Below are 144179 nucleotides of genomic sequence, written 5' to 3' on the forward strand. Positions count from 1 at the left end.
TTTCCTAGGATTTAACCTTCAAATGAAAAGTGTAAATATTTTAAGAAAATGTACAAATGTTAAAAAATATTCCTGTTGTCTCTGTTTTTTCTAGAATTTGTACTTTCAAATCAGAAACGGATTTGCTTAAAACAAAGCAAACATCCTCAAAAATGTACCCAGCCGAAATAACCAATGTATAAATACCTAGGATTAACAAAAAATGAATATTCTTCAGTAAAGAAACAAGAACTGAAAATTTGGGGGAAATGATGGGAAAGAATGTCTTAAACCTAAAATTTTAACCCATTGTGTTGGAGATCTAATCAACATTTTTAAAGCAATCAATGTGTGTGTTTCTTCTGGGGCTTCATGAAGTTAATGCTACATAAAATCTTTCGGACTATATATAGCTGATAAAAACCAATGTAAAAAGTGACTTTCCATGAGTAATTCACATAACAATTTTCTTAAAACTTAATAATTGGTTTGTAGCACAGGATATATTTTTGTCTCATTTTTATGAGGTCAAAACACATAAGTAATTAAAGTTTACATTTGTACTGGTTCAGAGAGATTTCCCTGCAAAGTTGGCCTCTCCCAAGATGACCTTTGGAGGGAAAGGCTCACTTAGTTTTTTTCTAATTTTCTAAAATAATTTGATAGTATTTAATGGTTGTTTCAATGGACTCACTTGCTCAACATGGGCCAGCCAAGGCCTTTGCAGGGACTCAGTCCCGCCATTCCTGATTGACCAGCAGGTGTCACTGTGGGTTTGGGTGGTAACCCAATTGACCATAGAAAAGAATGACTAACTGGGGGGAATAATAAGAGAAGAAAAAGAGAAATGTAAAAGCAGCTTCCTAGAGGAATAAAAAATTAATTAAAAATACCAGTGTTTACATAGACTTTCACTTTAGGAGCTCAGAGTTCTTTGTACCATTTTCCCATCTCCTACAGACCCAGATTTGATGAGGCTGAGTCACCGAAGGTAACTTCCCTGGACAAAACAGCCATAAAGTTGAGTCAAGTTGAGAAGTGGATTCTTCTTCTCCTACTTTCTCAGGCCTTAGCTTTGTGCCTCATGGACATACTTCTTTTTGACTCATAGACGCTTTTGCTTAATCTCAGAAATGTGCAGAGTCTTTGAGCTCTATGGTAGGTCATAGATTTGTGCTCCGTAACAAGATTTTGGCTTCACTAACCTCAGTGGTAAAATAAATTCTGCTGTTTCATTAGTTGAAGGGGCACTTTGGTCTGAAAAGTTGGTTCTTCTCTCTCTCCTAAATCTGGATTGCTCATTTTCAGCAAAGAGCCTATTCAAGCCATGTATCTTCCTGAATATTTGAAATTTCTTAATAAATAAATTTTCAATTGGTAAAATTAATACATATTTTTTGAAACCACTGTCAGCTTTAAGAATGGATGGCCATAAAACCTCCTGGCACAGAGAGGAATTCACAGCTGGCCTAATTTGAATAACAGGCTGTAAACTGTTTTCCGTTTTGGTCTGATACGTGAAAATAACATCTATGTTGCTGGTGCACAGAGAAGTCAGTTTTTTTAAGAAAAGATACATGCTTGACTTCTCCAAATAAGGCTTAACACAAGTGTGAAACATTCTAATTTAGTCAAGTTCTGAATGAAACAAAGCAGAAAAGGCTTTTGAGGGAAAATAGAAATCTTCCTACATTCTGGAGAGCTCCTCTGGCCCTGTGCCTCTGGCATCTTCTCTGTACAACCCATTTCAGATCATGGACCATCATCTCATGATGAAGATGTTGTACCTTATTGTTGAAGGTACTACAACCCAGGAGGGTTGAAAACAAAAACAATTCAGCTTTATTATGAACCTCCTGCAGTTTCTACCTGGTTTTCATTCCCTCATCCTTATGTATTTATAGGGCTTTCCTAGTGGCTCAGATTCGGAGAAGGCGAAGACACCCCACTCCAGTACTCTTGCCTGGAAAATCCCATGGATGGAGGAGGAGCCTGGAAGGCTGCAGTCCATGGGGTCGCGAAGAGTAGGAGACAACTGAGTGACCTCACTTTGACTTTTCACTTTCATGCATTGGAGAAGGAAATGGCAACCCACTCCAGTGTTCTTGCCTGGAGAATCCCAGGGACAGGGGAGCCTGATGGGCTGCAGTCTATGGGGTCGCACAGAGTTGGACACGACTGAAGCAACTTAGCAGCAGCAGCAGCAGTGGCTCAGATGGTAAAGAATCTGCCTGCAATGCAGGAGACCCTGGTTTGATTCCTGGGTCAGAAAGATCCCCTGGAGGAGGGCATGACAATCCACTCCAGTATTCTTGCCTGGAGAATTCCATGAACCAAGAAGAACCTGGTGGGCTATTGTCCATGGGATCTCAAAGAGTTGGACATGACTGAGTGACTAACACTATGTATCTATAAGATTCCTAATTATATAATACATTCTAGTGCTGTTTCTAATGAATTATTAGAGTAATAAAGTTAAAAAAGAAATAGATTAAATGTGCAGATTCAGAAATATTGAGAAAACTTAACTATTTGTTTCTAGCTACCTTAATTATCTATTCAAGTGAGCTGGTTTGGTTCCATGTAAAATAGTACAAAGGATAGTTTATAACACTAAGTAAAAGTTCTTTAGAAAATCCATGTGTTTACGTATATGCCCCTTTCCCAACTCTGACAAGGCCATTTTATTTGTACATAAGACTATGTTATTAACGTAACATCATTTTCTCTGGTGCTCAGAGATTAAGACACTTGCTTAGGCTTTCTGGCAGAATATGTAGGAATCATAGCAACAGGCGCTATAAGCACAAGCAGCTGATGGGTGTGGGGTGAGGAGAAGAGAAACAAGAAAGAAGGATGTTAAGGTATAAAAATATTTATCCAGGGTAACAGAGTATCAACAGGATTTTCTTTTCAATTAGTTGTATACATCTGTGAAGAATGGAATCCTTGGCCATGGGTTTACCCTTTGGAAAATTGCCCACTATTTCCATGACAACTCCTTAGACTGTGGCTCAGAGGAAATGGTGATCACTATTATTTCCGACAGTCTATAATCAGATAAAACTGGGTATTTTGTGTGTGTGTAAGCATGTGTGCTCACATACATGTGTGGTTTTTCAACTGGCGTCTACCTTCACTAAGATAGGAGTTGCATGTTATAAATATCTCATATCCCTCTATACAAACCATTAGGCAAGACTTCAATGTATTTTTGTTGAATGATTGAAAATTATAAAAGCTACTTTTGTTTGGCAAGCATGGGTATCGCTAGATTAGTTTTATGTAGTCCATATAAATAATTCACTTCTTGTGGTTCCATATCCTGATGTGAAAATTATGCATTTACTGTGTTTTCATAGATATTAATGGGAGCTATTAAAAACTAGAAATTGCTTCTAGGTTGGTGGTCTCAGGCCTCTTACTGAATGAAAGAGAGATGAGGTAAATTTTAATTGTGAAAGGAATAAAACTCTACACATTGCTTTGTTAAAGTTTAGCACTTTGTGTGCATTATTTTTCTATTTATTTCATAAAGAACAACAATAAGACATAAAATTTCTTTAATTTCAGTATTTCACACAAAAAAAGCAAGAGAAATGGCATTGGAATATTTCCCTTTCTTTACATCAAATGTTTGTTTAAAAAGTGTAGCTTAAAAATGAAACTATGAATATGATGACCCAATTAAAAAATTAAAAAGAAAGTGTTATATTTATGTTTTGGCCCATTGGCGTAGTTATTATGTAGTAGATGATATTATGATACCTTTTTGATATCACATTTCTGTTGGGAAAATATTTTTAGAAGTTATTTAAAGAATTATAGAATGAAGCAAATCAAATCATTACTTATACCTTTGGGGGAGGGGAACACCGTGAAAAAAACGTGCAGAAAAGACTAATGTTTATGTGCCATGATTTCATTAACATATTTCTACTTTCTTTGTCATCCAGGGTAAACTCTAAGGATATGTCATGAATTCCTAAGCCACAATAAATCTGTGAACGTCAGACGCTGTGTGTGGGTAAAATGGATAATTTTCTGACCTTTAGTAAGCTTTCACTAGAGCAAAGGAAGTCCCTCCACATAATGTTTCCCTACTACAAAATACTGGCAGGAAGCCAAAGTATGCCCTTTGGCAAACTTCCAGTCTGGATGGCTTTCCTGGAGCTAGAAGACATTCATGAATCTGCCCAGCCCTGTGATTTTTTTTTTTTCTCTTTTCAGAAAGCCTCTGGAAAGACCTTTCCAACCTGTAACCTGCTGAGGAAGATGTGAGAACACATTAATCATGGATTTCTTCAAAAGGAACTTGGGGCTATCCTGCTTGAACTCAAAAGGTCCACCCTCCTGCTCAGCAGGAACCACAAGACAATCAGAGAAATGCTGGCAGGTAACCTAGACATGGATCCAGCTGAAAATTAAGCTTATGATAAAAATAAACTAGAATTTTCTGACTCTTGGAGATGAGGTGCAGCCATGGCTGGCTTTCCTTTTGAAGGAGAAAACTGATAGTAATGAAAATCTGTTAGTAAATATATTGTTTATTCTTGTTTCCCAAAATGTTATTCCCAAATCTCAGTTTTCCCCATTGCAGCTTAAAATTAAATCCATTTTCATTTTCAGTCATTGCAAGAGAGTTAACTTACAGAAGTACTACAAGGTTCACCTAGTACTTATCAGCCTTAGAAGTTAAACACATTTCTCTTTTGCTTTTATTTCATCACTTCTTACACTGTCAGTGGGTTCGACATCATTGGAGAATAGTTGAAAGTTAGTCATGAGCTGCCTGACCAACTTCACTGAAAGTTTTCTCTTTCTCAGATGGATTTTCAGACCATGACCCCTCCCCCTGCAACACCAAAAGGAAAGAAAAAATAAGAACCTCTCAGAAATGTGTAGGTCATATTTAAGCTTTTTGGTGGATTTATTTTCACATATGCTTATGAATAATCCCCTCTCTTTTGAAAATGAAAGAGCCAAACAAAAAAACAAGCAGCCCTATAAATGAATTATTGGCCTACAATAGTCCTACTTCTGGAGAAAATAAAATAAAATTAAGAATTACAGTAAAGAATACTAGTGTGCCTCTTAATACTTAGCTGTCTAGGTAGCAAAGACTCACTCAGACATTTCCAGAAGCTGACTACAGACCAATAATATCCTGGTGTTATCTCTTGGCAGTCTACAAATTCACTCCATCATCCATCTAACTCACGTGACTTTCTATTCCTCTGTCCATGATATTCCCCTAGCCCTGAACATCTCACTAACTTGATCCAAACTCAATTCATCCTTCAGAGCCCAGAGAAAGCCTTCTACTCCATTCCTGACCCAATGGAAGCTCAAGCTTCCCAACTCTTGGGACACCTTGGGTGATTCCACTGGTAGTAACACATCCTGATTCGCATCAAATCATGCAGCTTACAACTGGCAGGCAAGTTTCTTGATGCTAAAGATCATTTCTCATTTGTGTTTGTATCCCTACATTATTTAGTATAAATTGCTTACCAACATTTATTGAGAGATTAAAATGTGAAATTATCTGAAATATGGGCAATGAGAGGATCAGATTCCTTCTTAAAACATAAACAGTCCTGTAGAGAATATAAATTATAGTGTTGTTTCATTCCCTTTAATCACTGACTATTCATTTGTTTATCCATGCTTTCAATAAGCATTTCATTGACTTTTAAGGACAGCACTTAGTGGGGGTCAAAAGGGCTTGACAATAAGTGGGAAAAGGCTGTAATTAAAATTAAGATGATAAAACAAATGTTAAACAGTATGAATATTGCTGACAACACATTAGCAAAGGGATGAAGCAGGTGTCCTGGGTACCATGCTCTGATATTATTAGAAAGGTCTTACTCTTTCAGTCCAATTCAGAACATGTCTTAAGGGCTACCCTATCTTCAGACCTCCCTGCTGGTTTCTAAGTCCTCCATGAGGACTGCTTTGCAGCTCAGCTTCTACCCAGTGCCACTCTCTTTCCTTCTAGCCCCTTCTCTTCTTCAGGTGTTGCCCTCGGAAGCAATTCTTAATAACTTGTGTGTCTATTTCTGTCTCAAAGCACACTTTCTGAGGCCACCCACCTTGCCTTCTGGTTCCATTCCATATTTGCCCCTCTGATTTTACTGTCGCTTCTAATATCAATGGTCCTTCTATCAGATCTAACTCTGTTGAACTTCCACCAGCCAGGCAAGATGTAATTTTCCCTGAACTGCAAATGGTGAGGGCTGGTCAGTTGTCCTACGTCAGGAAGGCAAGGAATAAGCAACTGAACAGGAATCAGGGATTCAGTTTGAGAGCAGGTAGAGATACAGAGAACAAGCAAAGTACCAAGTGATAGCAATTGTAAAAGCGCATTGTTGGGATCAAGTAGGTCAATAGGTTAGAAGAAGTAAGCAGTGAGCCAGGCTGTTGCTGACATACAGTGCAGGAAAGGATGGCCTCAGGGTTGGTAAGCAATGTGATTTGATAGTTGTGAGGGACCTAAGGGATAGGAGAATGATTTCTACTATGACTGAGATTGCATCTGTTTGGCACCAAATTTGTGATATTACTCAGAGTTAATTTGTGATAGAAGAAATGATAGGAAGGAGGGATGAAGATCTAGAAGCCAGAAATGTGGTTTCATCTTTAAAGCATATAATCTCTTTAAATACACAGTACCTATACTATGACCTTTAGATATTAGGCTGAATCACTTGAAAATGACAATATTTGACAACATTTGACTTTCAAAAGTTACAATAGTTCAACCAATTAATTTGTTGACTGTTTCTCCCAACTGGAATGATATTATTTTCCTCAATACTGTATCATAATACCCAGGATAGTATCTCGCACAGAGCAGGTTCTCAGTATCATTTTTGAGTGAATTAATTAAGAAGCGAAGAATTACTTAAGTCTAAGATATTTTTTGGCTATAATTTACTATATTCCTTAGGACTCCTTCAATTATAAATACCAGATTTCCAATTTATATTATTGCAGCAAAGAAGGGAATTTATTGGTTCATACAACTGGAAATTTGAAGGATATCAGGAGCTAGTTTTAGGAACACTTGGACCCAGGGGCTTGAATAATGTTATAAAGATTTGGTCCCTTGTCCTTTTCAACTCTGACTTTTCTCTGCATTTGGCTTTATCATCAGGCAGGATCCCTCAATTTGGTGATTCCTGATGGCTCTGGGCTTATAGTTATAGCTTAGCAAACTCCAGTGAAAAGAAAAATGCCTTTCCCAATTGAACAAATCAAAACTCCTAATCTTGAATTTCACAGAGTCTACTTAGGCAATATCTGAGGAGCTAAGGAGAGGGGGTCAGGTCTACCTTGGTCATATGGACTGAGAATTGGAGAGATGGTGGTTCCCTGAAGAAAAGTCATGGTGCTGTTACCAAAATAATAATTATAATAAGGTTGTGGTCATGTCCAACTCTTTTGCAACCTCATGGACTATACAGCACACCAGGCTCCTCTGTCCATGGGATTTCCCAGGCAAGAATACTGGAGTGGGTTGCCATTTCCATCTCCAGGGGATCTTCCCAACCCAAGGATAGAACTTGCATCTCTGGCATTGCAAGTCGATTCTTTACCAGCTGAGCCACTGGGGAAGCCCCAACTGTAATATTAGGTGACACTTATTGAGCATTTATCTCCCTTCTACAGCCCTCTGGGAGAAGCACTATTGTTATCTCTACTTCATACATGAGTCAGTTGACATATAGAGAGGTTAAGTTACTTGCTCAAAATCATGTAGCTAGGAAGATGGAGCCAGGATTGAACACAAATGGTTCAGTTTATAGCCCATTCCACTAACCACTATACTTTGTTACCTGAAAAGGCATTTAGGGATAAGGGAAAACATGGGTGTCTTCTCTACTTCACTTATTAAGTTCCAGAGCCAGTGGTTTGGCAGCATCTAATTCTCAGTGGCAGATGGAGCATTGCTGGTTCACTTCGCAGAACATTGCCACAGTGGTAGTTTTCTCTAAGGTGAAAGTAGTTTTAACAAGGTCCCAGAGCTTGTCCTCTGGCTGCTGAGAAAGTGATTTCTGGCAACCACAGAGCTCTCTTTTGCCTCCCATATCCTTTCAAAAGCTTGATGACTTCCACCATGTCAGTTTGATTCTTTTCAAAAATGATATTGAGTGTCTTCAATGTACCTAAACAAGAATGCTCTGTGGTTGTTTAAAAATATTATTAAGTATCTGAGTTACATTATGTTTAGACTTTTCAGGCTTTGTCATTCCAGTAGCTTCAAGATATTAGTCATCCCCATTCTAGTTGACATTTGGGGTCCTGAAATTGACTCCATAGTTCCCTCTGTCCCTCCATTCCCTACCTACCTCCTTGAGAGTAATTATCAAAGCTTATTTCTAACAGGTAAAAGAAGTGGAGGCTTGGATGTTCTATTTTCCCTTAAAAATGGTTCATGGTGCTTGGTTGAAAGGAGCTCTGGAGAACTGGAGAAAATAGAGGCCTGAAAGTATGTCTTCTTGAGGAAGAATGTCTAATCAGCTTTATTTCCTGTACAGTGGGAGTGGGGTCAGGTGAAGGATTTAGGTCATAAGTTTTCGGCTTGGCTGGTTCATACAATCAGAGCTGCTGGATGGGTGGTTGTACTCTCCCTTCCTCTTTGCAGAGCAGGATCCTCTGCAGCTTCTTAGTTTCTGCTTTCTCATGACATGAGCTCCACTAATGCAGATGGCTGCCTCTGGCACTCACTATGTTTAAGTGATTTCATATCTCAGCTAGTTCAAAGTTGTAGGATTCTTATTGATTCCTCCAAATTGATCTATGAGTTCAATGTTAGATCAATGAATTTTCCTTTTCCGATAAACTGTGGCCAGAGGGCCCTAGATCATGGACCTAGGACCAATCCTTCCTCAGAAATCACGGTCCAGAGCAGTTTCAAGGAAAAGTATATACGTACAGGAGTAGGGGTGGGATAACGGAACATGGGAATTATTAGTATGTCTTCTACATTATCTGAAATTGGTCTTCACTATAGAACAAAGTGATTTCCGAACTGATACATTCATAGAGTAAATACAAGAAATAGTTTCATGATAAAGATCTATGATGGTGGTTGAGTTGCTAAGTTGTGTTGGAGTCTTGTGACTCCATAGATTGTAGCCTACTGGGTTCCTCTGTCCATGGAATTCTCCAGGCAAGAATACTGGAGTGGGTGGCCATTTCCTTCTCTGGGGGATCTTCCTGACCTAGGAATTGAACCCGGGTCTCCTACATTGTAGGCAGATTCTTTAGGGTAAATACAAGAAATAGTTTTCATGATAATGATCTATAGATCACACTTAATTCTGAGGTAATTTCTGAATTCTCATAGACAACTATGGTCATGGAAGGGTTACAGGTGGTTTATTTCCTGCTGCTTTGAAAATGGTCACCTGGCTATGCCATACGTATCACTCTCCACTAAGCAGGACATTGAACATTCAATACCAACTCAAACTGCACAAGAGATTTTCCTCCATTTGATCAACTATAATTTCATGAAATGGAAAAATATAACACAAAAATAATGCTCTAAGTTACCAAGTCAAAAGTCCTGCTATTAATAAGTAGGGAACTCTGATTGACAACAACTAAAAAATCCTATAAAACCAAGTGCTAATGAGCATGTGAAAATTCTCCTGTATTGCAGATGGGCATATGGGTCAGTACAGACATTCTGGAGGGCAAGCAATATGTGAATATGTGGTGAAAATAAGTACGCCTCTTCCCCATGGCTCAGTTGTCTAACTCAGATATATTCCCCAAGAGAAATTCTCCCATTGTCTAAGAAAGATACATCTGAGAATGTTCAATGCAACATGACTTATGGTAACCAGGACTGGTAGCAACCTAGATGTCCATCACTGGAAAAAATTGATAAGTAAAATGTTATGATGCACCCGACATAATATGCAGCATTTTGAAGTAATACACTAGATTTGTATCCAGAAGTGTTGATAGATCTTAATAAGAAAGCATAAAGTGAAGGGAAAAAAAAAGGAGAACTTCGTGCGATACTACATAAATTAAAAACAGGTACTGCACAAAGCAATGCTAAATTCTTCAAGGACACATGGATATCCAAGGACAGATGGTAAATACATTAGTAGGATTGCCTATGGAAGGGAGAACCGTGAGAGTGGGAATGAAGTATGAAGGGGGAAAATAATCAAATTTTTTTAAAAAGAGAAAGAGACAGTTGGCATGTCCAGGTGCTGATAGTGAGCCACAGTACTAGTATAGTAGTAGTGTTAGTCGCTCAGCCGTGTCCAACTCTTTGCAACCCCATGGACTGTAGCCCATCAGGCTCCTCTGTCCATGGGATTCTCCAGGCAAGAATACTGGAGTGGGTTGCCATGCCTTCCTCCAGGGGATCTTCCCAACCCAGGGATTGAACCCGGGTCTCCGGCACTGCAGGCAGTTTCTTTACTGTCTGAGCTACAAGAAAGTCAGATTCTTTACCATCTGAGCTACAGCAATATGATAGTTCTCAGTATTGTCCAGCAGAGGTCCAAGAAGAGAATGAGAAAAGTGACAGGGGGAAACACTAGGTTAGTAAGGAAACCCACTTATAAATGAGGGGGAAAGCTAGACTCAAGTGCCCTCTGGCTCAAAGTTTCCTCTTTCTCTGCCATCATCACTAACTCTGGGGCAGAAGTTATCTGGTTCTCATTGCCACACCTTCCACCTGTCTGACACAGAGCAGAAGAGAACAGGAGACCACCAGTGAGGATGAGTGACACCTGACACACGGACAATGAGACCTGGGAGAAATGCAAGCAAGTTCTGAGCTGCAACCAGAGCTGAAGATGAAAACCAGCAGGAAATGGCTCTGATTTTGCCCCTTTTGTGACACTTCTGAACTTTGGTTTGCTCACTGGAAAAGTGAAATGATTTCATCTCAGCTCTGTGTCCCAGCCCTGGTGGTCCATGATTCTCCTTCTCACAAGCTTATCACTGATGAGAATGTCATGTGGAGAGGTGGTGCCCCAAAAGTTTGTGCCTTCTTTTCACTGGTAGCCTGAGGAAACAGCCCACTGCCCTCCATGACCCCTTGGCCAAGTACACACAGTGTCTCGTCCCAGCCGCCTTCCTGTTAGATAGAGGAGAGTCAGGCAAACACGTTTACTCTGATCCTTTAAAAATTTTTTCCTTGGAATTCTTTTAAGGAAATGTGATATGCCGAGATAACAGATAAAATTGGCACATTTCAAGATGCCATTTTGAGAGCTGTTTTGTCATTCCTTTGGGTGATTAATTGTACAGGCCCTTCTGAAGAATAAGAAATAAGGTAGAATTACATTTTGTATAGAAACCATGTAAAAGTAAGTTTCTCTGCAAAAAGCAGGAACATTCTAAAATAAAGCGCTCTTTTCATCAAAGACTTCTTTATGAACTTCCCCTCTCCTTTATTTCTTCTGAATATTTCCAGTTTCTCCCCAGGACTTTAACATCTCTCGACTAAACAGACATGGGTATTTATAAGCTTGCAGGCTAATTAAAATCATGCATCACCTTCTTTTCTGATGGCCTCGTTCGAAGCTGCTCCACCAAAAGTCAGTGTCCACCTGCGTGATTCACAGTGATGGGTTTCATGAGAGGAAGTCTGTGGAGGGGGTTATTCTCAATCTGCAGCATGGCTAAGTTGCCCCAACAGGGGGAAAAAATGTGTTTCAGACCCCAATGCTGAATGGTACATTTGCATTCTGCCTCATGAAGAAGGACCCGCATTAATTTTTCTGAAGCTTTGAGCGCATTTCCTGCAGAATGACAGAGGCAGCCTCCCCTGTGGAGCAAGTGTTCTATGGCATGTGGTAGGGTCGGTGGTCAGATGGGCCGCTCCTCCCCCAAGGAAGATCCACCTCTCTATTGGTGATTACGGCGAAGGACCAGATGTTTTCCTTTAACCTCCTATTGGTTCTAATCTCCCTCAATCTTTGATCCCAGCCCCACTTGAAAGTAACCCCTCATTTAGCTCCTCTTGGGTGGTCCTCAGTGGAGATTTAGTTAATTCTAACTTCTTGTACAGTCTTCCCCCATGTGCTTCCATGGTAAAATTCTACCTTTCTAATTGCTAAGAGGGAAATTGTTAATCCTTTTGATTCAGGGAGCAGTGTAATAGCCTTAAAATGGGCAACTTAATTGAAAAAACTCAGAAATTGCTGACTCCTTATGGTCGTTCTTTAATAGCATTTCCTTTCTCAGTCTTCATTTTTTTTTCAAAATAAAATAAAATAAAATTTGTTATGTAAAACATGCTTACAAAAGACTGTCTTCTTGTTATCTCTCTGCTCCAAGGTCCTGGTTGGATTTCATGCGTGGTATCAGGTATTTTATTGGTGGTTACAGATCAGCTTAATGGGTTATTATAGAAAATGCTCAGCAGAACACAGGAGGGACATGTGACACTGACTAATAGGAAGTAGAAATGCTTCTCCTCCTTTCCCATTATGTAAGAAAAAACAACTTAAATTGCTACTCTTAGATTCCAAGGATTGTCTAGGGTATGTCAAATACGAGTGTGAATTTTGGAGATTAGGTTATTCTGCATTGAGACTGGCATATATTATTAGTATTTTCCTGACTTCGTTATCAAAAGCTAACCAAGCAAGCTAGTTTTTTGAAAGAAATTTCCAATTTTGCTTTGGGTATATAAAAACAAATTCCTCTAAAAAAAATTCTGGGAATAGAAAGGTTTCTGAGTTCTTAGAGTATTCCATTGATCTTACTTATGAATAGCAAAAAGGTCAAGGATTTTGCTTATTTGTTTTCCATAGGCACTCTAAATTTTAAAAGATTTGGAGACTTTTAAGGGACTTTTAAGAGACACTTAATTTGTTACAGATGCATTAACATATTGAATTTATGTGAAAGAGTGAAGGCCAGGCAAAGGATATTGGGTTCATTATTTATTAGTGGAGCTAGTCAAAACTTTCCTGTTTTAACCAAGTAGTGGTTTGGCTTCTGTTCAAGAAGCCATCACTTAATATTGCTGTCCCCAGCAATTAATGTACCCTGGGAGGGTGGGTGTGCCTTTACTATATTCAACTAGATGGGACTCTAGACCTTGCAGGTCTGTCTTGCCTCTGTCTGGACTGGACATGATGCTTCTGCGTAATTAGCTCAAAGTACATGCTACCCTTCCTTTCTACTCAAAATGAAACTCATCAGCAAGCCTACAAATTATGTGGGGTCTGAGCCTCTCTCCTCATCATATTTCAATTTCCATCACATCCCCATGCTTTCTCTATTCCTGGCATACTGACCTTTTCTCAGTGCCTCTCAACATGTTCCTTCATCCAGCATGGAAAACTATTTCCTCATGGTCACATGGCTTACTCCTGTCCTGCTCAGTCTCTGTCTTTCTCATGAAAAACTTCCTTTCCTGACTGTGCCATATGCAGTTGTAATAAGCTCTCATATTACCATGTTCTTCACATCATAGCGTCAATTTTATATTATGTCTTATTTGATTGTCTCTCTTTACCACTATTTTGAGAGCTTCATGAGAGCAGAGATGGGGTTGAGTCTTGTTGACTTTAATTTCTCTAATGCTTAGGAACTTGCCTGGTAATTAGTATTCAATCAATATCTGTAGAATGAATGAATGAATAACATTAAGTTTCTCTTGACTTGCACCTGATGAGTTCATGTAGGAGGTCAATATTTTTATTCTGAAGCTCATACCTTTGGGCATATCTGCATTTCCTCTTTTGTATTATTAAAATTCAGAGAGTGGAAACTGGCTCTCAGTCTTCTGAGATAAATTTCTCTTGTCTAGTGCTCAGTTCAGTCTCAGACAGTGGTAGGGGCCAGAACCACCCCTACTGGGTTGTAGAACAGAGAACCCAGTAACACACACCCCTCTTCTTCCTATACAGAGTTGTTGTTCAGTCACTAAGTCATGTCTAACTCTTTGTAACCCCATGGACTATAGCACCCCAGGCTTCATCTCTTGGAGTTTGCTCAAACTCATGTCCATTGAGTCGTTGATAACATCCAATCATCTCATCCTCTGTAATCCCCTTATCCTTCTGCCTTAAATCTTTCCCTGCATCTGGGTCTTTTTCAGTGAATCAGCTCTTTGCATCAGGTGGCCAAAGTATTGGAGCTTCAGCATCAGTCCTTCCAATAAATATTCAGGATTGATTTTCTTTAGGATTGTCTGGTGTTCTCCTTGTAGTCCAAGGGACTCTCAAGAGTCTCCAGCGCCACAGTTTGAAAGCATCAATTCTTCAGCACTCAGCCTTCTTTATGGTCCAATTCTCACATCCATACATCACTACTGGAAAAACCATAGCTTTGACAAGAAATGTCTTTAATCGAAAAAGTGGGAAAAAATCAAAGACAGAACAAAAAGGCAGACAGTCTGAGAGGTATGTGGGTATGTATATGCTAGTTATTGACTTACTGGAATCTGAAGGCTGAGTTAGGGCAGAAAAAGTCTTGGCTTTTTCTGAGCACCAGTCTGCAGTGGACATCTTCTTGCCTTATCCTCATAGGAAAGAGCATATTCCCTACCTCCACTGAAATCCTAACATAATTGTCAAAGTCACGTGGCATTAGCCCTGCAAACTGCTAACCATAATAGTTTGTTCTGCAAAGAAAGAACTAAAGACAGAAAATTAAAATTGACCATTCCCTCTTTCCCTAAATGTAGTCTCGCGGAGCCTCTGCCCTTTTATGGCTTTCGACCACACTGGCTGGGCCTAAAGTTGAGGTGTTGAGAAGTGACTTGCATTTAAACACTTACCCACTCACTGGTCATAGCAAACACACACCCTCTTCTAGCAACACAAGAGAAGACTCTACACATGGACATCACCAAATGGTCAATATCAAAATCAGGTTGATTATGTTCTTTGCAGCCAAAGATGGAGAAACTCTATACAGTCAGCAACAACAAGACTGGGAGCTGACTATGGCTCAGATCATGAACTCCTTATTGCCAAATTCAGACTTTAATTGAAGAAAGTAGGGAAAACCACTAGACCTTTGAGGTATGATCTAAATAAAATCCCTTACAATTATACAGTGGAGTGACTAATATATTCAAGGAATTAGATCTGATAGAGTGTCTGAAGAACTATGTATGGAGTTTCATGACATCGTACAGGAGGAGGTAATCAAGACTATCCCCAAGAAAAAGAAATGCAAAACGGCAAAATGGATGTCTGAGGAGGCCTTACAAATAGCTGAGAAAAGAAGAGAAGCAAAAGGCAAAGGAGAAAAGGAAGGACATACCCATCTGAATGCAGAGTTCCAAAGAACAGCAAAGAGAGATAAGAAAGCCTTCCTCAGTTATCAGTCCAAAGAAATAGAGGAAAACAACAGAATGGGAAAGACTAGAGATCTCCTCAAGAAACTTAGAGATACCAAGGGAACGTTTCATGCCAAGATGTGCACAATAAAGGACATAAATAGTCTGGACCAAACAGAAGCAGAAGATATTAAGAAGAGGTGGCAAGAATACACAGAAGAACTACGCAAAAAAGATCTTCATGACCCAGATAACCATGATGGTGTGATCACTCACCTAGAGCCAGACATCATGGAGTCTGAAGTCAAGTGGGCCTTAGGAAGCATAACTACAAAGCTAGTGGAGGTGATGGAACAGCAGTTGAGCTATTTCAAATCCTGAAATTTGATGCTGTGAAAGTACTGCACTCAATCTGTCAGCAAATTTGGAGAATGCAACAGTGCCCACAGGACTGGAAAAGTCTGTTTCATTCCAATCCCAAAGAAAGGCAATGCCAGGAATGTTCAAACTACTGCACAATTGCACTCATCTCACATGCTAGCAAAGTAATGCTCAAAATCCTCCAAGCTAGGCTTTAACAGTATGTGAACCATGAACTTCTACATGTTCAAGCTGGATTTAGAAAAGGCAGGAGAACCAGAGATCAAATTGCCAACATATGGTGGAACATAGAAAAAGCAAAAGAGTTCCAGAAAAACATCTACTTGTGTTTCATTGACTATGCCAAAGCCTTTGACTGTATCACAACAAACTGCGGAAAATTCTTCAAGAGATGGGAATACCAGACAACCTGACCTACCTCCTGAAAAATCTGTATGCAGGTCAAGAAGCAACAGTTAGAACTGGACATGGAACAACAGACTGGTTGCAAATAGGAAAAGGAGTATGTCAAGGCTGTATATTGTCACCTTGCTTGTTTAACTTATATGCAGAGTACATCATGTGAAATGCTGGGCTGATGAAGCATGAACTGGAATCAAGATTGTTGGAAGAAATATTGATAACCTCAGATATGCAGATGACACCACTGTTATGGCAGAAAGTGAAGAGGAACTAAAGAGCGTTTTGATGAAAGTGAAAGAGGAGAGTGAAAAAGTTGGCTTAAAGCTCAACATTCAGAAAACTAAGATCATGGCATCTGGTCCCATCACTTCATGGCAAATAGATGGGGAAACAATGGAAACAGTGACAGATTTTATTTTGGGGGGCTCCAAAATCACTGTAGTTGGTGACTTCAGCAATGAAATTAAAAGACATTTGCTCCTTGGAAGAAAAACTATGACCAACCTAGATAACATATTAAAAAGCAGAGACATTACTTTTCCAACAAAGGTCCATCTAGTCCAAGCTATGGGTTTTCCAGTAGTCATGTATGGATGTGAGAGTTGAACTATACAGAAAGCTGAGGGCCAAAGAATTGATGCTTTTGAACTGTGGTGTTGGAGAAGACTCTTGAGAGTCCCTTGGACTGCAACAATATACAACCAGTCAGTCCTAAAGAAAATCAGTCCTGAATATTCATTGGAAGGACTGATGCTGGAGCTGAAGCTCCAATACTTTGGCCACTTGATGTGAAGAACTGACTCATTGGAAAAGACTCTAATGCTGGGAAAGATTGGAGGCAGGAGGAAAAGAGGAAGACAGAGGATGAGATGTTTGGATTGCATCACCAACTCGATGGACATGAGTTTGAGTAAGCTCCAGGAGTTGGTGATGATCAGCGAAGCCTGGGGTGCTGCAGTCCATGGGGTCACGAAGAGTTGGACACGACTGAGAGACTGAACTGACAGCACTGGAGTTTCCTACCTCATGATCTCTGGCAGAATCAAAGTTTCTCTTTCAAATTTGCCTTCCTTTAGGAATAGAAGCTAAAATCTAGAATTAAAATTATGTTTGTAAAGTTTTCCCACTTATTTTTGCTATTATTTTACATGTTTTAATATTTTTCTTTAAAACTATGTGCTTAGGAGATTTAAAGTATAGTTTTCTGTGTAGAGTTTATGCTGCTGCATTGAATAAGACAAAATTTATCCTTTTTAATAAGAAAATTTCATCTTTTTCCTGGTGATTATCAAGAGGAATATAATTTTATCAAGATATTTCTTCTCTACTCTGTCCATTGCTTGTCAAATTTAGAAACGAAAATTAGAAAATCTCTCACTTTTCAAATGAGTCCCTGTAGTAAACAAAACTTTAGCTCTATTTTACCAAACTACATAAGACAGCATTTTAGAAGCATTTAAAGATAGGTAATAATGTGTCTCGAAGACTGGAAATATTGATTTATAAAGTTAGGTGTGAATAAAATCTAAAGACAAATAGTATATCATTAAAAAGTGAAATAATATTATTTTGATTCATATTTGACAATTTTTGAAAGAATGTTAAGCTCTTAAATAAATATATGGCCTCCCCAGCTGTTCAAATAGCATGATTAATTAAATGGATTCTGTCTGAAAACCAACACTGGCTCTTGTTCTCAAGTTGCAAATGTCTAATGTAAAGGGAAATGGGAAAGTATTTCTTTGGTGTCTACTGCATTTGAGGCAAAGAATTAATACTGTTGAAATTCCGAGTTATTCCTTAGCATGTATGTATGTATGTGTTTGTGGTGTGAACATGTGGTTGTGTATCATATGTTTTTTTTTTTAATGGCAGGAAACTTCACTTACAAGGAACTCAGCTATTTGACAATCTCATCAATCCAGAGTAAAGCCAAGAATCTGTTAAAAGCTAAGGAAAGAGACTTATTAGAAGCCCAGACAGAGGTGATCAAAGCCCACTTGTTCCATCTTGTGGATTTAAACAGAGAAAAGGTCTTTTTAATTAGAATATTACCATGTTTTATTTTAGCAGACATTAAATAACTTGCCTGGAGGGTACAAAGCCTGAAGGGGCTGCTGAGGCAGACTGCAGTGGTTGATTGGGCCTGGAAAGTGTGTGTAGGTTAAGTTGCTCAGTCGTGTCCGGCTCCTTAAGACCTCATAGACTATATAGCCCACCAGGCTCCTCTGTCCATGGAATTTTTCAGGCAAAAATACTGGAGTGAGGTGCCATTTCCTCCTCCAGGGGATCTTCCTGACCCAGGGATCAAACCCATGTCTTTGGTATCTCCTGCCTTGGCAGGCAGATTCTTTACCACTGTGCCACCTGGGAATCCATTGATTCAGTATAATTGTTACTGAGTGAGAGAGAGACATTATCAGGTATCTTCTTTAGGGGGAATATTCTAAAGAAGTAGAATATATTTCAGAAGCTAGAAATAAAGGGAGTTATCATACTATTTCATTAGTCCAGAGACTATGGCATTAGCACAGATGAGCTAGGGTATAGAGAGGAAAATAAAGTCTTAAGAAATATTCCAAAATACAATAGAAAGAAATTGTTTTGGTTGAGGGAAAATTGAAAGGTGTCTTGAAAAATATAAGCCTGTGATAGTAAAATGGTACTACTGACAGAATTAAGGAACACAGAAGGAAGAACAAGATTTGGGTCGGGGTGAAGGAAGATGGTAAACTCAAGTCTGTAATTTGAGGTATAAGTAGAATATCCAGGAGAAGCTGTCAAATAGGAGCTGCAAATGCAGAGCTGGACTGTCTGTAGGATGAAGCAGAAAAGCAAAGCACAGTAGCTAATGTTTCCAGAGGATTTACTAGGCATAGGTACTGTCCTACATATTTCTTATACATTTGATATTCACAAATCTCTCAAGGTAAGTACTATTTCAAGCCATAGATAAGCATTAAAAGTCAAAAGAAAGAATAAAAGTTGATAATTAAAGTGAATAACAGGTTTTTTCCCTTCTAATGTTTATAGAAAATTGAAAGCAATTTTAGATACTTTAAGAGAAAATTAATTAATAAGGGCATTTTAACAGAAAATGAATTTCCTTTTCTGCATAGAAAAGGAAAAAACAACAAAACTACAAGGAGTAGGAAAAGAACAAAAAGAAACATGCCACCACCAACATTAAGCAACCTACAGAAAACCTATAGCAATTTGGGGTATTTCAGGAGAGAAATAGGCTTTCTCAATTTACTAAGCTCTGGGGTTCTAACCCTCTAATAGTCTACTAGATAATTAATTTTAAAATGATGTCAAGAAAAAAGTTAAATGATAGCTCATGTCATCTTTTAGAAAGGCAGAAAAATTTAGTTCCAACAGTGATTAAAATCAAAGACCTTTTCACAGTGGATTAAATTGTAATACAGTCAATAAAGTCAGCAAGACCATGTGAATTATTCCATAGTGAGTCCTTGCTATTGCCTCTCATATTATGTTTGTAACAAACTAGGTGGCAAATCTTCCTTCCCAGGCAAGCAGAGACTGTGCCAGGTTGAAACTCTACTAGCAGGGACTGGTATTGGAGTGGGTGTGGTTTCTCTGCACTTTGAGGGCTCTAATTAAAGGGGAATTAGAATCAAAGTTGAGGTAAGGGCTGGGGTGAGCCCAGGAAGTATGAGAAGTTCCGAAACATCTGGTCCAAGGGTAATGGATGAAAAAACAGAAACCAGATTTAAAGCAATGGATCACATTAGAGAGCTGTGGACAAGATGGAGTAATGAGGTTTGAGAGAGGGACCATAAAGATTCCCAGAAGCAATGGGATGTAGAAGGTACAAGATTTGTCTAGGGTAACTAGGGTCAAGCATAAAGGTAAGGAAGGAACAATGGGGGCCTAATTCTCTAAGCAAAGAAATTAAAATCTCATGAATACAAGAAAATATAAGAATCCATGGAGTTTACAAAGAATGTGGAAAAACATCTGGAAGGCAAGAAAAGCCAGATGATAAATATCTATCTATATATTTCACATATATATATCAAGTATAATGTATTACAAATACAAACATGTTATAAATGTGTACATATATATGTGCACATATGTATGTATATGTATATATACTACATAGAAGATGAAGGCTAGCCACTGTTTAGTGTTAACCTCTACCATCGATCAAATAGAAAGAAAAGGAAGCTTAGTTTTTAATGAGAGGAGTTTTATTAGCTTTTGAACTGCTTAACAGTATCTATTTTGCCTTTTGCATGTGAAGATACTTCTCCAGAATTATAAGCTGTAGTTTTGTACATTCATTTACTCATTGTTTTTAAGAAAATTAATTCCTCAATTCATTCAGCAATGTTTACTGAGTGCATACCATGTGCCAAGCACCATGCTAAATACTCACTTTACACTGGCTAATAATGCAAGGACATGAACGAATAAAATAATTATATATCGACAAAGTCTTATGAAGGAAAACAAGTGGGATAATAAGATTAATTGTTAAGATCTAGTTCAGATTCACAGAGAAGGCAATGGCAACCCACTCCAGTACTCTTGCCTGGAAAATTCCATGGACGAAGGAGCCTGGTAGGCTGCAGTCCATGGGGTCGTGAAGAGTTGGACACAACTGAGAGACTTCACTTTCACTTTTCACTTTCATGGAGAAGAAAATGGCAACCCACTCTAGTGTTCTTGCCTGGAAAATCCCAGGGATGGCAGAGCCTGGTAGGCTGCCGTCTCTGGGATCACATAGAGTCAGACACGACTGAAGCGACTTAGCAACAGCAGCAGCAGTTCGGATTCAACCATTAGATAAAGTTTCTCTGAGGAACTAACATTTAAGCTGGGTCCTGAAGGACAAATAGGATCAAGATAGTGAAGAATGAGAATTGTTATTTGTTATCTATCATTGCGTAACAGTCTAACTCCAAAATTTAGTGGCTTAAAACAGTAACTAGATTCCTGTGATGGTATCCCATACTGTACAACACACACTACTATATATAAAATATGTAATTAATAGGGACCTATCATGTAGCACAGGGAACTTTACTAAATATTCTGTAATGGAAAAAGAATCAAAATAGATTGGATATGTGTATACGTATAATAGATTCACTTTGCTGTACACCTGAAACCAGCACAACATTGTAAATCAACTGTACTCTAATAAAGATTTTTTTAAAATCATAGATAAAATATGTAAAATAATTATCAGGAGACTCTGAAAGATGTATAGAAGCAAGCAGGACTCAAGAAACAACCCAGCAATGACTTTCCCATTTTTTATTTTTGCTTTTCCTCATATATATATGTGTACATATATATATATATATGTATATATATGTATATATGCAGGTTGAATTGTAGCCCGAGGTAAAAATAGCTTCAAGAAAACAGAACAGGAAGGGGCTACTTCTCAACTCAGTTTATGAAGCCAATGCTACCTTGATATCAAATCTTGACAAAATTAGTATAAGGAAACGACAGACCAATATCTTTTATGAACGAAGATACAAAAGTTCTCAACAAAATATTAGCAAATTGAGTCCAGCAATATAAAAGAAGAATTAGTTATGTACCATTGCAAAAAGGGGTTTATCCCAGAAGTATTCAAAAATAAATTAGTGTAACTCACTAATGGGCTTAGCTTAGCTTAGCTAATTGGGTTTCCCATATGGCTCACCTGGTAAAGAATTTGCCTGTAATTCGGGAAACCTAGGTTCGATCCCCGGGTTGGGAAGATCCCCTGGAGGAGGGAAAGGCTACCACACCAGTATTCTGGCCTGGAGAATTCCATGGACTATATACAGTCACAATATGGGGTTGCAAAGAGTTGGACACGACTGAGCGACTTTCAATAGATTTATAGGAAAACAAGAGAAAACATAGTTTTTTAAGTAGATGAAGAAAAAGCATTGGACAAAATTCAGCAACCATTCATAATTTAAAACTCTCATCAAGCCAAATTAGAAAGGCATCAACAAGGCCCTATACTAATATAATACTTAGTGTGAGGAGATTGAAGGCTTTCTCCCTAAGAGCATGAATTAGGCAAGATGGATACTGTCACCACTCCTGTTCAATGTCATATTAGAACTTTTAGCAAATATAATAAGGCAAGAAAAATATATAAAAGATATTCAGATAAGAAAGGAAGAAGAAAACTGTGCAAATTCATGGATGGCTTTCTTGTACATAGAAAATCCTAAGGAATATACAAAAAAGCTCCTAGAACTAATAAGTGAGTTTAGCAAGGTCACAGTTTTTGGATGGTTGAAATCCAAAAATCAATTGCCTTTCTATATTTCAATATAGAACAGTTGGAAACAGAAAGCCTTTTAAAAAGTAACACAATAACTTAAAAGATTGAAACATTTAGGTATAAATCTAATAAAATATATTTAGGACCTCAATCCATACTTCACATGTTATACAAAAAAGATCTAAATGTACAATGTAGAACTCTAAACCTCTTGGAAAAAATTATAGGAGAAAAATCTCATTGACCTTGAGCAAGGCAAAGAATTCTTAGATATGAAAACAAAAGAACAATCTAAAAACAGAAAAAGTAAATTTTACTTCACCAAAATTTAAAATTTTGTTCTTCGGAGGGTGTCAATAAGAACATTAAAAGCAGCAGATTGGGAGAAAATGTTTGCAAATCACATATTTGGCAAAGGCTTTGTATCCAAAAAAATATAAAGAATTTATAAAACTTGACAATAAGAAAACAAAGAACTCAATAAAACATAGGCAAATGATTTGAGCTAACATTTTGCCAAAAAGAATATGCAAAGGGCAAATAAAAGTACATGAAAAGATATACAACATTAATAGTCATTTTCGTTGTTTAGTCACTCAGTCATGCCTGATTCTTTGTGACCCCATCAACTGTAGACTGCCAGACTCCTCTGTCCATGGGATTTCCCAAGCAAGAACACAGGAGTGGGTTGCCATTTCCTTCTCCAGGGATCCTCCTGACCCAGGGATCAAACCTATGTCTCCTGCATCGTCAGGCTGGTTCTGTAGTGCTGAGCCACCAGGGAAGAGAACTGCAAACTAAAACCACAATGAGTTACTATTAAATGCCTATTAGAATATCTAATATAAAAATCCTGAAAATAGCAAATGCTGACAACGATGTCAGAATACAACAAGAATTCTCATGCACTGCTGGTGGGAATGCAATGTGATAGAGCCACTTTGGTAGTTTCTTACAAGTTAAACATACATGTAGCACATGATCCAGAATCATACTTTATTTAGCCAAAGAAAGAAAAAGTTATTTTCAACCAGAAGCCTCCACAAATATGCTTAAAATAGCATTGTTAAAAATCACCAGAAACTGGAAATATTCACAAAAGACTTAAATGGATAGTAAATCCATACAGTAGAATACTACTCAGCAACAAAAAGTAACAAACTATTAGTGTAGACAACATGAATGGTTCTCAAATGTTTCATGCTACTTGAAAGAAATCAGCCTCATAATGTTGAATACTGTATGATTCCATTTATATGACCCTGACAAAAGCAAAACTATAGTTTCAGGGAAGAGAACAGAAATTTCTAGTACTGGATGGGAAAGGAGTTAGGACTACTGAGGAGTAGTACAAGAAAATGGTTTTGAATGTTAGACTTTTCTGAATTCATTTGTGTTGGTGGCTTCAAAAATCTTTGCATATGTTGAAACCCATAGAACTGTAAACTAAAAAAATGCTCGCTGTATTTTAAATTTAAAAATAAAGTAAACTTAAAATGGCCATAACCATGGCATTGTTTAAAATTTTGTGAGTCAGGAATTTGGCAGGGTCCAGCCAGGATGGCTCTTCTGCTCCATATTGTGCCAACTCAGGTGGAATTGGAAAACATAGGTGGCCTCATTTATGTATCTGGGTCTTGATGCTGACTATCAGCTAAAATACCTTGGTTCTTCTTCATGTGGCATCTTTTTAGGCCTCCATATCTGCACGTGCGCTCTCTCTTCAGCAGTATGGTAGCACAGTTTTACTTAGCAGTTGGGAACAAAAGTGGAAGATACAAGGACATTTAAGACCTGGTTCCAGAAGTTTCAGAATGTTACTTCTATTGCATTCTATTCCTCAGAAGTCTAGTCCAGATTAAGAGGAGGGAAAATGGCCTCTATTACTTGATGGGAGGAGCAGCAAAGTCTCATTGCAAAGGGGTGTGGATGCAAAGAGACATGATTCATTCTGTGTGAGAATGGAGTAAGGAGGGGCACAGTGACTATTCCATAGCATATGCAAAGGCTCTGAAAAAGCTGAAATAAGGGGAAATTAAAAGAAAGTCATTGTGGCTGATGATGAGGAAAGACGTTTCAAGAGGCAGGAAGGAGGAAAGGTAGGAAGAAAAAGTAGAACAAGATTGTGTAGGATCTGAAAGATACTGTTGTGAGTTTGATTTTATCCTAATTGCAGTAGGAAGCCATTGAAGGATTGGAAGCACAGAAGATCTGATATGGTCTTGCTCTGTAGACCTTGATTTTTTGCTAAAGGTGAATAAAATTCAATTAGAAGTTGAATGAAGAAGAAAATCAACATCTCTTCTTCCTTGCAACCATCATTAGCACCTTCAGGGTGAAAAATATAGAAATTTTCTTTTTTGTGTGTGCCTTTTGTCTCACATCACATTTCTTCAGGTTTCTCTTGTAACCACAACAGGATTTGCGGTAAAGTATGTTTCAAATAGACTTTGCATTTTTTTCAGTGACTTGGAGATTCTCTTGGCTATTCTATTGTTTATTCATACCTGCTTCTACTGCAGCTACTGTGGCCCTGGCGCTAGCTTTAAGTTTGCAAATTTCCTTTCCATACCTGTGAATAAAGTCATGGAGATGGAATTCACTCATCAAAAGTATTTAAGTGTATTAACTATGTTATTGAACCAGTCTAAGGCCAAGTATAGTGAATAAGACAGACATGATCCTTGCTGTTACAGATCTTACAGTCTAATGATGAAGACAAAGAACAAGTAATTACAAATATGATGGATATAACCAAAACGAAGTGCTGTGATGTGTGCAACACAAGAAGCTGACCTAGAACTGATCACTGAGCATACCAAGAAGACCAGTCATATTGGAGTAGAGGCCCACTGTATAATAAATAATTTGGCTACACTTTGGTCTCTAGGAGGTAAACTCCAAATTCTTGAGATTTCCTGAGTAATTAGTGTATTTGCTACTCCTGGTAGAACCCAGAAGTATGCCTGAGTTTATGTTCATGAGGGAACTCAGAATGGGGTTATCTACTCTGGAAGAACCAACCATGTGGTTAGAGCATTAGATCTGCAAGGAAGGGAAGGATGCTGGAGATTCAGTTCAAACTTGTGACTGAATCTTCAATCAATGATTCAATCAATTGTACCTATGCAATGCTGCTGCTGCTGCCGCTAAGTCGCTTCAGTCGTGTCCGACTCTGTGCGACCCCATAGACGGCAGCCCACTAGGTTCCCCCGTCCCTGGGGTTCTCCAGGCAAGAACACTGGAGTGGGTTGCCATTTCCTTCTCCACTGCATGAAAGTGAAAAGTCAAAGTGAAGTCGCTCAGTCGTGCCCAACTCTTAGCGACCCCATGGACTGCAGCCCACCAGGCTCCTCCATCCATGGGATTTTCCAGGCAAAAGTACTGGAGTGGGGTACCATTGCCTTCTCCGACCTATGCAATGAGACCCCAGTAAAAACTATGGAAATCTGCGATTCAGGTGAGTGATACATACTGGTATGCTGGGAGGCTGATGGGTCCTGAGGGGAACGGAAACTTCGCTTTGGGACCCACCCAGATCTGGCTCTATATCTCTCATCATTTGCCTGATCCTGATTTATATCTTCTACATATAACCACAACTATAAATACCGTTCTTTCGTGAGTTCTATGGGTCCTTCTTGAATTCTTAAACCTGAGGTTGTAGTGAAAACCCCTGAATATGTAGTCGGTTGGTCAGAAGTGCAAGTGGCCTGAGAACTTCAGAGCTTGTGGCTGGAGTCTGAAGTGAGAGGAGTCCTGTGGAGGACTGTGCTCTTGACAGTGAAATTTGACCTAAACTGGGATAGTTAGTGTCAGAATTGCATTGCAAGGTGAACAATGGGAAGTTCAGTTGCACTGACAAAATTGGGTCAGATTATGGATGATTTAGAAATCAGGCATCTGACTTGGAAAGGAAATGTTGTAAAACATAATATAATAAAATAATGAAAGCTTAAATTTAGTGTTTGCCACATGTCAGAGACACTTCTAGGTATTTTTTTAGGTATCTTTTCCTACCTATCTCCTCCTATCATATCATAGGAAGCGTTGGTAATTGTTTTTGAGATAAGTACTAACAAAATAGAACAAAACCATAAAAATAATAATAAGCATTGGATTTTTTACTAGTCTGAGATTTGCCATTCATGTGCTGATGATCTTGGAAAGACCGTAACTTTCATGACCTCATTAGCCCTTCTAGCCCTAAAATTTTATGATTCCATATGGTTAAAAGAAAGTGAAAGTGAAGTCGCTCAGTTGTGCCCAACTCTCTGAGACCCCATGGACTGTAGCCTACCAGGCTTCTCTGTCCATGGGATTTTCCAGGCAAGAGTACTGGAGTGGGTTGCCTTTTCCTTCTCCAGGGGATCTTCCCAACCCAGGGATCTAACCCAGGTCTCCCACACTGCAGGCAGATGCTTTACCTTCTGAGCCACCAGGGAAACCCTCCATACGGTTAAAGGGCATTCTAAAAAGTCATAGGTTATTAAAGTCATCTCTAAGAGCACATTGAACTTTAGCCATCCATTTGTTTCTATTCAAGAGATATTGACTGAACATATGCCATGTGGAGTACACTAGGCTCTGATTTGGAGATACAGGGATAAGTCAGTTGGTATGGTTCTTTTCCTTTCAGAGCTAACAGTCATTCCCTCAATACCCATACTCTTGGGTGAATTCCCTTTTTATTTCAAATGAGTTTCCATTTAAAGAGGCAACCCAAAAGAAAAAGGATAGATCACAAAAAAGGTAGCAGATTACATGGCAGTGGGGAAGACTGGGAATGTTTTGCCTCACTATTAGGAGAGTGGAAGATTGAATGGAGACGGAATGCTAAGGACAGACTGTGGGCATGTGAGAGCCACATCATCTTGAGGAGCAACCCCAACAGTAGTGTGGGATGGATTACCCCCTCCATATATTTACTCTCATCTGACTATATCAGGAGCACCACCCCATTTTCACAGCCTTGAAGAAGAAACTCTCAGATTTTCAGTAGAGAAGTCAACACCAGAGGAAGAAATGAGACTGGCTGGCTGGGTTGACATTAAACATGCATAAAGACTAGACCCATGTTTCAGAGCTTGGTACATATCCAGGACCATTTGGGAGTACTCTGTGAACATACAGATCAGAATTTAAATCAGAATTTCCACAAGGAGAGATTCAGAAATAGGCCTTCCAAAGTGATTCTGATGCTCTGCTGCATTTGAGAAGCACTGGTTTACCTGATTGGCAAACAAGGAGGTGCATAAAGATTCCAAGAGAGCTGTCAGCAACAATGATCACTTTACTTTGCCCTCAGAACATAATTCTTCACAAAGGGTCAGTTTAGTTTCTAAAGCAAAAGCTGTATGGACACTGCTTTTCCCTTCTTCCATCTGTGGATTCTCATTCTCAGTTTCTTTTGTTGGCATCTGAAATCTTGGGAGTTAAAGAGATGTACTTTGCATTTATTTGGGGCAGGAGGATCATTTCTGCCTCGTACAGTAGACATAGCTGGGGTACTTTTGGTGAAAATCTCAAGGATGGGGTGGAAAGTAGATTTTAACCATCAAAATCATTTGAACTAACCAAATCAACAATAAATCACAAACTCCAGATTTCTGTTTAAAGGGGAGGAGACCAAGGCACTGGATGTGCAAATTAGCCAGGCCATGACTTGCTGGCTCTGGTTCATTTTGTAAACAAAAGCAGGCCTGAATTCAATCAAACATTACTTGTTAAAGTAAACTAGCAAAAAGCTGGTGAAAATTAAAGTAGGAACAGAAGATGGTTTCAATAATTTAATTCTTCAGCTTTTAGCTTAAAAAAAAAAACAACCTACCCACCATTCCATTCTATGGGGCATGTCCTTCCTTTCAAGATACTTTTGTGAAAATTAAAGAGTGGTTTAGTCATGCACACATTGAAAAATGCTACCTGCAGTATTGGGTAAATTGCCATGAGAATAAAATTCTGAATACTATCACTTGTAGTTTTGACAAGACTTCTGTAGGCTTTTAGAGACTTTAAATGAGAGAAATAGGACCCAATAGGTTGGCTAGCTGAGAGACTAAATTGTTTGATAAATACCATGTGTCTGGTATGTTATACTTGTTTGAAGTGACACTGAGAGATTAGTTGTTTCTGGACATTTTTTTGGTTAGGTCTTTAATCTGTTCAGAGCTGTTGAGTTTCCCCTCAAAACTGAACAAAGCCTGAGGGGTTTCACTCTATGGAGCCGGAAACAAGCGGACCATTGCTTTTGCCTGAGGTGAAGCTTTCCTTGGAGGTGACAGGTCTGAACATTCTCAAAGAGGGACAGTGGGAATATCATCAGTAGTCCGAGATGAAGGGAAGTGCTAATTATTAAGCCTTAGCTTAAAAGTTTCTCAGTAGGAATTTTCTACTTAGCATGTAGAACTGTCATTTTGGGGGTTGTGCAGGGGCAGATATTCAGGTCATTTCTGAGAGTTTTGGGACTAGGTGTAGCTGCCCAGCTGTCCACCTAGGCCAAAAGCAATCCTGAGTCATTGCTTGAAATTGCCTCCACCTGTGAGTTTGGGTTATGTTCCAGCAACTGAAAGAGGTGTTGATTCATTTCAGGCCTAGTTTGTCTATGATGAAGTTCAACCCACCACAGAGGGACTCAGGGGAACTCCACTGTGGGCTCCAGGTCTGTGATTTATGTTTTGCCTGTGCTTTTCTCTGCACTGTTGAGAGGGAGGTAGACATCAGATGTATCTAGCTCGAAAGATAACGCACAGGACAGAACAGAGGTGGGCAAGAAGATCTTGTAGGTGCAAACCAAACGTTGATGATGAAACAACCAACAAAGTGAAGCAACTACAACAGCAACAGCAATCCTCTGGAATCAGGTCCAAGAGGCAGACCTTGGCAGTGGTATCCCTGAAGACCACACACCAGCATCTAACCCTGGTGTGGAAGAATATGGGCTTCTACCTACTCAGGTACATCAGCAGATTGTAGAAAGGTCAGCTTGGGGTGGATGTAGATAAGCACCCTCCCTGTTCTACCCACCAGAGCTCTTATAACTAGAAAATGATCGTTTAATACTTAATAATTACTTGAATACAAAGTAATAACCAATTAATCTTTACACACTTTTGTTGTGGGTCCTCTTAGAGACAGTACACAGGTTGAAATGACCTCTTGCAATTCCGTCTTATTCTATGGCCTCAGGATGATTGTGGCAATGACATCACAGGGTGGAAACCATTTTCTCCTGACACTTTAAATATCAGCTGTGGGAGGAGCTTTTTCTACTTCAGGGTTGTGGCTTTGCTCTGGGAGTTGATGGTTCTATTTTGAGAAATACTAAATTGTTGTCTTCCATCCTGGTACCCATCAATGGCAATGGCTCAGCAACCAGTTACAGAAGTACTTGGGCTTGCGAAAGGTCCTTGGGGGAAAATGTCCTGGCTCATATTTGAATAGACTGAGGACACAAGAACAGCTTCCTAGCACCCTGACCTTGATGCCTATCTTCCTGGGGTGATCGTGGATGATGTTTGTATTGTCTCATATCTCCGCTTTTACTCCTTTATATTTATTCCGTTGCCGAAAGACTCAGAACATCACTTTTTCTAGCACACATTGTTTGTCTGAAAATACACCTGGAGAGCTGCCCAATTTGGAAATGACTTAAATTACAAAAAAAGCACAGCTGTCTTTAACAGCTCTAGGAGTTCATGCAATGAGCCTACAATTTATTGAGTAGGATTAGATGCTTATTGCCTATGACACTTTAAATACCATTACATTGAAGTTTATACAAGAAAGTCCAAGTTTAAAACTGGAATCTTAGCAATAACAGCTGGGCCATTTGTTTATGTGATAGGCAGGAAAGAATGACTTCTGTAATCTTTGTATTTGGCTTCAAGATTCTGCTTAGAAAAAAAAGATGGGGAAGGGGGAGAAAGAAGCTAATTTCGGATTGTCAAGCTGAGCTGAACACTGCTAATTTGTCCCTCATGTTAAGACCTCTGCCAAGGTTCCTCTTGTATCCTCTGGTTCTCTCACACCTGACAAACCAATGCTGGAAATACTGTAGCCCACCTCTCTGACAGCAAGGGGTATGTCGCTAGCTAGCTTGCAGCTCTCTCCCCCAGGCGGCTCACATTCCGCATTTTGTTTCTAGCATGAAAGACTTTGTTTTAAATCATAATAGCAACCAGGCTGTAATCACATTAGAGCGCACATGGAGAACTTGCACAAAGTCATGTGTTTTGGATTTGACATTCTGATTTATGGTTGTGTGCTCCAGTTACACAGCTGCAATCTCATTTTCCGACAAAGATGTTTTCTATTTTTCTATTACTTTGCTTCACCCTGTCTTTATGTTGGGGAAAATGAAAGCCACCAGGTGAAGTCATAACATAAGTACAAATGTTTTCATGTTTGGGTTGGAGAGCGTAATAAATGGTGTATACCGGCATTTCAAACACAGCTTGTTATTTTTGAATAAAAGTGTAAAGGGAATTGCTTACTTAAGGTAATCACAAATTAAAGAGGTACATGGAAATTTGTTTGTAAAACCCAGAATTGTCCTACAAACTTTCTATCTCCATCATCTGATATCAATTTCCGAGGCGGGGAATGGATGGCAGTGTTCCATTTTAGATATTTAGGTAAATTGAGCCCGCTCTACTTAGGATGCTTATTTCACAAAATTCTAATAAGTTCGGGCTTGGGAACTCATAAAGATAATCCCTGCCAACCTGTACATTGTGCAAATAAGAAAAGTGAAACCCAGAAATGTGGTGACTTGTCCAAGGTCACACAGCTGCTTAGTGACAGAGTTTAGACTAGAACTCAAATTTCTTTCATGCCAGTCCAATGTGTATTCAACCACTCCATTTAAAAACAAGTTGAATAGCACTTTTATGGTAAACTAACCACCACCACTAATAATATTCCAAATAAGTCTTCTGTTAACACATGAAAAAGAAAATTCCTCTCTTTTGTTTTTTCCTTCAAGTTTAAACATGTTCTTGTTAAGTGTGGTAAAAATTCAGACTCATACCTGGTTCATCAATACACATGGTGCAGTATTCTATATTTTAGTCTCATATTTGGGGTACATTATGGTCAACAAATATAACTGTCTTGAACTCAAATGTGTTAAGAATTAACACATTTCAGTTATTCATATTTGAAGAATTTCAAATATAGTTATATTTTTGGCAATTCAACAAAGTCTTGATAAAAGGATGAAAAGCATTTGTATAAAACATTTTTAAATGCATAGTATGAAGGTACTGGGCTGCTGCTAAGTCGCTTCAGTCATGTCCGGCTCCGTGCGACCCCATAGACGGCAGCCCGCCAGGCTCCCCCGTCCCTGGGATTCTCCAGGCATGGGTACAAACGGTCTGACTGACATGGAAATCTCTGGAAAGAAGGGAAAGTACATTAGAGCTCTACTGTTTGGATCATCTTGGTGCCCATTTTCCTCTCACATAGATTTAGTCTTTGCTTTTTTGGAAGATTTTGGATTCTGGTCATCAGGTCACCATAGGTCTCCTATAGAGAAGAAAATCTATATACATAGTAATTAAATATGCTATTTCATACTAAGATTTTCTAAATTACAGATTAGGATTCATTTTTTCCCCCTATATTCAGGGAGTGGAGACAGAATGAGGGATCAGGTGTTTTATTTACTGTCTTTAGCTGAATGCACATGAGCAGGTTGCAATATCAGAGTTTTAGATTGTCTTACCTGTATGAGAGTAATACTTAGCAGGTGTAGTGGATATATTTTTGGTGTTGATACCTCCTTTTACCCAGCCTCTACTCTTCCCTCTTCCTGACAACGGCACCAAGATTTTCCTTTAGTGAAGTTACTCCCGCTTCAGTCTCATCCATGAGACACACATCATGTCATCTTACGTGGAGCTCAAATGGTAAACCGTTCCCTTAAGCCAGTTACCTTAGCTCACCTGCTCCTCTGTGACGGTGATGGCATATGAGTGGACACATGACAAGGTGGGCCAAAAAGACTGAATTGAATCCAAGGGCTCCTGAGGGCCTTGCCATTCAATGGGCTGTAGTGAGAATGCGAGGCCTGGAACTAAGCAGCTTTTTTTTTTTTTTTTTTTTTTTTTAGTCTCAAGGGAAGAACCTGGACCTTCTAGAGCAGCTAACATTGAGGAAAAGCAGGATGGGAGATAGAGAAAAACAAATTTCATGTTACATGGATTAAGCTGCCAGATCAAGTTTCTGCTGAAGGTAGCCATACCTGGATTTCTAGTTATATGGTTTTTTTTTTTTAATTTTTTAATCCTATTTTAAGGTTTTCTGGCACTTGTAAATGGAAGGCTCCCAAAGTCCTAAGTGATATACCAGGGAAGTAGGAAGAGTGAAGTTTCAATCTGAGCCTAGATATTAAGATGGTCTTTTAGGAAGATGTGACTTTGCAGAATTTCATCTATTTCATAGCAAGAATTGCACTTATCTACGCAGTCAGTACAGTGGCCAGAGTGGGTGCATATGTGAGTGAAAAGTTGCTTCAGTCGTGTCTGACTCTTTCTGATGCTATGGACCTTCCGGGCTCCTCTGTCCATAGCATTCTCCAGGCAGGAATACTAGAGTGGGTTTCCGTGCCCTCCTCCAGAGCGTCTTCCCAACTCAGGGATGGAAACTGCCTCTCAGTCTCCTGCATTGGCAGGCAGGTTTTTTTTTACCAGTAGTGCCACCTGGGAAGCCCCAAAGTGTATATAAACTTTATATATAGCCCCAAGAGCTATAAACTGTAGCTCTTGTGATGATGATGGTGGTGATGGTGATGATGATTAGGATTGCTAGAGTTCAGCTTAGAAAAATTATTTGGCAAATGCAGAGGGAAGATGCTGGGAAGTGTATCTTTGGCTGACATGATTAAAAAAAAAAACATGATCATTGTTACTTAAAAATTTTTACTTTACCACAGTGTGTAAAGACAGACTTTAAAATTTGCCTAAATTTCCCCATTTAGTATTAAAAAGAAGGTCTGCTATTAAATAATTCTCAACCTCTCACTGTTTCTTTCATTGGTCTTTAGTAAGTGGTGCCAACAAAGGTCCGTCTAGTCAAAGCTTTGGTTTTTCCAGTGGTCAGGTATGGAAGTGAGAGTTGAACAATAATGAAAGCTGAGCACTGAAGAATTGATGCTTTCGAATTGTGGTGTTGGAGAAGACCCTTGAGAGTCCCTTGGACTGCAAGAAGATCCAACCAGTCCATCCTAAAGGAAATCAGTCGTTAATATTCATTGGAAGGACTGATGCTAAAGCTGAAACTCCAATACTTTGGCCACTTGATACAAAGAACTGACTCATCTGAAAAGACCCTGATGCTGGGAAAGATTGAAGGCGGGAGGCAAAGGGGATGACAGAGGATGAGATGGTTGGATGGCATCACCAACTTAATGGACATGAGTTTGAGTAAGCTCCAGGAGTTGGTGATGGACAGGGAAGCCTGGCGTGCCGCAGTCCATGGGTTTGTAAAGTGTCGGACACAACCGAGCAACTGAACTGAACTGAACTGAAAGTAGTGAGTTCCCTTTCACTCCACCCTCCATAATTTTATGATAAACTTATGGGTGGCTCAAGATCCACATTGTTCCAAGATGACAATACCCTGGAATATAAGCAGCTTTCCTTACACCAAATTCAAAGTATTATTTCGATTCTCCATGAATTTTTCAGGGAGCACCAGTGTATGGTCACTGAAGGTAGGGCACTGGAAATGCTGCATTAATCACACTATTAGCACAGGAGAAACAATTTCCATATCCTACAGGTAATCTGCCAATTATAAAATTTGTCAACCAAAACATGTATAAAGTTTGTATTGACAAACTCTTATAAATACTAAAACTGCTTTTCAGAAAATTATAACTACCTATGACATAAAATTGTGGGTCCTTGAATGGCACTGAGTTTTTTTTTTTTTAACTTTTTTTTTTGAGTGTATTTTATCCATAACCTATAGGATAGCTAAAACAGGGTGTACATTTTTATGTTAGAGCTGAATGTATATTCATATATTCTGATTTATATCATTCTTACCACCATCATCAGAGGTAGCTTGTTGTTCAGTCACTCAGCTGTGTATGACTCTTTGCAACCCCGTGGACTGCAGCAAGCCAGGCTTCCCTGTCCTTCACTATCTCCTGGAGTTTGCTCAAACTCAAGTTCATTGAGTTGATGATGCCATCCAACCAGCTCATCCTCTGTTGTCCCCTTCTCCTACTGCCCTCAATCTTTCCTAGCATCAGGGTCTTTTCCAGTGAGTTGGCTCTTCATGTCAGGTGACCAAAGTATTGGAGCTTTAGCTTCAGTGTCAGTCTTTTCAGTGAATATTCAGGTTTGATTTCCTTTAGGATTGACTGGTTTAATCTCCTTGCAAGTATCCAAGGTACTCTCAAGAGTCTTCTCTAGCACCACAATTCAAAAGCATCAATTCTCAGACGTAGGTGTGCACGTGTGTGTGCTTAGTTGCTCGGTCTTGTCTGACTCTCTGCGACCCTATCAACTATAGCCTGCCAGACTCCTCTGTCCCTGGGATTCTCCAGGCAAGAATACTGGAGTGGGTTGCCATTTCCTTCTCCAGGGATCTTCCTAATCTAGGGATTGAACCCAGGTCTCCTGCATTGCAGGCAGATTCTTTACCATCTGAGCCACCAGGGAAGCCCCAGTGGCTGATGCAGATGTAGGTAATGTTTATTAAATGACCCAGAGTGTTACATAACTTAGCTGACAGTGGTGATGAGATGATGAAAGCACTTCAGGTGCACATTTACTGATATGACATGCTCAGCAGAGGGTTCTTATCAAGCAGATAATGAAGCTTAAGATTTAGGACCTTACACGTGCATATAAATATAAGAAACTGAGAAGGACCCTAGCAATTTTTACTTGTAATTTTTTATTTGCTTTTCCAAAGAGGCTTCCCTAGATTGTATAAGTAAGTTTGGGCCTCACGAAAAATAGGGAATATCTCAACTCCAAGTTTCTTTCCATAGATAGGAGGAAAGTGGGAGGGAAATTTATTTTAGCTTGAACCCCCCATCACAGTGACTTGCCAAGGAATAGGACATTTAAAATATTCCCTCTTCTGGGGTGCAGAGAACACAGCTTCAGAAGCAGCAGAAGCAGCAGTTTGTGTTAGCAAGAGAGCAAGTTGCAGGGTTGTGCATCCATTTTTGGCTAGTATGCAAAGCTATCGGCTAGGCAGGGTTGTGTGGTGAATCTTATGCCTCAGTTTGACTGGAGCATTGACTAGGGTTTGCACATAGCTGGGAAAGCATTATCTCTCCATGTGAGAAATGTGAGGGTGTTTCTGGTTGAGATTCACATTTGAATCTGCAGACTAGGTAAAGAAGAGTGCCCTCACCAGTGCTGGTGGCCATCATCCAATCCACCGAGGACCTGAATGGAACTAAAAGGTATCTGTTCAGTTTACTTCAGTCACTCAGTCGTGTCTGACTCTTTACGACCCCATGGACTGCAGCATGCTTCCCTGTCCATCACCAACTGCTGGAGCTTACTCAAATTCATGTTCATCAAGTTGGTTATGCCTTCCAACCATCTCATCCTCTGTCATCCCCTTTTCCTCCTGACTTCAATCTTTACCAGCATCAGGGTCTTCCCAGTGAGTCAGTTCATCACATCAGGTGGCCAAAGTATTGGAGCTTCAACTTCAGCATCAGTCTTTCCAATGAATATTCACAACCGATTTCCTTTAGCATTGACTGGTTTGATCTCCTTGCAGCCCAAGGAACTCTCAAGAGTCTTTTCCAACACCATAATTCAAAAACATTAATCCTTTGGCACTCAGCTTTCTTTGTAGTCCAACTCTCACATCCATACATGACTACCGGAAAAACCATAGCTTTGATTAGATGAACCTTGTTGGCAAAGTAATGTCTCTGCTTTTTAACATGCTGTCTAGGTTGGTGATAGCTTTTCTTCCAAGGAGCAAGTGGTATAGGATAAGAGAATTTTCTCTGCACTCGAGCTGGGAAATCTGTCTTCTCCTGCCCACAGAGATTGGTGCTCCTGGTTCCTGGGCCTTTATTGGCTCCTCTGGTTCCCAGGTCTTTGGGTTTGGACTTAATCTATACTCCCAGCCTTGCTGAAACTCCAACTTGCAGATAACAGGTCATGGGGCTTCTCAACATTCATAACAAAGTGAGCCAATTCCTCATAATAAATCTCTTTTTATATATCTATATCTAGGCCCTTTGTTTGTTTCTCTGGAGAACTCCAACTAATACATACAGAGCTGTAGAGAGTAAGGACTTCTGTGATTTGTCATCAGTCCTGGGATAGGAAAATGATAACACAGCGTGAGTATAAGCATGCAGGCGGGAGGGCATGGAGAGGAGGACCCATGGAAACAGGAAGAAAGTGAGTGTAACCAGACCAAACAGCTATCTCCGCTTTCAACAGGCTTCTTAAGTGTCTGTGTCAGGCTTTTGTTAAAGGAAATTGGCAATTAGTATTAGAATGTGCACATCCTTTGGAAACTGCAGTTTTAAGCTAATTACACGGTATCTGTATAGTAAGATAACCATAATACTGTTCTCTACTATACCAAGTATGTCGTACTACTACTAAGTAGCTTCAGTCGTGTCCGACTCTGTGTGACCCCGTAGACAGAAGCCTACCAGGCTCCCCCGTCCCTGGGATTCTCCAGGCAAGAACACTGGAGTGGGTTGCCATTTCCTTCTCCACTGCATGAAAGTGAAAAGTCAAAGTGAAGTTGCTCAGTCGTGTCCGACTCCTAGCGACCCCATGGACTGCAGCCCACCAGGCCCCTCTGTCCATGGGATTTTCCAGGCAAGAGTACTGGAGTGGGTTGCCATTGCCTATCATTTTACAGCCAAAGTCCTTTAGGTAAAACATTTCCATAATGGTATTCATATATGAATGCAAGTTCACTTAACATACACTCCGACAATACAAATAAAGGAAAAGTCCATTGTCTCCCTTCCCCCTACATCCACTGAGCTAATTTCATTCATATCCTTCAGTTCAGTTCAGTTCAGTTCAGTCGCTCAGTCATGTCTGACTCTTTGCGACCCCATGAATTGCAGCACGCCAGGCCTCCCTGTCCATCACCATCTCCCGGAGTTCACTCAGACTCACATCCATCGAGTCCGTGATGCCATCCAGCCATCTCATCCTCTGTCGTCCCCTTCTCCTCCTGCCCCCATCCCTCACAGCATCAGAGTCTTTTCCAATGAGTCAACTCGTCGCATGAGGTGGCCAAAGTACTGAAGCTTCAGCTTTAGCATCATTCCTTCCAAAGAAATCCCAGAGTTGATCTCCTTCAGAATGGACTGGTTGGATCTCCTTGCAGTCCAAGGGACTCTCAAGAGTCTTCTCCAACACCACAGTTCAAAAGCATCAATTCTTCGGTGCTCAGCCTTCTTCACAGTCCAACTCTCACATCCATACATGACCACAGGAAAAACCATAGCCTTGACTAGATGGACCTTAGTCGGCAAAATAATGTCTCTGCTTTTGAATATACTATCTAGGTTGGTCATAACTTTTCTTCCAAGGAGTAAGCGTCTTTTACTTTCATGGCTGCAGTCACCATCTGCAGTGATTTTGGAGCCCCCCAAAATAAAGTCTGACACTGTTTCTACTGTTTCCCCATTTATTTCCCATGAAGTGATGGGACCAGATGCCATGATTTTCGTTTTCTGAATGTTGAGCTTTAAGCCAACTTTTTCGCTCTCCTCTTTCAGTTTCATCAAGAGGCTTTTTAGCTCCTCTTCACTTTCTGCCATGAGAGTGGTGTCATCTGCATATCTGAGGTTATTGATATTTCTCCTGGCAATCTTGATTCCAGCTTGTGTTTCTTCCAGTCCAGCGTTTCTCATGATGTACTCTGCATAGAAGTTAAATAAGCAGGGTGACAATATACAGCCTTGACGTACTCCTTTTCCTATTTGGAACCAGTCTGTTGTTCCATGTCCAGTTCTAACTGTTGCTTCCTGATCTGCATACAGATTTCCAAGAGACAGGTTAGGTGGTCTGGTGTTCCCATCTCTTTCAGAATTTTCCACAGTTTATTGTGATTCATACAGTCAAAGGCTTTGGCATAGTCAATAAAGAAGAAATAGATGTTTTTCTGGAACTCTGTTCCTTTTTCCATGAATCAGCAGATGTTGGCCATTTGATCTCTAGTTCCTCTGCCTTTTCTAAAACCAGCTTGAACATCAGGGAGTTCATGGTTCACGTATTGCTGAAGCCTGGCTTGGAAATTTTGAGCATTACTTTACTAGCATGTGAGATGAGCGCAATTGTGCGGTAGTTTGAGCATTCTTCTGCATTGCCTTTCTTTGGAATTGGAATGAAAACTGACCTTTTCCAGTCCTGTGGCCACTACTGAGTTTTCCAAATTTGCTGGCATATTGAGTGCAGCACTTTCACAGCATCATCTTTCAGGATTTGAAACAGCTCTACTGGAATTCCCATCACCTCCACTAGCTTTGTTCGTAGTGATGCTTTCTAAGGCCCACTTGACTTCACATTTCAAGATGTCTGTCTCTAGATTAGTGATCACATCATCATGATTATCTGGGTCATGAAGATCTTTTTTGTACAGTTCTTCTGTGTATTCTTGCCACCTGTTCTTAATATCTTCTGCTTCTGTTAGGTCCATACCATTTCTGTCCTTTATCGAGCCCATCTTTGCATGAAATGTTCCCTTGGTATCTCTAATTTTCTTGAAGAGATCTCTAGTCTTTCCCATTCTGTTGTGTTCCTCTATTTCTTTGCACTGATCACTGAGGAAGGCTTTCTTATCTCTTCTTGCTATTCTTTGGAACTCTGCATTCAGATGCTTATATCTTTCCTTCTCTCCTTTGCTTTTCACTTCTTTTCTTTTCACAGCGATTTGTAAGGCCTCCCCAGACAGCCATTTTGCTTTTTTGCATTTCTTTTCCATGGGGATGGTCTTGATCCCTGTCTCCTGTACAATGTCACGAACCTCATTCCATAGTTCATCAGGCACTCTATCTATCAAATCTAGGCCCTTACATCTATTTCTCACTTCCACTGTATAATCATAAAGGAATTGATTTAGGTCATACCTGAATGGTCTAGCAGTTTTCCCTACTTTCTTCAATTTGAGTCTGAATTTGGTAATAAGGAGTTCATGATCTGAGCCACAGTCAGCTCCTGGTCTTGTTTTTGTTGACTGTATAGAGCTTCTCCATCTTTGGCTGCAAAGAATATAATCAGTCTGATTTTGGTGTTGACCACCTGGTGATGTCCATGTGTAGAGTCTCCTCTTGTGTTGTTGGAAGAGGGTGATTGCTATGACCAGTGCATTTTCTTGGCAAAACTCTATTAGTCTTTGCCCTGCTTCATTCCGCATTCTAAGGCCAAATTTGCCTGTTACTCCATATGTTTCTTGACTTCCTACTTTTGCATTCCAGGCCCCTATAATGAAAAGGACATCTTTTTTGGGTGTTAGTTCTAAAAGGTCTTGTAGGTCTTCATAAAACCGTTCAACTTCAGTTTCTTCAGCATTACTGGTTGGGGCATAGACTTGGATAACTGTGATATTGAATGGTTTGCCTTGGAGATCATTCTGTCGTTTTTGAGATTGCATCCAAGTACTGCATTTTGGACTCTTTTGTTGACCATGATGGCTACTCCATTTCTTCTGAGGGATTCCTGCCCGCAGTAGTAGATACAATGGTCATCTGAGTTCACTTCACCCATTCCACTCCATTTTAGTTTGCTGATTCCTAGAATGTCGACGTTCACTCTTGCCATCTCTTGTTTGACCACTTCCAATTTGCCTTGATTCAGGGACCTGACATTCCAGGTTCCTATGCAATATTGCTCTTTACAGCATCGGATCTTGCTTCTATCACCAGTCACATCCATAGCTGAGTATTGTTTTTGCTTTGGCTCCATCCCTTCATTCTTTCTGGAGTTATTTCTCCACTGATCTCCAGTAGCATATTGGGCACCTAATGACCTGGGGAGTTCCTCTTTTGGTATCCTATCATTTTGCTTTTTCATACTGTTCATGGGGTTCTCAAGGCAAGAGTACTGAAGTGGCTTGCCATTCCCCTCTCCTGTGGACCACATTCTGTCAGACCTCTCCACCATGACCCACCCGTCTTGGGTTGCCCCACAGGCATGGCCTGGTTTCATTGAGTTAGACAAGTCTGTGGTCCTAGTGTGATTAGATTGACTAGTTTTCTGTGAGTATGGTTTCAGTGTGTCTGCCCTCTGATGCCCTCTTGCAACACCTACCATCTTATTTGGGTTTCTCTTACCTTGGGTGTGGGGTATCTCTTCACAGCTGCTCCAGCAGGAGGGGTAACTCATGTCATCAGTTTGTGTAATGGTCTTCCACACCTTTTAATACATAGGTTTACATCTGAACTGCAGTTCAGTGTAGGTACTACTTTGTTAAATTTTTAGTATCAACTTCTATCCTACAATATAGGTGCTACAGCTTTCACTCTGAACTCAATAATGTATAGTAAAGATCTTTCTGTGTCAGTACATGTCTATATCCTTTATAATTAACTGCTGCATAATATCCTATAGTGTGACCATACCAACATTTATTTACATATCCCCTAAGAAAAAGATCTATAGCTATTACAGTCAAAGCTACAGTGAACATTGGTATGCATTTTTCTGTGCATTCCTGTGTGGATGTCTCTAGGGAAGATTACAAAACAGAAGAACTACTGGGTCAGTGAGACCTTATATCTTAACAGAAGCTATCAGTTTGTTCTCCAGAACTGCTGTGCTAATCTACATATCCACCACAGACGAGGGTGCTCAGTTCACTCATCTCCTTAATAATATATGATATTATCAATCCTTTTAATATTTTGCTAATTTGATGAGTATAAAAGGTTTTCTTATTATTGGATTATTTAATTTCCAAGTAAATATTTGGCCTCTTTTTAAGTTCTGCATTAAAGAACAATCCTAAGTTGTTTTTTTTTTGTATTTAGACACTTGTAGTTACAGCCTGTCTATTACGGGTGAAATTCTGGAGCCCACAGTTGCAAAAAGAAGGTAGGCAACCCTTTCAAATACAAACATAGTAATGTATAATTTTGCCTTGCTGGGCTGTGTATTATTACATGTACACAGAGATAGCTTCAGTATTGCAAGGGAAGATGGGAGAAATGCCTAATTAACTTTAAATACATCTAATAGACATAATTAAACTAAGTTTAATTTTACAAACATTTATTCAGCAATTATTAAGTTAACAGCCCTCTGCTAGGACTAAAAAGATAAAGAGGTATGATACTTGACTCCAAGCATTTTACAGTTTACTAATGAACACTGAAAGGCTGAAAAATCAATGTAATGTGAACAATATTTCAGTAAGGATCAGATGCCATATAAATTGGTTCTCCAGAAATTTCAAGGAAAGAATTCTAACTGGGATATCAAGGCAGGCTTTACAGTTTGTATCTGGGCAAGGCCTTGAAAACATACAGATTTCATGTGGCAAAGGGAAAGGAGGACAGTCAAGGCTGAGAGAATAGGGAAGAACTTACAAGTTGGACTATGCATTATCCTCTGTGGCCCAATGTGAGTGTGTGTGTGAATGTGTGTGTGTGTGTGTGTGTGTGTGTGTATGCACTCACATGCATATGAGGTGTACACAGTAAGAATGGAAGTTGGGAGTTAATATGGGAACTAATTCAGGAAGATCAGTTGGGCCTGGGATAGGTATTATTCTGAAGTACAGTGTTTCTCCGAAAAAGATTACCAACATCTGTGAACCAGTTAGCTTACTTATTTAAAATGCACATCCCTAGCCTCACCCAACTAGATTAAAGTATCTGAGATATGGGGCTAGGGATCTTAATTTTGAAAAATATCCCCCAAAGGTTTGAGCTTTTCACTTTTTTTTAATATGCATTAAATCTGAAAATCACTCAGACAAGGGTGATCCTTTGAACACTTTGATCTTCTTTTGGGAGCGGGGTCTAAGAAAATCATCAAGTAGGGAACATCCAACAGTTGGCTGAGAAAAAAGAAAGAGAAGTAACCCTGAAACAAACCCTACTGTCTGGGGGCTTGGGACATACTGTCTTTAGGATTGCTCTAATATCAGGATGCAAGATGGCCAGAGCAGCCCAGGTTAAAAGCAGAGATGCATTTAGGTCCATTTAAAACCAATATTAGCCTTAATATTCTTTGAAAAAGGCATAATTAGGGAGGTAAAAGTCAGATTACCTCTGATCAGTGAGGAACAGAGTGAAGGGAAAATCAATTAGAAGCTACTTGTAAGACATTCACACTTTTAAGAACATTGCTTTGATGACTTTGAAGGGGCTGGAATGAGGGAGAAAGGCAGTAGAACCAGTTCCTACTTCAAAGACCTATTATAGTGTTTACCTTTTCAGGGCAATACTCTTAAGTGTTTTGAAGAGTAAAAGCTCTTCTAATTTCAATATGACTTATTCGGCCATTTGCACGTAAATTTTGGCTGACCATACAAGTGACTCTTTACTCTGAGTTAACTAACATTTTTGAAATTGTTTGAATTTGCCTGCATTTTTATTTTATTTGCATAATTTCATAGGTTTTATGCATTTTCAAATATAATAAATATTCTAGTCCTTGTTCCCAAGAGATGTTTGGCAATGGGATCTTTATTCCCTGTTTGGAAATGAGCAAAAAGGTAAGCAGTTTCTATCATTCAATACTAGAAACCAGGTTTCACAATTCCAAGTGCAGGATTCTTCTCTCTAAATGCTTGAAGACAATTAAAATGTGATGGGGATGCACTGTGGCACTAAGGACATTATTCTCTGTTCCCTACAGATACAGGCAATTGAAGAAAAAACTGCGGTCTGAGAAATGAAGGAGAACCATGCACAGAGGATTTTGAGAGATGTGGCTATAAGGAGGTGGATAACAGGAAGAGGCGAACAACTGGACAACCTTAAGATTCTTCCTGCAGATAGATGTTAGAGTTGGAGTTTTGGCTGCTCAAACTGAAGCAGAAGATCCTCCACCAAAATATCCTTCAACAGGGGAATCATCTTGTGTAGAAGATATTAGAGTAATGATAGGAAGGAAGGACTGAATGAGAATGGGGAATGAGCTTGGGGAATTTTTAAGGGGAGAGGAGATTCTTACACTAGGCCACAGTGCAATAAAAAGAACCAAGAGTTTAACAACAGACATGGTGTACCTACCAAGTACTGGGCACAGTGTTATTTACATACTTGGGAACGAGAAGAACAGATAGGATCCTGTAGATGTAAACTTACAATAGTTGTCTCGTGAAGATGCTGCCAGAGTTTCCATTAGCAAGCAGCTTTAAACAGCTTTCTAAAATAAGAAAGGGATATGGGATGTAAGAAGCATGGTGACAGTCACTAGAAATGGCAAACATGGCTAGAGCAATATATGAGGTTCATGCTGGTGTCAATGTCAGCACTCAAGCCCTAGAAGCCTAGTATTATTTTTTTATTACCTTTAGCACCTTGATATTAAAAATATTCTTGACTCTTCCTTTAATCCTTTCTCTGAATATTCACATAGACATCACTTAGGGCTATGAGCTCATAAATGAAATAGGATCCATGCCTTGATGAAACTGCATGGGAGGTATCCAGGAAAAATCTGCTCTAGGAAATGATTTGGTAATTCAACATGCTGGAGCTCTTTCTTCTGAACCAGCTTGTGCCAGCTTTGGTGTCAGGGGCCACTGTGGAAAGGGCTGGCTTTCAGTTGAGTTACAACATGGAGTCATATTAATCTTCCCTGGTCATTAAAGGCCCAGCAGCCTTTTCTACCCATTTAGAGACCTTCATTTCAATCATTTGGCCAAAATCCAATTTGGGTGGTCCAACCCAGAATTCTCCAGTAATTTCACTTGGATAAGCCATTGCATTTTTTTCTTCTCTCTGCCCCCCAAAACTGGCATCATGTTATGTACTACTAAACATGTTTCACCACCAATCTGGCTGAGGCAGCAGGAAGCACAGTAACTGTGTTTTGCACTAATACCTTCTAGAAGCAAAGTTTATAAACCACTTGCCTATTTGACAAAAATGAAAAAGGAGGATCTTTCATTGCATCCTTCTTTTTAAATTTTTTTCTATTTTTTAATTTATCTGGCTGTACAGGGTCTTGGTTGCACCATGGGATCTCTTAATCACAGCTCACTGAATCTTCAATCTTTATTATGGCATGTGGAATCTTTAGTTGGACTCTAGAATCTAGCTACCTAGGAACTAGGGATTGAACCTGGGCGCCCTGCATTGGGAGCTTGGAGTCTTAGCCACTGGATCACCAGGGAAATCCCCATTCCACCCTTCTTTATTTCCATCTTTGAATTGTATTTGTCCTAAAGAATTCCACAGATAATGAGTGGGTTTATATTAAAGGCAGTTCATAACAACATCTTAATTTCTTTTAGTTAAAACTAATGTTTTAATATTTGGTCTTTCTGTTGCTGGATGAGGAAAATTAAGGCCAGAGCATATTTAGATCAGTTATTGTTTGCTTTTTAGAGATATCTGTCTTGAAAACAAGTCTTGAAAATTAATATTAATTTCAAAAGTACTCTTCCTGAAGTAAACACATTTGACTTGTTTTTTTTTTTTAATACAATTAAATCCATATTTATGATCAGTATCCTTAGTCCCTGGCACCATCCTGGGCCTTGTCAAGGACAGGCTGAAGAAGTTCAAGGTGCTATACTTGCCGCTAAAGGATCTACACTTTCACTGGGGAGGCTAAACACACATAAAATGGTGACACAGCAGACAGAATATGCTAAAACGCTGTGGGTAGATGTGGTGTAGAAGTCACACTGCCTGGATTTCAATCTCCATCTATGGCACTCCACTCCAGTACTCTTGCCTGGAAAATCCCATGGATGGAGGAGCCTGGTAGGCTGCGGTCCATGGGGTCACTAAGAGTCAGACACGACTGAGCGACTTCACTTTCACTTTTCACTTTCATGCATTGGAGAAGGAAACGGCAACCCACTCCAGTGTTCTTGCCTGGAGAATCCCAGTGATGGGGGAGCCTGGTGGGCTACTATCTCTGGGGTCACACAGAGTCGGACATGACTGAAGTGACTTAGCAGCAGCAGCACCACTTATTAGTTGTATGATTCTAGGCAAGTCATTTAACCTCTCCATGCCTCATTTTCCCATCTATAAAATGGGAATAATGATGGTTAATTGGGCTTCTCAGGTGGCACTAGTGGTAAAGAACCTACCCATCAATGCAGAAGTAAGACACACAAGTTTGATCCCTGGGTTAGGAAGATTCCTTGAAGGAGGGTATGACAACCCATTCCAGTATTCTTGCCTGGAGAATTCCATGATCAGAGGAGCCTGGCTGGCTATAGTCCATAGGGTCACAAAGAGTCAGATACCACTGAAGTGACTTAGCATGCAGCACGCATGATGGTCAATTAACATATCTAATGCGCAGAGCTGACTCATTTGAAAAGACCTTGACACTAGGAAAGACTGAGGGCAGGAGGAAAAGGGGATGACAGAGGATGAGATGGTTGGATGGCATCACTGACTCAATGGACATGAGTTTGAGTAAACTCCGGGAGTTGGTGATGGACAGGGAGGCCTGGCATGCAGTGGTTCATGGGGTTCCAGAGTTGGACGCGACTGAGCAACTGAACTGAACTGAACTGAATGCTCTTAGGATAGTAAGTCAATAATTGTTAGCTCTTAAATAAAAAGATGCATGTAAACAAAGTGTGAATTTTCGAAGGGAGGGATTTCTTTGAGTGAGAATGCTATGAATATTTCCATGGAAGCTTAATGGATGAGATTGATTTTGAGTTTTGAAGTGCAAAACAAGTTAGAAATATTATTGTTTTTGTACTCCTGTCTAAAACCAAGTTGATAAACCACTGACATATCTGACAAGAATGTAGTGGACCTTTTACTCCATAATCAGAACTTTTAAAAATTATAAGCTAATATGTTTATTGGGGCTTCCCAGGTGGCGCTAGTGGTAAAGAACCCACCTGCCAATGCAGGTAAATGTAAGAGATGTGGGTTTGATCCTTGGGATGGGAAGATCCCCTGGTGGAGGGCATGGCAACCCACTCCAGTGTTCTTGCCTGGACAATCCCATGGACAGAGGAGCCTGGTGGGCTGCAGTCCTTAGTGTCGTATGCAGAGCTGGACACGACTGAAGCGACTTAGCACTCATGCAATATGGTTATTATAAAACATTTAGAAAATATACAAGTACAAGGAAGAAAATATAGTTTTCTTTATCCCTTGTTGACATATTCTTATATTTCTTGTCTTTTTTCTCCTATGCCTATATTTTACCCAAAATATGGTGATGGTATATATGGTTTTGTGTTCTACTTTTTCACTTAATTTCAAATGATAGCATTTTCTACTGCCATCAGTCATTTTTTTAAAATGTTGCTTTTTATGTTGACATCATATTCCATCACGTGAAATGCCTTGGTCATTTATTGATGTAAGTGATTATTTACAATTTTCCTCTATTATATAAAAGTGATAATGAAGATTTTTCCACATAGGTCTTTGTGAGATTCTTTATTGTTTTCTCAGAATAATGAACCCTATAAATGAATGTATTGGATTAAAGAATAAGGGTGTCCTTAAAACTCAATGTTTATGGTTAAAATAGTTTCAGAAAACAAACTAAATTATACTCTTGCTAGCAACGTGTAAGAGTTTTATACATTTCACTTTATACTCACCAAAATTAGTATTATCATTTTTAATCTTTGTTTAATAGATGAAGCATAGCATTTTCCTTTAATTTATAATTATTTACTTACTAGTGAGGTTGGAGAAGGAAATGGCAACCCACACCAGTGTTCTTTCCTGGAGAATCCCAGGGACGGGGGAGCCTGGTGGGCTGCCGTCTATGGGGTCGCACAGAGTCGGACACGACTGAAGTGACAGCAGCAACAGCAGCAGTAACGTTGAGCTTTTTTCATATATTTCTTTTCTCCAATTTCTCCATTTGTGATAGTGCATACCCTTTGTTCAGTTTTTGGGGGTGTGTGCACTTGTTGTTTATATCTACTTGAATGAGCTTTTTACATCATAGTGATAGTAACTCTTGGTCTTATTTATGCCAAATGATTCTTATTTGGCTTGGATGCACATGAGTTTTCCATTCTTATAAAGTCAGCTTAAAATTTTTGCACTTGTAATTTCTTTCTTTGTTTTTCAATTTAGAAAGTCTGAAATTTTGTCTTAAGAACTCTGTGTAAGAAACTAAATTTTTACTAACGAGAGGTGGAAGAGATGCTTGATCATTATGATCTCTTTTCTCCTGTTCTTTCTCCTCCTACTTCAAAAGAATCTGTGTTGATTAAAGGCAATTCATGGTCAATTTTTTGAAAATATATTTTTGCCAATTCCAAAGTTTCTCCTCTTGGTTCACAACAGTTTCTTGTTGAGCCTGTTGTATATCCAGTAGCCAGGTTAGAGTATATTTTCCCATAAGCTAGTAAAAAAATTATAGGATGTTGCTCGACAAAGATTCAAATTTTGGAAAAGCAGTTAAAATTTTTTATTTTGTTTTTGACTCAGTTTGCCTATGGCTGGACAGAATCCAGTCCTATTGGATTTGCTCTTGTTGCTGTTGATTAAACCCGCTCTGCAAAGAAATTTAAAATGCACATGGTCTCATCATTTGTTTCCTGGGAGGACTGATTTCTACTCTCTATGTTGCTTTTCAGCAAGTCTGCCATAAGTGGCAGAGAATTGGGGGAAGCCTACACAATCATATCTCACAGGAAGTTTGATGTAAAAGAGATTAAATCTTAGCATTGTTCCCCAAATTATTTTAAATGTCAGCTCAAAAGGCTTTTAAGGTGTTTTTTGTTTTTTGGTGTTTTAATTTTGAACGGAAGTGTTAACTGGAACCACCGTGGGCAGTTAGTTTGAGAAAAGCAATACTGTGCATCTTAAATTGGGCAAAAATTTTTATGACTCAAATTCTTCATTTATTATACCCAGATGGTGAGAGCATGCTGCTGTCTCTGATGCCCTGGTGGAAACAAACCATCTCTTTCTATGATGAAAGCCGCACTAAGTTTAAACATGGTGCCAACATCGCTTTTTATTTAGCATCTTGCCTGGTGCTTTATAGTGGAGCATCTTTAACTTATATAAAATTCATTGAATTCCCTCCCTGAGGTTAAAGCTCTCCGTGAAAATTGTAGTTGCCTATATATGCATTGACTAAGAAGCTAACTAAAGGTTTTGCTTTATAAAACAACTACCTACCTGAAAAGATGAAGTAATCATTTGCTCGTTCAACAAACTATTTGTTCATTACCCATTAAGTACAAAGAGAAGGCAATGGCAACCCATTCCAGTTCTCTTGCCTGGAAAATCGCATGGACGGAAGAGCCTGGTAGGCTGCAGTCTATGACGTCACATAGAGCCGGACGCAACTGAGCTATTTCACTTTCACTTTTCACTTTCATGCAGTGGAGAAGGAAATGGCAACCCACTCCAGTGTTCTTGCCTGGAGAATCCCAGGGACGGTGGACCTGGTGGGCTGCAGTCTATGGGGTCACACAGAGTCGAACAGGACTGAGGTGACTTAGCAGCAGCAGCAGCAGCATTAAGTACAAGATAACATAATGGAGTTAGGAAAAGACGTTGCTGTAAAAAAGTTAAGTATGAAAACTGGAGAAAAAGTTTAAAAGTATTAGTCAAATCTTAATGGAAAATTCATTTTGAGAAAAATTTTAAAAATCAAATATACTTGTTTGACATAGCATCAATATTGGCTTCACCTGTGTAGTCCTTAATAATTAGAAAGTTGTGTTTACATATGATTTCTCATTTAATTTATACAACTTTGGGGGGATAGGTAGGAAAGAGGTTAATCAGCTTCATTTTTACAGGTTGATAAGTTGATAGCTAAAGTTACATGGTGGTGTCTCAGTGGTAAAGAATCCGCCTACAGTGCAGGAGATGTGGCAGGAGCCATGGGTTTGATCCCTGGGTCAGGAAGATCTCATGGAGAGGGAAATGGCAGGAGGATCTCATGGAGAGGGAAATGGCAACTCACTCCAGTATTTTTGCTTGGGAAATTCCATGAACAGAGGAGCCTGGTCCATGGGGCTGCACAAGAGTTAGACACAACTTATCAACTAAGCAAAACAACGAAAGTTACATGGCTAGAAAGAGATGGAGTCAAGAATCAAAAGTAGGTCTTTTGAGTCTTAGGCTGACTTCATTCCTTCTCTACTATAGTGCTGAAACAGGGGAAAATAGTAAATAACTGTATTTACATGTGTGATACTTTAAAGGTTAGGGTAATTGCTGTCATGGTTTTTCTTTTTACAAATTAAGGTATGGGACTTCCCTGGTGGTCCAGTGTACGTGGGTTTGATGCCTGGTCAGAAAACTAAGATTCTACAAGCCTTGGGACAAGTAAGCCTGGCACCGCAATGAAGACTTGATGCAACCAAATAATTTTTTTTTAATTAATGTAAATTAGAGAATTGCTAAGTTTTCATCTCTTAATAAAAATGAAAGAGTAGCTATGGTTTAAATATAGTTAGACTATAGAGAAATTTCATAATGTTTCAAATTTAACATGGAACACATATTATTACAATTTTATTTTTAAGGAGGGAGAAGCCCCAGGTTGTTTTATCTAAGAATTGCATCAGGATTTCCTTTTTTTTTTTTCTATTACATTTGATCATAAAGTTTATCAAGGGATGCAAAGCTGAACTGGAAAATAATTGTAGCCATGATCACCTTAGGGATTTCCTCTCTGAGGGTTATGTGGATTGTCAATGACAGGCTGGAGTTTATGCTGCTGAAACCACTGTAGTGTGTTGGAAGAATGAGCAACAGATCCAGCATTTTGGTTATTTGACTTAACATGGATTTTAGCTAAACCCAAATCTAAGGAAAAATTTTAGTCATGGTGCTCTTGTTCAGTCGAAAGCAAATGGGAAGAAGACTGTCATCATTTATACTTGGAATACAGTACAGACCTGGAAAATAATTGTTTAAAGGTCATAAAGCCAAGGAACTAGAATGTAATCAATTCATTTCAACAAACGTTTATTAAGTGCCTCCTCTGGGTTAGGCACTGTGCTGGTACCTAGGACAATAGTAGAAATGAAGTGGGAAAAACAGCCTCTGTGGCCATAGAGCTATAGACTAGGAGAGTTACTGATATTAAATATGTGATTAACTATAAGAATGATGTGTCATAAATAAGAAAGGACAGAGGAATGAAGACGAAGGGGATTTAATTTAATCTAAAATTTGAAGGAAGACTTTAATCTTTTAAAAATTCTTAAAGACAAAACCAGAAGGATTTAGGAAAACCAAGGTGTGATGGCTAATTTTTTGTGTCAATTTGACAGGGCCATAAGGTGCCTAGATATTTGGTCAAACATTATTATGGGTGTGTCTGTGAGGTGAAATTACATTCTGGATGAGATTAACAAGAGATTAAAGCAGATTGCCCTCCCTAATGTGGGTGGCCCTCATCCAACCAGTTAATGAATTTAAAGAATATGTTTTAAATGTTTTTGTATCCTAGAGCTATTTTTTTTCTCATGTAATTGGGTCATGCCTTAGAATTAATTTTTGTTGTTGTTGTTTAGTCCCTAAATTGTGTCTGACTCTTTGTGACCCCGTGCGCTGCAGCATGCCAGGCTTCCCTGTCTTCACCATCTCCTGGAGTTTGCTGAAATTCATGTCCATTGAGTCAGTGGTGCTATCTAACCATCTCATCATCTGCTACCCCCTTCTCCTTTTGCCTTCAATCTTTCCCAGCATCAGGGTCTTTCCCAGCATCAGGGTCTTTTCCACTCTTTGTATGAAGTGGCCAAAGTGTTGAAACTTCAGCTTCAGTAGCAGTCTTTTAAATGAATATTCAGAATTGATTTCCTTTAGGATCAACTGGCTAGATCTTGCAGTCCAATGGGCTTTCAAGAGTTTTCTCCAGCACTGCAATTCAAACGTATCAACTCTTCGGCACTCAGCCTTCTCTATGGTCCAACTTTCACATCTGTACATGATTACTGTAGCTCTGACTTTTGGACCTTTGTCAGCAGTGATGCCTCTGCTTTTTAATACTCTGTCTAGGTTTGTCATAGCTTTCCTTTCAGGGAGCAAGTGTCTTTTAATTTCATGGCTGAAGTCACTGTTACAGTGATCTGGGAGCCCAAGAAAAGAAAATCTGTCACTGCTTCCACTTTTACCCCTTCTATTTGCCATGAAGTTGATGCCATGATCTTCATTTTTTGAATGTTGAGTTGTAAGCCAGCTTTTTCACTCTTCTCTTTCACCCTCATCAAGAGGCTGTTTAGTTCCTCTTCACTTTCTGCCATTAAAGTGGTATCATCTGCACACCTGAAGTTGATCTTTCTCCTGGGAATCTTGATTCCAGCTTGTGCTTCATCCAGCCCAGTATTTAACATAATGTACTCTGTGTAGAAGTTAAATAAGCAAGGTGACAGTATACAGCCTTGTCATACTCCTTTCCCAAATTTGAACCAGTTTTTCCATGTCCAGTTCTCTTGCTTCTTGACCCTCATACAGGTTTCTCAAGAGACAGGTAAGGATATGGTATTTCCATCTCTTTAAGAATATTCCACAGTTTGTTGTGATCTATACTTTGATGCATTGGAGAAGGAAATGGCAGCCCACTCCAGTGTTCTTGCCTGGAGAATCCCAGGGACGGGGGAGCCTGGTGGGCTGCCGTCTCTGGGGTCGCACAGGGTCGGGCACGACTGCAGCGACTTAGCAGCAGTAGTAGAAGCATACAATCAAAGTCTTTAGCATAGTCAATGAAGCAGACTATTATTCTGGAATTTTCTTGCTTTCCCTATTATGATGTATCAAAGGTATGAAGTTACTAAATATTAACCTAATAATTGATTAAAAATTTAAAATAGTCACTGAAGTTTAAAAACATTGATTTCATATTGCCACTTGGTAGAAGAATCTATCTCTATATACACATCCATTTATAACTATATGTATATATGTAGAATATTTATCAACTATATACAACCACAGTTATATCAATAACTATATACTGTAGAAAGGATGAATCTTGCAGATAAGTAAACAGTTATCCAGAAAGAGTATGAGTTACCAGTCAGCCAGTAAACACTAGTAAATATGATGTCATAGTATTGGGAGTAATAAATGTATGGTAAAAACAGAAGAAATAGATAATGTGGCATTTTCCCACATAGAGCTTACAATCGAATCTTGAAGCAGATCAAGTACCTTGACTACAGCCACTAAAAGGACTTTGAGACTAGTACAAATTTTTTCAGTGGTGCAAACTGACGCTCACTTGGGAAGGGATGTGCAGGGCAAGAGAGAACAGAATTAGGTGGGGTTAATTCACTCAAGACATATTTCTTAACAATAAACCAAGTTAAGGTGTTCCTGCCATCCATGGGGATTCAGAAGTGAACAGGAGACATAGTACCTCCTGGGGTTTAGGCTTATAACACCATTCAGTTCAGTTTAGTCACTCGGTCCTGTCTGACTCTTTGCTACGCAATGAATCGCAGCACTCCAGGCCTCCCTGTCTATCACCAACACCCGGAGTTCACCCAAACTCATGTCCATCGAGTCGGTGATGACATCCAGCCATCTCATCCTCTGTTGTCCCCTTCTCCTCCAGACCCCAATCCCTCCCAGCATCAGAGTCTTTTTAATGAGTCAACTCTTTGCATGAGATGGCCAATGTATTGGAGTATCAGTCCTTCCAATGAAAACCCAGGAATGATCTCCTTGAGGATGGACTGGTTGGATCTCCTTGCAGTCCAAGGGATTCTCAAGAGTCTTCTCCAACACCACAGTTCAAAAGTATCAATTCTTCAGTGCTCAGCTTTCTTCACAACCCAACTCTCACATCCATACATGACTACTGGAAAAACCATAGCCTTGACTAGACAGATCTTTGTTGGCAAAGTAATGTCTCTGTTTTTTAATATGCTATCTAGGTTGGTCATAACTTTCCTTCCAAGGAGTAAGTGTCTTTTAATTTCATGGCTGCAATCACCATCTGCAGTGATTTTGCAGCCCCCCAAATAAAGTCAGCCACTGTTTCCACTGTTTCCCCATCTATTTCCCATGAAGTGATGGGACCAGATGCCATGATCTTCGTTTTCTGAATGTTGAGCTTTAAGCCAGCTTTTTCACTCTCCTCTTTCACCTTCATCAAGAGGCTTTTTAGTTCCTCTTTACTTTATGCCATAAGGGTGGTGTCATCTGCATATAACACCATTAGGACCTAGTAAACCAAAGTCACCCCCTAAACTATCCAGTGATACTTGTGATAAGTCTCAAAAAGAAGTCTGGATGCTGTGAGCAAGTATAAAGAAGGTTAGAAAAGACTTTTTAGAAGAAGTGATGTATCAGTTTTGACAGGAAGAAAGAATAGGAATTGACCTGAGGGAGAAATGGGAGAGGACTGTTACCCACAGAGGGAAGACCCCCATGTGGAAAGGAGAGCAACACTTTTGGAGAACTGAAAGGTTAGCATATGTGGGGTGCACGGTGAGCTAGAGGGAGAGCTAAAGAAGATGTGCTAGAAAATGTGGGCCTTGTAGGATCTAAAAATATGAGAAGGCCATGATAGGCTTCAAGCAAAAGAATGATGTGGACAGAAGTTCATAATTAAAAGATGGGTCTACCGTGTGGAGAATGGATTGTAGGAGAGGAAAAATAGAAACAAGATCAGCAGTTTGAACTGTTACAGTTCTGTAGGCATCAGGTAATAGTGGATTATCCTGGAGTCTGCTTTATTGACTATGCCAAAGCCTTTGACTGTGTGGATCACAATAAACTCTGGAAAATTCTGAAAGAGATGGGAATACCAGACCACCTGACCTGCCTCTTGAGAAATCTGTATGCAGATCAGGAAGCAACAGTTAGAACCGGACGTGGACAACAGACTGGCTCCAAATAGGAAAAGGAGTACATCAAGGCTGTATATTGTCACCCTGCTTATTTAACTTCTATGCAGAGTACATCATGAGAAATGCTGGGCTGGAGGAAGCACAAGCTGGAATCAAGATTGCCGGGAGAAATATCAATAACCTCAGATATGCAGATGGCACCACCTTTATGGCAGAAAGTGAAGAGGAACTAAAAAGCCTCTTTATGAAACTGAAAGAAGAGAGTGAAAAAGTTGGCTTAAAGCTCAACATTCAGAAAACGAAGATCATGGCATCTGGCCCATCACTTCATGGCAAATAGATGGGGAAACAGTGGAAACAGTGGCTGACTTAATTTTTCTGGGCTCCAAAATCACTGCAAATGGTGACTGCAGTCATGAAATTAAAAGATGCTTACTTCTGGAAGGAAAGTTATGACCAACCTAGACAGCATATTACAAAGTAGAGACATTACTTTGCCAACAAAGGTCCATCTAGTCAAGGCTATGGTTTTTTCTGTGGTCATGTATGGATGTGAAAGTTGGACTATAAAGAAAGCTGAGCGCTGAAGAATTGATTTTGAACTGTGGTGTTGGAGAAGACTCTTGAGAGTCCCTTGGACTGCAAGGAGATCCAACCAGTCCATCCTCAAGGAGATCAGTCCTGGTTGTTCATTGGAAGGACTGATGTTGAAGCTGAAACTCCAATACTTTGTCCACCTGATGCAAAGAGCTGACTCATTTGAAAAGACCCCGATGCTGTGAAGGACTGAGGGCAGGAGGAGAAGGGGACGACAGAGGATGAGATGGTTGGATGGCATCACTAACTCGATGGACATGAGTTTGGGTGAACTCTGGGAGTTGGTGATGGACAGGGAGGCCTGGCATGCTGCAGTTCATGGGGTTGCAATGAGTCGGACACGACTGGGCAACTGAACTGGACTGGACTGGACTGGAGCGTTAGTGGTGAACATGGAGTAAGGAGGACAGATAAATACATTTGCTGCCAAGGTGGAATCAATGGAGTGACTACATGCAGGAAAATATGGAAAGGGAGGAACCAAAGTGATGCCAGACTTTTGGTTTGAGTATCTGGGAAGGTGGTAGATTCATTTACTAATCTGTAGAAAAGGATAAAGGGGTTGATTTTGAGAACAAGGTTTGAGTTAAACAGAGGATATTCTTGAAGGAGCTGAGAAGTGAGAAAGCCCTCCATATATGATGGAAGGAAATGTTATTTAAGGACATGAAGGCATAAGGAAGACCATTAATAAATGTGGCTGCTTGTAGAGGAATGAAAACAGAGGAGAAATCAATTGAAATGGAGAAAAGTGGAGTCTTCCATCTCAAAAGAAAGGCAAACGTACTTGAACCCAACCTGTACCTAAGAAGAGCTGAAGTGGTACTGAAGGCCACTGCTTAAAGGTTAGCTAAAAATTGTCTAATGTCTATATGCTCAGGATAAATCCTGTGGGAAGCAGGAAGGAGGTACCCTTTCCTAACCTGACATCCTGAGGACACACAACAGTGACAAAAAATGAATAGAACAACATACCACTCTTGGATATTCAATCCTGTTCAAATATTTGAACAGGGAAAGAGATTGTAAATAGTGGGGAGAAGGACTCCAGATAGAAGAAATCCTCTAGGAGTTTGTCTAAAAACAAAAACAATAGCAACAGTAGTAGCAATGAATGGCACTACCATTCACTGTGCTTGTAAAATGTGCTCACTAAGCATTTACCATGTTCGATTTAATTTAATTTGCGCAACCACTTTGTGTTAAGCGTATTTTTAAATCTCCACTTTTAGTGAGAAAACAGAGCTCAGAGATATAGTTAACATCTCAAGCATCAAGCAATGACGAAGTGACAGAGACATGATATAGGTTTAGATTTGATAAACTCAAAAATCCTTGTGCTTTACCACTGATTGCTCCGAATCATTTCTGGCCTCTAGAAACATCAGGAGGTCCATGGTTTGTATCTGTTCCAGGAAGAATCTGGAGATGGCTCTGAGCCCACCATCTATACCAACCTTCCAGATCCCTCTGGGGTCCCACTGCAGTGGAAATAGCTATTTAGGGATAAAGGATACGTGAGAGGGCTGGACATAAAAATAGGGAAGGAATTGAAACCTCACCATTCCCCTCCTCTCCCCCAAGTACCCCCACAATATCTATATTAAAGTTTGATGCACTGATTACTGCCTTGGGTTTCATTCTCTGAACCTCTAGGGTAAGAGAGACTTTTGTTCAGATAGCCCTCCTCTACCATCCCATATGCCTTCCGAGAAGTGGTAGCACTGGTAGCATGCCAGTGCACATGGGCTTCCCCACACACTACCCAGCCCTTTGTGAGGCTAGAGGAGGTGGTTGAAGAGATAAGGATGAGGACTGCAGGGGGACCTTTTAGCTTTAAAGCCAGGAGAAAATGGCTTCTTCCATGGAAGGTTGTGACTAGATGCAAGAAAGTATAGAATTTAAACTATACTCCACTGGCCACAGGTAGTAAATGACCACTACTCCTTTCTCTTGTATGAAAATCCAGCTGATGGTATATATCACAGTAATAATAATGACTGTTTTGTGACCTTAGGAATTTCACTGTTAAAAGCCATGCACCAGAGTAGAGGATGGTAATTATGGGAGAGAAGATGGGTTTTACCAAGTATAACTCAATCTAACATTTTGTCCTAACAAATTTTGAGTTTCAAACCTATTCCACTTATTGGGAATTCAAGTTTTCATGTCTTTGGAACACTCAGCTTCCTGTCACTACCAAAAAAGGACTTTAGAAGACTTACAAGGCTTCATAGACTTCAAATAAGTCTTATGAAACAACATGTTCACGTGTTAAGTGTAAATGAGTCAGAAACATAAGGATTAAATTTCCCTTAAAATACACAGGGGTTTGAAAATGAAGGGAAAAATGCTGAGGGCAAAACGTGTTTTGGATTTTGGCAAACCCAAAACATTTGAAAAAAATTGGTTTGATGTTTGATGAACCCTAAATACAGCAGAGTTTGCTCATCTCTCATTGTAATGAAGACCAATAGACCATTTTTTCTGTGTGTGTGAAAACATAGAATCCCACTGGAGCTGCCTCTGAACCCCTCACTACTGTACGACTTGACTGATTTTCATTTCACTAATTCACAAACTTCCTTACTTAAATGATGGTTGGTGGTCTCCCTCACATGAGTTCTCAGCAAAGACATAATAAGAGAATACTGGAGAAGACGTCTGGGATTACTAAGACTTCATTAGTCTTATAAAATGCACTTCAGGGCATAACCATTGTACAATAAAACATTAGCATAAATCATTAAAATGGAACCATGCCTTGTCAAGATAAACAAGAGGAGTGTGTTTTATGTGGCATTCTCCTTTATTCCTTTAAATTGGTTCTTTCACTCGCTAATTTGCAAAACTGAACAATCAGACATTCTGTGGCATGAATTAAAGCAGTGGGATTACTCCATTCATAGATTTCCCATCAATATTCCCAATTTTCATCAAAGTTGCTAAAGTTGTAAAGCTGGGAATAGTCTGGTATATGCTTTAAGGGCTGTGACAGTAGCAGGAGTTGAAAAAAAAATGACAGTACTCTTTTTCCTCCTGAAGTGTTTGTGGGGGCCTATGAGAGATCAGAGTTGCCTTAGATCTCTGATGTGCAAACAGTGATTCTCCCATGAAAATGATTCTCTCTGTTGTCTATGTTGTCCTCTGATTTGAACTGAAATTATTTTATCCTTAGAGTGCCCTGCTGATCAGACTTGGGTGATTTTTAAAAGGCTCTTTTTTAACGTGTATCAGGAAATGTTTCAAACACAGCTTGCTATAAAAATAGCAGCAAGAGACACCATGGATTGAGTTAGTTCTGTGACAAGCTCACTGCATATGCTACACAGTAGAAAGTTCTATGACGGAAGTGCGATTATCTCCATTCTGCGGTGGAAGAAATAGAGGTTCAGTGAATTAAGTCATTGTGGTAGAGTTGATATTTTAACCATTTGTTTATATAATAAACACTTAGTAAACAATTGGTTGTGTCAGGCATTATTCTAGGTGTTGAGGATGTAATGATGAACAAGACATACCCCTTGCCCTTGCAGTTTATATCCCAGATGGAAGAAGACCTTTCTTTCCTGTGAGCCCGTTCTTGACTGCTGTACACATTCTAGATAGCTTTTAGGTATAGAGGAACAGGAATAAAGGCTTTATATTGATTTCTTTGGGATTTGGCTCATATAAGAATATTTAGTTATAGGAAAAAGGCTGTTGACGGGATATTCTTCTTCAGACAGAAAAATGTTGTTAAAGAAAAAAAAAAAAAAACCTCTTATGAAGCAGTTACCCATTCCATTCTGTAAATTAGATGACCCTCAATTTAAAACTGCTGCTAAATACACTGACATGGATCATGAGTTTTTAAGAATTGATTTTAAGAACTGTAGGTCTGGAGGATGTCCTCTCCTGCCTTACATGCCCAATTGAAAAAGAACTTTGCTTTATATCTGTTAGCAAGTACTTGTTGGCATCCTTATGACTTTCCTAAGTGACTGATTTGAAATGTTATTGATTTGAGGATAAATTGTCAGTGAAAAAACTTTTAACCCAGAAACCTTTGGACTGAATACCTCAGCTGCATTTTAAAAAATTTTCCAGGGTTTAAGAATTTGGGGATGGAAAAGAACCTACACTAGCCCTCTCACTTTATAGAACCTGGGAAACTGATCCTATAGGTCTGAGATACACACAGTCCTCCTGAGGGCAGGCCTGTTTTAAATCCCCTATGAAAGGAGCAACACTAATTTTTCTTAGACTAAATTTTACTGATTACATGTTCTCTGGAGTTATTCTTACCCTTAGGACTGAGATATTACATAGAAACTCCATTCCATGTTTGTGGGGGAGTAAAGCACTTTTTCTAAGCTTTCTGCAAATTTCCAAGTGCTTATATTCCCATGCCCACCTCTGGCCCCCGTTCCCATGTTAGTTCTGTTTGCGGATGGTCACATCATCCATCACATTATATTCCTGTACATTGTGTATTTGCTTACACTTGGAACTCTGAGCTTTTACTTACTTCTACCTCTTACACACAGAGGAAGACCCAAACAAACAAATCGGAAAACCATTTATATGAAGTCTCTATGTATTTATCAGACATCACTGAGGTTTTGATAAAATGTTAAGGACTGAGTACTGCAACATCTCAACACTGAATATTGGACATCCTTAATCTGCAAATTATCCTTGTCCCTTTCAACAAGTAAGGCTCAGTCTCCAGCCATGTCACCCCAAGAGCCCTTTCTTTCTCTTTCTGCTCCTACTTCCTTTTCTATCTCCTTCCTCTTGGAACAAAAGCCAAGTTCTATGTTCTCTATTAAATTTTAATTGAGATACAATTGACCATTTTAAAATACCATAAAATTCACCATTTTAAAGTGAAACATTTAATTTTAAAAATTATTACTTATTTATTTTGAGCTGTGCTGGGTCTTTGTTGCTATGCATGGGCTTTCTCTAGTTGTGGCGAGCGGGAGCTGCTCTTCATTGTGGTGCATGGGCTGCTCATTGCCGTGGCTCCTCCTGTTGTGGAGCATGCGCTCTAGGGCACAAGGGCTTCAGCAGCTGTGGTGCATGGGCTTAATTGCTCCACAGCATGTGGAATCCCCCCAGACCAAAGATCAAACCAATGTCCCCTGCATTGGCAGCTGGATTCTTATCCACTGTGCCATAAGAGAAGTACCATTTTTAAAAAATATATTCACAAAGTTGTACAACAACTGGGGCTTCCCAAGTGGCGCTAGTGGTAAAGAACCCGCCTGCCAACGCAGGAGACGTAAGAGACAGAGACCTGGCTTTGATCCCTGGGTCTGATCCCTGGGTCGGGAAGATCCCCTGGAGGAGGCATGGCAACCCACTCCAGTATTCTTGCCTGGAGAATCCCCATGGACAGGGGAGCGTGGTGGGCCACAGTCCTTAGGGTCGCAAAGAGTTGGACATGATGGAAGTGACTTAGCAGGCATGCACGTGCAACAATTAGCAATACCTAATTCCAGAATATGTTAATAACCTCAAAAGGAAACTCCATATCCATTAGCAATTCTCATTCCTCTAATACTGCAGCCCCTGGAAAATATGAATCTACCTTCTGTATTTATGGGTTATCTATTCTGGACATTTCTGGAATCATTGGGTCTGCTTTCGTTCACTTAGAATAAGTTTTTCAGGGTCATCCATGTTACGGTACATATCAGTACTTCTTTCCTTTTTGGGATTAGATAAAATGTCACTGTACAGCTATATCTCATTTGTTTGTTCATTCACCAGTGGCTAAATGGATATTTTTAATGTTATAGCATCCTAGTATATGTACAGTAATATTTCGTTGTGTTTTTGATTTCCATTTCCCTAGTGGCTAATGATATAGAATATCGTTTCTTGTGCTTATTGGTATCTGTATATCTTCTTTGAAAAAAATGTTTATTCAAATTTTTTCCACTTTAAAAACTGAGTTATTTGTCTTTCAAAAATTTTCAATTTTCATTTTAAAATGTTCTTATATATTCTGACTGTTAGGCCCTTATTAGAAATATGATTTGCAAACTTTTTTTTTCTATTTTATGGGTTGTCGTTTCACCTTTTAGATAGTGTCCTTTGAAACCCCCAAGTTTTTAATGTTGAAGCCAAATTTATCTATTTTCAATTTGGTTGCTTTGCTTTTGGTGTCATATCTAAGAAACTATTGCCTATTCCAAGTTTACAAAGATTTACACCTATGTTTTCTTCAAAGTATTTTATAGTTTAGCTCTTTTATTAAGTTTTCGGTCTATTTTGAGTTAACTTTTGTATACAGTGCAAAGTAGGGGTCTATGCTTACTCTCTTGCATGCAAATATTCAGTTGTCCCAGTACCATCTGTTGAAAAAAATGATCCTTTCCCCATTGAATTGTCTTGGCACCTTTGTTGAAAACACAACTGACTATTAAATGTATGGATTTACATTTATGTTCTTAAGCAGAGCAATTCTATTGGGTTTGCCAAGAAGTTAGCTCTATCGGTTTGGCCAAAATTTCATTCACTGGGAAAAACCCAAATGAACTTTTTGGCTAACCCAATACAATCTTCAGCCCTCAACTCTAAATTTAGCCCTGACTATTCCTTTACACATTCAAGGATTTAGCGGAAGTGTGAAAATATGTAGTTGAAGTGTGAAAATCAGCTAAGCCTTTCTTCCCATTGCAAGGACTGAATGAGCGAGAACATGAACTCTGGTCTCTAGTAAATAGGACTCACCAGCCCAAATCTGATCAAATCAACCCTTCTTTGGGGGAAGTGGTCCTGGGGGCATCAGACATGTTCTCTCCCCCCACAGTTCTCTGCTCTGCTCTCATAGCACTTCACTCATCTTTATCTCACTCTTTCCTGCCTCATCCAGGCCAGCATGTTCAAATCTTTAAAAACCTCTGATTAAGGTCTTAAATGAGAATTAACCCCCAAAAGAGTGAGAATGAGGAGTGAAGAGGAAGGATATCTTATCCTTCTGATTACACAAGAATTCACAATATTTTGTAGTATAAGAAGATGAGCAAACATCTGCACCAGTTGTGTGATTTCAGGCAATAACTTTGCTTCTTTGAGCCTTTACTTTCTGTAGTATACATCTCATAGCATTACCATGTGGGAATTCCTTCCCAGAATTTCTCAGGAAATGTATGTTTTCCTGAATCTTGTATTGTGAAAAATCAATTGAGGAATCAGGAAAATAGGACAAACTGTTATAGTTCTGCAAAAATGAAAGCTTAAACAAACAACAGAGAAATATTGTAAGATTTAAGTTAGTCCCTGATGTCACATTAAAGCAAGAGCAGGAAGAGCTGACACTCAGATTGAAGTGAAGGTAGACATTTCCAGATCAGGACCAGGACCGTGTCAGAGGAAAGCAGCCACAATCTAATCTTGCTCAGTCCAACACAGCATATATGGCTATGTGTGTATTGTGTGTTTAGTTGCTCAGTTGTGTCTGACTCTTTGTGATGCCATCGACTATAGCCCACCAGGCTTCTCTGTCCATGGAATTCTCCAGGCAAGAATATTGGAGTAGGTTGCCATTTCTTCCTCCAGGTGATCTTCCTGAACCAGGGATCTAGCCTATGTTTTCTGCATTGCAGGTGGATTCTTTACCTGCTGAGCCCTCAGAGAAGCCCAAGTATGGCTATGGAGAACTTGAAATGAGGCTACTATGAATTGAGGCTGCTGCTGCTGCTGCTGTTCAGTCACTTCAGTCGTGTCCGACTCTGTGCGACCCCAGAGACGGCAGTCCACCAGGCTCCCCCGTCCCTGGGATTCTCCAGGCGAGAACACTGGAGTGGGTTGCCATTTCCTTCTCCAATGCATGAAAGTGAAAAGTCAAAGTGAAGTCGCTCAGTCGTGTCTGACTCTTAGCGGCCCCATGGACTGCAGCCTACCAGGCTCCTCCATCCATGGGATTTTCCAGGCAAGAGTACTGGAGTGGGGTGCCATTGCCTTCTCCGTGAATTGAGGCTGCTACATCTCAATTCAACTGTAAAACACAGATTTCAAAGACTAAGTATGGCAAAGTGAAGGTGAAATATCTCATTGATATTTCTCACACTGATTGCTTATTGAAATGAAAATATATTGAATATATTGGTTTAAATAAAATTATTAAATTAAAATTATTACAATTACTACTTAAATTAATTTTACCTGGTTCCTTTTTCATTTTAATGTGCCTCCTAGAACATTTAATTATATAGGTGGCCACCACATATAGCTTGTGGCTATTGTCATGTATGGTAGGCAACTAACAGGACCCCTCAAAGGAGGTCTCTGGTATACACATACTTTTCCCCAGTTAGCCAATCAAACACTAATCTAGGTGCTGCTGTGAAGGAATTTGGGAGATGCAATTAAGGGCTCAAACATCTTAATTTAAAGATAGATTATCCAAGTGGGCCTCACCTCATCATATGAGTGCTTCAAAAGCAGAGTCTTTTCTCCACCGGTCACAGAAGGGACAGGCAGAGAGACACACTCCAGGTGGCCTGCAGGAAAGGAAAACATTCAGGTTGTGAACTGCCTGTGGGGGCCATGAGGCAAAGAACTGCCTATAGGACCTGAAAGTGAATGTGTTGTTCAGTCTTGTCCCATTCTTTGAGACCCCACGGACTGTAGCCCACCAGGCTCTTCTGTCCATAGGATTTTTCGGGCAAGAACACTGGAGTGGGTTGCCATTTCCTTCTCCAGGGGATCTTCCTGACCCAGGGATCGAACCAGTGTCTCCTGCATTGCAGGCAGATTCTTTACTGTCTGAGCTACCAGGGAAGCCCTGTGGGACCTGAAGGGAGTCCCCAACCAATCACTAGCAGAAAAATGGGGACTTCAGTCCTAAAACCAGAAGGAAATGAGTTTCTCCAGCAATCGGTTAGCTTGGAGATGATGTTGAACCAGCCCTGCCCACCCACTCTCTCCAAGAGAATGGAAGCTTTAGCTGAGAGTTTTTGACCCAGGGACCTGACCTAAAGGAAGATGAGATGATACATGTGAACTATTTAAAGCTGTTATGTTTGTGGTAATTTGTTATACAGCAATAGAAATCCAGTGAGCCATATTACAAGAGCTTATTTGTGGCCTTCTCTGTGACTCACGGTGAGCCATTCTTGTGAACAAAATAAATATCAACAACTCTGTATGCACAGTACACTTTATATGAATCCTATGAGTTGTATGTTAAGAAAAAACACATTTGGAAGAAAAATAAGTCCTTAAAATAGCAATTTTGACATATGGGTCTGTGTAGTGATGTCAATCTTGCTAGGATACCCAAATTTTAGGTTTTCCTAGCATTATCCAACAATTTTTTTCTGGTACATTTTGCAGTTTCAGTATGCAAAATGTCAGTATGATGCTGCTGCTGCTTCTAAGTCACTTCAGTCGTGTCCGACCCTGTGCGACCACATAGACAGCAGCCTACCAGGCTCCCCTGTCACTGGGATTCTCCAGACAAGAACACTGAGTGGGTTGCCATTTCCTTCTCCAATGCATGAAAGTGAAAAGTGAAAGTGAAGTCGCTCAGTCATGGCCAGCTCTTAGCGGCCCCATGGACTTCAGCCTACCAGGCTCCTCCGTCCATGGGAGTTTCCAGGCAAGAGTACTGGAGTGAGTTGCCATTGCCTTCTCCGAGTGTCAGTTTAGCATATAGTAAATATGTATTTGTATTTACATACAAATGAATACTGTACAAATACATACAAATAAATACAAATAAGTACGATAAATACTTTGTAAATACGTACTATTAAATACTGAAAACAAAACAATAGAAAGGAAAACCTACTACTAAAATATTTTTCCTTGGTAAAAACTACTAAAATAAAGAATAAGTTATGATTTCAGGAATTCACAAGGACTCTGGGGAATTCTGATTTCTTGTTTCCTAAAGCTTCATATATATGTGCTTCTGAGAGCAGTATGAATTTTTTTCCTTACTCAAACTAAATATTATAGGGTATTGAGGCACTATTGGATGGCTTGTATTTCTTAAGTCTAAAGGAACCATATTTCCTGAAATCCACAATTCTTTGAGCTAACGTTACTACTTATAAGATCACTGCATCCAAGGCAACCATATTGGTACAGAAACTCAGGTGGCTCAGTTGGTAAATAACCTGCCTGCCAATGCAGGAGATATAAGAGATGTGGGTTTGATCCCTGGATCTGGAAGATCCCCTGGAGTAGGAAATGGCAACCTGCTCCAGTATTCTTGCTTGGGAAATCCCATGGACAGAGGAGACTGTTGGGTTCCAGTCTATGGGGGGACTCAAAAAGTCAGACACAATTGAGCAAATGAGCACATGAAGTTTAATATGTGTCGGGAATTTTTAAACACTGTTTCATGTTGGTATAAGGATTAAATAAATTAATGAATGTGAAAGACAGGCGAGGGCCTGAGTGTGGAAAGTGAGGATACATGGTGCTCAAGTTCAGTCTCTGGTTCTAGACAAAAATAACAGGAACGCCAGATTAACTCTGTGGCATTTATGGATTTAACTGACTTCATTTTAATCTGAATTTACATACGACAGATGAGAGGAGAGTAAGAGACTTTAAAGCAGCTGGTTAAGAACAAATCCAAAAGGATTTGTTTTGAAAGTGGATTAGCAACCTGAAGATGTTTTGCCTTGTGGAGTACTGTGACGCATTAAAATTTGTATTGAAGAGAATCACCATAATGCACAGTAAAGACACTTGTTGGAGTTCAAAGAAAGATGAGACATTAAGAAAGCAAATGATAACCTTCTCCCCCAAAGTGAAAGTAAAAGTGTTAGTCATCAGTCACGTCCAACTCTTTGTGACCCCATGGACAGTAGCCCTCCAGGCTCCTCTGTCCATGGGATTCTCCAGGCAAGAATACTGGAGTGGATTGCCATGCTCTCCTCCAGGGGATCTTCCCCAGCCAGGGTTCGAACCCACATCTCTGATGTCTCATGTACTGACAGGCAGGTTCTTTACCACCTGGGAAGACTACGCCCCAACCCCTGCAAACCCATGTCCATCTTCTTATAAGAGAGTGAATTGAGCTTGAACTGTTCGATCTGATTTGGTTTGGTTGTCAGTAACAGAAAAATACTTTGCAGTACCTAGAAGCAATACACACTCTTCCTCTACTTGCCTGGAGGAGGGGATTCAGCTACAGTCCAGGTTGGGGGAATAGAACAAACAGATAAAATGGATCGTGCTTTAAAGCCTTAACTTATTTCAGTTCCACAGAATATCCTCTCTTCTATCCATCCAGCTGTGTTATCCATTTCAAATCTGCCTAAAAATTCAAGTTTCCCTGGAGAAATATCCACAACTGACCTCACTCATTCTTATCAATTTCCACTTAGCTTTCAAGAACTTTGTCTCTCATTTGTGTGTTTTCATCTTGGAGAACCTGTGCATTCTTTGCTCTGTGGGAGCTATTTCCCCCTCTCCCCTTTAAACTGTGGTGTCCTGTGACAAAACAAGCCTTTTGTGTGTTTGTTTTTAATTTTTACTGTATAGAGTCCAACACTTGTGTCATTTAATTGGAGGGCATCTATTAATTACAAATGTGTCCCAAATAAGGGTTAATGTTACATGTTATCAATAACTTAACAAGTAGGGAACTTTTTTCCAGTTGGGTCAAGATTCTCACTCAGTAGGAGGCTCCCACTTTTCTGTGCGATTTCAAGCAGGATATTTTCCCTCTGCAGTCATTAAATCTTTGCTGCTCTCAGACTCCCAGGCTCTCCCATCACCCATTATATTCCTAATACAAATGAGAGCTTGAAGAGAACATAAATTGATAGATTGGAGATATTTCAACACATTTCAACTCTTGTTTTTAGAAATAACATAGCTGTCATATTTCATTGAACAAGTGATGGGATTCAAGAATCCCTCCAAAGATCTCTTTTATTACCAAGTCTATTTTTGGAATTTGGGCATTTTCTAGTTCTTGTTGAAATGGAATGATTTTGATAGAGTTTCACCATCTTAGGAGTTTAGGGTTCTAAGAAGTTGATTATGCTGTCTTTGTGATTTTGGGTCCCAAGTGTGGGAAACAGGGTACATTTTAGCAGGTGTTGGCAAACTCCACACTTGTGGTTTCTTTCCTCTGCCATTTATACAAATAAAAAGTATCACCGTTCATATTAATTCAGTCTTGAACTTATTTTAGAAGCAGCTGGGAAAAGCCACATTTATCTTTGTCATTAAGCAACCGGCTGAAAATTAAGGAAATCATGTGGTTAGATGATTGCTGAAAAGACCCAGCTCATTAGAGATGGGCAAATCTTGAAAGGGTTGAGTGGGTTCTGAGAGGGCCCCTGAAGTTTGGCTACTTCTCTGAATGGTAATCAAATTAGTAACCGGTACATAGTGGAACAAGATCTCTTAGAAGGTTATTGCCCCATGAGGTTATCATCCTTTCCCATATAATTGTCTTTCCCAGTGAGGGTCCCGTCATGGGAGAGTTCAGACTAATAGCATTATGCTGTGACTTCTGGCAGTCTCCTTCCCCACCCCCACCTCGCTTCTCCTTTCTCAGAAATGGTTGGCCCATTGTCTGAGCAACAGGAGAAAATTCAGATCAACAAAAAGCCCACAGGGTCCAACTTTTATTGCCATTTTGTGCGGCTGGTGTAAGTAAAATATGATACTGATGCTGATGATGACTGCTAACTCTGGAGAAAACCTTCCAGGTGCCTTTGAGAACAAAGCATTAGACATGGTCCTCAATGAGCAGATTTCTAGGCTTGTGGCTGGTGATAACTTCAAAGTGAGGTCTGTGCACAGAGGGAGGCCTTGAGAACATTAGAGACCAAAGTGTTATATGACCTCAAATGTTTCTCTTGCTTACTTTCTCTCTTTCTTTTTCTTCTGAGCCTGACTAATAGCCTCTGGAAGGCTCATTCCATTAAGGAAGTTCAAGAACCAATGAATTTTCCTATTACTAAAACAGTATCTTTCAACATAATTTACAGCCATTTGTTTCAGTAAACTAAAATGAGTCCAGAGTGGGCAGTAGCCGGCATGTGACCAAGCCCACCAAGTAAGTGTGCTGGACTCACCCTTCATTGTCCAGAGCTCTCTGTGCTGTCATTGTCATATAAAACTGCCCAGACTTTCATAAATGCCAGCATCACAAGCAAGGAGACCTTCTTTTAGGTATCCTTGCCTTTCGGTTTGCTAGTAGGCATTATTTCTAATTTATTTGCTTGAATCTTCAGATGTATGCCACTGGGGCCGTGAAACTTCACATCTGATTACATTGAAATTTGGTATCCTTTCATACAAAGGAAACTCAAACAACAACAATGAAAACATTGTCCAATTCTATTCACAATGAAAATATCCCTCAGTAATTTGATTTGCAGGAAATGAAAAGTATTATCAACAGAATATGCTTTTCAAAAATTCATAATCCTTTAAACAGGCAAATCCTTTCTCCGGGATTAGTAGCATGGTTTGTGTCCTAGGAGCCAAATCCTATTCTCTGATTCAATCCTTAAATCCTTTCTAACAGTGCCTATATTGATTTCAGACCCAGTTTTGCTTAAGAATCCAAGGACAGAATTTGTTCCTGTGTTTAGAATTCCTTAATGAGGATTTCTTTAAAAACAAAGTTTATGTAAAATAGCCTCTAATTCTAAAAGATAAACTCTGATGTCTCAGTGAATATAATAGATATACTTAATTTCTAGATCATCCTTTGTTTTTTCCATGTCTAGTTGAACTTACACTTTTCTGATTTGGTGGAACAATCTAGAAGCTTGATGCTGATCTCCAAAAATTACTGGTGACTCTGTCCCCTTAATCCCCAATATTGGCCCTGAACATGTGTATAGTTGATCTCCCTATTTTAATTTTGGGGTTCTAGGGACTTGGCCTTTTTGAACATAATGTACATGTAAATGTATATTGTACATATTTATCTTCAGAGAGGTCAGATGCTCTCTGTAACAAGGAGTGCATTCTGCACCTCTAGGAAAGATGAAAATAAGTTCTGTTACTGATGATACAGAGATGTGAAGACAGGAAAAATCCTAAGTTGACTTTTTGAATCACTAAAGAGCATTTTCATTACAGGTAGCACAATTTTAGTAAATGTGTTCTATGTTAATTATTTGAAAAATGAGTATCTGTGTATGGCATAAAGCAGAAGATTTGCTTAATCAGGATACATCATTTCCTACCCAGAGGACCTAACAGAATTTGCTGTACCTGTCTCACAAATTTTTGTCTGAGAAAAAAAAGACACATATATACAAAAGTTCTCAGAAATGTAATATGGACTACATTAATTCAAGAAACAAGAGAGCAGCGAGGTAGTAAGAGAATCATCAAAACATGGATACCTAGGTATCCATGGTATATTGTGGATATCCTAGGTATATTGTGGATACCTAAGTAGAGAAGAATTTTTAAAGAAAATCAACAGATTATAATACAGTTACCCATACTGCATATGTCATATACCTAACACAAATTTTTTGAATGGGTATTGTGAGCCCAGAACAGCAAAAATACGTGTTGGAATTGTGTTGTTTTATCCTCAGAATTACCCTTTGAAGTATGATCATTTTATATCTGAAGAAAATGAAACTTAGATAGCATTGAAAAACTTGCCCACGACCACACAACTGAGTGACTCAGGCTGGATTCGAACTCATCTGTGTCAAACTCTGATCCTCCTAATCCTAACTGCTCTCTGCACCTCAGTCTGCACCTGTTCCCCACCTCTGTCTTTACTTCCTCATTCCCAGCCTGGGTTGACAGTGCAGATCCTTTCATGTGAAATTCTCTCCTCTACAGACTCGACTCTTCCAAGCCTGTGATCTCCGTATGCCTTATCTTTAACCATTTCAGAAGGTGGGTCATTACTGGAAGTTGTGCTTGGATTCATCACAAATCACTGCTATTGCATCTCTGTTGGGTATCTAGGCTTAATTGGATATCCTTTTATTTATGTCTAATTATTGCCACATCATATTCCCCATAGCAGCAGTTCTAACATTTTCCATTTTCCTGAAGTCTCCAAAGAGATTTCTATACTCTTTGTTGAAGTGGTTAAAAGTGTTAGTTGCTAAGTCATGTCTGACTCTTTGCAACCCCATGGATGGAAGCCCATCAGGCTCCTCTAATCGTGGAATTCTCTGGGCAAGAATACTGGAGTGGGTAGCCATTCCCTTCTCCAGGGGTCACCCAACCCAGGGATCAAACCCGGGTCTCCTGCATGGCAGGTGGATTCTTCACCATCTGAGCCATCAAAGAAGCCCATCTACCTACTTACTGGGAAAATCAAGAACATCTGACCTGAGGCCCCTCACATTCACTTTTTTCTCCCTCACAATTGCTCTGCTGCTGCTGCTGCTAAGTCACTTCAATCGTGTCCGACTCTGTGCGACCCCATGGACTGCAGCCTGCCAGGCTCCTCCACCCATGGGATTTTCCAGGCAAGAGTACTGAGTGGGGTGCCATCGCCTTCTCCGATTGCTCTGCTAGTGCTGTCCATCTCATCACCCTTTATCCTCCTCTAAATTCTCCTTTATCAGTTAGATGCTCTGCCTTTTATACATTTTCAATCTTGCCTTCTCTAGTACTTCCTTGTTATTACATGGGTTTCTCATATGGAAAAAACTTTTTTTTTTTAAACCTCCCTAACATCGCCAGGTATCACCCTCCATGTTTCCTTCCTTTTGCCTTTTTATTTTCCCAGAGAAATGTATTCTTCTTAACTTTCCTGAAGTACATAACCTTGTCATGTGCTGTAAGTATTTATTCAATAAGATTTACTGTGATGATCATTTCTTGAGATTTAGAAATCCTTCAGGAACCAAGTAAAGCAGAAACCTAGTTCAATGTTTCATTAATACTAAATGTTACCAACCTTAAATAAAGAAATTCTGGTAGTTTCTTCTCATCTAAATATTTGCTATATGAGATACAAAGGAAGAATACTTAAAAACATCACTAACTTTTTGTGATGAGCAGAATATAATTTAAGGAGAAGTATGTTCAGTATATAGTAACCAATTATATAAAGGTTCAGTTCAGTTCAGTTCAATCGCTCAGTTGTGTCCGACTCTTTGCGACCCCATGAATTGCAGCACGCCAGGCCTCCCTGTCCATCACCAACTCCCAGAGTTCACCCAAACTCAAGTCCATTGAGTTGGTGATGCCATCCAGTTATCTCCTCCTCTGTTGTCCCCTTCTCATCCTGCCCCCAACCCCTCCGAGCATCAGCATCTTTTCCAATGAGTTAACTCTTTGCATCAGGTCGCCAAAGTATTGGAGTCTCAGCTTCAACATCAGTCCTTCCAGTGAACACCCAGGACTGATCTCCTTGAGGATGGACTGGTTGGATCTCCTTGCAGTCCAAAGGACCCTCTAGAGTCTTCTCCAACACCACAGTTCAAAAGCCTCGATTCTTCAGCACTCAGCTTTCTTCACAGTCCAACTCTCACATCCATACATGACCACTGGAAAAACCATAGCCTTGAGTAGACGGACCTTTGTTGGCAAAGTGATGTCTCTGTTTTTTAACATGCTATCTAGGTTGGTCATACTTTCCTTCCAAGGAGTGAGCATCTTTTAATTTCATGGCTGCAGTCACCATCTGCAGTGATTAGAATTACAATAAACCTAATCACTATTATTCTGTCTTGTATTACTAAGTTTCTATAAACCTGTGTGCATTTGAAAAATAATTTAACATTCTTCCTAAGTTATCTAAGAAATTCACTTTCTCTTAACATCTGTGTTAGCTGTCAAACTCTGTCATAGTTACCTATTAGAAGGTCATTAATTTTTATACAAATTAGCAGCTATGATAACCTTGAATATTGGTAAGCTATTTTACTTTTACAATGATAAATGTACTTTGTTTTAATTGAGTGATATTATATTAGCAGATAAAGCAAATAAGGTAGTTTTTTACTCTAATGATATTTAGCATACTGACCCATACTTGAAAGTTAATAGATATTAAAGTCATCTGATTATGTCTAGTATGCTTTTGGTATCACAATGTGAGATGAAATTTAGTGGCGAGAGAGAAAACTAAGGGTGGATTTCATGGTTTTCAAGTATCATAAATAATATGGGTACTCATTTTACTTCTCCACAGTAGATCATAAAACAGAAATTGCAGCAAGAGATATGTTAGTAATGCTTAAGGAAGACCTTTTGGACCAAATACTGGGGCAAGGAAGTGCTGAAATGTCTGACTCTCTAATCTTTTTGTGATAGGACTGAAGATCATCAGTCCTGAGTTGTCATTATATGTGGTATCTGATGTATCTGATGATATGTGGTATCACCCTGAGGGGTGAGTGGAGGAATCTGAGAGAGTGTGAAATTGACTCTTGATAGATCTGGTTGGCGGAGAAGGCAATGGCACTCCACTCCAGTACTCTTGCCTGGAAAATCCATGGATGGAGGAGCCTGGTAGGCTGCAGTCCATAGGGTCGCTAAGAGTTGGTGATGCCATCCAGATTGAGCAACTTTACTTTCACTTTTCACTTTCATGCATTGGAGAAGGAAATGGCAACCCACTCCAGTGTTCTTGCCTGGAGAGTCCCAGGGACGGAGGAGCCTAGTGGGCTGCTGTTTATGGGGTTGCACAGAGTCGGACACGACTGAAACGACTTAGCAGCAGCAGCAGCAGATCTGGTTGGAGGGGAGAAAGAAAAGTCAGTTACCTATTAAAAACAATAATGAGATCTCTATCGCTAGGTCATGGAGGTGTTGCGATGATTCCTGACGTGGGGTAGGAGTGGGGACTCCACATCTATAATCCAGATGGGGACACTCTGTCATTGCCCTGTGACTTCACCAATTATTCCTCTTCATTCTATTCTAATCCCAGGTGATTAACCTGAGTGGAGGCCCTGCCTGCAGCTGTGAGTCGAGCATTACTTCTCCCTTTTGAGCTGGGAGGAGCAGCTTCTGTATCTGTCCTTCCCAGAAAAATCCACAAATCTTCCTTAAGCCCCAGAGGTTTTCTCTGTCTGGTCAGAGACCTGAGACAGATGATTACCGTGGTCTTGTTTGTTACTTTGTTTTTCCATTAGGAGAGAAAAAACACCCTTGCATCAGGGTGGCAGCTGGCACTGAACTAGCTTCCACTAACGTTCAGTTGATTGATGTAGCAGGATCCCTGAAACCTTTCTGGTCATCGTAGAACACCACGTGAAGTTCCACATGCAGACTCTAGGTCCTCTGACTGCTAGATGTCAACCTCACTCATTCAGATCCTGAAGCCCAGAATGTGCGGAACCGGAGCTACACAGCTGCCCACAGCAGCAAGATGCCGGCCTCCTAGGTGGATATGCTATTTTCTGCTTGTTAGGCAGTCAATATACATGAAGAAGATGTCACTGAAGATTCCGGATTTGTCACTGAGAGGTAGGTCAGCGGGAGAGAAAGGGTGTACAAACCTACTTCTTATGACGCGGGTCTGTACACAGTCATCCTGATGTGTACTCTGAAACTAAATTGAGTAAAAAGGGGGAAATGTAGCACTAAGTGAGCTCTTTTGCTCCACCATGTGAGTCCCAGAAAGGAATCCTTCTGCCTCTAGATCCTAGGAACCGCTTTTGCTTTTATCATCAACCCTAGATTTGCTGAGCTCAGTGGCAGCTATATACTCTTACATAGGCACTGGAGATAAGACAATAAGTCAGTTTCCCACTTTCATGGAATTTTATACCTAGTGAGGCAGACTATGAGCAAATAAGCAGATAAAATATCAGAAGGTGATAGGTGATAGAAAGTCAGAGTGATTGATGGAGAGCTACTACTGGGGTAAAGGAATTACTTAGCTTGAGATGATGGGGACAGACTCACAAGAAGAAGTGACCTGAGTGACAAAAAAGAGCCTACCAGATAGTGATGCAGGGAAAGGACTTCCCAGCAGAGAGAACTGCTGGTAGAAAGGCTATAAGCTGGAAAGGAGCTGAGTGTTTTGGAACAAACAGGAGAGAGATCCACTTGGCTAGAGCTGAGTGAGGTTGGGATACACGATGAGCTTGGAAAGGTTGTCAGGGGCCAGATCATGAGAGATCTTGTGGGCCAGGAGAAGAGTGAATCCAGAATGGTCCTAGAATTGGATTAGACCCTGGCATGCAACTAGTTTGCCCTTCTTACTTCAAAACTAAGGAAACAGAGCCCAGAAAAGTGAGATTTTGTCACCCTATCTCCACCAGCCAACCTTAGTTATGCTACAACTGGAAAGAAGATCTTCAACTCACAGTCTTTGTTACTTATCATTCATTAAACTCTTCCTGAATGCTAAAAAGGTGGGCCCGCTGAAAACTGTCGCACATTTAAACTCCTCATATTTAAAATATGCCACAGTTGTACTGTCTTCTTGACTCATATTCTATGACAATGAGAAAATCACAAAGGCAAAGTCAATATTACAGAGCAGATTTCTATTTTCCATAGAGAAGGACAGTTTGAATAGTTTTTTCTCATAGAAGAATGAAATTTCATAAGAAAAAATGATTTTTTTTTCACCAAGAGCCTATGTGTAGCTGCCATGCTCACCATGAAAGATTTTCATAGCCAGGATCAGATTTGGTAGGCTTGGATATGACCTGATGATATGGGGGAGGTCAGGGTGGTATGTAGGGGTATAAGGCAAACATGAACAAGGGTTGATCAATTGTTTTTTTAAAACAATTGGGCAGTATGGCATAGTTATTGAACATATAGACTGTGGCTCTAGACTAGAAGGATCAGAATTCCAGCTCTATCACTAACTGGCTGTGTGAATTTGGGTAAATAATCAAATCTCTGTTCCTCATTTTCTTATGTATAAAAAGGAGTGATAATCGCATCCTGCTCATAGGGAACTAAATTATTATCTGTAAAAAGATGTACAGCAATGTTTGTTGCATAATGCCTGTTATTTAAGAAACACTATATAAATGTTTCAAAGATTTTTTTTTAAGATATAAAATGTCTGGAATTATCCTTCATTCACCTTATTAAAATAGAGGGGAGGGTGGCTTATAAATATCTTTGTAGATCAGTTATACATTTCAATAGTAAGTTTGACTTTAGAGTCACAGACCAAATACAACCCCATCATTCCAGGATTGGGACACATTCCTACTACAGGGACATATGGTGCTACTTCTATGCCTAGGAGGAGTTAACATCCTACTGTACATACATTCAGGATCAGAATACTTTATTGTAAATTATCCACACACAGGACATACGTGTGTATATATGTTTGGTCTTTCAAATAGCAGTGACAGTGCCTTTAGGAGCAGTGGCTTTCACATCCTCCTCTGTGTTGAGAAGAAGACTTTACTGAAGAGGGAACAAAAATGGAGATTCACTTGGGACCAGCTGAGATCTTCAGTTCTAAAAGGATTTGAGGCAGGAATGATTTAAGCACAGACCCACAGCAAGAGATGTGCTCGTAGAGTAGAAGCTTGTTGTCACTGCTTTAGCCTCTATTCATTCAGGGTTTATAACCCCAAGATCTGCCACCAGCCAGGTGCAATGGCAAATGACACCCTCAGTCTCTGGCCTGGAGTCTCCCAGATTTTATGTTACTACTCCTGCTTCCTTTCCATGAACTAACTGGTAGGCTCTGACAGATGTTTTGTTTTCTCTCTCTTCTATTGTCTCCCCCATTTTCTCTAACCTTGAAGCAGAATGTAATGCAGAAGAGTCTCCTCCTTCCTCCAGGAGATCTTGAATGGACTGAAGAGTGTCCTCCCTGTCTTTGTCTAGGGATGAAAGCGTAAACAAAGGAATAACTTCAGATTCAAAATAACAGTGCCAGAAGGAACCACATAGTCCTTTGAAATGTGTCCTTACTTTGGGGGTTTTTAGGTACAGATAAGAGTTAATGTTTGCACAGTGAACCTAGCTAAATGGAGGAGATTGCTTATACCTAAGGTGCCAAGCTTGGCTTTCCAGCTACCTTGCTTGGCCATCCTGAATGCTGAGAGGATCTTCAAGAGATCTGTGATCTTCAATGCCAAACCTACATATCAGTAGCTGAAGGTGAGGGAAAAGAGAAGACAGAGGGTCATCAAGAAGGATTATGACCCAGGCCTGATTGCCAATTGCCTGACCTTGGTCCACATTCTATTGGCTGGAACTTGTCAGAAGGACTCACCTGACTGTAAGGAAGGCTGGGAACTGGGTTTGGCTGTTATCCATGAAGAAACGATACTGAGTTGGTGAATAGCCTGTCAGTCTCTACCGCAGAGACTACATAAGCAATGGTGCTCTAGAGATAGTGGCAGAGTTAAAACACATTTCTTAATCCAAACCTCAGGGCTCTCCTCACCAAACCACACTCTGCCATCTCTCTTATAGGTCCCCTACCTTAGGAAGAAAAAACCCACAGTTCACAAAAGTGGTGAAAGGAGAGCCAAGAAGAAAGTTGTTGATCCATTTTCTAAGGAAAATTGGTAAAAATGCTTTGTAACCAAACCAAGTTTGTTTTGCCTGACCATCAGGGAGCCAAAATGCTGAGACACCAAACCCTGCAGCAAAGAGAAGGCTTATTGACAAGGCAGACCAAAAGAGAAGAAACAACACTCAATTCTGCCTTCTGAAGTCAAGAATTTGGGGTCACTTATGGTATAACAAATATGGAAGCAAGGTGGTCTGAGGCATGGAGCACGTAGGAAGCACAGGGGTATGGGGAAACAAGATTGGAAAAAGTACACAAATCATAGTTCTGCACAGGTGTAACTGACTACAGGCCTCTGTACACTCGGACATGGAGGTGCTTAGCATGATCTGGGTTGTGGACTTTTCAGTCCTCTGACATCTAAAGGTCACCAGGTGAACACCTGCAGATGCCCAGTTGGAATGTCAGTGGTCCTATCCAGTCTTAATCAACTCACTTTCAACTAATCACAGGTGAGATACCAAGTTCCTGGAAAACAACTCCCTCAAACATTGTTTAGGCTATTTGCTGCTTGGAGGACATTTGCCTTAAAATAACTTTGATTAGTGAAGGCAGATGAAATGGATTTGACAAATCATTATGTGAGGTTTCAGCATTACCTGTGTTCAATATTGGGGCTTTCCAGGTGACACTAGTAAAGAACCCATCTGCCAATGCTAGAGACAGAAGAGATGCACCCCAATCAATGGGGTCAGGAAGATCTGCTGGTGAAGGAAATGGCAACCCACTCCAGTATTCTTGCCGAGGAAATCTCATGGACAGAGAACCCTGGCAGGCTACTCATGAGGTCTCAAAGAGTTGGACAAATAAGCACACACTCATGTTCAATATTAGGAGTACTGTTGTTTTTGGTTAAAAAAAAAAAAAAAAAAGGAAAAGCAGCAATCAGATCTGAAATAACTCTTAGCAACTACCTACAAGTTTGCCAGACCCAGGAAAAGATGGTGGAAAATCATGACCTAAGAGGTATAGATGAATGACTTGAAAGAAGGGATTCATAAATTGATTCCAGAGAGCACTGGGAGAGACACAGAAAAGGATGGCCAATCTAGAAACATTTCTCTATGATGGATTGATTATAAAAGTAAAAATGCTGAAGTCCAAGTTTGAATTGGGAAAACTCATGGAGCTTCATTGTGAAAAGCTCCTGGAATAGCTGATAAAGTTGAGCTGACGGAGATGAGCCACCAGTCCACAGATCTGCTTAAAATTCAGATGTTTTATGGTGAAAAATACCAAGTCCTATTTGTATTATTTGTACTATTTCCTATTTGTGGGGAAAGAAAGGAAAGCACAGCCCATTAAACACAATTCTGGTGTAGAATCCAGTCAAATTCTACTCACAGGAAAAGCCCAATGCAACATGTGGGAATCCTACAAATAAGGGTCAGCCTTGCCTCCTGATATGACAGAGTGACCTCACTATTTACCATGAACCCTTTGTAACGAAAATCAGCACATCCTGCTGCTGCTGCTGCTAAGTCGCTTCAGTTGTGTCTGTGCAACACCATAGATGGCAGCCCGCCAGGCTCCCCCCTCCCTGGGATTCTCCAGGCAAGAACACTGGAGTGGGTTGCCATTTCCTTCTCCAATGCATGAAAGTGAAAAGTGAAAGTGAAGTTGTTCAGTCGTGTCCGACTTTTTGCGACCCCATGGACTGCAGCCTACCAGGCTCCTCTGTCCTTGGGATTTTCCAGGCAAGAATACTGGAGTGGGTTGCCATTGCCTTCTCCGAGCACATCCTGAGCCTGGCTTTTTCTCAATTCTCTGGGACCTTCTCCACTTGGCTGCTTCCTGTGGACCTGGGGCAAGATGAGGGTTATTGCACGGTTCACTGCAAACACCTGTCTCTTGGTTTTACTTCAACCTTTGATTTCAGATGTTTTCCTTTCCTCCCCTTCTACGTTTCGTCCTTTGGTCTCTTTCCTCTTGCTGACTTTCATCATCCAATTAGAAACAACACCCTCCTCTGGCTACCAGTTTCTCTGGGAACTATAGGGAGTAACCCCTGAGCCTCCCGCACTCCCCTGGGGCCAGCAGTGCTTCAAAGGAGCATGGTGGCGGCTCCACCTCACGGCTGGGCTTCCTTTCTGTTTGAACAGCTTCCATTGCCCACTGCTGATCAGTAACTCAATGATTCATTAAACACACAAACAATGAGTGAATCTGTTCTATTAGCAAGGCCACCTGTTGTTCTCAGCCGCTCCCAGCTGAACCCGGTGCGCAGGAACAACAGAATGCCTCCGACAGTCAAGCACCTCATCCATGTTTGATGGCATGTTAAAGCTGGAAAGGCAGGGCCCCAGATCTGCTGGCGCTTTCATGCTCTTCCTTTCATCTGGTGGCAGGACCGCAAGAATATACTGTGAATACAATGCACCTCTCTATAATCAACGGGAAAACTCAAGAGCTGGGTCATTATCGCCCTTCTGGGCTGGTGGAATTAGACAAAGGGGAGAGAGGGATGATCCTGTTCCTTTTTGCCTGCAGGTGACAGGCCAAAGGAATTAACCAAGGGCTACCCAAAAATAAAAACAAAAAACCCAAACAAAGCGAAGCCAAGTATCTATAAAAAGCAACCCTGCTGATTGTGATGACATCTTCTTGCCCCTAGAAATAATACAATCTTGGCTACTTAGTCTCTGGTTCCTGCAGCTGCTCTAGGCCTTTAGGAACCCGTCTGCTAGTGTTCACCAGCTGATTATAAATTAAGACTAGTAAAAGTCCTACAAAGCCAAGTTAAGATTCTCAGCAGGCATCATAATCAAGGAAAGTTGATACTTTATTATTTTAAAATACAGCATTTTCTCTTCTGTCATGTATAACTAACCCCTATTGATTATTATAATAAAGAGGGGGACTTTCATAAGGTCAGCAATGTTTTTATTTTATTTTAGTATTATTTTAAAATTTTTATTTAAAAATTGGGAGTACAACCCAATCAAAATATGAGTGGAAGGTCAACAGTGTTAGTTTGGAGCCTGAAAGCTGTGTGGTACCAGGAATAGGAAAAGATATAATCTTTTCTCAATTGAGCAGTAAATTGACTCTTTAAAGTGAATTGAGTTTCTTTTTTTGAACTGAGTTTTTGAAAGCCATAGTCATTAAGTTTTATACTGCATACTTCAGAATTGTTAGCTTTAAATTTCCCTGAGGTGACACTTTGATCAAAATATTTGATTACATACTTTATGACAGGTTTATTCTAATATATTAGTAAAAACTTTCTTGTTCACTAGTTTTTGTAAGAAAATGGAAGATGAAGAAGTAAAGGGTAATGACTTCAAAGCAAATTTCAGTTCCTATTAGCTTATCATGTAAATTTAAAAAAATTTAATTACAGCTTTAATTACAGTAACAGATTTCAGAGATGACTATTGCTAGTGACTCTTTTACTTTCATTTTTGTGGAAATGATAGAACTCCAGGTGAGGAATTCAATTTGCGTCTCTTTCATGAATATGATTTTGTTTTTAGAGGATGTGCTTTCAGCTATAAACATTCAGAAAGAACAAGGTAAACAGATTGAGGCAGGAAGATCCCACTTCTTGGGCTCTCTAGGCAGGTGTGAGCATATCTCCCTCATCCAATACATAAAAGGACCACGTGCATTTTCAAAGGGATGTTTGCAATCCTGGTCTTTTGACAGCCACTACTACTATTTGATTGCCCAATGCAGGTGGTTGTGTAATCAAAAGAATCCTCAGATTCCCCTGTGCAAAAAAGAAAGGCACAGGAAGCACCTTTTAAAAGGAGATAAACAGGAGATAGCCACATACAAACTAACAATTAGATGGAAAACTCGTAGCTATCCGCTTGTGTGATTAGACTAGCACCATCCAATAGATCTTCCTCCAATGATGCAAGTGTTCTAAACCTGCGCTGTCCAGTGAGATAGCCACTAGCTACATGTGGCTGCTGAGTACTTGAAAGGTGGCTAATATGACTGGGGACCTAAACGTCATTCTTAGTTAAGTATAAACAGACACATGCATTTAGTGGTTACTGCTGTTGTTCAGTTGCTAAATTATGCCTGACTCTTTGCGACCCCATGGACTGTAGCACCCCTGGTGCTTCACTATATTTCGGAGTTTGTTCAAACACATGTTCACTGAGTCGGTGATGCTATCCAACCATCTCATCCTCCGGCACCCGCTTCTCCTTTTGCCTTCAATCTTTCCCAACGTTTGGGTCTTTTCCAATGAGTCAGCTCTTCACATCAGGTGGTCAAAGTATTGGAGTTTCAGCTTCAGTATCAGTCCTTCCAATGAATATTCAGGGTTGCCTTCCTTTAGAATTGACTGGTTTGATCTCCTTGCAGTCCAAGGGAGTCAAAATCTTCCCCAGCATCACAGTTCAAAAGCACCAATTCTCTGGTGCTCAGCCTTCTTTAGGGCCCAACTCTCACATCCATACATGACTGCTGGAAAAACCATAGCTTTAACTATTAGGAACTTTGTCCGCAAAGTGATGTCTTCACTTTTTGATAAGCTGTCTAGGTTTGTCATAGCTTTCCTTCCAAGGAGCGGCTCCAGTCACTGTCTGCAGTGATTTGGGAGCTCAAGAAAACAAAATCTGTTTCTGTTTCCACGTTTCCCCCTTCTTTTAGCTATGAAGTAATGAGACCATATGCCATGATCTTTGTTTTTTGAATGCTGAATTTTAAGCCAGCTTTTCACTCTCCTCTTTCACCTTCATCAAGAGGCTGTTTAGATCCTCTTCACTTTCTGCCATTAGAATGGTATCATCCACATATCCGATGTTATTGATATTTCTCCTGCAATCTTGATTCCAGCTTGTGAGTCATACAGCCCAGCATTTTGCATGATGCAGTCTGCATATAAGTTAAATAAGCAGGGTGGTAATATACATCCTTGTCTTACTCCTTTCCCAATCTTGACCCACATACAGGTTTCTCAGAAGACGGTAAGGCTCTGGTATTCCCATCTCTTTAAGAATATTTCACAGTTTGCTGTGGTCCACACAGTCAAAGCCTTAAGGCCTTAGGGCTTCCCAGGTGGTTCAGATGGTAAAGAATCTTCCTTCAAGGCAGGAAGGATCAACCCAGGTTTGATCCCTGGGCCAGGAAGATGCCCTGGAGAAGACTCTGGTTCCTCTGCCTTTTGTAAAAACCAGCTTGTACATCTAGAAGTTCTTGATTCATGTACTGCTGAAACCTAGCTTGAAGGATTTTGAGCATAACCTTACTAGCATGTGAAATGAGCACAATTGTCTGGTAGTTTTAACATTCTTTGGCACTGCCATTCTTTGGGATTGGAATGAAAATTGATCTTTTCCGGTCCTGTGGCCACTGCTGAGCTTTCCAAATTTGCTGGCATATTGAGTACAGCACTTCAACAGCATCATCTTTTAGGATTTGAAATAGCTCAGCTGGAATTCTATCACCTCCACTAGTTTTGTTCATAGTGATGCTTCCTAAGGCCCACTTGACTTCACACTCCAGGATGTGTAGTTCTAGGTGAGTGATCACATGATCACGGTTATCCTGATAATTAAGATCTTTTTTTGTATAGTTCTGTATATTCTTGCCACCTTTTCTTAACCTCTTCTGCTTCTGTTAGGTCCTTACCATTTCTGTTCTTTACTTTGCCTGTCCTTGAATGAATCTTTCCTTGATAACTCCAATTTTCTTGAAGAGAAAACCTTTAAGAGAAAATCTCTAGTCTTTCCCTTTTTCTTGTTTTCCTCTGCTTCTTTGCATTGTTCATTTAAGAAGTGATTACTGTATTGGAACAAAAGAATTATTTGGTAACTCCATGAAGGTTATAGACTGGATTGGTCTTGACTTTGATATCCCTAGTACCTGGGTTGGTTTCCTACCTCCATTGTAAACACTCAATTAATATTTGTTGCATGAAAACACAAGTCTGATCATGGTCCATCATTTCTTAATATTCTTTGGTGCTTCTCCTGGCACAAGAGTTCTAACCTCTGGCAGGCCCTCAATTTCATCTATTTTCTGCCTCAGCATATACAAGTTTTTAATCCATCCTTTGACTTGAATTCATTTCCCTGTCTTTCTGGTTTTGTGTGTCCCTCTGCCTGAGAATGTAGGAGAAACAGGAGATGTGGGTTCAATCTCTGGGTCAGGAAGATCCCCTGGAGGAGGGCATGGCAACCCACTCCAGTATTCTTGCCTGGAGAATCCCAAGGATGGAGGATCCTGGTGGGCTACAGTCCATAGGGTCACAAAGAGTCAGACATGACTGAAGCAACTTAGCATGCATGCTGCCTAGAAAGCTCTTCTTCCAACTTATCCTCCTTGACAGACCTCTGCTTATCTTCCAGGAGAATATATGAATTTCTTTGTCAAGTCTTTGCCAACTTCCCCAGACTGAGTTAATATCACTTTCTTTTCTGGGTTCCCATAGCAGTATAGCATATACATCAGAGCAGAGGTATCTTAGGGCAGATTCTCAGATCTGTGAGCAAATATTTGTAAGGAAATTCCCAAGGGAAGCTAGGAAAGTAGTGGGTGAGAGGCAGAGGGCAGGAAGGGGAGGAAACCAAGTGAGTATGCAATCACAAAATTACACAGAGGGTGGTTTTTGCCCGATTATGCAGGCAAACTTATTAACTCTATAAATCAAGCCTTGGAGTTGTCCTGAACGAAGGCAATGAAACCAGAGTTTTCACACTCTCACATCCATCAGTTATTGGTTAAGGACCACCCAGGGGCAGTGCACTCCCAAGCACTTTGGTCTCTCCATTTATGTGTGGCAAGGAGACTCAAAGGCTAGTTCTTCAAGACAGAAAGTAGTTCTGGCCGTGGGAAGTGAAACTGTTAGATGTTCGATATTATCCACTACTAGGGGTATTCAAATTGAGCCTATGTGTTTGCAAACCAAGATGTATCTTTTCCTAGAGAAGTGACAACTGTTTTCAGTCTCAGTTTCCACCTCTGTAAAATTTAGAAAATAACTGTATCTAACTCGTGGGCTTAAGGTGAAGTTTGAATTAGATAATGTATGCAAAGTATTTAACATAGTGTGGGGTAACTTGTGAAAAAGAAAAAAAAAATCTCATATTATTACAACCTTTTATGACGATTGCATATCTGGCTCCTCTATTAGCTTTGAGATTTTTTTAGGCCAGTAATTGGCCTCATTGGTCTCTGAATCACTTGTACTTAAGGCAATGCCTGACCCTGAGTAGATGTCAGCTCAATCAATATTTCTTGAGTATATGAGTGATGCTTTTGAACCTAAAATCTTCTCTTAACATCTCTGATGGTATCTTGAAACCCTTTCTTCATGTAGAGGATTACCCAATAGACCACGTTCGTGAGGTTTCTTACTCTCCTTGGATTCTCTGAAAAATGGCACACACAGGTACATAACAGTTGCTAAATAACTGCTGAACTGACATTTGTTGGGTGAGGGTCCAGAATGCTCTAAGGGTAAGATCATCATAATCTGAAGGGTTGTTTTCTCTGTTTCAGAGTTTGTTTGCAGAGAGTGATCTTAGGTCACTTACGGTTCAGTGTAGGAAAACAGAAACCCCTCTAGGTTTTCAAGCAGAACATGATTTAATAGAGGGAATTAGGTGCTATAGCAGGCAGAATTTCTAAAATGGTCTCCCAAAGAAGTTCCCCTACTAATCCCAGAAGCTCTGAATGTGCTCATATATCATCCCTGTGATTATATTATGTTACATGGCATAGTTTATCTTAAGAAAGAGATTACCTGGGTGGCCTGATCTAGTCACAAGAGCCCTTGAAACCAGGGCATGTTCTCAGCTGAGAGCAGAAGAGAGAGTCAGAAATGTGAGGGCATTCGACCTGAGGAGCCCTGCTGTTCCTGCAATGTAAGAAAGACTTCATGTGCCATTGCTAGTTTGAAGGTGGAGGAAGCCAGGTGGGGAAGAATGTGGGTGGATTTTAGGAGCTGGAGAGGCCTCCAGCTGACAGCTATCAAGGAACTGGGGACCTCAGTCCCTAAACCATAAAAAGATGAATTCTGCCAATTACATGAATGAGCTTGGGGGTAGAATCATTTCCAGAGCCTCCATGTAAGATCCCAACCTAACTGAAATCTTGGTTTCAGCCTTGTGAGACCCTGAGCATAGAAGCCCGCTGAGCTTTAACTTCTGACCTACAGAGCTGGTAGAGGTAATAAATGAGGTTACTAATAAATAAATCGGGCTACTAAGGGCTTCCCAAATGGCACAGTGGTAAAGAATCCGCCTGCCAATCAATGCAGAAGACATGGGTTTGATGCCTGGGTCAGGAAGACCCTGGAGAAGGATATGGCAACTCACTCCAACATTCTTGCCTGGGAAATCCCATGGATAGAGGAGCCTAGCAAACTATAGTCGATGGGGTTGCAAAGAGTCAGACATGAATGAGCAACTGAGCACCACCAGGGTTATGTCTTCAGGCTGCTAAGTTTGTCGTCACTTGCTACACTGCAATAGAAAACAAATGCAGTGCTTGCCAGATTGCAGAAAAACCTGGAGTCAAGAAAGCAAGGTAGGCTACTCCCAACTTTCAGGTTTGAACCCCCACAGGCTGCTGTCTGAGATCAGGAAGCTGCAGGAAATTATGTTACCCACAGCCCTGAAGCTGAGGCCTGGCTGTGAAAGAGACTTGTCAGCTGCCCCACAGGGCCCACCCGCTGATGACCACATTCAGTATCCCCCACCATTACTGACAGAGGGAGAGGGCCCCTTGCTCTCCCCCACCTCACAAATACATTCACAAATGAATATTACTGTTAAACTTGTCATATCCAGAACCTTGGCAGAGAGGAAGTCTGGGATACGTAGTTCTCAGGCCTCTAGCACCTGACTGCAAACAGGAACCTATAGGCAAGGAGTGGGAGAGTGCTAAGTGGTAATGAATTGTACCCAATATAACTTTTCAAGATTTTAAGATCCTTTAAGTCAACCTTCTGGTAGGAATTATTAGTTTCGCTTTACAGATCTAAAAACAGGTTTAGTTGGGTTAAATATCTTGCCTAAAGTCTCATAAAAAGGAAATAGCAAAACCAAGGTTAGAACCCAGATCTGTGTCTTCCCAAGCCAAGATTTTTCAGCCTCTGAAGCTGCAGCTGGCCTAGGGATGGCATTTCTATGATTACCTAACAGTTGGACCCTCTGGGCTCAATTGAAGGGGAAACAAAAGTGGCAGCAATTTCATTTTCTTAAAGAGTTCCTTAGGCTCCTGGTCTGGGGCTGCTGTTAGCCTCATGTTGGAGGCCTCTCCCCTCCCCTCCCCTCATCCAAGCTGCCTCCTTGGCCCGCAGTCTTTGACTTTGGACACAGCCCTTGAAATATGTGCTCTGACTTCTGGGTTTATTTGGAGGCATTCTCTGTTGCCCTTCTGTCTTGCGAGCACACAGGATTGGCCCCTTTCCTCCGGGCTCAAGGTCTCTCTGCCTTTCCCCCATGGGGGCTGGTGCTGGGCTAGGAGCAGCGTCAGAAGGAACGTCCCCTGAATAGAGGGGTCATGGAGCATGTCCCCCAGACAGCTCTATCTTCCCTGCATACCGATCCAATTACAAACAAATTGGCCCATGGGCTCAAGCACGAGAGCAATTTGGCCTTCTCTCTTCACTCGCTGATAGTTTTTAAACCTACTTTCTTAAAAATCCCCACTCTGGGAGATTTTAGCACCCAAGTCTAAGAGAGGTGGGATGCAACGATCCCAAAGACCGGGGTACAGTGAAGCACAGAAGAGAAGCTCAGTGTAATATTTTTCAGGAAAAATGAAAGAGAAAGAGACAGGTTCCCTGAGATTTCCCAGGACTGCAAGTTAGAGGCTGGAGGCTGGTCTTTCCAGATCTGCCTTGACCAGCCCTCTGGGTTCCTTCTCTACCTGGCCCTTTTCTCTTCTGGACTTTTCTTCAGTGGTGAGGAATTCATTCCTAGGTTTCTATAGGGAAAAAGAAATACTTCAGTAGTCTTTGGTATGCCTTAAAAGGACATCTATGTTTTTTTAAACATATGCTCACGGTTTGATATAGCTGAACTCAAAGGCAGGGCATCTATATCAGAGATAAGTGCACAGCCCAGCTATTTACAATAGAAAGTCTAGGAACAGCCAGCCTTTCTTCACTTGGATCCCATGGGAAAACTGTTTGGAGGGAGTCACACAAAAGAATAAGCTCCTTCTGCCTTGTTAAATGTTTGTTTAAATAGTTTAAGTTGAAGACGCAACTTAAGGCACCTCTAGAAAGAAAAGCAGCTGTAAGGTAAGGTTGTACATGCAGTTAGTTTTTTTTTTTGATTAAAAATTCCTCAGTCCAGTTTTTCCTGATTGCTGTTTTTCTGGGTTTCAGGCTGACATTGCTTGGGTAAAGGATGTTCCACTTGCTTCCTTCCATTCCTGTGTCTCTTTAAGAAAGATCACTTCTTACTTGTGATCATCACACCAGTTACATTTCTCATGCAAGGACCTGCATGGAGTTTCTGGTGCAGATCTAGTTCCCTTGAGCTGAGATGCCCAGCTGGCAGGGAGCTGAGACAACTCCCTCCTCTCAGAACCCATCAGGAGAGCCTCTTCCACACTACTCTTCTTTTCACAAAGATGTCTCAGATGGTTTCCAGAGTGATCCAGAAGATCTTACTGAAATGCTTAAAAAGACAAAGTCAGAGGATGAATCTAGACATGGACATGTTTTCTGCTATGCAATAGGGGATATGCCGGTGAATTGGTAGCTGCATTCTCTGTTCCCAAGGAATCCAGTGGGGGAAACAGACAAGTGAAGGCAATTACCAGTGAGAGTTGTACCGAGACACAGAGAAGGATGTGATGAGAGCACAAAAAGGGATGTGCAACCCTGGTGTATCAGGAAGACATCCTAAAAGAGATGGATAAGGATACTAATGTTATTGCAGAACCTCTGTGATGAGGTCTCAGAAACTGACTCCAGTAGAGAACAGAGGTGTGTGTCACTGAGGGACCCTTGCTTGCGGAACACCTCTATGAGATCCACTTGGATGGACTGCATCACTACCCTGGCTGAGCTGATGGATTTCACAGCTGCACTTTGATGGCTCTTGACTTCTCCATCACTAAGTCAGTTGACGAGCCAGAGCTCCTCCTTCTTTATTTCCTGCCTCTCTTAAGCAACAGCTGTGTAAGTCGGTGCTCTTGAAGGGGAAATGTTGAAAAGTAGATAGGAGTCCCAAGAGGAATGTGTAGTGAGGGGAGTGGGAGACCAGGCTGATTCTTACCTCGGCTTAGTTATATATGGCACCTGCCTCACCTCATCTGAGCTTTCAGCCCTCAGGTCATGATGAAAAAGAAGATGCTGGGATCATCCTGTCAAACTGTCAAATTTGGGGTGAATGAAATATCCACAAGGGATCTCCAAGAAGACAGAATGCTCATATTTACTTTCAACCAGGGAGAATTTGAATCTATGTCTCCAGATTTGGAAGTCTAGGATATTAATTCATTGTGACATCTGGTCCTTCTCTTTGATATTTTAAAAATAGCCTAGAAACAGAATTGTGAATCCCTGCTCTAAAGTGCTACTCTTAGATTCTGGGAAAGAATGCAGTTCTGAGTTTATCTTGTTTATCCAACAGGTCTCTGGTCATTTGTGTAACTTGATATTCATCCATTCGATGCTCTAAGCCAATTTCTAACACAAGGTTTCCATTTTGTTACAATCATCCATGAAAGAAAGGCACGTGGAAATGTCTATCTTGTCATTTTCAAGGCCTGTGGTGGCACCAGTAGCAGGCTGCTTCTAGTCTTTGCTGCAACCACCACTTGAGGATGCAAGATTCTCTAAGAATCCTAGAATTTTGGAACTAGGATGAAAAATCAGCAGTATGTAACAGTGTGTAACAAGGACCCTAAGATGCTCACATCCTTTGTTCCAGTCAATAAGGAACTGCAAAGACATGTGTGTCACTCAACAGACCCATAAATGTGCTTTACCAAAGATTTTCATTCTGGTATTTTCTTTTTTTTTGGTAAAAGTAAAAACATGAGAGACCACCAAGATCAATAAAAAGTAGATATAATCATAGTGGTGAATTGAGTTTGAATTTCATTCTGCATTCTTACCCTAAAGGAATTCACACAAGCCTAGTACAGATGGGTTCTGAATTATATTTACTTCAAATTTAATATTTAATTGAACACACATTTATTATTTATATAAATAATAAATGCTAAATAAATAGTAATAAGTATAAATAAAATATATACATTATAAATAAATGCATACTTATATGACCATACATGCATGCATGTTAAATCTCTTTAGTCGTGTCTGATTCTTTGCGACCCTATGGGCCGGAGCCCACCAGTTCCTCTATTCACGGGATTTTCAAGGCAAGAATACTGGAGTGGGTTTCCATGCCCTTCTCCAGGGGATCCTCCTGATCCAGGGATCGAACTGGGTTCTTAACCACTAGGGCCACAAAATATTTAATATGTCTAATTAAAGTACTGACACAATAACTATATGTGGACATAATATAAATCAGAGAAATAAGTAAATTTTCAAAATAAAGCTATAATAAAAATGCAATAAAATTTAAACAATTTAAATACAAATATCAGTCATTTAAATAAAGGCATTGTATATCATTTTTATACATGTTTATATATTATGTATGTCATGTATGTATACATGTATACGATTGCAACCGTGGCTAGCACACAAGTGGTTTTGAATACTATTGAGAACATAGAAGATGGTATAATTAACTTTCTGGGATGGTGGGAGAGAGAATTTTTGAGCTGAGTCTTGAAGGATTAGTCTGAGGTTGAAAAAAAGCATTTTAAGCTGAGGGTTTGGGGTGAAGAAGGCAGACAACAGACTGTGATGGAGATTGGTGCTAGTTTATAAAGAGCTCCTAAATCATGATCTTTATCTCTGAGAGGGTGGTTTTGAACAGACCAAGCATGAGTTGAGATGTGTGTTTTAGCAAGTAAATTTGTTGGGTGGATAACTTTGTGGAAGAGTTTTGGTTTACTCTCTGCTTCCTTCAAGAGTGTAAGCGTTATCCAGCCCTGCAATAGTCTTTCAAAACTGTCCTCACCATTAAAAAAAAATAAAGAGGAAAGGGAAAAGGAATCACTGCAATGGGGGTATTTTCTAGTCAGTGTGTCTCTGGGTACTAAAATTTCACATTAAGTGGTAAGGTTTGAGACATCTTCCCTGAAGAGGAAAAAAGAATTATTGATGTATTAACAAGAAATGTACAAAAGGAGGAAAGAAATCAAAGATGAGAAAATATAGAAGTGAACACAGACAAATGGCTTACTGATGTTCCTAATCTCTTATTTTTGAAGACCCTTCCCCTAACCTGACCTTGAAAAGAATGAACTCTGACTATCTCAGGAGTGTTTATGATTGAGGTGAAGACTGAATGTAGAATGCGCTGATGATGGAGGGAAATTTTAATTCTCTTCTTTCATCACTGGCTAAATCTTGCAGTTGGAGGAGGAAAGGAAACATTTCCTTAAAAAGAAAACATTCTAAAATTAGAATCTGATAAAACCCCTCATAGCATTTCCAAGGGAATCACTTTATAGAGTATTTGTCAGTAACCAAATGCATAAATATGCATATCTTTATTGGCCTTTGTCACAGGAATAACATCTTAAAAGTCTTATTCCAAACATATCATGCAAAAATAGATGAGAATTATACTTGACAGCTCCTTTCAATTAAGGATCATAATCTCCCAAACATTAATTAATAAAGACTCATAACACCCTATGAGGTAGGTAAATATTATTGTGCTATTTTATGGATGAGGAAGATGATTAATAAGAGGATTAAGCAATTTGTCTGTAACAAGGTGAGTTAGCAGATATGGGAGTCAAATTTCCGCCCTCTGATATAAACATGTTAATTGCTAAACTAAGATAAAGGCCTTTACTTATCTGTAAAATGATTCTACAAAATTGAATCTATGATTTTCACTCACTTATCCAGAACCTAGAGATTTTCTAAATTTAAAAAAATGACAACACATTTTTCAAAAATGGAGAGTTTAATATTTACCGTGTATGAATTTGTTTCCTCTTTGGTTAATAGAACCTCATGACTGCAGTGGGTGTATTTTTTTAAGGACTATTTATTTATTTTTATTGAAATATAGTTGATGTACAATATTACATATTATGGGTATACAAAGAGTGAATCACAATTCTTAAAGATTATACTCTCAAAAAACTAAAAATAGAACAAACATTCAGATCAGTTCAGTTTAGTCGCTTAGTCATGTCCGACTCTTGGCAGTCCCATGGAGGGCAGCACCCCAGGCTTCGCTGTCCATCACCAACTCCTGGAGCATGCTCAAACTCATGTCCATCAAGCTGGTGATGGACCATCCAACCATCTCATCCTCTGTCATCCCCTTCTCATCCTGCCTTCAATCTTTCCCAGAATCAGGGTATTTTCCAATGAGTCAGTTCTTCACACCAGGTGGCCAAAATATTAGAGCTTCAGCTTCAGCATCAGTCCTTCCAATGAGTATTCAGGACATATTTTCCTTTAAGATTGACTGGTTTGATCTCCTTGCAGTCCAAGGGACTCAAAAGTCTTATCCAACATTACAGTTCAAAAGCATCAATTCTTCAGCAGTCAGCTTTCTTCATGGTCCAACTCTCACATCCATATATGGCTACTGGAAAAACCATAGCTTTGAATAGATGGACCTTAGTCGATAAAGTAATGTTTCTGATTTTTTAAAATATAAATTTATTTATTTTAATTGGAGGTTAATTACTTTACAATATTGTATTGGTTTTGCCATACATCAACATGAATCCACCACAGGTATACATGTGTTCCCCATCCTGAACCCCCCTCCCTCCTTCCTCCCCGTACCATCACTCTGGGTTGTCTCAGTGCAGCAGCCCCAAACATTCATATCCTGCATCGAACCTGGACTGGTGATTCGTTTCATATATGATATTATACATGTTTCAATGCCATTCTCCCAAATCATCCCACCCTCTCCCTCTCCCACAGAGTCCAAAAGACTGTTCTATACATCTGTGTCTCTTTTGCTGTCTCGCATACAGGATTATCGTTACCATCTTTCTAAATTTCATATATATGCGTTAATATACTGTATTGGTGTTTTTCTTTCTGGCTTACTTCACTCTGTATAATAGGCTCCAGTTTCATCCACCTCATTAATTTTTTCTGATTTTTAATATGCTGTCTAGGTTTGTCATAGCTTTTCTTCCAAGGAGCAAACATCTTTTAATTTCATGGCTGCAGTCACCATTTGCAGTGATTTTTGAGCCCAAGAAAATAATGTCTCTCACTGTTTCCATTGTTTCCCCATCTATTTGCCATGAAGTGATGGGACTGGATGCCATGATCTTAGTTTTCTGAAGGTTGAGTTTTAAGCCAGCTTTTTCACTCTCTTCTTTCACTTTCATCAAGAGACTCTTCAGTTCATCTTCACTTGCTGCCATTAAGGTGATGTCATCTGCACATCTGAGGTTACTGAGATTTCTCCCTGAAATCTTGCTTCCAGCTTGTGCTTCATCCAGCCTGGCATTTTGCATATAATTAAACAATCAGGGTGACAATATACAGCCTTGACATACTCCTTTCCCAAATTTGGAACCAGTCCATTGTTCCATGTCCAGTTCTGTTACTTCTTAACCCGCATACAGATTTCTCAGGAGGCAGGTGAGGTGGTCTGGTATTCCCATCTCTTGAAGAATCTTACAGTTTGTTGTGATACACACAGTCAAAGGCTTTGGCATAGTCAATGAAACACAAGTAGATATTCTTCTGGAATTCTCTTGCTTTTTCTATGATCCAATGGATGTTGACAATTCGATCTCTGGTTCCCCTGCCTTTTCTAAATCCACCTTGAACATCTGGAAGTTCTCGGTTCATGTACTGTTGAAGCCTAACTTACGGAATTTTGAGCATTACTTTGCTAGTGAGATGAGTGCAATTGTGTGATAGTCTGAACATTCTTTGACATTGCCTTTCTATGGGATTGGAATGAAAACTGATCTTTTCCAGTCCTGTGACCACTGCTGAGTTTTCCAAATTTGCTAACAAATTGAGTGCAGCACTTTCACAGCATTATCTTTTATGACTTGAAATAATTCAGCTGGAATTCCATCACCTCCACTAGCTTTGTTTGTAGTGATTGATGCTTCCTAAGGCCCACTTGACTTCACATTCCAGGATGTCTGACTCTAGGTGAGTGATCACACTATCGTGGTTATCTGGGTCATGAATATCTTTTTTTGTATAGTTCTTGTGTATTCTTGCCACCTTTTCTTAATATCTTCTGCTTCTCTTAGGTCCATACTGTCTTTGCCCTTTATTGTGCCCATCTTTACTTGAAATGTTCCCTTGGTATCTCTCATTTTCCTGAAGAGGGCTCTAGTCTTTCCAATTCTATTGTTTTCCTCTATTTCTTTGCACTGATCACTGAGGAAGGCTTTCTTATGTTTCCTTGCTCTTCTTTGGAACTCTGCATTCAGATGGGTTTATCTTTCCTTTTCTCCTTTGCCTTTCACTTCTCTTATTTTCTCAGCTATTTGTAGGGTGTCCTCAGATAACCATTTTGCCTTTTTGCATTTCTTCTTCTTGGGGATGGTTTTGATCACCACCTCTTGTGCAATGTTATGAACCTCCATCCATAGTTCAGGCTCTCTGTCTATCACATCTAATCCCTTGAATCTGTTTTTCACTTCCACTGTATAATTGTAAGGGATTTGATGTAAGTCCTACCTGAATGGTCTAGTGTTTTTCCCTACTTCCTTCAATTTAAGTTTGAATTTGGCATTAAGGAGTTCATGATCTGAGCCACAGTCAGATCTTGGTCTTGTTTTTGCTGATTATGTAGAGCTTCTCCATTTTTGGCTACAAAGAATATAATCAATCTGATTTTGGTATTGACCATCTGGTACTGTCCATGTATAGAATCTTCTCTTGTGTTGTTGGAAGAGGGTGTTTGCTATGACCAGTGCATTCTCTTGGCAAAACTCTGTTAGCCTTTGCCCTCCTTCATTATATTCCAAGGCCAAACTTGTCTGTTACTCCAGGTATTTCTTGACTTCCTACCTTTGCTTTCCAGTCCCCTATGATGAAAAGTACATCTTGGTGTTATATCTAGAAGGTCTTGTAGGTCTTCTTAGAACAATTCAATTTCAGCTTCTTTGGCATTAGTGTTTGGGGCATAATCTGGGATTACTGTAATATTGAGTGGTTTGCCTTGTAAATGAATAGAGATCATTCTGTCATTTTTGAGACTGTACCCAAGTAGTGCATTTTGGATTCTTTTGTTGACTATGAGGGCTACTCCATTTCTTCTAAGAGACTCTTGCCCACAGTAGTAGATATAATGGTCATCTGAATTAAATTCACCCATTCTGGTCTATTTTAGTTCACTGACTCCTAAAATGTCGATGCTCACTCTTGCCATCTCCTGTTTCAGTGAGGTCAGTCGCTCAGTCATGTCTGACTCTTTGTGACCCCATGCACTACAGCATGAGAGTCTTCCCTGTGCATCACCAACCTTCAGAGCTTGTCCAAATTCATGTCCATTGAGTCGGTGATGCCATCCAACCACCTTATCCTCTGTCATCCCCTTCTCCTCCTGCCTTCACTCTTTCCCACCATCAGGGTCTTTTCCAAGGAGTCAGTTCTTTGCGTCAGGTGGCCTAAGATTTGGAGTTTCTTCTCCTGTTTGACCACTTCCAATTTACCTTGATTCATGGACCTCATATTCCAGGTTCCTATGCAATATGGTTCTTTCCAGCAATGGACTTTACTTCCATCACCAGTCACATCCACAACCAGACGTTGTTTTCACTTTGGTTCCGTCTCTTCATTCTTTCTGCATTTATTTCTCCACTCTTATCCAGTAGCATATTGGGCATCTACAGACCTGGGGAGTTCATCTTTCAGTGTCCTGTCTTTCTGCCTTTTCCCAGGTGTTCATGAGCCATGCCATGTAGGGCAAGCCAAGATGGACAGGTCATGGTGGGAGTTCTGACAAAACGTGGTCCCCTGGAGAAGGGAATGGCAAACCACTCCAGCATTCTTGCCTTGAGAACCCCACGAACACCATACTTGGGTATATAATCCCCAAAATAAACCCCACTAATTAAAAAAGACACATGCACCCCAGTGTTCATTGCAGCATAATTTATATCAACATATGAATGGATAAAGATGTGGTATTTATACATAATGGAATACTGCATAGCCATAATAAGAAATGAAACTTTGGCATTTGCAGCAACATAAACTTGGAGGACTGCAGTGTTTTCTTGCTTAACCAATTTGTAGCTGTATCACAGTCTTCAAAGAAGGCATGAAGTTTGTTGTTATTTGGAATACTCTTTTATCTTCTAAATCTGTCCAGTATTCAGATTTTTGTCTTGTCCACTGTGGCTCAGATGGTAAAGAATCTGCCTGCCGTGGGGAGACCTAGGTTTGATCCCTGGGTTGTGAAGATCCTCTGGAGAAGGGAATGGCTACCCACTCCAGTATTCTTGCCTGGAGAGTTCCATGGACAGAGGAGCCTAGCCAGTTACAGTCTGTGGGGTCAAAAAGAGTCAGACATGACTGAGCAACTAACACTTTCACTGTTCTTCTTCTTGTAGGATGCACCTTACACAGTACTTGGGGCTTTAGATGAGAATAATTTCATACCACTTATTAGGATGTAGAGTTCTAGTTTGTTTTCTCTAATAATACCAGCTATACTTTATTAAGCAGTGATTATATGACACACACTTTGATAAAATCCCAGCATAATTCACATTATTCTGTAAACACTGTGAAGAAGATTCTATCCCATTTGACAGATGGGAAGTCTAAAGCTTCAATAGATTATAAAACTTGCTCAGTCAAGATATCATAGCTAAGTAGTGCTAAAGTCTGAAATACCCCAAGACTGTCTGACCCTAACACTCAATTATTCTGAATATCAGATCACAAGACAAAACATCAGATGATTAGCACTCCTTCCTATAGAATAATAGAAGCTTAATATATCTTTTTCCGTGCTTTAGCTTTCATTAGAATAAGATTAAACATTTGACATATTTTTTTTAACCTGACCAACATGGAAGTGGAAATTTACAGGTGGCTCCTGTTATAGGCCCAGATATAGAATTCATATCTATAGAATTTCCTGTAGAATTCATTGGAAACAATTACAGCAAGACATAATCTTTAGATAAATTTCCCAATCCCCGGAGTCCTCATTTTCCTTCTCAACTGGATAAGTATTCACTGGTACCTTCTGTTTCCCCGACCATACTGGGCATACTTGTCCTGGGCATACCCCAGGACATGTACTTAGTAGCTGTCAAAAATTCATTTTGTTATTTCAAACGCTTTTTGCTGTTCAATATTCAATTTTAGTTTCCTTTGCTTTTTTAAATTCTCTACAAATAGTTGGCAATATCTGAAGCTCCATTCTCTCTTGATCATGATGACATTCCAACTCTATTACTATTTACCTCGTTGGTTCCATGGGGGACTTTTTAAAGGTTGTTTGTTTTGCTGAAGGACTGGTAAATGATGTGTTTCAGAAGTGACATTTTGCTTTGTAGGGGCCAGGCAATCTGGCCATGAAGAGACTTTCCATAAATCCCACATGTTTTTCTGGATTTCAATGCTGTCATCCTAAATGCAGCATCTGTAGCATAAAACTGCCAAAGAGGGTCATATTTTTATTTTTACCAGTAATTCTAGGCAACCTGCTTTTGCCCAGATCCAACAACTTAGATTATTTACTGACTTTTCTCTTAAACTGGGCCATTCTTTCTGAACACGAAAGATTTGATGTAGTATAAAGCATCTCTTTGGCACTGCCACTTAAAAATGTATACACATGCTACTTCCAGAAAACAGTCTTCTTGAAGAACAAGATGAAAGTTTAATGGCAGCTTTAATTCTAACTTAAGGCACTTACAATATTACACTAGCAAAAAAGAATTCACCAACAGCTGCATGTCTGAGAGACCAAGGGACTGATTAAATCTGTCACATGGACAACATCTAAGTTTTTAAATGGTAGGTGTGCACTACAGCTTGGAGTTAGTCTGTTACCAGATGAGCCAACTTCAAAGACAGTGGTGGGCGGCACAGCCCATAGTAGGAGGTGGGCAAGCAGTAAAGCTTCAAAGAGTTAAGATTAGTTTTTTTATTGTTTTTAATTATAAATTTACTGAATATGAAGATATTGTGAGGTATGTTGATAATGACCTGACATTTATTATCAGTTTTTGTGATATTAGTATGCAAAGATAGATTAAATAAATAATGCAAATTAATTGCATTTATATTTTAAACAGAAGAGTACTTCAAATGCAAATAGGAGACATCCTGTCTACAAGGATATTTAGCCAATTGCTTGATGCATGTGGTTGCGAAGAGTATTGAATACTGTCCAAGAGGCACAGATGGGATGATTTAGGCACAAACAACTTTTATTTTGTTACTTCTGTGCAAACTCTTGGACATACCTGCCTTTATAAAAATTATATTCTTGATGTACATATGAAAAGCCTTAAATATACATCAAGAAATTATATAGAGAGCAGTTTCTTGGCTAATATCTAGGGTTATTAAACTTTAATATATTACAGATCCATATTCCTTATAGATTTGTTATAATTTAGGAGCTAAATGTTGACAGTTCCTAGTTACAGAACTTTTCTTTAAGATTTCTATCAAAATAACATCTCCCACCTGATTTGAAGCAGCGATTTCAAGGTTTGCTTCTTTTTTACTGTATACATATTGTGAATGTACTAGATGATACAGTCAGCTTCAAGTACTTTTAATACTAGGAAACCCTTACACCTGAGATGTTATCAAAACTTTTTCCTGGGCACCCCTCAACCCTCAGGTGCCCACCAGAGCATTTTTTTTGCTTCTTATATTTGGAGACTAGGAAGCTTAGGGTCACAAATACCCACTCTCAATGATGTATAGGATTTCATGTCAGATATGTTTGTACACTACTTTCACTCCTGGTTTGAATTTATTTTCCTACTCTTGTTTTCTTTTAAAATTTTCTTTAAAATTTCAGTATTAAATCTTATCATTTTAAATAGCTTTCTTTTAAATTTTACTTAATCTTACCACACAATATAAGCCACTTAAAAAAGCTTTCTCAAACTGAGTAGCAAAGCAATGAATGAAATTTAAAAAAAAAAAAGATATTTTGGCGCCTGCAGCTAATTCATGATACAAATGCCAAAGCTTTCACTGCCTTTCTGTATGGATGGCACAGGCTTGCCTAGATTTCCAAGGGTAAGGTGGAATTAGAAAGAATATCATTATAAATGATTAACTCATCCAGGTCATAATGAGGATAATTATTTTTGTGTCTCTTTATCCCTCTGGGATATGGAATAATTGCATCAGCACTTTGCCAAGTAATATTTAAATCTTGTTATTGGTTGAAACAAAATGCAAATCTTTGTCTGGCCTGATTCAATATGTACAAATGCAAAGAAAGATACAGAGAAGGTAACGCCCAGATTCACATTTACTAAGGGATTCCAAATAATGCCCTAAATGACTATTTGGAGCTCAGTTACATGCAGGTGCTAGGAGGATTTATGCTGTGAATGCCTGAAATACTTTCTCCACTGAGGGGAGATTATTAAGTACTAGTGAGCCTGAGTGTTTGGTGCCAATACTAACCATTAACTTTTGGCTCTGAGCCATGACTGTCTACTCTGCAGTGGATTCTGCCACCAAGGGGAAGGTCATTAAGGGCTGTTCTTTATTCTCGTTAGTATGTTCCAACATAATTAACAGAAGTTGTTCACCAGATGGTTTCCTTCCTGTCAGCAAGTACCTCCAGCTTAATGGGCTATGCAGGATTCTTTACTTTAAGTGGGTGAGGCGGGAAGCAAATTTAAAATATATCATCTTTGATCCTCCCACTTCTAATTAGTTCTAAAGGCTTTAGATAATAATGTAAAGGGGGAAGGGAAATGAAGTCATTCTAAAAATCAAAGAATCATAGAAGCCCCACAGGAGTTTTATACATACCATGGCGGGTTTCTTCCTCCATGCTACGTCTCTGCCCGGCACCAAGAAAAGTGCAGAAACCATTGTCAGCTTCCTATCGAAACATGTTCCTAGAGCCTTAGAGGTGAATGGATTTAAAATTCAATAATAAAATCCAATAAATGCTTACGTAGTTCCCACTGGGTCTCAGAATTGTATTGGGTGCTGAGGACACACAGCAAGACCTGGCTCCAGAGATTAGAGAGTCATGGGAAGTCAGACACTGTAAACGGGAAATTTACAAGAGTTTGGCAAATATGGTACCGGAAATTAATGGCTTCCCACCGCACCAGTGCCGTTCCCCTCTTTGTGATAAACCCTGGCCTCGTTCAGGCATGCCCTCTCATGCACATGCCACCGGGTGAAAGCGAGGCTGCTCTAAGCAGTCTTCACTGTTCCGTTCCCCTTGTAAGTGTTTGGTTTAAGAATTGGACATGGGAGTCACCTGTGGCCAATGAAATGGAGGCTTGATTGGGAACTTCTGTGAAAGGCTTTCTTGCTCCTATGAAAGCACTAGAAGGTATGGCCTCCTTTTCTTTCATTGTTGAGGTTGTGAAACTGGAAATCATCTAGGCATATGGCATAAAGCATAATAAATTACATTCTATTATCTCAAACTAAGTATTTTTTCTCTAAATTTTGTTTATTTAAGAAATGTTTGTATTATAAGGAAAATAATTAAAAATATCCCACTTTTATTCATTTCTCAATATTACAACTTTGTAAATCATGTGAAACAGAAACCACCCTTTTTATAACAGATGGGGAAACAAACTCAGTGAGACTATAATGTGATGCTCCTGGACCAAGCTATGAGCTTCTGAAGTTAAGCATACCTTCTACCCAACCATTTGATAGAGCAAAAAACTCAATCCCACGGGCCAGGGAAACAAGGTCATTACAAAACTTTTCTTCTGTCTTTTTTTTGGCATGGAAAATACTTTCTCTGTTTTCTCTTGAAGTAGGCTTCTAAACTTACTTGCACTTCCCCCATATTTTCACATGGAGAAATATTTGTATTGAAGTAAGGTGAAAATGGGCTTCCCTGGTAGCTCAGACAGTAAAGAATCTGCCTGCAATACAGGAGACCTGGGTTTGATCCCTGAGTCAGGAAGATCCTCTGGAGAAAGGACTGGCTACCCACTCCAGTATTCTTGCCTGGAGCACTCCATGGACAGAGGAGTCTGGTGCACTACAGTCCATAGGATCCCAAAGAGTTGGACACTACTAAGAGACTAACACTTCCACTTTCAAGGTGAAAAAGGCTTTCTAGTGGGGGTAAAATACTATTAAAAGTCAGTCTAGAGAACCGGTGGCGGCGTAGTCACCACTGCAGCTGCCACCTCCCATCACACTGAAGCACAAGTTCTCCTTGGACATGACCTGTGAAGGCTGCTCTAACACAGTCACTCAAGTCCTCAGCCTTTGGAGTGGGAGAACTGACTCCAAGACCCTAGACTGCTAGAGAACTAACCCTAGGGAGTATCAAATAGTGAGAACACACAAAGGAAACCACTTGAATACAAGACCCGCCTCACCCAACCACCAGTAGCACCCTGTGCAGGACGCCTCATCTAAACAACAAACAAAACAAAAATACAGACCCAATCATCAGCAGACAGGATCACCATCTCACTCAGCCTTGCTCATCAGAGGGAAAACAAGCAAGCAAACAAAAACTCAGCACAAATCTCACCCTATGGGAAGCTTACACAAACCACTGGACCAACCTTAGGAGGGCGGAAGCCAAAAGAAAGAAAGACTTCAACCTTCTTCACAGAAAGAATTTAACTTTCCTTGAAGCCTGAGGAAAGGAAACCGCAAACACAATAACCTTAAAAAAATAATGAAAAGGCATAGAAATGTTTGACAAATGAAGGAATAAACTAGAAACACAGAAGTCAAAATAAATGAAGAGGAAATAGGCAAACTACCTAAAAAAGAATTCAGAATAATGATAGTGCTGCTGCTGCTGCTAAGTCACTTCAGTCATGTCCGACCCTGTGCGACCCCATAGACAGCAGCCCACCAGGCTCTGCTGTCACTGGGACTCTCCAGGCAAGAACACTGGAGTGGGTTGCCATTTCCTTCTCCAATACATGAAAGTGAAAAGTGAAAGTGAAGTCGCTCAGTCGTGTCAGACTCTTAGCGACCCCATGGGCTGCAGCCCACCAGGCTTCTCCGCCCATGGGATTTGCCAGGGAAGAGGACTGGAGTGGGGTGCCATTGCCTTAAAGATGATCAAAACCTTGATAACAAAATGGAGAAAATGCAAGAATCAATTAACAAAGACCTAGAAGAATTAAGAATAAACATACAGAGACAAACAACACAATTACTGAAATTAAAAATACTCTAAAGGAATCAACAGCAGAATATCTGAAGCAGAAGAACGAATCAGTGAGCTGGAAGATAAAATGGTGGAAATAACTTTTGAAGAGCAGAATAAAGTAAAAAGGATGAAACGAACTGAGGATAGTCTCAGAGACCTCTGGGACAATATCAAATGCAACAACATTCAAATTATAGGGGTCCCAGAAGAAAAAAGAGAAAAAGAAAGGGTATGAGAAAATTTTTGAAGAGATTATAGTTGAAAATTTCCCCAACATGGAAAAGGAAATAGTCAATCAAGTCCAAGAAGAGTCCCATACAGGATAAACCCAAGGAGAAACATGCCAAGACACATACTAATCAAAGTAACAAAGACTAAACACAAAGGAAAAACATTAAAAGCAGCAAGGGAAAAGCAACAAGTAACATACAAGGGAAACCCCATACGCTTAACAGTTGATCTTTCAGCAGAAACTCTGCAGGCCAGAAAGGAATGGCAGGATATATTTAAAGTATTGAAAGGGAAAAAATCTACAACTAAGATTACTGTACCCAAAAAGGATCTCATTCAAAATTGATGGAGAAATAAAAAGCTTTTCAGATAAGCAAAAGTTAAGAGAATTCAGTACCACCAAACCAGCTTTACAAACAATGTTAAAGGGACTTACATAGTCAAAAAATATAAGAGAAGAAAAAAGATCTACAAAATCAACCCCAGCTGAAAAAATGGCAATAGGAACATATATATCAATAATTACTTTAAATGTAAATAGATTAAATGCTCCAACCAAAAGATACAGACTGGCTGAATGGATACAAAAATAAGCCCCATATATATGTTGTCTACAAGAAACCCACTTCAGACCTAAAGACACATATAGACTGAAAGTCAGAGGATGGAAAAATATATTCCCTGCAAATGGGAAGCAAAAGAAAGCTGGAGTAACAATCCTCATATCAGACAAAATAGACCTTAAAATAAAGAATATTACAAGAGATAAGGAAGGACACTACATAATGACCAAAGGATCAATCCAAGAGGAAGGCATAGCAATTGTAAATATCTATACACCCAACATAGGAGCACCTCAATACATAAGACAAACACTAACAGACATAAAGGAGAAATTGACAGTAATACAATAATAGTAGGAAACTTTAACACCCCACTCACACCAATGGACAGATCATCAAAATAGAAAATTGATAAGAAAACACAAGTCTTAAATGATACATTAGATGAGATGGATTTCATTGATATCTTCAGGACATTCCATCCAAATACAGAAGAATACACCTTCTTCTCAAGTGCACATGGAACATTCTCCAGGATAGACCACATCTTGGGTCACAAATCAAACCTCAGTAAATTTAAGAAAGGTGAAATTGTATCAAGCATCTTCTCCGACCACAGTGCTATGAGACTAGATATCAGTTACAAGAAAAACACTGTAAAGAAGCACAAACACATGGAGATTAAATAACATGTTTCTAAATAGCCAACAGGTTACTGAAGAAATCAAAAGGGAAATTTAAAAATGTCTAGAAACAAAATGACAATGAAAACATGACAACTCAAAACCTATGGGATGCAGCAAAAGCAGTTCTAAGAGGAAAGTTCATAGCAATACAATCCTACGTCAAAAAACAGGAAAAACATCGACCAGACAACCTAACTTTACACTTAAAACAACTGGAAAAAGAACAACAACAAAAAAGACCAAAATTAGTAGAAGGAAAGAAATCATTAAAGATCCGAGTAGAAATAAATGAAAAAGAAATGAAAGAAACAACAGTAGAGATTAATAAAACTAAAAGCTTGTTCTTTGAGATGATCAACTAAATTGACAAAACTTTAGCCAGACTCATTAAGAAAAAAAGAGAAAAATCAAATCAACAAATTTAGAAATGAAAAAGGAGAGGTTACAACAGACAGTGTAGAAATATGAAGGATTATAAGAGACTATTATGAACAACTATATGGCAATAAAATTGATAACCTGGAAGAAATAGAAATTATGAACAACTCAATTACAAGCACTGAAATTGAAGCTGTGATCAAAAATATCCCAAAAAACAGAAGTGCAGGACCAGATGACTTCACAGGAGAATTCTACCAAACATGTAGAGAAGAGCTAATGCCTATCCTTCTAAAACTCTTTTCAAAAAACTGCAGAGGAGGGAACACTTCCAAACCCACTCTATGAGGCCACCATCACCCCGATACCAAAACCAGACAAAGACAACACAAAAAAAGAAAACTACAAGCTGATATCACTGATGAACATAGATGCAAAAATCCTCAACAAAATTTAGCAAACAGAATTCAGCAATGCATCAAAAAACTCATACACCATGATCAAGTTGGGTTTATTCCAGAAATGCAAGGATTCTTCAGTATACACAAATCAATCAATGTGATATACCATATTAACAAATTGAAAGATAAAAATCATATGATCATTTCAATAGATGCAGAAAAAGCCTTTGACAAAATCCAGCACCCATTTATGATTAAAACCCTTTAAAAATGGGCATAGAAGGAACCTGCCTCAACATAGTAAAGGCCATATATGATAAGCATACAGCAAACATTATTCTCAATGGTGAGAAACTGAAAGCAATCCCCCTAAGATCAGGAAAAAGACAAGCGTTCACTTTTGCCACTATTATTCAGCATAGTTTTGGAAGTCCTAGTTACAGCAATCAGAGAAGAAAAATAAATAAAAGGAATCCAGATCAAAAAAGAAGAATTAAAGCTCTCATTGTTTGCAGAGGACTTGATACTATACATAGAGAACCCTAAAAATAGTATCAGAAAATTACTAGAGCTAATCAGTGAATTTAGCAAAGTTGCAGGATACAAAATCAATACACAGAAATCACTTGTATTACCAAACTCAATCTACAGATTCAATGTGATCCCTATCAAATTACCAATGGCATTTTTCACAGAACTAGAACAAAAAATTTCACAATTAATATGGAAACACAAAAGACCCCAAATAGCCAAAGCAGTCTTGAAAAAGAAGAATGGAGCTGAAGGAATCAACCTTCCTGACTTCAGATTATACTACAAAGTTACAGTCATCAAGACAGTATGGTCCTGACACAAAAACAGAAATATAGACCAATGAAACAAGATAGAAAGCCCAGAAATAAACCCATGCACCTATGGGTACCTTATTTCTGACAAAGGAGGCAAGAATGTACAATGGGGCAAAGACAGCCTCTTCAATAAATGGTGCTAGGAAAATGGGACAGCTACCTTTAAAAGAATGAAATTAGAACACTTCCTAACACCATACACAAAGATAAACTCAAACTGGATTAAAGGCCTAAATGTAAAACCAGAAACTATAAAACCTTTAGAGGAAAACAGGCAGAACACTCGATGACATAAATCAAAGAAAGATCCTCTATGACCCACCTCCTAGAGTAATGGAAATTAAAAGAAAAGTAAACCAGTGGGACCTGATTTTTTGCATAGCCAAAAAAGCTATAACCAAGGTGAAAAGACAACCCTCAGAATGGGAGAAAATAATAGCAAATGAAACAACTGACAAAGGATTAATCTCCAAAATATACAAATGGCTCATACAACTCAATGCCAGAAAAACAAACAACCCAATCAAAAAGTGGGGAAAAGACCTAAACAGACATTTCTCCAAAGACATACAGATGGCTAACAAACACACAAAAAGATGCTCAACATTGCTCATTATTAGAGAAATGCAAATCAAACCCAATGAGGTATCATCTCACACTGTCAGAATGGCCATCATCAAAATGTCTACAAACAATAAATGCTGCAGAGGGTGTGGAGAAAAGGGAATGCTCTTGCACTGTTGGTAGGAATGTAAATTGATACAGTCACTATGGAAGATGGTATGGAGATTCCTTAAAAAACTAGGATTAAAACCACCATATGACTCAGCAATCCTACTCCTAGGCATAATCCCTGAGGAAACCAAAATTGAAAATGACACATATATCCCATTGTTCATTGCAGAACTATTTATGATAGCTAGAACATGGAAGCAACCTAGACATCCATCGACAGATGAATGGATAAAGAAGTTGTGATACATATACACAATGGAGTATTACTCAGCCATAAAAAGGAATGCGTTTGAGTCAGTTCTGATCAGGTGGATGAACACAGAACCTATTATACGGAGTGAAGTGAGTCAGAAAGAGAAAGATTTATCATATTCTGACACATATATATGGAATCTAGAAGAATGATACTAAAGAACTTATTTACAGGGCAGCAATGGAGAAACAAATGTAGAGAACAGACTTACGGACATGGGGAGAAGGTGAGATGTATGGAAAGAGTAACATGGAAACTTACGTTAATGTATGTAAATAGATAGCCAACGGGAATTTGCTGTATGGCTCAGAAAATTCAAACAGGGGCTCTGTATCAACCTAGAGGGGTGGGATGGGGAGGGAGATGGGAGGGAGGTTCAAAAGGGAGGGGATATATGTACACCTATGGCTGATTAATGTTGAGGTTTGACAGAAAACAACAAAGTTCTATAAAGCAATTATCCTTCAATAAAAAATAAATTAAAAAGAAAAGTCAGTCAGTCTAGATTATAAATGATCAGAAATGGTTTCAAAAGATTTTGAGATACAATCATGGCCTTCCAGTTTCATGCCTTGTGTACCATCACTCCACCTAGGAGGGATTCCAACAGTGATGCATGGGCTAAAAGGCTGAGCTATCAAAATTCTGGCCAGCGTAGTCACAGGCTTAATAATCATGTGCTGTCACTCAGTTGTGAAGGTAATTTCATTCATTCACTGCAGCTGTTAGAACTTCTTTGTTTGCAAGTGATAGAAAGCCCAACTCAACTGGCTGAAGCAAAATGGAACTATAATGGCTAATACAGTTTAAAAATATTCAATACTTGGCTCTGACTTCAGGTGCAACTTGATTTAGGGCTCAATTTCAATCACTAGGCTTCACTTATATGCTCTCCTTTCTCTGGGGTGGCTTCGTTCTTGCTCTGAGTGGTGGTTGCACTCCATAGGCTTATTTCACAATAGTACCATGGGAAATAGGGTTTACTTCTTGGAGAGCTCAGATAAAAGTCCAGGAATTGAATTTCATTGGCCTTGACTCTATCATTATGGTATATTGAGTTATAACTTGGTCATAAATCTTCACTCTCTTGCAGCTGTATTATATATCCACCTTCCTGCCATGGTCTCATGGTAGGCAAAGTATACTCCTCTTCCCTTGGCCATAGGCTTGGTCATATTTGCTGTTATGTGTTGCTGTGCACCTTTGGCAGGTAACATTCCCTCTCAGCATCTGCTGCCTCATCTGAAAAATTGGGATTCTTCAATATAAGAAGGGTTGTTGGAGACCTTCAGAAATAATACATGTAAAACCAAGACCTTTGTAGGTACTCAATAAATATTGGCTGTCCCGGTATTAGTGATGTCATTATTATTGGAATTACAGTTGATCCTTAAACAACACAGGTTTGAATTGCATGGGTCTAGTTATACACTGATTTTTTTCCAAGAAATATATATACATATATATATATATACACACACACACACACACTATAAATGTATTTTCTACTCCTTGTGATTTTTCTTAAAAATATTTTCTTTTCTCTAGCTTATTTTATTTCAAGAATATGATACATATAACATACAAAATATGTGTTAGTCAACTGTTTATGGTATTGCAAAACTCCTGGTCAACAGTTGGCTGTTAGTAGTTAAGTTTTGGGGGAGTCAAAAATTTTATGTGAATTTTCAACTGTGCAGAGGGTCAGCACCCATAAAGTCCATGTTATTTAAAGGTATTGCAAAACTCCTGGTCAACAGTTGGCTGTTAGTAGTTAAATTTTGGGGGAGTCAAAAATTTTATGTGAATTTTCAACTGTGCAGAGGGTCAGCACCCATAAAGTCCATGTTATTTAAAGGTATTGCAAAACTCCTGGTCAACAGTTGGCTGTTAGTAGTTAAGTTTTGGGGGAGTCAAAAATTTTATGTGAATTTTCAACTGTGCAGAGGGTCAGCACCCATAATGTCCATGTTATTTAAAGGTCAACTGTGTGGAGTTTATAGGAAAATTACTCTTAGCTAAGTATAAGGAAGAACACTTAGCACTGTCCAAAAATAGAATGCACTTCATAATGTCATAGTGAGTCCCTGTCTGTGGGAACTGTTCCAATAGAGGCTGGCCTTGGGGAATGGAGTACACAGGATTTTCTGGGAGTGCCAGGAGGCAACTTTATATATGATTTCTATGGTATCTTCTAATTCTTGAGATCCTAAGTTCAACGAACTGTGAAACAGCTTTATTAACACTAATTTATTAATTGAGCAAACACTGAAAGGCATTACCAGCAGGGAGTCAACATACCTGGATGTATTAGGGATAATCTGGGTTTAGACCTCCTGTTCTGGAATTATGAAAGCATCCCCTTTTCTTCTCAACAGTGTCCCAGTTTGGATGATAAAATGATATTGTTACACTGATGGTGCTTGTTTGGTCACCGAGTTGTATCCAACTCTTTGCAACCCCATGGACTGTAGTCTGCAAGGTTCCACTGTCTGTGGGATTTTCCAAGCAAGAATACTGGAGTGTGTGGCCATTTCCTTCTCCAGGGGATCTTTCTGACTAAAAGATCAAACCCACATCTCCTGCATTGCAGGCAGATGGTTACTTTTTTAAAACCTGAAGGATAATTGCTTTACAGAACTGTGTTGGTTTCTGCCAAACATCAACATGAATCAGTCATAAGTATACATATGCCTCCTCCCTCTAGAACTTTCCTCCCACTTCCTGCCCATTCCACCCCTCTCGGTTGTTACAGAGCCCCAGTTTGAGTTCCCCTGGTTATAGCAAATTCTCACTGGCTATCTAGATTCTTTACTGACTGAGCCACCAGGGAAGCCCAACCGTCACACTAATTACAACTAAGTTAGTGAATAGAAGTCAAGCATATTCTTGTTATTTACTAAATAAGTTACCCCCTTAGCGCCAGAATTACTGCTCTTCCTGGGTTTCCCTTCCTGGTGTAATGGTATTATCATCCTCCTATTAACTCAGCCTCACGCCTTTGGAAGCCACCTGAACATTTCCCTGCTGCACCTTCAATCAGTTGCCAAACCCTTTTGATCCCATCTCCAAAACACCTCCCATTCTGCCCCTTCTTTTAAGTCTCACTACTTTAATTCAGGTCTTATTACCTCTTGCCTGAAGCATTGTAAAATCCTCCTAACAGGCCTACCCAGTCTGTTATCCACAAACACTGCTGCCAGTAGAAGGTGACTTTTAAAGTGTGCCACCAATCTCGCTGATAGTTTTTATTCACCTAGATAAATGAAATTAAGCGTGTGTTGTCTGAGTCTTCCTGCACCACATAAAAATGTGAACTACGTGTTCAGGAGGATATGACTTAAAATGGAGAGTTTTGTGGACTACCCAGGATTCCCCTCGAGGCACTCAGGAGGGCATCTCAATGGTACAGGCCATTAACCTCCAGAGCAGCTGGAACCCACAGCTGAGCCAGTCCGCATGTCTCCTGCTTGGATGAGGCAAAGCTAACAAAATCAGCCACGGACAAAGAAAACAAAGAATGGTTTCCAGGTTCAGCCCAGACTAAATCTTTAAAGGCAAGTTTTCTGAATTGCAGATGCTGATTTGCAGTAGGTATTGATTTTCCATGGAGTTGCCTCTCTCATGGGCAATGTGAACTAGCATTTTTCTGGGGTTATTTATACAATGTTGGTGAATGATTCCCTTGAGCAGCACCAGGGATATCAACTAGAACAGAAAACACCACCCCTTTCTCAGACAGGCATTCGCAGTCCTCCCACCTGGTCCCTGCATCTCCACTAGCACTGTGTTCCTTCATACACTGTGCAGATCACGTCTGCCGCTCACCTGTGTCCACATTCCCCTTCTCCCTTAACCAGGGCTCAGGGGTGCTCTTCAGGCGAAACACTCTCCCATCACCTCTAATGATGGGAGCACTCTCCATCAGTTAGGGCTCAGCTCAGACTCCACTTCTGTAAGGCTTTGCCAGATTCTCCTGGGGTCAGTCATTTCCTCCTTGATGACTTTTCACTCTATGTTATCTATTTTTTTATGTAGCTACTTGCCCATTTATGTGCCTTTAAACTGTAAGCCCAGAGAGAAAAAATATTCTTCTATTCACCTTGGTATTGTCTTTGGTGCTTGGCACATAGGGTTTTCAATGAATATTTACTTAATTATATGATATTGGAGAAGGATATTTTAATTGGGTAGGACAACTTTCTTACCATGTGGAATTGAAGCATCTCCTAGTCTTATACCATTATTTGACCAGGACAGGAGAGTACCCCTTCTGCTGGAGAAATGTATTTGCTTTGCAGTTAACAAATGATATGAGGGCTATGTTCAACTTTTTGAATTGAGGGTTTGGAAATTTTTGAAAGCTATGGAATGCCGGAAAATACAAAGTATAAAACTAATCCTAATACTTAATTCCTTGTTATCCTAATACTTAAAATCTTTGTTTATCCTAATTCTTAAATTTGGCCTGTGATGTGTGAAGTATGCTAAAATGCATGACTGGTGGAGCAACTTGTTACGTTACTTACCTATTTGGAGCAATAATCTCTGGAGAGTATCAAATCTTCTGCAAAGTTGTTGGCCTCAATCTAAGCAATTTTGAATTACCTTATGGATTCCAGTCAGTGGGATATCAGATTGCTTCCTGTGTAGAATGCAGGTTTAAACCAACAACCACAAGGGCCTATCTTTGAAGCATAAAACACTTGGACATTAAAACTTCTTTTTGGCACTATGCCTGAGGTCAGAAATCTGCATTTTCAGCACACATCACCTGGGATTTCTCAGCACACATGGCCTGAGTTCCACATTCTCTCTCAACTTCCAAGTATGCAGCTCTGTTGGAGAGAGCCCTGTTTTGGAGTCTATGAGGAAGAGAAAGACAAAAAAAAAAAAGGACCTCAACCTGGGTGACCAGTGAGAAAAACATCTTCTTGAAGTGAAAGAGTGTAGAGACCATGACAGGGTTATTAAAAAGCTATTGGAATTTCTCAAGCTGAAATTACAAAAGGTACTTGTATTAGATGAACACAGAGGGGGCTTTTCCATGAAGATAGTGAAGGTCAGACACTGGAAGAAGGTTACAGGGAGAGAGTAGAGAGGGCTGTTATGAGATTGTTTAAATTCTGACATAGAATCCCAAAGCAAAAAGTCCTAAAACAAGAAGAGATCCCTAATTTAGAATGAATAGCATGAAAGAGAAGAAACAATTAAGTAAACATTCAGCCTTTAAAGAATTATGATCAAACATGATATTTAGTTAATTTGAGAGGGGTGGTCAAGACACTGCCATGTGCCTTCTTAAAGGAGTATGAAATAGGAGTATGGCAGAGGGTGCAGGACATTGTGGGGCCAGTGGCCAAGGACCCAGAACCTGCAGGAAGTACTCAAGGGGGCCAACAGAGGAGCTGAGTATGGATGAAATCACATCCACACATGATCCTTGCCAGCCATGCCCGGAGTTCTCAATTTTTCCTCCTAAAGACCTGAGACCCAGATGGGGCCTTAGAGATTATTTCCTTCCACACTGTCAATTACAGAGGAGGAGGCTGCCAGCAAACAGGATGAATGGGTTGTTCTTTTACCCAGCTTGAAGAGCTGGTCTTAAATCTGTTAGGTTCCTCACCTGGTTTGTTTGTTTTTTTTCCCTTGGGCACATGCCCTCAAATCAAATAGGATCCTAACCCCACGCCTTGCTTTCACCCTGGGCAAGCACTTGCCAAGGTGCTTTCAGATTTCATGCCAAAGAAAAAAGGGCAAGGATTCACAAAGGAGTCTTAAGAGAAGGTGTGTGCCAGGTGTTTTGTCATTGTCATCTTCAAAGCAACCCCAAGAGGCAGCAATCATTGACTTCATTCTACAGAAAGCCCAGAGAAGTTAAGGATTTTGTCAAAAGCAACAAAGCTAAAAACTTTGGGAGGTGACAAGAGAATTCAGTCAATTCGACTTCAAAATCATTGCTACTCACCCCCGTAAGAAATCCACCCAGGGTTCCACACCCCACCCCAACCAGAGCCAGTTCCTGATGGGCTTCTTGAAATCACCAAAGTCTGCTCTCCTCTGTCCTCCTGCTGACTTGCAGTTCCAGACCCTCAGCTCTGTGGGACTCAGTCTAACACTCACACCAGTGCTCACGCTGGATTCCTTGGTGTAGGGTGAGGAGTCTCCCTTTGGGAACTCAGCTCTGGGCACCAGCTGTCTCTTTTGGATCGGTCTTGGAAAACAATCAGATCAGGCATACCTGGACACAGGGCATCTTAGGGAGGAGGTGTGTGTGCTCTGGGGATGGGAAAATCACTGTACAGGATTGGAGAGTGAGCACAGGGAAGACAATGCCTTCCTCCCTCTTCCCATTAAAGACACAATACCTGGAGGAAGGTTTGATGTGCAGCAAGAGAGGTAAAGCCAGGGCTAAAATTTAAAAAGCTTTTAACAGGTGTCCTACCCACAACAAAACCCTGACCCTGGAAGTGCCTGGGCCAACCTCTCATTATTGTTGTTTAACCTGAGTTCAGTGACATTACTTTGCCAACAAAGCTCTGTATAGTCAAAGCTATGGTTTTTCCAGCAGTCATGTATAGGTGTGACATGGTGGTGGTAGTTTAGTCTTTAAGTCGTGTCTGACTCTTGCAAACCCATGGACTATAGCCCACCAGGCTTCCCTGTTCATGGGATTCTCCAGGTAAGAATATTGGAGTGAGTTGCCATTTCCTTCTCCAATGGATGTGAGAGCTGGACTATAAAGAAAGCTGAGCGCTGAAAAACTGATGCTTTTGAACTGTGGTGTTGGAGAAGATTCTTGAGAGTCCCTTGGACTGCAAGAAGATGAAAACAATCAGTCCTAAAGGAAATCAATTCTGAATATTCATTGGAAGGACTGATGCTGAAGTTGACGTTCCAATACTTTGGCCACCTGATGTGAAGAGCCAACTCATTAGAAAAGACCCTGATGTTGGGAAAGATTGAAGGCAAGAGGAGAAGGGGATAACAGAGGATGAGGTGGTTGGATATGCATGAGTCTGAGCAAGTTCCAAGAGATGGTGAAGGACAGTGAATCCTGGTGTGGTACAGTCCACAGGATCGCAGACTCACATATGACTGAGCAACTGAAAAGCAACAATCAGAGTGCAAGGCAGCTACTACAGAGAAGCTAGTAGGGAATACCATTTGATGGGTTGTTGTTGTTTAGTTGCTAAGCCATGTCCAGCTCTTTTGTGACCCCATGGACCATAGCCCACTATGTTCCTCTGTCCATGGGATTTCCCAAGCAGGAATACTGGAGTGGGTTGCCATTCCCTTCTCCAAGGGATATGCTGTGTCTCCTGCATTGGCAGGTGGATTCTTTACAGCCAAACTACCAGGGATTGTATAAATGGACATGAATCTCTTCATAAACTTGGATATTTAATGGCTTGAACCATGACTGTTGGATGGTGCAAGGAGAAGGCTATTGAGGAGAGCACGGGGTTGGCAATGAAGAGTCTGCACCCTGCCTGTTGGGGTTGCGAACAGCAGGTCCTGACTGGGTGGAATGAAGACTGGAAAGCAAAGGAGAAGTAGGTTCCTTCTGCATGAAAACTTAGTTCTCTCTGAGTCCTTTTGCGTTAGGATGTTTTCAGCTAGGAATGTTAGGAAAGCCAACTGAAAGTAGCTTATACAATAAGATTACTCTTCAGCTGACATATGTGAGGAAAATCAGAAGTAGGGGGTGGGCTTCAGCTTTAGTAGATCCAGAAGTTCAGTGATGTCATCAAGGACTTAGTGTCTTTTCATCTTCCACACTGCTGTCCGCAGTGTCAGTTTAATCCTAAGGCAGTTCCTCTTGGGGCTGTGGGAGGACTGCCAGTAGCAATCAGCAGGGGAGTGTCTGCTTTCCTGTTGCTCTCTGTTAAGAGTGAGAAAGCACTTCCTCAGAAGCCTCCCAGAAAATCTCTCTTTGGTCACATGCCCATTCCTAAACCAGTCACTGTCATGAGGGATAGGATAACTCTTCAGATCGGTCAGATATACCCTTGAAGCTACGGGGAATTCCACAAACTCTGCATACCACCCATGAGCAGAGGGATGGGATGGATGTTGCCTATCGAGCAACATGTTGTACCCTCCTGACACCTAGACAGTAAAAAGCACATAGCAATGTCAACAAGTCTTTGTTGATGGAATAGAAGTCTGTATTATGAAGTGAAATTCCTACGGACAGAACTAGGTCCAGAAAGTCACTGAAGAAGAGCTGAGACTGAGAAAGACCATTGGGCTGGGAGCTAGACACACTGCATTCTCTTACTTATTTTATCTTATTTATTTTTTTGGCTGCACTGCAAAGTGTGTGGGATTTTAGTTCCACAACTAGGGATCAAACCTGAGCCCCCTGCACTGGAAGCATGGAGTCTTAACCACTGGATAACCAGGGAAGTCCCTGCATTCTCTTCTTGACCACTTTTGACACTTAAACAAACTTTTTATTTATTTTCATTGGAGGCTAATTACTTTACAATATTGAGGTGGTTTTTGCCATACATTGACATGAGTCAGCTATGGGTATACATGTACTTCCCATCCTGAACCCCCCTCCCACCTCCCTCCCCATCCCATCCCTCAGGGTCATCCCAGTGCACCAGCCCTGAGAATCCTGTCTCATGCATCGAACCTAGACTGGCGATCTGTTTCACATATGATAATATATGTTTCAGTGCTATTCTCTCAAATCATCCCACCCTTGCCTTCTCCCACAAAGTCCAAAAGACTGTTCTATACATCTGTGTCTCTTTTGCTATCTTGCATATAAGGTCATCATTACCATCTTTCTAAATTCCATATATATGTGTTAGTATGCTGTATTGGTGTTTTTCGTTCTGACTTACTTCACTCTGTATAATAGGTTCCAGTTTCATCCACCTCATTAGAACTGATCCAAATGTATTCTTTTTAATGGCTGAATAATATTCCATTGTGTATATGTACCACAGCTTTCTTACCCATTCATCTGCTGATGGACATCTAGGTTGTTTCCATGTCCTGGCTATTATAAATAGTGCTGCGATGAACATTGGAGTACATGTGTCTCTTTCAATTGTGGTTTCCTCGGTGTGTACGCCCAGCAGTGGGATTGCTGGGTCATAAGGCAGTTCTATTTCCAGTTTTTGAAGGAATCTCCACACTGTTCTCCATAGTGGCTGTACTAGTTTGCATTCCCACCAACAGTGTAAGAGGGTTCCCTTTTCTCCACACCCTCTCCAGCATTTATTGCTTGTAGACTTTTATATAGCAGCCATTCTGACCAGTGTGAAATGGTACCTCATTGTGGTTTTGATTTGCATTTATCTGATAATGAGTGATATTGAGCATCTTTTCATGTGTTTGTTAGCCATCTGTATGTCTTCTTTGGAGAAATGTCTGTTTAGTTCTTTGGCCCATTTTTTTATTGGGTCATTTATTTTTCTGGAATTGAGCTGCAGGAGTTGCTTGTATATTTTTGAGATTAATTCTTTGTCAGTTGCCTCATTTGCTATTATTTTCTCCCACTCTGAAGGCTGTCTTTTCACCTTGCTTATAGTTTCCTTCGTTGTTGACACTAACTTTTTGTGTGAACTTTGGATATTCCATATGCAAAATATATTCAATCCTGTCTTCCCCACAGTTCCAAAGGGTTGTTTCAAGATGAAAAAAGATGTACATCAAAGTCCTTTAGCTTCCTAGGAAGAAAGAAAATGTGCTAACTATTGTTATTTCATAATATTTTGTCACAAGATGGGAATTTTCCAAGTTTGTGAAAATTATCTTTTGTTAAGATAAAAATCTCCTGCTTATGACAGGTGACTAGAGTACTACTTTTAAAACTGAGCCAAAAAATAATGAAACGCTAAGCAGCATGAGGGAACCACCCATGTCTCTGAGTCGACACTTGGCCTGTTTTTCCTGGGCTTGGACTTCATGTTTGATTTAATGAGGGCTCGACTAGAACCTCATTCTTTAGTTTCTCTGTCTGTTCTTGGGGGATTTGAGCTTGTTGTAGCAGTGGTATCAGAAAACATAACACTTTTATTAAGTCCATCAAACGGCCGACTCTCTGTCCTGGGGGCCAGATCATGCTGGTCTGTTATTGTGACTCTGTTCCAGTACTTCTCACAGCAGCTGTTTTCAAACACATTCTTGGGCTCATACTTAGAGTATGATGTTAATCCATTTGTTCATTCAGCTATCTGTTGCTGTGTAATCTTGATCACTATCAAACCCCAACATATTTAGTAGGCCTAGATCCAGCAACAGCACTGAGCTGTGCTTTGCTTAGAAGGAATTACTCAGATATGTTGTCTCTGGGTGTGATCCTCAGTGGCCTCAGGGAGCTCTCTCTGTGCTTCATTCTTTCACAACTACATATACCACCTGCAACTCTTATTTTTTAAAAGCACTTCATTACACTCATGATGATCATGTTAGTATAGGTCACCATGTTGGACTTCCAAGCCTCCAGATGCCCCAGGAGTCCTTGGGAGAGGTTAATTTATAAGCCCTGTAGGTTCTTCACAAGACTGGAAAAACCTAAGCTTGACAGTAAGAAGCCAGTGTTGGGGCCAGTGTCCACTTGCTACCCACCTATCCTTCACCATGGCTCTTCAGCTCCTTTATTCAGCCACAAGTCTAAAATTTCTAGATCCTGTCCTTCCTTCTGTTCTATTATGATCTTGCCTGTATATCCCATAATCTGTAAATTACCAGGTTAACTACCACCAATAAACTCTAAATAAACTAAAAGGGGGGAAAGAGGAAAAGAAAAAATTTTTTAAAAATAGAAATTATATATATGGAAAAAATACAGGTCCACATATCTGAAGTTGGTTATAAGTATAGTTAGTATTTATGATTTTCCAATTTTGTGTTCTCTTTGCTTTCAGGCACTTTTTGTCTTAAAGGAGTTTTTTTCATACCTTCATACCTGAAAATTCTGAGACCTTGATGGTTTTGCTTATTTAGAGTTACTGTAATCTTACATTAAGTTTTCTAATCTTTGGAAACTAATGCTATTTCTTCCCTAAATGTTATTAGAATTCACTAGGGATGACATCTGGGCCTGGAGTTTTCTTTCTGGAAAGTTATATCACAGATTCAGTTTATTGAGTACATATACAGCCATTTCAGATTTTTAAAATTTTTTTCTTTTTATTTTGGTAACTGTTTTCCTTGGATATTGTGTGCTTTTTCAGAATATGAACATTGTTGTATCTTTTTAATGTTGTAGGATCTAGAAGATAAGCTGATGTGAGAATCACAAATTGCATTTAGCTGTTATGATGCAATTTTCATTAGCATTTAGTCTGAAATATTTTCCGCTAAGAATTCTTTCATCTACAGATTATTTGTAAGTATAGTGCTTAATTTCCAAACATTTAGGTATTTCTAGTTATTCAGAGGTTACTGATTTCTAAGTTAATTCCAGTATGGCCAGAGAATATATTCTGTTGACTTCCATCTTTTGAAATACATTAAAACTTGTTTCATGGTTCAGAAAGGCCAATTTTAGGAAATCTGTGTGCTTTTGAAAAGAATTTGTATTCTGCATCTGTTGAGTGTAGTGTTCAGTATATATCAACTGGGTCACATGTTTTCAGACCTTCCACATATTCACCATATATATATATTTTTTTCTCTATTCTTTCAGTACTGAGTGAGGTTGATTCTGGATGTGTCTAGTTCTCTTCTTTATCTTATGAAATTTTGCTTTATATAATTTGAAGGTATGCTCTTAGGTACAAACAAATTTAGAATTGTGACTTCCTTATGGATTGATCCTTTCCTACCATAAGTTTTCCCTATTAGCCTCTTTTATCTTTAGTCATATTTCTTGGCCAGTTGTACTTTGTAACTATTATAGCAACAGCAGCTTTTTTTGGTTAATATTAACACTGCATCTATATTTTCTCATTCTTTCACTTTCAATGTTTATTTTTCCTTATATTTAAGATACTGTCTTTTTAAAGTAGCATGTACTTGGGTTTTGTGGTTGGTTTTAATTCAGTCTTTTTAAAAAATCTTGATATTTTAATTGAATTATTTTAATATAATTATGCACATATTTGGATTTATGACTATCATTTTACTATTTGTTTTCTATTTGTTCTAGCCTATAATCTTCTTTTCTGCCTTCTTGCATTTTTTTTGATTAATGAAGCATCTTTTACTGATTTATTTTCCCTTCTATTAGTTTGTTGTTTATGGTTTGAAAGAGTCAATATTCAATTAGATATGACAACATAATTTCTCCATTCTTTGACCTTTTTTTTCCTCTTATATTTTCATGCTTTTTTCTGATATTATATTTCTTTTGCTTAAAATTTTATTTTATTATATTTTTGACTGCAAGTCTGCTGCTGATGAATTTTCACAGCTTTTGGGTTCTGGAATTGCCTTAATTTTCACCTTCAAATTTTTAACAAATTTTATTTCAATTAATTAATTAATTTTAAAGATTTTTTTTTTTTTAGAGTGGTTTTAGGTTCTCAGCATAATTGAGGAAAGGGTACAGTGATTTTCCAAATACGACTGCCCCTAAACATGTATGGCCTCCCCCATTATCAATATTTTGCACCAGAGAGGTACATTTATTACAAGTGATAAACCTATATTGACACAGCAGAATAACACAAAGTCCACAGTTTACATTTTCAGTCACCCTTGATGTACATTCTAGAGGTATGGACAATGTATAATGACATGTATCCATCCTATGGTATCATGCAGGGTATTTTCACTGCCCTAAAAATCCTTTGTGTTATGCTTGTTCTTTCTTTCCCCCTCCCTCCAGTCTCTGGCAACCATGATCTTTCAATTAAAAATTTTCCATAAATTTGCCTTTTATAGAATGTCTTATAGTTGGATTACACCCTGGGTAGTCTTTTTAGATTGGCCTTCTCTCACTTAGTAATATGCATTTAAATTTCCTCCATATCTTTCCATAGTTTGGTATCTCATTTCTTTTTATTTTTAAATAATGCATGTGTGTGAATGCACCACAACTTATTCATCCATTCACCCAGTGAAAGTCACGTTGGTTGCTTCCAAGTTTTGGCAATTATGAATAAAGTTTCTATATGCCACAGTGTGCAGTGTTTGTATGTACGTACATAAGTTCTCTACTTTTTTGGGCAAATACAAAGGAGCATGATTGCTGGACTGTACAGTGAGACTATGGTTGGTTTCATAAGAAACTGCTAAACTATCTTCCAAAATGGCCATACCATTTTACATTTCCTTCAGCAATGAATGAGAGTTACTGTCACTCCCAATCCTGTTAGCATTTGGTGTTGTCAGTGTTCTCGATTTTGGCTCTTCTAATAGGTATATAGCAGTATCTCTTTGTTATTTTAATTTGCATTTACCCAATGACAGATAATGTGGAACATCTTTTCACATGTTTATTTGCCATCTATATTTCTCCTTTGGTGGGGTGTCTTTTAAGGTCTTTGGGTCATTCAGTTTGAACTCTGAGGGACATTTTCATTATGTGTAGGATTTCTGAATGGTGGTTACTATTTCAACACTTAAAAGATGTCATTCTGAACTTCCCTGAGGGTTTAGTGGTTAAGACTCCATGCTGCCAATGCAGGGGGTGCAGGTTCAATCCCTGGTCAGGGAACTACAATCCCACATGCCGTGCAGTATGGCCAAAAAATAAAAAATGAAAAAAAAATAAATAAAAGATATCATTTTTTGGTCTTCTATTTTCTACTTTTTTTGTTGCCTTTGGTTCTTTCAAAGTAATTTGGCCTTGTCCCCACTTTGATTGCTTTGAAGATTTTCTTGTATTTGAGTTTTGCTGGTTTCTTTTTCAAAACAATTTTTACCTGGGTCTCTTTAATTATTCACTTGAATTTTGAAGCATTCTAGAATCTATAGCTTTTATCCATTTTAGGCAATTCCCTCCCTTTGTCTAATATTTCTTCTGCTACATTTGCTCTCTTCTCCCATAACTCCATTTGTGCAAGTGTTAGATCATTTACCCTATCCCATTTTGCCCATTCTTTCTTCTGCTCTGTTTTAATAAGGATAATTTTATTGACTTATCTGCCAAATAATTGCTTTTCCTTTTCTTGTACTTAAACTGCTTTTATATCTATCTCCTGTATTCTTAATTTCACTTGTATATCTGTTAATTTCATTTGATTCTTTTTAAATAGATAGTTTTCTGGTAAAACTTTGTATTTTGCCTTTAATCTTATAGAATATATTAATCACAGTTTTAATGTCTATATCTCTCAAATTTAATACCTGGATCCCTGTGCATCTATTTCTATTTTCTTTCCTTCTTGATTCCATTCCTTGATAATTTTTATTGAATGTTGAATATTGTATAAAATATATATAGAATATTTACATGATGCTATCCTTTAAAGAGAGTTTTCTTTAGCTTTTTGGCAGGTAATTACAATAGGATCAAATTACTTAATCTAATCAGGGACTATTCTTTAAGGTTAGGCTACAGTCATTGTAAGGTTTGATTTATTTCAAGTGTTTCCTTATTTCCAGGGTATAGTTTTTTTGGGAGATCCCAAAGCTGCTGATATTTATCAGAGAGCTCTACCTGTTAGAACCTGAACTCCAATTTTGGTCTCAGTTCTATGAAACTATTGATAGTTCTGGTTAATATCTCAGCCTCTTAGCCTCCATTTATTGCCTGTAATCTCCATCTCTAGGCTTGTGCTATTTATGAATGCCTCTAGGAAAAAAGCAGTAGAATGCCTGGCTCATTTTGAGGTATTTTCCTTTCATTTAAGATTTTGAACCTCAAAATCTGGCTGTTGTTAGTAGTCTTGATTTCCAATATGTGACTTCCCATCCTGTGTGACAACTAAACTTCTACCTAGTTTTCTGACTTTTCACAGCTACTCTTCATTCAGTTTCTCAGTCTCACCAGCCCATTGCTCATACTTCAGCAAATGCACCAAAAGAAAAAGAGCAAAGAATATCTTGACTCACTGCAATGTGTTTTTCTTCCCCCACATCTCATCTGTTTTGATGGTTCTCTGATGCCTTCTTGTTCAGTCGCTCAGTCATGTCCAACTCTTTGCAACCCCATGGACTGCAGCATGCCAGGCTTTCCTGTCCTTCATTATCTCCCTGAGTTTGCTCTAACTCATGTTCACTGAGGCCATCCAACCATCTCATCCTCTGTCACCCTCTTCTCTTCTTGCCCTTAATCTTTGAGGGCAAGTATCAGGGTCTATTCCAATGAGCCAGTTCTCTGCATCAGGTGGCTAAAGCATTGGAGCTTCAGTTCCAGCATCAGTCCTTCCAATGAACATTCAGGACTGATTTCCTTTAGGATTGACTGGTTTGATCTCCTTGCAGTCCAAGAGACTCTCAAGAGTCTTCTCCAACACCACAGTCCCAAATTATCAATTCTTCAGTGTTCAGCTTTCTTTATGGTCCAACTCTCAAATCCATACAAGACTACTGGAAAAACCATAGCTTTGACTAGACAGACCTTTGTCAGCAAAGTAATGTCTCTGCTTTTAAATATGCTGTATTTGTTTGTCATAGCTTTTCTTCCAAGGAGCAAACATCTTTTAATTTCATGTATGCAGTCACCATCTGAGCATGGCCCCTTCCATCAGAACAAGACCCAGATTCCCCCACAGTCAGTCTCTCCCATCAGAAAGCCTCCACAGGTCTCTTATTCTTATCTATCAGACGGAAGACAGAATGAAAACCACAATCACAGAAAACTAACCAAACTGATAACATGGATCATAGCCTTGTCTAACTCAATGAAACTATGAGCCATGCCATGAAGGGCCACCCAAGATGGACAGGTCATGGTGGAGAGTTATAACAAAATGTGGTCCACTGGAGAAGGGAATGGCAAATCACTCTGTCACGGCTTTGTAGACTGGGACCTGGGGACTGGCATTGATGAGAGGAAGGATGCAGGGGACCCAAGTCTTGAGTGAAACAAGGGTGCTTTATTTGCAGAAATGCATGTTTATATATCTTCATACAAAGCAGCTTTAGGCAGCAAAAAAAACACCAAGCATATAACAATTTTCAAAGGGCCAGAAAGCATTCCATATCCTGAGTAAGAGGGGCATAACTGAATAAATTACCTTTAAGTAAAAGGTCACTGAAGGGAGTCACTGCAAGGAATCCAAGCAGGCGCCCCTTCTCATGATCTCAGTCCTGAGAACTGCGTGCAGCTCTGCTCACTCCTGTTTTCCAGGAACTGATAAGGAATAGAGAGTCCTTGAGAAACACCACACAAAAGAAGAAAATAACATATTGGATCCCTTAAAGTTGAACGTCCCCTGAAGCCACTTCATTGTTTTTGTCTTGAGAACTCCATGAATAGTATGAAAAGGCAAAAAGATATGACAATGAAAGATAAACTGCCCAGGTCAGCAGATGTCCAATATGGTACTGAAGAAGAGTGGGGAAATAATTCCAAAGAGCATGAAGAGATGAAGTGAAAGCAGAAACAACACCCAGTTGTGGATGTGACTGGTGATGGAAAGCAAGTCTGATGCTGTAAAGAACAATATGGCATAGGAACCGGGAATGTTAGGTCCATGAATCAAGGTAAATTGGAAGTGGTCAAACAGGAGATGATAAGAGTGAACATCAATATTTTAGGAATCAGTGAACTAAAATGGACCAGAATGGGTAAATTTAACTCAGATGACCATTATATCTAGTACGATGGGCAAGAATCCCTTAGAATAAATGGAGTAATCCTCATAGACAACAAAAGGGTCCAAAATGCAGTACTTGGGTACAATCTCAAAAACGACAGAATGATCTCTGTTCATTTTCAAGGCAAACTATTCAAAATCACAGTAATCCAAGTCTATCCCCCAACCAGTAATGCCAAAGAAGCTGAAGTTGAATGATTCTGTGATGACCTAACAAGACCTTCTAGAACTAACAACAACAACAACAACAACAACAAGTCCTTTTCAGCATAGGGGAATGGACTGCAGAAGTAGGAAGTCAAGAGATACCTGGAGTAACAGGCAAGTTTGGCTTTGGAATACAAAATGAAGCAGGGCAAAAGCGAACAGAGCACTGGTCATAGAAAACACCCTCTTCCAACAGTAAAGAGATGACTCTACACATAGACATCAGCAGATGGTCAGTTCAATACCAAAATCTGATTAGTTATATTCTTTGAGGCCAAAAATGGAGAAGCTCTACACAGTCAGCAAAAACAAGACCAGGAGTTGACTGTGGTTCAGATCATGAACTTATTGCCAAATTCAGACTTAAATTGAAGAAAGCAGGGAAAACCACTAGACCATTCAGGTGTAACCTAAATCAAATCCCTTATGATTATACAGTGGAAGTGACAAATAGATTCAAGGGATTGGATCTGATAGAGAGCCTGAAGAACTATGGACAGAGGTTCATGACATTGTACGGGAGGCAGTGATCAAAACCATCCCCCAGAAAAAGAAATGCAAAAAGGCAAAAGGGTTGTCTGAGAAGGCTTTACAAATAGCTGAGAAAAAAAGAGAAGTGAAAGGCAAAGGAGAAAAGGAAAGATATACCCATCTGAATGCAGAGTTCCAAAGAAGAGCAAGGAGAGATAAGAAAGTCTTCCTCAGCGATCACTGCAAAGAAATAGAGGAAAATAATAGAATGGGAAAGACTGGAGATCTCTTCAAGAAAATTAGAGATACCAAGGGGACATTTCATGCCAAGATGGGCACAATAAAGGACAGAAATGGTATGGATCTAAGAGAAGAAGAAGATATTAAGAAAAGGTGGCAAAATACACAGAAGAACTACACAAAAAAATCTTAATGACCCAGATAACCACAGTGGTGTGATTACTCATCTAGAGCCAGACATTCTGGATGGCAAATCAAGTGGGTGTTAGGAAGCATAACTACAAGCAAAGCTAGTGGAGGTGATGGAATTCCAGTTGCTCTATTTCAAGTCCTAAAAGATGATGCTGTTGAAGTGCTGCATTCAATATGCCAGCAAATCTGGAAAACTCAGCAGTGTCTACAGGACTAGAAAAGGTCAGTTTTCATTCCAATACCAATGAAGGGCAATGCAAAAGAGTGTTCAATCTACCACACAATTGCACTCATCTCACATGGTAGCAAAGTAATGATCAAAATTCTCCAAGCGAGGCTCCAACAGTATGTGAACTGAGAACGTCCAGATGTTCAAAGTGGATTTAGAAAAGGCAGAGGAACCAGAGATCAAATTGCCAACATCCATTGGATCATAAAAAAGCAAGAGAGTTCCAGAAAAATATCTATTTCTGCTTTATTGACTATGCCAAAGCCTTTGACTGTGTGGATCACAAGAAACTGTGGAAAATTCTGAAAAAAAATAGGAATACCAGACCACCTGACCTGCCTCTTGAGAAATCTATATGCAGGTCAGGAAGCAACAGTTAGAACTGGACATGGAACAACAGACTGGTTCCAAATAGGAAAAAGAGTACGTCAAGGCTATATATTGTCACCCTGCTTATTTAATTTCTATGCAGAGTACATCATGAGAAACACTGGGCTGGAGGAAGCACAAGCTGGAATCAAGATTGCTGAGAGAAATATCAATAACCTCAGATATGCAGATGACAGACGTCCTTATGGCAGAAAGTGAAGAGGAACTAAAGAGCCTCTTGATGAAAGTGAAAGAGGAGAGTGAAAAAGCTGGCTTAAAAATCAACTCTCAAGAAACTAAGATCATGGCATCTGGTCCCATCATTTCATGGCAAATAGATGGAGAAACAATGGAAACAGTGATAGACTTTATTTTCTGATGCCTTAAAACCACTTTTTTTTAGTGGGGTTTTTTTTTTTTTTTTGCTGTTATTTTTATTATTTTTTTTAAATTTTTTTAATTTTAAAATCTTTAATTCTTAAAACCACTTTAAAACATGCTCAAGCTTTTCTAATGGTCAGTGGTGGCGGGCGGGGGAGGGGGGAAATTAATCTATATGATAGGCTCCATAAACAGATATGGAATTCTCTCATTAACTTTTCTGGGCATGGCAATACTTAACAGAAAATCTAGATGGTTTCCTTCTACAGTCCCTTGCCACTGTTACATGGCAACAACCCTCTCTAGTCAGGCTCTACTACCTCAGTTAAGTCTCGAGATCTACCATTTCTTTAGGATGTTTTTCCATTAAAAAAAAAAAAAAAAGCATATAACCAAGTGCTGATCTTGGTTTCTGATCCATATGAAACAATTGTTTTGTGTCCTTGTTGAATAATTCCTTCCTTTGGTGCCAAAATCACTAACAGAGTAGAGTCCATTGTTTTGGAGATGGTAGAGTAAAACTTTGTAAATGAATTATTACACATAATAATGAGAGATAATACCCATCTTTCATACTGTGGTTCCAAGACCAATGTATTCTGGCTATAGGAGAATCATCAGTTTTATTGGCTATATGATCAGAGAATAAACCACATTCCCAAAATTACCACTCCAGCCCATAAGGTTGTATATTGTGTTTCAGTTGATGTTGTTACCAACTCTAAAGTAGATCATCCAACTGTTCTGTGAAGTCACCTCTTCTTTATATGAGGTTTATAGAACATTAGCTTAAATCATTTGTCATCAAGTAGGGTGATTTACCCTATAGGGAACATTTTGTAATGTCTGGAGACTTTTCTTATTGTCATGACTTGTGGAGTGGAGAAATATTATTGACTGGTGAAAAGCTATGGCTTTTCCATTAGTCATGTATGGATGTGAGAGCTGGACCATAAAGAAGGCTGAATGCTGAAGCAGTTGATGCTTTCAAACTGTGATGCTGGAGAAGACTCTTGAGAGCCCTTTGGACTGCGAGGAGAACAAGTCAGCCAATTCTAAAGGAAATCAACCCTGAATATTTATTGAAAAGACTGATACTGAAGCCCCAATACTTTGGCCACCTGATGCGAACAGCTGACTCACTAGAAATGACCCTGATGCTGGGAAAGATTGAAGGCAGAAGGAGAAGGGGGTGACAGAGGATGAGATGGTTGGATGGCAACATCGTCTCAACGGACATGGGTTAAAGCCAATTCCAGGAGATGGCAAAGGATGGGGAGGCCTGGTGTGCTGCAGTCCATGGGGTCACAAAGAGTTGATCATGACTGAGTGACTGAATAACAAAGCCACCTGAATTCCCTTACTGGACTGCTGCTGCTAAGTCGCTTCAGTCGTGTCTGACTCTATGCGACCCCATAGATGGCAGCCCACCAGGCTTCCCCGTCCCTGAGATTCTCCAGGCAAGAACACTGGAGTGGGTTGCCATTTCCTTCTCCAATACATGAAAGTGAAAAGTGAAAGTGAAGTCGCTCAGTCATGTCCGACTCTTAGCGACCCCGGGACTGCAGCCTACCAGGCTGATCCGTCATGGAATTTTCCAGGCATGAGTCCTGGAGTGGGGTGCCACTGCCCTCTCTGTTACTGGACTGACTTGGTCTAATATAATGACTGCATGGTTGAGAACACAGTTGCTGAATACACCTAGGGCAGTCTATGTAAGGATCTGTAAGTTTAACAAAAATGTTTTTATATCTGAATCTGACCTAAGGCAGTCTATGTAGGGGTCTGTAAGTTTAATAAAAATATTCTTATATCTGATCCTTCTAGTTGGAGAGTCTGGATGCTAGTAGGTAATACCTGGAAAAAAGTTGTAATCATAGCTACTGAAAAGCGACACAATTTTGTGGCAATAATAGGAGAGTAACAATCATAGCACCTGAGAAAGAAATACCTTCAGCTCTGCCGGGTATGGGGAGGGATGGATGATTCTGTCAGATTCACCTCATCACAGAGGGAAGTCAGTTTATATCAGTCCCTATTTGCAAGGGACCCCACAATGGACACAAATCTTTCTTTCTGGAAGCACCAGGCTTTGCTTTGCCTCCTTCTCCAAAGAAAAATGACTTGCATCTGTCTTAGAGGTATTTTGAGAGGCCTTCAAGCATTTAAGGAAATATCATCATATAGACTCTTGATAAGTGTAAAATTCTCTGTAATATGAGGCTACCCTTGTTCATCAAGTGGAGTTTCCCAGAGAGATAAGTGATTTATCACTCCTTGTGGGCAGGTATCCCCATGAAAGGAGTCATCCAATTAGAAAAGGTGATACAAAATGTATTCCTAGCTTTAGCTGAAGTGACCAATGACACAATTGGCCATGGAAGGCACTCAGGGCAGCCCCGACTCCCTAGTCACGATTGTTTTGGATGACAGAATTGCCCTAGAATTTCTGTCTGTGGGCCATCGAGGCAAATTCTTTACAACTGCTAATTCATCCTGCTGTGCCTGGATCAGTTCTGCAAGCCTAGCAGAACGGTCAAGAGAGAGACATAAGGAGAAAGCCCACTTGGCTTTCTAAGGTGACCCAGATGGTTGCTGCAATTTGTTCAGAAGGTTGGGTCTGGAATCCTGGACAGCAAGGTTGAGATATCAATACTGTGTGTTGGCCTCATCCTGCTACTTGGAAGCCTCAAATGAAATGCACTATGAGGTAAGGTGAATGGATTTGGTCCCAGTCTCTGTCATTCAGATTCATCGGAGTGGCCAAATAGAGTGGCACATTCATGGGAAAATTTGCCAGAAGCTAAGACAGTGTAAAGCGGCAGGTGGATATCATTAGGTGATAAGACTCCATGGGTCACTTGTATTACTGCATGTCTTGTATTACTGCCTTTGCTCCATATTGTCTAATCTGTTTGTGTACCAAACAGCCTTGGAAACTAGAGATAGTGTCTCCCAAATGAAAGGCAGATATGCTTACAGTTCATTATTAAAGATTTGCGTCTTCTCACCTCAGCATTTCTCTTTTACAACGCAACCTACTTCACGAGTATGTATCCATCTGGGTCCCACTGCATGACCTCTGAGGAAACAGAAGGCAGGGTGACCTGCTGCAAATTTACTCATGCTGCTTGACATACTGTGAATTTAAGCAGTTCCTTGTCTTTAATTCAGAGTCATCCAATTAGAAAAGGTGATACAAAAGACAATTGAAAAGGTGATATGCTTAAAGTTGATACAAAAGACAATTGAAAAGGCAGATATGCTTACAGTTCATTATTAAAGATTTGCGTCTTCTCACCTCAGCATTTCTCTTTTACAACGCAACCTACTTCACGAGTATGTATCCATCTGGGTCCCACTGCATGACCTCTGAGGAAACAGAAGGCAGGGTGACCTGCTGCAAATTTACTCATGCTGCTTGACATACTGTGAATTTAAGCAGTTCCTTGTCTTTAATTCAGAAGTTTCATGTCTTCTGCCATCGTTCATAAAATGCGAGCAAGCCAACTTGTATGTCAGATAAAATCTCAGAGCATGCAGAGTTCTCGACACCTACAGAAGCCAGGAACACATTTTATTGTAGTATCTCCCACCAGCCTTTTCAGCCTGTACTCCACAGTGACACTCTTCATAGATGCTGGCACTTTCTCTACCAACATACTTCTCAATGTTTTGGTGAACGAATTATCTCCTAAGCCCTCTCAGAGGACATATTTAAAAGAGGGTGAGTAAATAGTCCACAGTGAGTTCCCTCCCTAAGTCTTCAGACTTTACTTTGTGATTAGTCACAAAGTGAAAACCTGGTTTATTTTATTTTCCAAAAATTTGTCAGAATTTTTGGTGCATTGATGATTTCTCCCTATTTTTATTACTGGTATGGAGTCAGCCTCTTGTAGGTCTTCCAGTCATCTCAGTAGATTGACAAGGGAGGTAGGCTGTGTCCTCGGTCTCCCATTTTGAATTGGGAGTCCTTCATTCAGTTCCTAACCCAATACTCCACTGGAATATTCTAGTAAAAGTTATCTTTGCCCTACAAATTGCCAAATCTAACTGGCCCATTCTTGGCTTATTTAACTTGATCTTTCTGGAAGTTGATATTGTTGATGATTTTCCTTCTTGGAAAACTCTCAACCTTTCCCTTCAGATACTTAACACTTTCTTGATCCTTTGACTTCTTTTCCTCAGATTGTCTCATAAGATTCCATGTTTTCTTCTAAACTTCCAAAATGCTAGTGTTACCAAGTTTCAATCTGTGTCCTTTCTTTTCTACATTTAGCAAGAAAAATCAAAGGAAATAAGACTAAAATGGGAATTGGATGCCTCATCAACAATCCTGGATACTAAAATGTGAGTCAATACTTCAAACCCACACAAGAAAATAATTTCCATTTAGAATCCTATGCCCAACAAAACTGCTGGTGCAAAATAAGATCACATTCAAGCATGCAGAGACAGACACAGACATTAATGCAAGCTGTATGCTTACAGCTTCCAAATCTACATAATTAGCCCAGATTTTAATGCTTAGTTCCTGACTTGTTTAATTACCCATTAAATAGTTCCATCTGGATATCTCAAAAATTCCCTAAACTTCGTATGTTCAAAAGTGAACTAAATAACCTACCTGATAAAAGGTATTCACTATATTATATTCTTGATCTCAGCAAAGTAAATTATTATGCACCCATCAGACTTTCATTACCAACACCAGTAAGTAATCAAGTCTTCTCAAATCTACAAACTATTTCTCACTGCTATTCTTTCCCTTTTATTTCACTATTGCTCTCCTAATTCACATTTTCATAATTTCCTGTCTAGCCTTCCTACCTCCAAAGTTGACCTACTTAAGTCTACCCCCTACCCTATAGCAAGAATGGTCTTTCTACAAGGTATATATGGTCATATCTCTCTTTTAATTCAAAGAATCATTTTCCAGTTCTTGATTTGATTATCTGTCTCCAGACCATCTTCTTACCTCTTCCTATTCTCCACTTCACCTTCCTTGTTCCAACTACACTAAATCATAACGTATTTGTAGCTCTCTAATGCTGTTTCCACCACACTTATGGCAGAAAGTGAAGAAGAACTAAAGAGCCACTTGATGAAAGTGAAAGAGTAGAGTGAAAAAATTGGCTTAAAACTCAACATTCAGAAAATTAAGATCATGGCATCTGGTCCCATCATTTCATGGCAAATAGATGGGGAAACAATGGAAATAGTGACAGACTTTATTTTGGGGGATTCCAAAATCACTGCAGATGATGACTGCAGCCATGACATTAAAAGATGATTGCTTTTCGGAAGCAAGGACCAACCTAGACAGCATATTAAAAGACAGGGACATTACTTTGCCAACAAAGGTCCATCTAGTCAAAGCTTTGATTTTTCCAGTAGTCATGTATGGATGTGAGAGTTGGACTGTGAAGAAAGCTGAGCACCGAAGAATTGATGCTTTCGAACTCTGGTGTTGGAGAAGACTCTTGAGAGTCCCTTGGACAGCAAGAAGATCCAACCAGTCCATCCTAAAGGAAATCAATCCTAAATATTCATTGGAAGGACTGATGCTGAAGCTGAAACTCCAATACTTTGGCCACCTGATGTGAAGAATTGACTCATTTGAAAAGACCCTGATGCTTCAAATGATTGAAGGCGGGAGGAGAAGGGGATGACAGAGGATGAGATGGTTGGATGGCATCACAGACTCAATGGACATGAGTCTGAGTAAGCTCCAGGAGTTCGTGATGGACAGGGAAGCCTGGTGTACTGCAATCCATGGGGTCTCAAAGAGTCGGACACAACTGAGCAATTGAACTGAACTGAATGCTGTTTCATGCCCCCATCTTTTTCCTTCCATTGTTCCTATTGCCAAAAAAAAAAAAAAAGGCTCTGTTCTGCTGGTGATGATAGCCTAATCACCCTCCAAGTCTTAATGGAAGCATCAGCTTTTCTAAAGAAATTTTCTGAATCTCCATGCAATCCTGCCATTCTGTACAGATATCTATTTACATTTTGCATGTCTCTAGCAGCCATGAAATTAAAAGATGCTTACTTCTAGGAAGAAAAGTTATGACCAACCTAGATAGCATATTGAAAAGCAGAGACATTACTTTACCAACAAAGGTCCGTCTAGTCAAGGCTATGGTTTTTCCAGTAGTCATGTATGGATGTGAGAGTTGGACTGTGAAGAAAGCTTAAGCGCTGAAGAATTGATGCTTTTGAACTCTGGTGTTGGAGAAGACTCCTGAGAGTCCCTTGGACTGCAAGGAGATCCAACCAGTCCATTCTAAAGGAGATCAGCCCTGGGTGTTCTTTGGAAGGAATGATGCTAAAGCTGAGACTCCAGTACTTTGGCCACCTCATGGGAAGAGTTTACTCATTGGAAAAGACTCTGATGCTGGGAGGGGTTGGGGGCAGGAGGAAAAGGGGACAATGGAGGATGAGATGGCTGGATGGCATCACCGACTCGATGGACGTGACTTTGAGTGAACTCCCAGAATTGGTGATGTGACAGGGAGGCCTGGCATGCTGCGATTCATGGGGTTGCAAAGAGTCGGACACGACTGAATGACTGAACTGAACTGAACTGAACTAAACTGAGTATGCCCTGGAAATACTTACTAATATGCTTCCTCTCTACTAGACTGGGAATTCCTTAAAATCATGAACCATGTCTTGCTTATATTTATATAATCAGCATAGTATTTGGCATAGTCAATATCTATAAATGAATGGATAAATAAGTGAATGAATAAAACCGTCTTCCTTATCCTCTATTCTGGATAATCTTTCTCCAAAGTCAACTATTATCCTTAATCTATTGCCTAATTTTCTCCATTCTTTCATAGATCAACACCCTGGATTAGGGGCAGAAAGATAATTCCCAAACAGGTTTGGAAACAACATGAAAATAGGACACACACACAATTTTCTTTGTAATCCCACAAATCAGTCAGAGAAATCTAATCCATGGGATTGGAAAAGTATAATGGAAAGGACTCAGGGAGATGCCCTGAAAGGAGGCCTGGGTAGCTTCCCAGAACCTCACACACTAAATAGTGGCACAGAGAAACTGACTGAGAATTCTCAGGCCCAGAGGGAAGACAGGAATGTAGAAAGACAAGCAAACCAATGGATTAGAAAGGGTCTGGGCTGTGATAGGAGGCAAGAGCACTCTGACAGGCCAGAGGTAGCAGAGAAGTTTATGAGTTTCAGCTGCACACTCTGAAGTCCTGGTAGAAGCCACATCACAGTGGGCATGGTGAAGAGAGAAGCTGATGCTTGGACACCAGATGAGATGAGAAGCCCACAGTAGGCACCACTCAGGCCTAGACACTCCTTATCAGTGCTGGCACAATGAAAAACTCAGCCAGAAAACCAGATTACATACAAGGAGAAAGAAGAAAAGGAAAGGGTAGAAGCCTGGGGTAACTGATCTATTAACCAGATGTGGCAATTAGTTAGTGACTACTTTGGCCACCTCAGGTGAAGAATTGACTCATTGGAAAAGACTCTGATGCTGGGAGGGATTGGGGGCAGGAGGAGAAGGGGATGACGGAGGATGAGATGGCTGGATGGCATCACTGACTCGATGGATGTGAGTCTGAGTGAACTCCGGCAGTTGGTGATGGACAGGGAGGCCTGGTGTGCTGCGATTCATGGGGTCGCAAAAAGCCGGACACAACTGAGCAACTGAACTGAACTGAAGATAACTCAGATTTGGCTGCAAATCATTAGCTCAGACTACGTACACCTGAATGGAATAGGATAAACTGTCCTAGAAAGAGATGAAAAAGTTTTCAGTCATGGAAAATGAAAGTTATTTCTCCACATATGTGTCCTAATGTGTACATTGCATCTTCCCACTTCTACCCTCAGCTATCCGTATATGTATATGGCAACCACATATCCCCAATATTCCATAAAAGCTGTAAATTGAATTGGGCTTCCCCAGTGGCGCTCATGGTAAAGAACCCAACTGTCAGTGCAGGAGATGTAAAAGATATGGTCAGTTGTAAAAGATCCCTGCGTCAGTGAGATCCCCTGGAGGAGGGCATGGCAACCCACTCCAGTATTCTTGCCTGGAGAATCCCAGGACAGAGGATCCTGGCGGGCTATGGTCCACAGGGTCGCAGAGTCGGACATGACCTAAGCTGCTTCACTCACTCACTCACTCTCTCCTAACTTGAACAGTCTTGTTTCTTATGATTGCATCAATTCTGCAGTGCCATGAACTCCATGTTTTGGTTCAGAAAATACTACATACTGAGTTCCACTATTGACTTGCCCCCCCACCCACTACCGCACACCAGGGAAAAGAATAGGTGGTAAATTACATTTTGCTTTCAAGACTTGTTAGCTGTGACACTTGCATTGTCAGAAATTTTATAAGGAACATGTTGTACAGATTTATATGCTTCAGTGTTGGAGAGCTGAGACACATTTAAATTTGCACATTGGTCCTTTGGGAGTGACAGCCTGCACTGTTTCTCCATTTGTTTCATCATTTCATTAGTAATTGTGCATAACAAATGTGATCCTCAAGTGAAAAATGATGATAGGGGTAGAAACATACTATTAACCCTTCAGGGAAGCTTTTAGAAAAGTCAAGGTTAGTTAAGGTCTTCAGTCAAATTAGCCTCTGAAAGTCTACATATAAATAAAAACAAACAGGGAAGCTCAAGGACCTCTTGGGTGGTTGGAAGAAGGAGGAAAGCTGTAATTAAGTTTCCTTTGTCATCAACTATTTCTCAGATAAATGATCATAAATTGCTAGAACATGTCTTAACTCTCAGCCCTGAAAAGCTACAAAAAGCTCCATCTCTTGACTCGTTTTAGAAATTTGGTGTAAGTAAGTGGGAAACTAGGAAATGCTTAGGTTCAAATCTCTGGCTTTCTTAAACTTATTAATAAAATTTCTAAATTAATCAGAGTAGAGGATGCTTAAACTAAACCACATTCTGGCTTAACTGTCTTCTGTGTCATTTTTGCTGGAGGGAGAAAATAGATTTTCCAACATCATATTTAATTTCATTAGCTACTGTTGCTTTTTGGAAATCTACTTATAACACATGAAGATAAACATTCTCCTTGTGATAAGGCTATGTTTATAAACTGGGTTTAGGATGAAAGAAAACCCTAAACTGATGTGTTTTCATTGTGGGGTTAATGGTGCTTTACTAATCCCCTTTCTGTGAGCCAGCAAGGCGCAGGCATTCAGGAAGTATTTCGGGTGACTCGCACATACTGGCCTTCTTAAACATTGTAGTAGGAGAAAGCCCTTTTCCCTGCTGAGTAATGCCAAAACATCATGCTCCTCTCCTCTTGGAAGGGAATTTCTGTGCAGCAAAAATAAAAATATACAGACTTTTTAAAGCTCACTAGTGAAGGTTGAATGAAGGGTTATTTGTTCCTTTAACAACTGAATCCTTTGTGCAGGGGTCCCCTCTCTTCTATTTTTGTCTCCCTACCTGGAAATGGGGCTCCTCTACACTAAGGACAGGAGGAAAGTGAGTCTACTTCTATGTTGTGAAGTGTGAATTTCCACCTTTCCTCCCAGGAAAGAGCTGAAGGTCTAAAGGAAATGTTAAATATTTCATATCTATAGAAAGGTGTAAGGAATTAGGTCATGAACACACCTATACACACTATGCAGCTAAAGAGATGACTCATTACAAACATGGTTGAAGCCCCTTGGTATATCCCATTATATTCAATATTTTCCTGATGCCTCATCCGTCCTCTCCTTGCCAGGTGCAAGTGTTTAGATTTTCTCATACTGGTGTTGCTGTTGTTTTTAGTCGCTAAGTCATGTCTGATCCTTTTGCTACCCCATGGACTGGAGCCTTCCAGCCTCCTCTATCCACAGGATTTCCCAGGCAAGAATATTGGAGTGAGTTGCCATTTCCTTCTTCAGGGGGTCTTCCCGACACTCAGATTGATGCATCTCCTGCATTGGAGGTGGATTCACTGAGCCACCACGGAAGCCTTAGTGTGTCCCCGAAATACATAGGGCTCCTTTCACATTTTAGACTCAATAAAATCCTGATATATGTTAGATATATAACATATATATAGATTCTTTTACAAATTGCCTATTTTATTTTTGAGTTTTATGTATGTGGACAAAGTTTTGTATATTTTTAAAATTTATTAAGATATGGTTGAGCTATAGCACTGTATATATTTAAGATGTACAATGTATGGAATGGTTTGATACATTTATGTGTGTCAAATATATAATTACCACTGTAGCATTAGCTGACACCTCTATCATATCACCTAATTATCATTTTTTTTGTAATGGTTGTTTTATCATGTGCATTGTTCTACAACATCATTTCCACTCTATATCATGGCTTTACCACAATTTATCCCTACTTGGAAGTCCTTCTTTCCTCTTGAATAGATACAGGGACACTGGGAGCATTAATGAGACCCTCAGATGGCAGAATCCACAGCAAACGAAACATCCTTACCTAAGAGAAATTCTCACAGTAGAGAAAAATGTAAAGAGAATGCATAGTGAATGATGCTTTTGTGGTTCGACTTTCTGTTTAAACCTATTGGACTTTCTTTTGTATGTGAGCTGGGGTGTATTTCTACAACTGGGTGAGTTAACTCTTTCTACACATCATATTGACTATTTTAAATGCTGAAATAAGAAACCAAGATCTGTTGTCACCTGCTAATAATGTTTATGGAGCAAAATTTTCCAGCAAGTGAAGACATTCCTGGGTATTTGCTTTAGGGTGTTCTTAGCCTCAGAGGAGACATAACCAGGTAGAAAGGGTTTGGCAAGGTCAGAAGAATCCTACCTCATTAAGTGACAGTTCTAGAAAATTCCAGGAAGGCTGCTGATGACTAGGACTGGGGTATCTTTTCTCTTTGCATCTTAAACCTTAAGGCTGCATGTAAGAGGCTGACAAGTATCTATAACGGTGAGACTGCCTCCTGATTTTAAGGAATGAATTATCAAGTACACTGGGCAAGGTCATGGGTTTGCGACTCCCAGGCCTGGTTTCTATTTCTTAGCCTTTCTATCTTTTGCTCCTTCTACAGTGTTAGTCTGTAGTCTGTTCTTATCTCTTCTGCTGTAGATTCAGTAAGCACGGTGATTTTGATCTTCTGAAAAGTGTTTATTAACTCCTGCTGAGTCTTCCTTTGAAATGCTTCTTATCCATACCCCTTCCTTCCATCACCTCCCCCGCCCCTAGCCATCACTTCACACCTGGACAGCTGGCATGGGCTCAGAGCTGGACTAGGCGAGGCCTCTCTTATTCCTAACCCAGCCTACACGCCAAGGCTATTCATCTTCCTCAGATACTCTTGTTCTATAGCTCATTGGTCCCAGACCTTCAAAGACTTGCCATTTTCTAGGACATCAAACCTAAATTTTTCCAGAAAAGGCCAATAATTTGTGTATCCTGGTGATCCTCACTTACTGTCATTTCATGCTACCTAACTTTAGCTCTAGTTTGGCTAATCTCTCTCACTTCCATGAATATGTCATTCTCATGTCTGCAATGTTTTCTTCTCCTGGAATATTTTATTTATCTCTTCAGACTGCTCATTCATTCACAGCATGTATATTGAGGGCCTGCTATGTGCTAAATCCTAGAGTTCTAAGATCATGACTTTAAGTGGATTTTTTTTTTACTAGCTGATCTCTAATAACCTCTTTCTTTTATTAGTCTTAACTACTTTATATCTATACATAGTCCACTAAATAAAGGTAAAAGCAAGTAAGGGACATGGACCTCTCTCTTCAAGTAGCAACCACTTTATCAATAAGAGGAATGAAGGGAACTTCAAACCCTAGAGAAGTATTTAAGTAAGGGAAGCTGTGAGAATTAAATGAAATGAAATGTGATTAATGGAGCAGTGATTTAGCAGTAAATTATGTGTAACTTTATTTTGTTCACTCGTTGCAAATGGGTTTTTCTTATCTTCTTGTTGGAAGATAAGCTATTTGAGGGCAAAGGCTAAGCCTTCTTTAAATTGCCCCAGTTCTTAAACAATGTTAGATACACACTGGAGCCTTTGCCAGCTTTCTATTGCATCTGACTGACACAAAATGAAATGCTCTTTTGCCTGTATTCCCAGGGACAACAGTGGTGGACACAGCACGTCAGGGAGCAATCACCTTCCCAGCCTTATCCTCAGTTTATTTCTTTGAGAAATAGGAGGCTTTGGATAAATAAGAGCAGGCAATAATGCAGTGAAAGTAGGTAGAATCTGAGCACCCACCTTCCTAGTGGTTCTGCCCCCACAGATCAGCAAAGAGTACTAAACCGTTTCCATGGAAACGTTTGTCTTTGCATTTATGTCTCTTGATGCAAAGACTCCCTTCCTTAGATGTGTTTTCATTGTTTTAGTCACTTCTTCTGACACATCATGACATTTTAACCATTCTCTTAAACCACAAATCCTAGTAAGAATAGAAGATTGGAAGTCAGGGAATTGTGGAGGCAGTCCTAAAACCACGGTAGAGGAATCTAAAACGGTTTTGATTGGATTTTAGGCTGAAGCTGAATTTTAGTCCAAGTCAGTCAGCAACTGGTTCAAACCACTTTCGATGGCAGTGGCATGCAGTTTCTATTTTTGCTTTCTCAATAACTTCACTCTTATTTTAAATAAGATCATAAACTGGATTGGTTATAGATTTAGTCAGACTCGTGCTTTTTTGGGAATCAGCATTTCAGTGTATTTTGTCCTTCCCCCTCCTATAGAACTAATCAAGTACGCTATAACTTAAATATAGAACACTGGTCTGAACAAACAGGGAAATCATGACCTTTCAGCAAAAACAATCAAGCTATTATTTACTTGAACAGAGGCAAACTTCAAATGCTAAAGAAACTAGTGATTTATAACACAATTTTAAAATTGAGGACTAATAATAAGTAGGAAGTTCAGTGATGCTGCGATAGTGTGGCTACAGGCAACCCAAGCAGCCCACCAGTCTCCTCTGTCCATGGATTTTCCAGGCAAGAATATTGGAGTGGGTTGCTATTTGCTTCTCCATGGGATTTTCCCGACCCAGGGAATGAACCTGGGTCTCCTGCATTGCAGGTAGATTCTTTATCATCTGAACCACCAGTGCCCAAGTGGCTATCATAACTTAATGTAAGAATTAACTTGTACTTCCAAATAAACTTTTTAAGAAAGCAAGAGACTCTTCAAGGATGTTTCCAATAACTTAAAGAGAGCCAGTTCTGTATGCTTTTTACTTTGGAAAAAAAAAAAAAACCCAAATCTCAATATCCGTTTAAAAGTTAGAATGTTGTGAGGAATGGGAGATGTTGCTAACTGATAAAGACATAGATTTTCTATAAAATATCTTGGCTTTAAAAAGATGAAGATTATATCTTCCTTTTCTTTCCCCATGCTACCTTTTCCCCCAGTATGCTATTTGAATTTATGTGGGGCCTAGGAGAGTATATTATTGTAATTTCCATTTTATAGGTAAAGAAATTGGGACCTAATGGTATAAAGATGAGCTCAAATTCAAGACATCACCTGGGGAAACAGAAGCAGCAATTATTGTTCCATTGCCATACCTATGCTTATTCTAGAAGACTGGGATATATGTTGGTGGGAGGATGACATCATTAATCTTTTGTGTCCCCACAAAATGTTGAAATCCTAATTCCTAGTGATGATGACACTAGGAGGTGAGGACTTTAGGAGGTCATTAGGTCATGAGGGTAGAGCTCTTATGAATGGGATTAGTGTCTTGATAAAAGACATCCTACAGAGCTTTCTTGTCCCTCGGCCATGTGAAAATACCATAAGAAGTATGAGATCCAGGATAAGGTCCCCACTCAACCATGCTGGCACCTTGATCTTAGAGTTCCAGCCTCCAGAACTCTGAGTAATAAATTTCTGCTGTTTATAAATTGCTCAGTCTGTGGTATTTTATTATAGTAGCCCAAACAGACTAAGACAGATGCATTTCTTTGATCTGGGCCAGTTCCTTCTCAGGACCACCACGCTTGCAGTCTTAGTGCATTAGAATAGAGCGATGACAGTCATGGAGAAACTCTGCTTTAATCTTTTAAGGAAAAATCCCTTGTAGCTCAGTTGGTAAAGAAACTGCCTGCAATGTAGGAGATCCGGGTTCAATTCCTGGGTTGGGAAGATCCCCTGAAGAAGGAAATGGCAACCCACTCCAGTATTCTTGCCTACAGAATCCCATGGACAGAGGCACCTGGCAGGCTACAGTCCAAGGGGTCGCAAGAGTCAGACACAACTTAGCGACTAAACCACCAACCACCACCAACACCAAGGACAAATCTGTGAGTGCAGTTAGGTGACTACTACCAGAAGCAGCACCTCCAACATTTATGCAGCATTTGAGCTGAGGCCACCTCCTCTTGGGAAACCCTGGTCAATAACAGAGTACAGGAGAAGTAATAGGACCTGGTCATTTCTACACAATGCAGAACTCTATGAGCAGTCTTGGCACTGGAGCTCCCCATTGAAACTCTCTGAGCTCCAGCACAAATTGAGTTCTCTTCCTACACCACACTCCTTCCCTCTCCATCCTCACTCATAGGGGTCAGAATTATCTGAAGGCTCTCCTCACTTAATCTTGCTGTCAATCCCCTTATAATTCATTGTTTTACTGCTCCACCCACCCCAGTCTCTTGTACTCGTAGCTCCGTCTTGGTGTCTACTTCCTGGAGAATCTGAACTGACACAAACAGCCTGTCTATAATAACATCATTTGTTGGCAGAGGTCTGGTTATAGTATCTACTCTAATGTCACTCTTACACTGCTAGAGTGGTAGAACTAAGACCCTGTAATGTCCACCTGACCAAATATGTAGTTATCACCACATTCCTTTGTTTAATTCCTTTCATCAGTCCGTGTACAAGTGTGAATCTGATGTAAGATAGTGAAGCGAGACATTTTTCAATTTCATGGCCCAGCAAAATTAATCGGTAAAATACTGAAGAGTTGATATAACATTTCTAGTTTTTAAAATTTTACCAGGTAAAGGAACTAAAAAGCATCTGCACACAACTGTCAAAGTTGTTTCATAAAAGATAATTTTTTTAAAACAATGAAAATAGGAAGAACACAATGTAGTTCTTTTCAAAAACTACATTGATCTACAATTTAAAAAATTGTCATGCGAAAATAAAAACAAGCTAGGACATCAGTTTTTTTTTTTCCCTTACAAGATTAACTATCATAGGAACTGCCCTCACGGTGAAAATAATTAGAAACCAGACACGGTACATGAAATAATATATTTCAGACACTGGATGGCACGTGGCACAGGATGATGGTTCCTAAGAGAAGAGGAGTAAACGAGGTAAGTTATATGATAACCTTGCTCACTTCTTGGGGCAGTTCTCAGGCTTCTGAGCAGGTAGAATAAACTGACAGAGTATAGGAATGTCATCAAATTGAGGGGAGTTGCAGAGCAGTTCTGTTGAGTCTATCTGGCTGAGCATTTACCTCCACATTTACAGGTGAAACTAACTCAGGCCTGGGAATCAGTATCAAGCAATAGGCCAACAGTTCCCAGAGCTCATCAAGGTCTGAACATAGTATGTGATTCTGCCAGCTAGAGTGGAGGGACCTCCTAAAAAATGTGGGCATGTTGTCATAAGTGTCATGCATTTGCTGCAGGCCAATTTGTTTCCAGAATGAAGGCTAATCTAGACTTGTCATAGAAAAGCATGAAAGCCAGCCTTAAAGGGACTGAACTCACTCATAAGTAACTTAACTGTGCATCAGAACAAATCCAACATTGTTTAAAGAAAAATAAAATTCAGCACTCAACATAAAATTCAGAATGCTCAGCATCCAATCAAAGGCATGGAAAGGAAAAGGGAAATATGATTCATAACCAGAAGAAATGTCAGTCAGGGTAAACAAACTCCCAAATAATGGAGACTATGGAATTATTAAAGAAAGACCATAAACCAGCTATAAAAATTTTATAGACATTTCAAGGATATAAAGGAAAACAAATAATGGTAAGGAGAGGTATAAAGAATAATTTTAAAAAATATAGTTGCAGCTTCTAAAGGAAATAATTTACATTATCCACAATGAAAAAAATATACTCAGTGTGATTACTATCACAATACACACCAAAGAAAGATGAGTGAACCTGAAGACAAAGGAATAGAAACTATTCAAAATGAAGAGATTTGAAAAATCAATGTCCTGTTCCATATATAGTGCAATATAAAATGGTATATCATACGTAACTGGACTTCTAGAAGGAAAATAAAATGAGAGAATAGGGGATGGAAAAAAATCTGAAGAAATAATGGCCACTGGAAAATTTGATTAAAAACTTTAAACCCACATACAGGCATCTCAGTGAACCTCAAGCAGAAATATATAAAGAAACTCACAAAAAGATACATTGTAATCAAATTTCTAAAAAAAAATCATAAATAAAAAACCATAAAAGTACCCAGAGGAAAAAAGATATATGTGTTATGCCAATGGGGGAAAAAGCAGGTTAACAGACTTCTCATTATAAACAATGAAGGCTCAAAGACACATGAAACAATATCTCTAAACTGCTGAAAAACAAATTGTCTACCAAGACTTCTATACCCAATAAGAGTCTTTCAAAACTCTAGGAGAAATACTTTTTCAACCTAATAAAAGTGAAATTAACCATTTGCAGACCTGCACTTTAAGAAATGTTAAAAGAAATCCTACAAGCAGAAGTAACAATATGACGACACCAAATGAAAATTTGAATTTGGATGATAGAATAGAGAAGGCAAGAAGTGGAAATATGTCAATAAATTTTCAAAAGTTACTTCACCTCAATTTTTAATCTCTTTGAAAGATAAAGTTTGAAGCAAAATAATAATAGTGTATCTTGAGGAGTGTAACACTAATTTTAAACTATATGAGAAGAATAATATGATGTTTGGGAGATACAAACTGTAACTACAATTTTGTAAAGTTGTTCACTGTAAAGTAGTATAATATTATTTGAACTTAGGCTGTTTTAAGTTAAAGATGAATACTGGGAAACTTACAAAGGTGACAAACTGACAGCCTGTGGGTCAAATCCCATTTGAGCTGCCACCCGTTTTTATATTTTTGTAATTAAAGTTTTATTGGAATACAGCCATAGCCATTCTTTTACATGATATCCAGCTATACTTTTCAACTACAGTGGCAAAGTTGAGTAGTTGCAAGAGAAATTTAAAATATTTAATATCTGATGCTTTACAGAAAAAAAAATGTGCAATCTCCTAGTCTTGAGAAACCAACAGTAATAATGATGATGATAATAATTAATAGTAAATTGAAGCAAAATGTGTAGTTAACAAACCAATAATGGAGACAAAATGATTTTATAATAAGTACTCAGTTAATGGAGAAGAAGTGTTCAAAAAAGAGAAATACTAGATAAAATAAATGAGAAACCTATAGCAAGATAATAGAATTGGACACACTCTTGTTCATAATTACATTAAATTTAAATTTTTCTAAACATTCCAATTAAAAGGCAGAGAGTGTCAGATTGCAGGCATAAGCAAATATGCTCTCTATAAGAATATCATAGTTTCAAAGTGAAAAGTTGCTAAAATATGTAACACAAAACTGAAAGGAAGCCAGGATGACTATATTAATAGCAGACAAAGCAACTTTCAAAACAAAAAATATTACCAAGGATGAAGCTTTCCCTCATTCCCATCTCTCCGTCATGTGATGATATAGCAAGAAGGTGGCCAACCATCTGCAAACCAGGAAGAAAGTTCGCTCCAGACACTAGATTTGCTGTCAACCTTGATGCTGGACTCTCCAACCTCCAGAACTATAAGAAATAAATGTTTATTGCTTAAGTCATCCAGTCAATGGTATTTTTGTTATAGCAGCCCCAACTGCCCAAGATATCAATCTAACCTAATTTTTGTTTATACAGCACTCCTCCCAACAGCATAGTATAATCTCATCAAGTGTACATGAAACATTCACAGACAAAATTGTGAGCCATAAAATTTTTAAATGGTTTAATTTACAGAGTATTTTCTCTGATGACAGCAACATCCAACTAGAAACCAATTTAAAAATATTTCTGGAAAATCCATAAATAGTTATAAATTAAATGGCACATATCTTAACTCATGGCTCATGGAGGGCATCACAAGGGAAATTAGGAAATAATTTGATATGAATAAAAAAGAATACACAGCATATCAAATTGTTAGGCTGATATAAAAGAGCATACTCAAAGAAAAATGTATAGCATTAAATGACTGTATTATAACAGAGAAAAAGTTATAAAAATTAATGATCAAAACTTCTACTTGAAGAAATTAGAAAAAGAAGAGCACCAGCAATTAACTTAAGCAGAAGGAAGTAAAATAGAGCAACTACAAAAGCAATGAAGCAAAAAGAAAGACACTCCCAAAGCCGTAGAGAAAATCCATAAACCCAAATGCTAGTTACTTGAGAAAATCCATAATATTGGTTAAAATCTTTGAACAGGGTGATTAGAAAAAAAAGGAGATGAAGCAGAGAGATGGTATGGGGAGGGACGTGGGAGGAGGGTTCAGGACTGGGAACTCATGTACACCCGTGGCGGATTCATGTTGATGTATGGCAAACCAATACAGTATTGTAAAGTAAAATTTAAAAAAAAGGAGATGAAAATTATCAATATCAGAAATAAAAAGGGGACTATAACTACAGAGCCTACAAGTGTTAGAAATATAAGGCAATATTATGAATAATTATATGTCAACAAATTCATCTATTTGATGCAATGGCTGACATTTTTTGAAAGATACAAAGTGTCAAAGCTTATTCAAAGTAGAATAGAAAAGCTAAAGTCTTTCATCTATTTTTAAAAATTGAAATCAGAGTTAAAGTACTCATGCACCCCTCTCCCCACAAAGAAAACCCCTAGGTCCAGATAACTTCTCTGATACACTGTGCCAGGCATTTAAAGAAGAAATACTGACAATCTTACAGAAACTCTTCCAGCAAACAACAGGGAATGTTTCCTAACCCATTTTAGGAGGCTATCATTAACCTGTTTCCACAATAACAGAAAAACATTGTTAGAAAAGAAAATTATAGATCTTTATCCTTCGGGAACATAGATGCAAAAATCTTTAACAAATCTTTAATACTCTGAATCCAGAAACATTTAAAAAGGATAATACATCTTGACCAATGAAAGGGAGACAGATGGAAAATAATAAGCAAAACTTTCTTGATTAGTATATGACAGTGAATTTCCATATACAAAATCCCAAGCTGTCTTCAAAAAAACTACTAGAACATGTAAGTGAATTTGGCAAGATTATAGAATAAAAGGTCAATATACAAAAATCAATTGTATAATACTTACATGCTAACAATCTGTATAACATTTGATCTTGAAATTTAAAAAGCAATACCATTTAAAATAGCATGAAAAACAGAAGATGAGAATAAACGTAATAAAAATGGTGTTAAAACACATATATTGAAAATTACAAAGCATTACTGTAAAAAATGAAAGGAGAAAAATAAACGGAGAGACAGACTGGCAAACAGTGTGCCATGAAGATGTGAATTGTTCCTCAAATTTTCTGTAGAGTGAATGAATTTCCAAACAAAAATCCAAGCAAATTTTTTTGTAGACACTGAGAAGCAAAGGGGCAAAAGTAGGGGAAACTTTGAGTGTGATGAATAAATCTACATCATGATTGCAGTGGTGGTTATATGACTGCTTTACATTTACCAAAATTCTAAACTAAGTTAAAATTGGTGAATTTTAGTATATGTATATTATCCTTTGAGAGGGTTGATTTTTTTCAAAGGCCCACATTTAAAAATTCAAATTCAGAAAATTATAGCCTAGAATTTTATGTGACATTTGTATAGCTGAATTTTCTTGGCTGTTTGTCAGTATGCCTTGACCTAGAGCTTTCTTGGTATAGCACTTTGATTTTTATTACAATCTTGTTCTAGCTCCTTTTTGTTTTTATCAAAAGTCAAATTACACATAAAAACTGGATGCTAACTCAGTACAATTCTGTACAATTTAAAATAGTCAGGTTCTGTTCTAAGAAGTAGAACTATAGGGCCACAAGTCTTTTCCCTGTGGGTCTGAAAATCCTATGACAGGGGTGTAGACCAGGAATGCAGCCAGTGAGTGCTTCAGGGAGAGGGCAGAAGCTAGCTTCTCCCTGAGTAACTCTTACACCTGGGATCTGGTATATGGATGCACAACACGGTGCTATGTGCATGGATTATACCATCATAAAATTCATCATAAAGGGCAGGATTAACACTGGGGAGGGGCTTCCCTGGTGGCTCAGATGGTAAAGAATCTGCCTGCAATGCAGGAGACCTGGATTCAATCCATAGCTCAGGAAGATACCTTGGAGAAGGGAATGGCTACCCACTCCAGTATTCTTGCCTGCAAAATCCTATGGACAGAGGAGCCTGGCAGGCTACAGTCCATGCAGGTCACAAAGAGTTGGACATGACTGAGCGACTAACATTTTCACTTTAACATTTGGGAGTCACTGATCTATGGGACTTGTGTTACCATTCTGAGCATAAAAAAGTGTTAAGTATAAAGGATTTGGAAACAGGCCACCCTGAACTTGAATCCTGATTCTGTTAATTCTTACCTGTCTGCCACAAAAATGGGTGAAAGTGTTAGTTGCTCAATCGTGTTGGAGTCTTTGCAACCCCATGGACTGTAGCCC

The sequence above is a fragment of the Budorcas taxicolor genome, chromosome 10, assembly GCF_023091745.1.
Source record: "Budorcas taxicolor isolate Tak-1 chromosome 10, Takin1.1, whole genome shotgun sequence".
NCBI lineage: Eukaryota > Metazoa > Chordata > Mammalia > Artiodactyla > Bovidae > Budorcas > Budorcas taxicolor.